The sequence below is a fragment of the Hippocampus comes genome, unplaced genomic scaffold (assembly GCF_001891065.2).
Source record: "Hippocampus comes isolate QL1 unplaced genomic scaffold, H_comes_QL1_v1.1 scaffold13, whole genome shotgun sequence".
Lineage (NCBI taxonomy): Eukaryota > Metazoa > Chordata > Actinopteri > Syngnathiformes > Syngnathidae > Hippocampus > Hippocampus comes.
Genome location: NW_017805532.1, coordinates 488,682 through 629,853, shown reverse-complemented (window position 1 = coordinate 629,853; position 141,172 = coordinate 488,682). Strand labels below are relative to the sequence as shown.

At 42.8% G+C, this 141,172-nt stretch overlaps 2 protein-coding genes and 1 long non-coding RNA gene across 6 annotated transcripts; 1 reads left to right on the top strand and 2 right to left on the bottom strand.

Annotated features, from left to right (window-relative positions):
* Positions 1-399: 399 nt before the first annotated feature.
* On the bottom strand, positions 400-1,099 carry LOC109520651 (uncharacterized). The gene is made up of 3 exons (XR_002169213.1): positions 1,007-1,099; positions 723-866; positions 400-491 (listed from the first exon to the last, which is right to left on the bottom strand). It is a non-coding gene; the product is annotated as an uncharacterized LOC109520651 (long non-coding RNA).
* Positions 1,100-4,329: 3,230 nt separating this feature from the next.
* rab3c (RAB3C, member RAS oncogene family) lies at positions 4,330-16,488 on the top strand. The gene is made up of 5 exons (XM_019878010.1): positions 4,330-4,514; positions 5,785-6,009; positions 10,390-10,508; positions 13,331-13,455; positions 14,577-16,488. Exons 2-5 carry the CDS (start codon positions 5,785-5,787, stop codon positions 14,765-14,767), a joined length of 660 nt encoding a protein of 219 aa, XP_019733569.1. The 5' UTR covers positions 4,330-4,514; the 3' UTR covers positions 14,768-16,488.
* A 3,175-nt stretch (positions 16,489-19,663) lies between these two features.
* pde4d (phosphodiesterase 4D, cAMP-specific) lies at positions 19,664-110,332 on the bottom strand. Of its 4 annotated transcripts, none has more exons than XM_019878004.1 (15): positions 109,496-110,332; positions 44,553-44,744; positions 42,768-42,804; positions 42,603-42,679; positions 41,660-41,709; positions 35,944-36,056; positions 27,876-27,969; positions 27,366-27,541; positions 26,856-26,954; positions 26,612-26,776; positions 25,629-25,728; positions 23,689-23,843; positions 22,885-23,007; positions 22,584-22,766; positions 19,664-22,073 (listed from the first exon to the last, which is right to left on the bottom strand). In XM_019878004.1, exons 1-15 carry the CDS (start codon positions 109,756-109,758, stop codon positions 21,549-21,551), a joined length of 2,352 nt encoding a protein of 783 aa, XP_019733563.1. In that variant the 5' UTR covers positions 109,759-110,332; the 3' UTR covers positions 19,664-21,548. The 4 variants fall into 4 exon arrangements, with proteins under 4 accessions (XP_019733563.1, XP_019733565.1, XP_019733564.1 ...); XM_019878006.1 differs by lacking the exon at positions 109,496-110,332 and adding an exon at positions 74,290-75,306; XM_019878005.1 differs by lacking the exon at positions 109,496-110,332 and adding an exon at positions 52,823-53,215.
* Between the last annotated feature and the right edge of the window lie 30,840 nt (positions 110,333-141,172).

Sequence of the window (141,172 nt, the reverse complement as noted above, 5' to 3'; positions counted from 1 at the left end):
TACAGGCATTTTTTTGAAGCAGGATTCATTTTTTGATGTCATGAGTGCAAGTGTAATAAGAAGTTAACCACTGTTCAAATGTAAAAATAACAAAACACTCAACATTAATCATGATTGACCAAGGCATAATGGCGAATTGACACCTAGACTTGAATACGAGCCAGAGAAAAAGCAAAACACTCGCATAACATTCATGAGAGGGGTTTGCTTGTTTTTGGAATCTTTTCCTCAGTGCGTCTGATTTACTGTTCCTGCCCATCCTCCTTGCTGCTTTTTCTGCTCTGATGGGTAGCGGAGGCCCCCACCACAAGTTTAATTGCTAAAATACAAGTGTATTCCACACTAAACAGGACAAACTTGTAGTGAAGGCGTAGCAACTCACGCACCAGCCTCCCATCTCCCGATCCCAGATCTGCTAAGCGACCTGTGCGGCCCTCGAGCAGCTTCATGATGTTCAGTGTTTGATCTCTACTGGAGGGCAGATAGGGCACCTGCACCACAGTACACATAAATCGATTTACACCCGCTGGACACCCATGATGACAATACGGTAATTCTATAAAAGAAACTGATTTCACAAATATATTTTGTCGATTTATTCTAACAGTATACCGATTTCTAATTTATTGAGTCCCACATGGATCTTAAGGAAAACAAAATCTTAGAAATCCGCGAGACAAGGTAAATAAATTGCAGGAGAATTGCATCAAACCACAACTCACTTAAGGACAATCACCTCCAGATCAGCGTGTTTTCTTGATTTGATAGTGGAAAAGATTTAGCATTACGTCCAACAAAACATCTCTTTAAGATGTCATGTATATAATCCAGTTTACCGACCACTTTTTCTTTGCTCACCTTTCTTGCTACCACGACACACAGAAAAAAAAGCAGATGATTGTTAATGTGCAAGTCGGCCTTAATTTGAACTGATATTTCACAAAGCAAGCAGGCGGGTCATCAATGTAACGGAGGAAAAAAAAAAAAAAGAAGAACATTGAGTCACCTTCAGGTTGGATGGGATTTTGCGGAAGCCGGGCATCGTGAATAGGCTCCACACTCCATAGAGGCCTGCGAACAGCGCGCCGGTGCAGGCCGACAACAACGGATGAGGACTGCTCAAAGGGAGGACTTTCTCAAAGTCTTGCAGGATAACTTCGATGGAGTCTTCCATTCGGCTGAAGAAAAACACAACATTCCAAACGGTTAGCCATGTTTTTTGTTCATTTGCCTAAACAGTCAATGCGAGAAACGCCACATATTGGCAAATTCAGATTTTTTTTTTAACCCTATCCTCCATTTTCCGGGAAAAAAAACCCCTCTCTTATTCGCTGTGTTTTTTCTCTTGCCACAGCAATAAAAAAAATAATGCTTTGCCACCATCTTGTGGAATCTCTTAGCTCAGGTGGGTGCACATTACTGCATTTCAAACACACATGGGGTAGCCTTACTTATACCAGGTGTCACCAACATGGTAGGCCCCAACAACCTCCAGACTATCCGGTGAGTGATTCAACAATGAAGTAAGTCGTCGAAGGGCCAATGAGCTCAAAGCATTATTCAGGCAAATCCTCGCAGAAGCTGCAGGCTTGTTGGCACATGGTGGCCATCCACCAACAAGCCAGAACTCCCTCCATCTGGACCCTTCAGAGTAGCACAACAGTCATCACTGAGTAAAACTGTTAGGAAATCAGTCTTCATGGATTTAGAAGCCTACTGCAAATGCAAACATTTCTCCGTGCAAGCGCTGGTTCGGGTGGATCAAAATACAGCTTTAGGAATGACTGCAAAAAAGGCTCCAGCGTCAAGAGATTTGTGGAATTACAGTGACACCAGCTATTGGAGATTTACCTTATTAGAGTGATGAACATCTCTTCACACTGACAGGAATATTAAAATGTTAATTAAAACATTGTCGGTATAGTTAATCAAGAAATACAAACAAGAAGACAAAGAGCTTTTCTATTCGTTAAACTCTTACATTTTCACGTACCGGTACTATATTTAGTGGATATGCAGCATCTACTGTGGTTCAGCTAATATAATAATAGTTGATGCGACTCCAAAGGGAATGTTGTTGGGTTTTTTAAAATTATTTTATTTTAAGCAGTTTGAGATGTTATTCCACTCTATTATTGCAGTTTGAACATAAAAATAGTGCCAACGGGTTGATGAATAAAATTTTAGCATTTGAATGCGGGTCTTCTTATCTGATGTAAAGATAGAGGGCACAAAACGGCAAATTCACACTGACCCCCAAAGGAAACACATGACAGACGAATCGATCGAATCATAAATCGATAGATAGAGAAGATTTCAGACGATGTCTCAAGGCAACACCCGACTTTATCAGATTATTACATTAGATATACTTTATACATGCATGGATAGATAGACAGACATACAAGTAGTTGAATGAGAAATATACCGTATGTACAATACAGGTTTTAGCAAACATGCCGGTCAGCCTATTTGAGCATTGTTTTTATGTCATAGGAGCCACTAGCTCCGTCTGGTGTACGTTAACATAAGGTCTAAATTAGCTCAGTTGCACTACTGTTGCCGTGAGTCTTCATGGATTTAGAAGCCTACTGCAAATGCAAGCATTTCTCCGTGCAAGCGCTGGTTCGGGTGGGGCAAAATACAACTTTAGGAATGACTGCAAAAAAGGCTCCAGCGTCAAGAGGTTTGTGGGATTACAGTGAAACCAGCTATTGGAGATTTACCTTATTAGAGTGGTAAACATCTCTTCACACTGACAGGAATGTTAAAATGTTAATGAGTACATTGCCGGTATAATTAATCAAGAAACATAAACAAGAACACAAAGAGCGTTTCTATTCGTTAAGCTCTTACATTTTCAAGTACTATATTTAGTGGATATGCAGCATCTACTGTGGGTCAGCTAATATAATATTAGTTTATGAAACTCCAAAGGGAATGGTTTTTTTTTGTTTGGTTTTAATTTTATTTTAAGCAGTTTGAGATGCTATTTGAATGCGGGTCTTTTTATCTGATGTAAAGATAGAGAGCACGAAACTAAAATTTCACACTGACCACAAGGGAAACACATGACAGATCAATCGATCGATCGATAAAGCGATAGATAGAAGATTTCAGACGATGTCTGAAGGCAACACCCGACTTCATCAGATTATTACATTAGATATACTTTATACATGCATGGATAGATAGACAGACATACAAGTAGTTGAATGAGAAATATACCGTATGTACAATGCAGGTTTTAGCAAACATGCCGGTCGGCATATTTGAGCATTGTTTTTATGTCATAGAAGCCACTAGCTTCGTCTGGTGTACGTTAGCGTAAGGTCTAAATTAGCTCAGTTGCACGACTGTTGCCGTTATCTTGGCCGGAGTTTGGCCTTTAGTTATTGCCAACAAACCGATTCCTGTGCCAAAAAGCAGAGGGCGCTACTTTGGGCCGTTTTGGCCCACAGCACCTTCTCGAAAAGTGCGTCTACTGCACTATCTGGTAAATAATGACAATAGCGTGAATTCTTCCGCAAAAACACCCCGCACGTCAGTTTTCACTAAACAGTACAAAGGTTAACTACCAAAACCTTCTGCAAACGTGGTGAAGATGCTTTTCACAATTAACTACCAAAACTTTCTGCAAACGTGGGGAAGATGCCACAAGATGACAAATAAAACTAAACAGAAAATATGCGGTTTAATCAAAAAAACTACGATAAACATACGGATTAGTTAGTGCAGCAAATACTACCTGCTGCTTGAGCGTCTTTACTGCGTATTCCCCACTGACTGAGCCACCATTAAACAGATGGGCGGCACTCACCGTAGGTGACCTTTTACGACACGCGTCCGGCCAGTCGTCCTATCACAGAGGGCCTCAAAGATCCATAAAAAGTCGCCCTCCACCACACGTGCAATCTCATCTTTATTTTTTTTTTTTGCACATATTTTGTTATCTAAACGAGTTCAAGACGATACAATTGACTTGTACGGAAAGATAAGGAAAACACACGCTATTATTTAAAAAAAAAAAAAAAAAAAGAAAGAAATAAAAAGACACCATGAAGTCCGGAGTTGGTACTTGTGACATGCAAACCGTAAGGTTATTTATTACTTCTTTTCACCGCGTCGCCATCTTAACTCACACAGCTGTGTACGCACGTATCGTGGTGCATGCTGGAAGCTGTAGTCAACGCTCTCCCTTTCGGCTGTGGACGCACTTCCGCGTCAGAATCTCAAAAAAACTACAACTCCCATTGAAATTAATTAGTAGATGACGTCAGAAGCAGGCTCGCGCAGCGACCGGAGAGAGCGGGGTAGCGGAAAGCGAGAAGGGAGGGGGGGAGTGGTGGGAACAGCTCCTTGGTGCTGAAATTGCTTCAGCACAGCCAACCAGCGACGCGCAGGGGGGAAGAAGAAGAAGAGGAAAAAGACGAAAAAAAAACCCAAACATTGAATAAAACGAAGGAGGAAAATTTTGACACAGACTGAACTCGAGCCAAGAGCCTTGGAGACAGGTTTGTCAAATAGCATGTCTACTAGCTTCATCTGTGAATGGCTCATAATTCGTCATAAAATGACCTCGCTAGCGTTAGCGAGTACGCCCCCCTCCTCAACACCACCACCACCTTTCTTTATCCCCCCCTCCTCCATTCCTACCACATCGTGTCATTTTTTTGGCACTATCATTCATACATTATGACACACTAGGCATGTAAATGACAGCTCGTCTATGGTGTGCCCTTGCGAGTATTTGTGTTTTTAGAGAAGATGCAAAGATACTCCACGGATGCTATATATTATTGTATTTTTAAAATGGTAGCAAGGCTGCACATGTTTGGCACCAGTGAATGCGGTCCTCTTGCCTGCATGGTTCACCTTGGAGCAAAGATGACTCTGTGTGTGTGTGTGTGTGTGTGTGTGTGTGTGTGTGTGTGTGTGTGTGTCTTCTCAGGTGGCTGGTTGCTGACGTAGAAACGCGTCGGTTAATTGTAGCGGCAGTTTAATGAGTGACTCTGCCATAAGGGCCCCACCTGATTGAACAGATGATATTATTTGGGTTTTGGATCATAGTGCCTGACAAATTCCGCCCAGAAAGAAGCCAATGCCTCATGCAACATTGTAAACTAATGCACGTAAACTTCACAGAACGTCCTAAAGGGACAACCTACAAAGTGCGCAAAGTTTATGACCCTCATTCATCCATTTGCACCCCCCATGCATTGACTTAAGACTTGCACATTTCTGACTGTCTCCCACCTCTGGAGAATAATGTGATGTTTGGAGAAAAAGTCCAAATTTAGCAAGAAAAAAAAAACGCGGTGTTCATGCAAAAAAAAAAAAAGTTACAAGATTCAGTTTGTAATGGCTGAAGAGAAAAGACAATGTTACAAGAAATGCTTGGAGTGTCACAAGAAAAAGTCACATTAGTAGACATGAATAAGAAGAAAAGTTGATGTTAGGAGGAAAAAAGGCGTGTTAAAAAAGAAAAAAAAAAGAATGACATCATGTTTTACTCAAATAAATCACAATAACAACAACAAACTGCACTAAACTCAAATGACAACTCAGACATCCGGCCAAGGTTGAACTGCTAACAAAAAATGATTTGTGTTTGTTTTTTTGTTTTTTTGTCCATCTGTATGCTAGCCAGCTGGCCACTCCCTGGTAGATGGGGCAAGACTAAAAGATTAAAGCCTAAAAATATCGTCCCTTTCTTTCCTTTTCATGATGTTCCTGACTACCTCGCTACCTTCTGATCCGCTTTTCCATTGATTGTCATTGCAGATGGCTGCCACTCAGGATGCAAAGGGCAAAGCGGAGGGCGCTGACCAAAACTTCGATTACATGTTCAAGCTGCTGATCATCGGCAACAGCAGCGTGGGCAAGACATCTTTTCTGTTCCGCTACGCCGACGACGCCTTCACCTCCGCCTTCGTCAGCACCGTGGGCATCGACTTCAAAGTGAAGACGGTGTACAAAAACGACAAAAGGATCAAGCTGCAAATATGGGTACGAATGGCTCCGGCTTTGACTGGCTCCTCCCTGTCGTGCCGTGTCATGCCTGGTATTGAACCGAATGATTTTAATCAAGTGAAAATGGGGGACTTTCTGAAAGTCTTATCATTAGCTTAGCTTAAAAGGAAGATCTTATCTGATCTTATCTCAACTCATCGTTTGTCCTCTATTCTTATCGTGATCAATCCATCAATGCTTTATTTTTATTTATTTTTGGAAAGGTCTGACCTATATGTTTAGAATCAGGAACTGGTTGAAGAAGACGGAAGCGTATAATGGCCAGCAACAACCAATAATCGGGCCTAATTTGATCTTGATCATCTACCCACCCTCCCTCACCAGGTCAAGGTCATTCAAAGCTTGATTATTGGATGTCTCTGAAAGACTGTCCTGTGCTGTGGTGTGTGTTCAGTTATAATCTTTTCCCGCTCTCCTGATCGGGTTAGCGATCAGGGTCAACAATCATAAATGTTAACCCTGTTCACTATTTCAGATCACTAAGTCACTCACCATAATAAAAATGTCAAAGGTTGAGGAGCCGCAATGTCCTTACGAGTTGGGCTAACAGATAGCCTAGCTTCTTCTTCTACCAGTGCTACGGCTACGACTCAAATGAAATGGTGTGGTGTGTTGAAATTCTTGATTATCATTAGAAAGGTTTAATTGCAAGAACATGAAGAACGCACCTGATCTTCACCAGAATAAAAATGTCATAGATTGTGGAACCGTAATGTTGAGCTAACAGATAGCTTAGCTTCTTCTTCTACCGGTACAACGGCTACTACTCTGAAAAATACTGTGAATGAGATGGTGTGATGTGTTGAAATTCTTGATAATCGTGACAGAGATTTAATCGTAAGAACGTGAAGAACGCACATGATCTTCACCATAGTAAAAATGTCAAAGATTGTGGAACCGCAATGTTGAGCTAACTGATAGCGTAGCTTCTTCTTCTACTGGTACTACGGCTACTCCTCTGAAAAATGCTGCGAATGAAATGGTATGACGCGTTGAAATTCTTGATCATCGTTAAAAAGATTTAATTGTAAGAACATGAAGAACGCACATGATCTTTACGTATGCACCCAACTTTAGGGTATCAGGATTGTTTTGTATGCACGGATATTCTTCTTCGTTTTTCAAATGCTCTGTTGTCAGTTGCAATCATGTCTTTTCCCAATGACGCTATACAGGATCAAATCCTGTAAAAGTTCCGGCAGGGCGTGGCAGATCATCTCTGGACATGTTGTGTTTTGTCTTTGTGCTTTGACATTCATTGGAAGTGGGGAGGCAGATGGATGACTGAACGTTTCTGAGAGGAGACCAGTAAGTGTTAGCTTGGCGCGCAGCGGGAGGGGAAGAACACATTCTGACACCTTCCTGTGTGTGTGTGTGTGGAAGTGAAGCTGATCTGCAGCTTTTTAAATTAGGAGTTACAGAAGCACATTGTGTCAGTTTTTTTTTTCCTCGCCTATTTTCCCTTCCCTCTTTTGAATTTCACACCAAAGGTTAACGTTCCTGTCGAGAGCGATCTCTTGCCATAGTTGGACTATTTAGCCGCAATTAGCCAGCCGTTGACATTCAACTCTCCAAAGTGGCTTTCAACAGCGTCGTGACCGTCTAGTGAAGTCAGATGTGTGCATTTTCATCGCTAAATTAAGTGTCCGCATTGCTTTCAAGTAACTGCCTGGTCGTCTTCTAATTGGACGCGGTCGACACTTACAGTAAGACTCCTGTTAACGTAATGGTTGCTAGATGACAGTGACTCGGTGGATCTTCCTGGTCTATTGTGATTTTGCACAAAAATAATACAAGTATAGTGGATAGAGTCGTGTTGCTCCTCCCACAAATATTTAAAAATGCCCAGCGGCATTGTTGAAGCACCATGCCGACAATGAAGCATGTTGGTGGCAGTGTCATGCTTTGGGGTTGTGTCTCTTTAATTGGAACCGGGGCCCCAGTCAAGATGGAGTCGATTATGAGCCTCCCCAAATACCATTCGGTCTTATAGTAAAATCTTCTGACAGTAAGCAAAATAATAATAATAATAATATTAAGGTCAGGAAAAAGCCTACTTGATTTGTTTACATCAATTTGGGATGAAATCATGAATTTTAAATGACGACAGTTGTGTGCTGATTCCCATTTAGTCGGAGTTATGAGTGGTTTCTTCGCAACAATCCCCAGTTACAAAAGAGTGTGCATGATTGTGCCACCACATTATCGCAGTTATTGCATTTTTCATTCCCCTCTCAACAAACTAAGATTTTTTTTTCAAATGTTCATGTTATAAGCCACATTAGTGGTGGAAAAAAGCGATTTATCATGCTGTTACTTTTTATTTTTAGTATCACACATAGCATGGCATTTGAACAGGGAGTTCCGACTTTTTAAATCTACCGTGCTTCTGAAATAATGGCCCCACCGCTGTAATAATTGTACCTACTTTGTATATTAATAATTTAAACTGTAAGTATACCATACTCTAACTATGAAACCATAACATTTAATACCACTTAATTTACGACATCACACTTAAAAATAAACGCCTCCGTCTAACCGTCCGCTTGATGGTGTCCGCTGTTTGTACTGATTTCCTGTGAGTGTCCAATCCAGCTTTTCGTTTGCATGACTCAATAGTCGTTATGTTTCTTTTTGTTTTTTTCGTTTTGTTTTTTTTATTCCTTGTCATTCTCCTGCCTTTAAAGGAGAAAAAAATCACTGGGAGTAGCGCAGTCAGCTTTTCTCTAATGAATCTCAGAAAAAAACTGTGAGTGGCACGTTTTAAACGTCTTTAGTCGATTTTTTTTTTTTGTATCATGGCATGTGGCTAAAAGGTCACTGCTCTGTGTGCTCAATCTCTGCAGCGTGAAAGTCATAGTGGGCCTCCAGCTACAGCGAGCACACTGTGGTCGAAGCCATGCGCACGCCGACGGATGGCAAAGTGGGGTAAAGCGGCGCCAAGTGGAGCAGCCAAATAAAGTCCTCCATCATGATTCACGGACAGACGCTCCCCGCAAAACACACTTTGCTGTGGGCGGATCAAACTGCCCCAGTGCAAACGGCAGGCCCCGGTTTGCCGTTATGTAACTCGCGGCAAACAGAATGAGGAGTAAACAAATAGCACTAGCCCACAAATCCTCTCATACAATCATACACATCAAAGCGTCACCATTAGCATTTTCATTGAGAGATTTCGGAGCAAAAGGTGCGGTGGCGGGCAGTGGTTTCCACGGTGATGTTGCACGCTGTTCTGATTTTCCACTGAGCAGGATTTCCACTAGGTACCAGCAGATTTTTTGTTTATGCGGGTGCATCTCAATAATTGTGATTTTTTTTTTTATATTTTAAGTGAACGACTGAAATATCCATCCATCCATTTTCCAATCTGCTTTATCCTCACATTGGGTGTGCTGGAGCCTATCCCATCTGTCTTTGGGCAGTAGGCGGGGGACACCCTGAACTGGTTGCCAGCCAATCGCAGGGCACACAGAGACGAACAACCATCCACACTCACACTCACACCGAGGGACAATTTTAGAGTGTTCAATCAGCCTGCCATGTATGTTTTTGGAATGTGGGAGGAAACCAGAGTACCCGGAGAAAACCCACGCGGGCCCGGGGAGAACATCCAAACTCCACACGGAAAAGCTGGGATTGAACCCACGACCTTTGCACTGTGAGGTCGGCGCACTAACCACTGGACCACCGGGCCACCCCATAAACACTTCAAATAAGTGTCCACAATATTCCATTTTTTTTCCTGATGCAACCACAATATCATGTGCCATCATAAACTATCTAACGGGTTTAAACATTTATAGGTGTTGGCCAGTCTTTTTTTTCCCAATCAGTTTGGGGTAATCATCGCAGACCTCCAACAATCAAGCCGTTGTTGACTTTGATTGGAAGGCGGCTAGGAAATACATACTCAGCTCAATCATCATGATGATTTATGATCTCAGATTGCGCAGACAAAGTCACGGCCGGTGAATGGACTGAACCACGTCCTCATCATACGGCTGAAACTCTTTAAAGTTCTCTTCACGCAGCTCACGCGGCTGAGATTTTCGAGGAGACACTGAAGTTGAGTCACTGCTCTACGTCAGCGCAGATTTATTGCGAGGCACTCAGCCGAATGATGTCTGCGTTGTGAACTCAATTCAGAGGATGTGATTAAATGCGTGCATTGCGGCCTGTATGGTTTTTGCTCTCCTGTAATCAGATTGTCATGGACCGTTATGTATACACATGACAGTGAACGACGCACGTGTGTGTGTGTGTGTGTGTGTGTGTGTGTGTGTGTGTGTGTGTGTGTGTGTGTGTGTGTGTGTGTGTGTGTGTGTGTGTGTGTGCGTGTGCGTGTGTTTGTAGGACACAGCAGGCCAGGAGCGTTACAGGACCATCACCACGGCCTACTACCGCGGCGCCATGGGCTTCATCCTCATGTATGACATCACTAATGAGGAATCCTTTGGTGCCGTGCAGGATTGGTAAGTCACTGTTATAGAGTCTTTTGTTTTGGGGCTGTCACGTTGGAGGCAAATTTGCGTTTAGAAAAGCAAGTCAGTTGTGACTATGCAGAAATATATGCCACAGACGGTTTCTCAGCGTGCGTTCTTGTGCGTTCTTACGATCGTGTGAAACGTCATCAGTCATGGCCCCAAGTACTGTTCCAATTGAAATGAATCAAGAATGGACTACTCAGCTGTTGTCTTTGTCAGCTAGCTTAAATCAAGGTTGCAACAGTTGGATAATTGCGAAGGCTAGGACCCAAAAATGCATTTTGCGCTGCTATTGCAGAAATACGTCAGAGTCAGGAAGGGAAGTTAAAAAGCACACAGTCATTCCAATTTACAAAGAAACTCGCAAGTTCACGAGACCGTATTCGATGTTCAATAGTGAGCTTGCGATGATCTCAACTGACTTTGGGTGAAAGGCGGGATGCACCTTGGATGGGTTGCCAATTGTTGTTGTTGCTCATACTAGAATCGGCTGAAGCTCAAGACGTTCTACTCCCCCGAGAGTTATTGTATGTTCTGTAATATATAAGCACGATTGCCGATGAACAATTATACGAGCACCACATGCACACATGCTCTTGACGATATTCCGCATCTCATTCAGTATAAGCTGCATATTCAGGTTTTTACAATCCGTGCTAACGTCAGTAGAACCGGCCGAGAAAATTTTGCGGATCACGTCAATCGAAGCGAACGCACTCTGTTGGATTGACGTTGGCCATTAAGGCCGACGTCGATGCCTTGCTCATCACTTCAACGGCGACACGTGACGCAAAACATGCAGAATCAGCGGCACGTGACCTAACTGTCATCATCAGCACATTTGAAGCCCACAACCTGCAAAGCGTTGAAGACCTGACCTAAAACAGTCACAAACTTACAAAAACGCTCACAATCATTTGCCATTTTTTTGTTGTTGTTAGTTCACAGAACATTCCTAAGCTCCACGTGCGCCATCTCCTCCTTCCCAGCTGTCCTGAATGATGCAAAAGAGTCCGCTTTCAACCAAACATGGGCCCCAAAACATAAAACACTCAAACTGTACTGAACTGCTGTGTTCTATTGTGATAATTATGTATCACATCCACTCCAGTAATACAGTCCACACTCTATCGACTTTTTGTGCCTCTCACTTTCATTCCGCTTCCTCCCATCTTCCGTTTCACCCTGTGACATATAGTAACAAAAAAAAAAAAAAAGGCATCGCCATGGCAACCGCTCTTTCCTCAGCTGCTCCTGAATTAAACCGTGTGACGTCTTCATATCCTGTCTGCGATCTGCACATATTTCTATTCCGGTGCCGCCGCTCTATTTGAAACACACAGATGCTTTAAGTGAGTCACATCTTACACAGCTCGACGTGTCGCCGCCTCTTTCGCTTTCTTGCCCTCTTGTTTTTTCGGCGGCTGCGCTGTTCCGCCGGCCTACTTTTTAGTCGGGCTGCAGCACCGCGGGAGATGTTTGCTCCTTAAGCTCTTTCTCTCATTGCGCTTCACTGAGTCGCAGGGACTGTCGTGCACACACACCGATGCATTGTTTGACTGCGGGGCTTTTTAATGGTCAAGTACAGTGGAAGCGTTGATGTCGAATGCCCGAAATTGGCACAATTCGGTGTTCTGCGACAGCCCAAGTTTTTAGGAGAGAAAATGGCTAGTCAAGTCAAAGGAACCAAGAAATATAAGTAATTGAATATCAATGACGCACGCAAAAAGTAGATGCTGATGTCAATACAGTTATTGAACTACATTGATTGACAGAACACCGCTCTGTGACAGTTCCCTGTTTTCTCTTCAATATGTGTCCCAATGGCGTCATCAAGGGATGCTTTATTTTAGTTTTGTTGGACAGTGGTTAACATTCCTTTACGATGGCCATGTGAAAGTGCTCTATAAATACATTTGAGTTGGGTTGAGTTGAGAGACAGTTCACAATAAATAAATAAAAAAGGAAAATAAAAATATTTAACTTCAAACATAACATGGGGGCATATCGATTTTTAACATTTATCCGATTGATAACGTGAGCGACCCCACATAAGGCAAAGCAAAAAATCAGCATACACACACCTCATTCACAAAAGTATATTGACCAATAAATCATGAAAATCGCTTATGGAGCATCTAGCAAATTATTCTTGTCATTTTTATTGCGACGGATGACGTGGGAAATGCATTACACACACACTCAGTCGCATCATAATCATGGATATGTAGATCGGCTATCATAAATATTGAAGAGGTTTAACATTTACAATTGTTGGCCCAACTATTTTGCGAGCTGATTGAGAAGGGGAAAAAAAATATCTTAACACACACTGCACCATGGGATAATCAGGTTGATCTTAGAGAACAATACAGATAATCAAACCTTTGCTGACTTTGATCAGAAGGAGGGCAAAAAGCTCAAATTCACCCCTACTATAAATATGTGTGTAACCTGACAAGCATCCTTCTTCACTCTTTTCCTCTCAGCTTGTAGCAAATCTGCACGGAGAAAATTTGATGAAGATTAGCAGCAGTTGTGATAACAAGAAAAAAAAAAAATTAACCTACAAATGCATGCGGCTGTTCAGCCCAGAACAGAACTTGACCCACTTTCCCTTCCCGACCAGCAGTGATTCACACAACAAACGATGATGCAATCCCGACCTTCGACCTGTCCAAATGGCGGACCAACTTTACATCCTGCCCATCTCTCTGTTCGTGCTGAAAAGAGTCTGTGCGATCCGATGACCCTAAAACAACTTGTCTTTGTTGTTTGACCCAAGCGTGTTCTTGTGTTGTTGTGCACAGGTCGACCCAGATAAAAACATACTCGTGGGATAATGCGCAAGTGGTGCTGGCTGGTAATAAGTGTGATATGGAAGAGGAACGAGTGGTGTCCGTGGATAGCGGCAGGCTGTTGGCGGAACAGCTGGGTAAGTGTGAGGAAAAACCTTATTTGCGTGTTGCACCTTGAACTCAACTACAAATGAGGCGTGTGCTATATATACTATCAACTATATTCATCTGTATTTACTGCAAATATTGCAGACAAATGTGCGGCGGGAAATGCTACCTCTAAATCCTCATGTAATGCTGTATAGAATTGAGAGAATATGCAGGAATGTCACAGAAATTCTGTTTATGGGAACGCTAAAGCTAAATGCTATTGTAGGATCTGAAACACTCTCAGGAATGTCCTAAATTCATCTCTCTGTATTGGTTAGAGGAGATATCACAGACGGTTTGAATGAGAGGAAATGCTAATTCTAAACGCTAACGTAAAGCTAAAAACACCCAAAACAGTGAAAAGACGTTTTAAACTATAGCAGATACCACGGAAAGTATTTGGTAAGGAACTACTCATGTTAATTTATGTAATGCTAAAGTACTAAAATGCCCATAGAAACTGTATTTGTATCTTTTTCTAACAGCAGGACTTGGAGAAAGTGTTTGTCGGCAATTGCTAATGCTAAACACCAATGCAACGCTGGAGCACTAAAACAGTGGAAGGAGTTAACCACGTTTGATCTGTATTTCCCGGATGTTCTTAAATACCATATGTGTGTAAGAACATGCTAATGGTGAATGATAATGGTGAGCTCAAACACTAAAGCAGTGTGGAGACGATATAAACCGTATTTATTTATCAAGAGATGCTACCGCTAAATGTTAATGTAACGCTAACGCAATACAGTAGAAGCACAATATAAAGTAAACTTCACTTGATTTGGTGCTTTCAGCACATATAGCTGACAGTGTGAGTGAGAAAATGCAAACATAAATGGTCATAAATCAAAAGATATAAGCAAATGCTGAATGCTAATGTTACAATAAAGCACTGAAACAGTGTGAGGATGATACTACATGCTGATTTATAATCATTGGTTATAGCAGCGACGGCAGAGAGTGTCTTTTTAGCAAATGCAAATGTTAAAACTATACAGATATCAATTCAAATCTACCTGCATTTTGGGGTAAAAGCATAGATGGCACAAAATGTGTCAGAAAATGTTCATGCTTAATGTACAAATTTCTCGTTAAACGCTCGACAAAGGCTTTGAGTTCTTCGAGACCAGCGCCAAGGACAACATCAACGTCAAGCAGACCTTTGAGCGCCTCGTCGACCTCATTTGTGACAAAATGTCCGACAGCTTGGACGGCGACCCGGCTGTTACTGCTGGAGCGCCCACCGCCAAACTGACAGACAGTGCTCCGCCCCTCCAGCAGCCCGGCTGCAACTGTTAGCTCCACTTACTGTACCGTGTTTTTGTCCCCCACAAACCTTTCTACCCACTCCTCTCGATGTCTGGACCCTTTAGTGGTAGAGATACTAAAATGCTGTCGTACTAGCGCCTAAACTTCATCACCTTCTAACGCAAGCAAATACAAAGTTACAGGATGTGCTCTTAGAGACACTGTCAATAAACTCCATGTTTGTCATCCACTTCATCGTAGAGCATCCAAACTAAACCTAAAATCTAAGTGATAACGTCATGTAACTTCTATTTAAAGGAGACATATTATGCAAACACTTTCACAATCTTAAACAGTTTCCGCGTGTCTTAAAAAAAAACGGATCTCTGAGGTTCTCCCGCCAAAGGACAAAGAAATACAGCATGCTTAATATTCCCCCTGGTTGAAATCGGTCCACTCTCCAGAAGCTTCATTTGCATTTTTACACGTGGAGGACACACTTCACCACCAAGGCGCTGAATTTCACTTTGTCAATCAGTGTAGTGGTCAACAAACATTTTGAGTCTGCATGGTTTATATCAGAGGCTAATACCCAGTGAAAATGTTAGCTAATGCTCATCCATGCTAACGCTCCAGCTCTGCTTACCTTTTGGCTTTGACATAATTGGTGTTCTGTACAATCTCTTGACAAAGGTGGCTTTAGACACCTAGCTGCCAGTTATGGGTGGAGTAAGTGTGGGGCGGTAACTATATAAATTAGCCAAATTGTGACATCACAACATGGCAAAAGTCAGATTGTTTTGGCTCCCAGACAGTTTTTAATTTCATACTCGATGACTGGGCCCGCACCCAACTATTTGGATACAAGCCCATAAAAAAGTGAAATCTCCATCATATGTCCCCTTTAAATCTTAGGCTGCCAAATAGGGCGCTCTTAAGGAGTTTGTGTGTGTTTGTGAATGAACTTTTTGGGAGTTTTCAGACATTAAAAAAGTGGCCTTTTCGCACCCAACACAGCCTGACTCCTACTTGCGTTTTTTTGTTTTCTCCACATGTACTCCATCAAAGCCCCTTTTGAGCATGCTGCCCCAAAAAAAAAAAAAAAAAATCAGTACGTTTTCACCTTAAAAAGACAAGATTTGCAAGACTTTTTAGATGTCGTAACAGTGAAACTGTAGAGGAAGGGTACGACACACGATTGGGGATGGGGTGGGCTTGGGGGAATTGACAGCCATAGGCTGTGTTCAAATTCACTGGCTGCGTTCTCCGAAAATTTTCGGCCAGATGACGTCACTACTTGCGCAACTCGACCTCGCGTTGTTTCCAAATTATTGAAAGACAATTTGCAGGCTGGGTCCTTCGACACAGGTTCCTCCTCATGTAGCCTCCGTGGACCGCATGAGCCGTGGCGAATTTGGACAGGCCTAATGTGACTTAATTAGACACCGCGTGCGGACGTGAGGTCTGCGACCAAAAAATGCGGCCTTCGGAGGACCCAGCCTGTGAATTTGGACACAGCTACTGTTTCCTTTGGGAATCAGCATTCTAATGGAGCAAGAGCTCCCGCTAGCGGGCGCTGAAGGCACTGCAAAAGTGAGCTGTATCCAATCTCAAGGCCTTTTGAGTTCTGTTAGAACACTTGCAGTCAATGAAATATGTGTGCCAAAAGAAAAAAAAACAAACACCCCTTTTAACTTTGTTGTGTATATGCAACAAAATTGCAGGAAAATGCATGACCTTGCAAGTAGATTTATATCCCAGTATAAATAAAAAAAGATTTCGAGCTACTCTGCGCATGCATTCTCATTTGCATTTTTATGTGTTGTGTTTCTCGTTTTACAAATGGCGTTAGGGAGATATATATATATATATATATATATATAAAATGGTATGTCAACAGATTTTTAAAAAAGCATGCTTGCGGCGCTCGCCGTGATGTGCATATGGGCCAATACGTGCAATATTTTATGACTTTAAAAGCCTGTAAATAGTGTCTCCATCACTATGACTGCTGTGTGTGCATATATCTGTGTGTGGGTGGGTGTGTGTGTGCGTGCGTGTGCGTGTGTGATGTTGTGAGCATTTTATGACATGAATTAAGGCGTTATCTGTGTGGATCTCAAATGACAAGGTGTGAGAGAAGGTTGTGTTTGACATCGTAGGAAATAAAAGGAATTCAATGTTTTGCTTGGCTCCTGAGTGTTCATTTGCCGTGTGGCGTCCACATTCTGACTGGGCCACCAGTATTGCAGTAGTGCCAAATCTCCAGCACCACTTAGTGTTGAGCTTGCGCATAGCACTTTCTGTGTAGTGCCAAATCTCCAGCACCACTTAGTGTTGAGCCTGCGCATAGCACTTTCTGTACAGTGCTTCTCGTTTGCAGGTTTTTTTTTTTTTTTTTTTTAATGAATTCGTAATTTGTTTTTATTGAAGAAAATAATGGAATACCCAGATTAGGCAGAATCAACCCATGCTTTTAATTAATCCATTGCATATAAAACATTTTTTTTTCATTCTTTTTCACTTTTTATACATAAAGTCGTATGCTCTACAGTTCTATCCAATAGACTGCAATCAACAAGGATCCCATTAAAATAACATTTGGAATTGTCCCGTGAAACGTCCAGACAAGTTGGCATACTAAAGACATGACCCCCCCCCCCAAAAAAAAATAGTCCTGAACACCTTTTTATTTTCTTCTTTTCTTTTTTTTTTAAGTTACAGTTTGTGTTTTTCCTTTAATATCGTTAAAAAAATTGAAACACACACACACAGAACACACACACAAAAAGAACAGACTGTTTCCATTGGGCCAGGGCTGTTTAGCATCTACAGTATATGTGTCAAAAGAAGCGTCTCTTAGCTGGAGAGTCTGGTTCTATTGCCAGGGATGCAGGGAAGGAAAGAAAGTAGGAAGGACGGAAGGAAGGACCGAAGGAAGGATGGGTGTGCATTAGCGAAACACGCACACACACGTTGTCAGTGTTTCAGCCAAATTTAATGCAGCAGCGGCTGAATGTGCACGTGTGTGTGTGTGTGTGTGTGTGTGTGTGTGTGTGTGTGTGCGTCGCTAAGCCTGTGTGCTTTCCATGGGGAAAAGTTTGGCTTCGAACTTGGAAAAAAAGGCAATATTTCAAGAGGTGAGGCCGTCGCTACGGTGACCCAGAAGTACCAGAAACAAAAAAGCAAAACAAATGTACATGTTGTGAAAACAAAGTTTACAGTACATTTTGTTAAAAAAAAGTTATATTTTTGCCCAAAGTATTGCTAAATATGTTAAAAATATTTGACTTTTTTTTTTTTTACTCTGTCAATTTTTAAAAAAATATCTGGCTGCTCCACTTCTCGCCAAGATTTTACAAAAGCTGATGACTGTTCTTTTGTTTGAACAAATGCTGTGACTATTGTAACTGTTTCTCTGCCAATTTAATGACTGAAAAATGTTTCGCAATGTTGATTTTGTTTTTACATTTTGTTGCGATGCAACACCATTTTGCCTCCATAAAAACTGTCGGGGAAAGAATCGATTGCCATTATTTGGTTTGAATAAATATCAATAATGTTTTGAAAAATAGTATTGTAAACACTTTAAAAAAAAACAATCCTTTAAAATATTTGGCTGGTCTGTTTCCAAATTTCAGTCATCTGCTTTCACGAAGAATTTGAAAAAAATAAATAAAAAAACAGCTATCTGATGACATTATTTTAATAACTATTGTAATACATTGTGACGTTTTTTTTTCCTGATATATGCCGTTGCTCCAACTCCAACACAACATGAACATTTGACTTTTGCGACTTTCTCCCTGTAAGCCACCGTATATTTCGAATGCAGCAGCAGTAGAAGAAAACAAAACAAAACAAAAAAAGGGTGACAGTGTTGAATTTAAGGCACAGCCCATGGGCCAAGGAACAAGTTGGTTTTTTTTAGAAAATAATTTGGCTTAAGCCCCCCTTGGCTAACTCCCACTTCCCAAGCAACCATTGAAAGAAAAAAACAAAACAACTCTCTGACACATTCTCTCAACAAGAGGTACGCGATTACAGCCACACCATCACCAAAAGGGATGATTAAGAGTCAACCATTTACAACAAACGGTGTTATGATAGTAATAACATTAATAATAATAATAATAATAATTATATAGTACATACACAACAATAAATATCATGTTTGTAAACAGCGATTAAACCGAAAAAGATTGAATTACAGGTAAGGGCATCGGGTGAGTATGAGAAGAAAAATGGAAGGGCGGGGGGAAAAAAGAGATTTGGCACAGAAAAAAAAAGATGAGAGCTCAAATGAAATAAGATAAATACAATGAAAAAAAAATCTGTTTGCAGTCTTCAAGTGTGGTTTTTTTTCTCTCCTTTTTTTGGTAACTGCTGTTGGTAATTTATGTGCACAGATGAAGAGGGGGGACAAAAATGAATAATAATCGGATTTTAGAACTGGCCACCTTTTTTTATGCTACGGTAAACTACCATTATTTACTGTAGCAACTTTGTATGATTCAAATAAAGGGAGGAGAAAAATTAAATTTGGAAAAATAAATGTGTGGAAACAGGGGAATTGGTTTGGTTGAAAAATGTGCAAGTGTCGTGAGTGTGGGAGACATGTTGGCATGTGAGAGTAAAATTAAAAAAAATGAGGTGAAATGAGGAGAAATAAAAAATGCAAATTTTAAATAAATCATCAACTGAAGTAAAATCAAAACAATATTGAATGAAACAAAAAAAATCTGATACAATAAAAAAATACACAAAGTAATTAAAAAAAAGAAATCAAATCGAATAAAAAAATAAATAAAACTAAAATGTGTGACTGGCTTGAATGTGATGGAAAAACAAAAGCAAAACAAACAAGGAGTGACAAAAAAAAAATCAGCCCGTTAATCGCTTCACATGGTTACTAGTTGCGTAGAGCTCTAATTCTTTACCTAAAGCAAGAAAAAAAAAAAAGTGCTTATTTTTCATTTTATGGACTACAAAGCATTGCATTGTTTCAGGATGTGTTCAAAAAGAACGGTAGGCAACAAGAAGATTTAAAGGCTTCACCCCACTTCAACTTATTTTTTTTTGTTTGTTTGTTTTTTTCAGTTCACTTCCTCCGCCATCGAAAGAAAAGCTAATCATAAAAGTCCGAGCAAGTTAGCTGAGTGGGAGTATATTAAGGAGTATAAATGCTATCGGAGCAAGTGCAAACGCCTCACGAGAGTCTCACACACACACAGAGAGAGAGGAAAAAAAAATAGACATCATATGCTCTCACTCAGTAAAACAAAAGTGTAGAAAAGATCAGAAGTCAACAAGACACAGACAGCATCCCTCTGCTTTCCAAGGAAGACTTCCACATCCGTAATATGTTTCCGAAGGCCATCACACACACACACACACACAACCACACACACGCAGACATAGAAGAAGAAGAACAGAGGATGGACATACGGCACCTCAGCGTGAACAGGAATACAAAGTTTTCCTGAGTGCAAAAAAAAAAAAAAGAAAAAAAGTGACCGAGTACCATTGAGTTGACATGTTGAAACGAGACGTGCACTTGGCATGTTTGAGCAGCGCTCACGTGTGCTGGGTGGCGGCTGAAGCCTGATCCGTACTGTAGGGCTTTTTGCAGTCGAAAGGCCATTTGAAACCGTGGCCGCACTTGCCCCAATTTGTTTCTCCCTCTTGATTCTGTGGATTATTTCTCGTCATCCTTTTTCATTTCTAATGGGCAAAGTGGCGGTGAACTGGTATGAGGAGCAACTTGGTGGATGATTTGCACCCCTTTTGTTTGATTCTATTGACTAAGTTTTTTTTTAGCTCACTGTATTATTTCTAATTGTTCCATTGATTTGTGCGGTGCAAAGTGGCGGTTAGAATTAACTGGTGACGGAAGCGTTCACGTTAATTACATGACTCTGCATTGCATTTGTGCAAGCGTGTGACATTTGTTGTTGTTGATTTCTACTAGTTGTTCTGTTGATATGTACTTGTTCTTGATTGACTTATTTTATTTTTTTGTATTGTGCAGTCTAATCGTATGACACGCCGGCATTGCATGTTCATGCCCCAATCGTGCCGAGCCAGGGCTCCCCTCCGAAACATTTTGGACTTTCGGAGTCAAGTGGAGTCGAACACGTTTCGAATGGCCTCGTGAGAGTATGCGTGAAATTTTGCATCGTCATCTTTCACTTGTGTGCTACAGTCTAGAGCAGGCTTGAACGGAAAATCAAGTCCAAAAAAATGTCTTCACCATCATACGTTTTATACACCCTAACTCGTCTAAACATTATCACTGATTAATATTGCATCTGTGCAACATGAATTAAGCAGAAAAATCCACCTGTTATTGCCCATCTCATGGGGCGGCCATTTTGCCTTGGACTGCCACTTGCTGTCGACTGAAAATGACATCACAGATCCGAAGAAGCTCAACTTGCCGACTGTCACGTGACTGAGAAATTAGCTGAGCCATGACAGTCGTAAGCGAAGCCCTTCGGCACTGTGATGTCATTTTCAGTCAACAGCAAATGGCAGTACAAGGCAAAATGCCCCCCCCCCCCCAAGATAAATACAGGCGGATTTTCTGCTCAAGTCATACTCCAAAAAGCGCAATATTAATCACAATGCCATGTTTAGACTCGTGGGGCTGCAGAGAACATATGACAATAAAGACATTTTTTGAGTTGACGGCTCCTTTAAAAGAAGTGTCAGAACACGGCAGAAGGGGAACATACAAGTCAGATAAAAACATAACACCCCCCCCCCAAAAAAAATAAAAATTCTATAAATAATCATTACTAAGAAGAGCAGTTCGTCACTCCCAAAGCTGTTATGTGTCAGGAGTTTTCACTTCCTCCTCCTCCTCCTCATCTTCCTTCCCCTCCACGACCGTCTCTTCTTCCTCCTCCTCCACCACACACGTTTGCGAGCAGGACGTGTCCCCCTCCTCCACTACCTCCTCTTCCTCCGCCACCTGCTCGTCCAAGGGAATCTCAGTGCATTCCGAGTCCTGCGTGCAGAGTGTTTTGGAGTCCGTGCAGCTGTTTTCCTCCTCCTCGTCCTCTTCCTCCTCTTCTTCTTCTTCATCCTCCTCCTCCGGCTGGCTGCCGCTATCTTTTTCCGTGTCCGACTCGCCGTCCTCCTCCAACGTCAGCTCGAACTGGAATTTGTCCCCGCCCGGGTGCCTCCCGCCATCCTCGGGCTCACCCAGGGCGGGCGAGGGGCTTTGGGGGATGGTGCTTTGGTACCACTCCCGGTTGTCCTCCAGCATGTCCAAAATGTCCTGAGCGTCCGGATGTACCAGGTCGGCCCACGTCTCCCACAGAGGGTGCACAATGTAGTCGATGAAACCCACCTGCGCATTGGGGGAGGAGGGAACGGGGGGCATTAACGCAACATGATACCTGACCCGGCTGCTCCAACTAATCATAAACCACTAAAGCAGTACTTCTAAACCAAGTACCGCCGAAAAAGTACCTAATTTTCTGTAAGTACCACTGTAACGACCAACATCAAAACACAGTGACGCAAGGTAAGGCAGTTTTATTTCTATCCTGTAGCACATTTCATACACAAGGCAACTCAATGAGCTTCACACAAGCAAAGACCAAGAGACGGCCCCAACATACCTTCGTCAGTCTGTACTGAGTGCTACAGTGAAATGGAGAGTCTCACCTGGCTCTTTTCAGTAACGACCAACATCAAAACACAGTGACGCAAGGCAAGGCAGTTTTATTTCTATCCTGTAGCACATTTCATACACAAGGCAACTCAATGAAGCTTCACACAAGCAAAGACCAAGAGACGGCCGCAACATACCTTCGTCAGTCTGTACTGAGTGCCACAGTGAAATGGAGAGTCTCACCTGGCTCTTTTCGACGGAGGCGTTGTGTTTGTCGCACATAGGGCTGATTTCCATGCCTCGCTCCCTTTCGCGATCGCCCTGGCTGAAGAACTCCTCCATGATGCGGTCGGTCCACTGCCTGTACAGTTGCAGGGGCTTCGTGGGGTTGCTCAGGTCGGCGCAATGCACCATGTTCTGCAGGACCTACAGAAAACAAGTCCACAATTAAAAACAACAAACAAAAAAAAAAAAACGATACATTGTAGTTTTCCACGGATCTTTTGATCAAACCGTGTTTAGAATGAGTGATTTGAGAGCGGACCTGTATCCGATCCGAGTAGTTGTCGAGAAGCAAGACTCCCGAGCTGGTCACCTTTTTGGTTTCCACCATGGTTTTCAGGTCAGCCAGTAGATTCATGTGCTTGGACATGTCAGTAGCCAACACCTAAGATGCAAAATAGCACAGGATGACTCATCGGAAGAATATGCACAAATAAACACAGAGAAACACACTACACACAACTGTAAAGTGGCCTCAAACCAAGCTCGAACATAACATGCAAGATATCCTGCCGGGCCCACTAAGTAGATAATGATGAATGGATCAGTGCTAGGGCTAACATAACTTCAGAGGTGCCCTGGTCCAATACTACTGTATACAGTAAAACTTAAAGTAACAGTCAGGAATATGATTTTTTATTTACGTTGGGGGGGGGGGTTGCATAAGCACCTCACACAATTTTTAGCGCTAATGCAAGTTGAGAGGGGCCCTACCTGGTCCACTAATTTAAATTATTGAAGTAGAAAATGGATGGACAAAAGAACAGACAGAGAGACAGATAGCTGCTAATGCTAACAACTTCAGTGTCCAAGCTAACGAGCAAGATAGAAGGCCAGATAGATAGAGAGAGCTAGCTAGATGGCTAGCTAACTAGACAGCGATATAGCTAGCTAGCAAGCTAGACAGCAACATAGATTGATGGATAGATAGATAGATAGATAGATAGATAGATAGATAGATAGATAGATAGATAGATAGATAGATAGATAGATAGATAGATAGATAGATAGATAGATAGATAGATAGACAGATTTTTTTTTTCCCCACAGGTCTTCTTGTACTCACAATGTCGATGACCATCTTGCGCAGTGATTGTCGTTGTTTTTTGGTAAGGTTCTGGAAGATGTCGCAGTTCTCCTCCTGCAGGAGCTTGAATCCAACGGCCAGATGGTGGTTCTCCAGCACGGATGCGTCGTTGTACATCAGCGCCAGCTCAGAGTCTGTCGGGAAGGATATCACACCACTTTTACTATTTCACGACATATCGACAGTTAAGCTACAGGCGGGCTAATTCTTTGGGTCCACAACGAAAGATGCTACTAAAGCAAAGTAAGGAATATTTTTTTCTTTTCACACGTAAGAGTAATTCAATTGTAACCTTTGATGGTACGCCAAGTCTGAAAGTGTCCCGACTGGTGCAACAACATTAAAAGAGACTATAAATCACTGAAGCAGGTAATAATGGAAAGATGGGTGGATTAACTGCAGTGCTCAGACTTAAAGAAATAAGAAGCAATTGTGGTTGCGTTGAACTTTTGCTCAAGCTAACGTGACGTGCCCTGGGCGCGCCTCTAAAAATAAGAACCATTAATCACCATTCAAGTTGGTAATGATGATTAGAAAGATGGCTATTTATGAAGAGACATCTACTTATTGCGTAAACCTATTTTAAGGAACTACAAGGAATAATTGTTTGGTGTTCTTATATTAGTAAGGAGAAATGTTCTCTGAGCAGGAACCTTGGCACTGATGCAAGCACTGACATGGCAGGTGCCCTGGCTAGTCTACGATGATTGGCTGCAAAAAACGTGACTTTAAGTCATTTGTAATGGCTGTGCCATTTCATTCAAGTCAGCTCAGGAAGCATGTTGTCCTTTTAGTGACTCTGCTTAGTTTCCCAGAAGAGCTGTTAGCGTGAGTGGCTAATAATGTTGAGTTGAAGCTGAAAAGCACGACTGATGGTCCACTTTGAACTCCGTTCACCACCTTGCCAGCACGAGGTCACCTGTCATCACACGTGACCGCATGCACACACGGGAAGATGTGCGCCGACACGTGGACATCACATTTGTACATATATGTGTGTGTGTGTGTGTGTGTGTGTGTGTGTGTGTGTGTGTGTGTGTGTGTGTGTGTGTGTGCGTGTGTGTGTGGCGGACGGGGGCTTTAACATTTGTATTTGTACAGCTAGTAATGGGAGTGTGTACAGCAAAGCAAGGCTCGGAATACTCTAACAATTTTTCTTTGAGGAACAGTGACTTCATTTGAGGAACAACTTTTCCATTTTGAGGAGCAATGTTTTTTTTTTTTTACATTAAACAAGAACAATATGACTATAAACAAATGAACTATTATTTTTTTCTTTTTTAAATCACCAGCGTTTTTAATTTCTCACTATCACTTATTTTGAATTCAACTTATTTCAAAAGCAAATATACATTTCAGTTCAAGCTCTTTCTGAATGAGTTGTATGGTTCTTTAGCTAAATTGACTGAAGAAAAAGAGAGATCTCCACTGTCATACAATTTTGAAAACATTTATTGTACAGATCTCCAAATCAAAAATCCAAACTCAGAACTATAGTGTGAAAACAAACAAATAACGAGCTAGCGACACTTCTACCGATGTTGTAAATATTCAATATACTATGTTAATATAATTTTTGTCTTCTCACCCACTCCTCCTGTGTGACGTATGTTGTAATTTAACATCATTTATTTCTGGTCCTGTTTAACTATGCATTTAGCATTATATGATATAATTTTCTCTCCAGACACTTATTAAATTGCCTCCTATTTTGCTGTTCAAAGTTGTATACTCTCTGGTTCTCGATCATCCAGGCACTGAAATAACCACCGAATATGAAAATGGCTTGTTACACAAACGTGTGTGTATCTCTGTGTGTATTGTCTGCAAGCACATACTCCCCACTTTAGAACAGTGTGTCGTGTGAACAAACGTGACGTAGGTGCCAAAAAAAAAAAAAGTGCCGCTTTTAGACTCACTGGTGTTGATGAGGAACTGGTTTGACACTCCAGGGTGGTCGACGTCGTGAATGGCGCTGGCAAAGATGGCGGCCAGGATCTCCAGGTCCGTGAACACCGCCTGCCAGCCGGGAAGCAAAAGAAGGGAGGGCGGGGGCGATCAGAAACCCACCGGTTTAAAAATATCCCCACAAGCACGAGTCATTGATTGGAGTGAGCTCAGGTTTGATTGAAGCTTATTGTGGCGTGCTCACCGGTGCGTTAATGCTGGTGTGTATGCGCACGTGTACGCGCTTCTTCTTGAGTACACAGTGTTACGAGACTAAAAAACATCACTTTCAGAGAAAAAAAAACTGGCAAGAACACAGGCAAAGTGTTATGAGGGGGGGAAAAAAGTCATGTTGCCAGAGGACAACGTCATTGTGTTATGAGACAAAAAAAGATAATTTTAAATAAAAGAAAAACAGACATATGAAAACTAAAGATGTCATTTTACGGGAGAAAAATTAAAGTGCTACTTGAAGGACCAAAAATGTAATTTTCAGAAAAAGTCAGTGCTACAAAATGAAAAAAAATCGAAATGTTCTGGGACTAGAGTCACAATGTTACACAATGAAAGATGTAATTATACAAGTTTTTTTTTTTTTTTTAAGAATAACAAGAATGAAGATGTTTCAAAAAGTCCATATATAATGACAATATAAAATATATTTAAAAAACCCTCAATGTCATGATGCTTCAATAATCAAGATGGTAATTCCATATAAGTCGCAATGTCACACAAAAAGGAAATTTTTACTCGAACATAAATTCAAATATAATCAGAATAAAACCATTCTTTTTCTTAGGAAAAACACTCCCGGAATTGGGAAGATGGTCTCGTTTTTTTGCGGGGGGGGGGACTTACAATGTTACAAGACTAAAAGTGCACTTTTTACATAAACAAAGTTACAACCTTCCAATGAGTTTATAAATGCATGTGTGTGTGTGTGCGTGGTCCTGACCTCAAGCGCAGGCGTGGAGAGCAGCACGTGGGTGGACTGTGTGACGTCAGCGGCGTGGATATTGTTATGGTAGGCCACGTCGCCGTGATAGTGGTCCTCTAAGGTCATCAGGTAGGTGATAAAGGTGTCCAGTGGAATTTTAAAGGTTTTTAACAAATCTCGCTCCTGAAACAAGTAGCACAGAACTTTTAAAATCCAAAAGTTGAACTCCTACCGCTTGGTGGCGGGAGGTAAGAAGCGCTACCTGGAATATGGTGTACATCATGACTGTCAGTGGCCGATTCCCGGAGAATTCCGAGATCTTAAAAACGTTAAGGCCCCATTTGTTCACGTGTTCCAGCTCCTAGTGGGAAATCAAGAGACATATTTTCATTCCCCAGCGAACAGCCACAACTGAAGTGCTACTTTGGTGCCACCTTCCTGTTGTTTTAACGTTTAATTCATTCATGGTGTTCTTTTTTTTTTTTTTTGCATTTCTAAACGTTTTAACTCCTGCATTCGGCTGGGGGAAAAGGAAAAAAGTTGCCCGGAAACTTCGCCAGCACCAAATTACGCATCCAAATTTCCAGTGTACATAAAAACTCCATTGAGCCGCATTCAAACTGCTCAAAGCCGTTTCACAGTCTAATTAGCACCCTCTATTGTTAGAAAATTATAACTGCAGTCAAGCAATGAACTTTTCCCTTTAGGGTTGTGTCAATTCCTCATAGCTTATAGCAGGCGGTCAGTGTACAGTAAAAAGCGAGGAGCGTACCTTGCCCAGCTCGTCCTCCGTCTCCGTCTTGACGCCAAAGCGAGGGATGTTGGAGTTGGTGAGGCTGGACGAGTGCTGCAGCTTCTTCACGCCGCTGATCTGAGACATGGGCTTGTTCTTCTTCTCCTTGTCCTTCTGAGACTGAGGTGAAGGCATCTCCACCTCGTGCTGCTTGTCTACAAAAGGCGTGAGAGTCAGTCAAAAAAGTTGAGAGAATATTAAGACCAAACGAAGATGAAATTGCCCACAACATTACAAGCATGAAGCTCATTTTAAATCAAATTATGTATACAGTGATCATTTCACAAAAAAAAAAAAAAAAAAAAAAAAAGCCACCAAAATAAAAAAATATATATACCGTATTTGAAACGAATAAAAAAGTGTTTTGGTGAAAAAAAATGTGATAATTTACATAACAGACATAACAACATGATGTTGTCTGAGTTGATGGAGAAAAAAAAAGAAAGGAAAAAAAAACGGTTTATACCGAATCCAGAAAAACTCACTCACCTAGGAAAGTGCTGGAGATGAACTCAGACACCTGATTCCCAGAACGGCTCATCTCTGACAGGTGAGTCAGTTCCCGGTTCAACATCCTCTTGAACTGCAAAACAACACACAAATCTTGTTATAGGGCGACATTGCGCCGGGACTCGACACGTGGAATACAAAAAAACAAACAAACAAACAAACAAACAAACAAACAAACACTCATGCATGAACAAAACATACAGGAGTATAGTGGCACATCCACTCATCCAGGTGTTTTTTGGGTTTGTTCTTCCACAACACCTTCATCCACCCACACTTTTATGGATGTTGCTCTCCACACCAGTGGAAACAGCAAAGGGCCTTCCCCAAAACATTTCCACGGATTTGGAAGCATGTCATTCTCCAAAATGGGTCAACAGCAGGAACTCATTGGTCGAGATCATCACATTATTGATCACTTGATCGACAATGTTGTCAAATTATCCATCCATTTTCTGCTCCGCTTATCCTCACAAGGGTCTCCGGGGGATGCTGGAGCCTATCCCAGCTGTCTTCGGGCAGTAGGTGGTGGACACCCTCAACTGGTTAGAGTGTTCCATGAACATGCCATGCATGTTTTTGTTTGTGAAACCGGAGTACCCAGAGAAAACCCACACAGGCACAGGGAGAACATGCAAACTCCACACAGGAAGGTGACGTCAGGGTATGAGATGTTCACCCTTCTGCATCATGACTGTTAATTTCAAAATCATCGTTGTAAAGGCGTTTCTTTGCGAGGGGGAGGGGGATTGGATCCCTTGCGGGCGTACCTAATCTTTAGTCAAGCATTGCCTGTGTAAGAGTGAGCTTGTGCCTGTCTCTTTCGTCACACAGGTCTGGAGTGGCAGGAGATAATTTTGTGATTTGATGGATAGAGGGTGCTTGAAATCAGAGGATTTTCCATCGTGCTTGGATAGCAAAATTGCGCCACAATACCTACTTTAACAAAGCCTTGTTGTCCTAAAAAAAAAAAAAAAAAGCCACTTCCTTCAGGCTAAACACATGATGTATGCATATTAATGAAGGCACATGAATCGGTATAGATCCCTTGAAATAGATCATTTTGGCACCGCTAGTGCGCATCATTGTGTACGCTATTGACTTCCTACTGAATAACACCCACATTTTTTTCCTTTTTTTTTTTTTTTAAATGGACACAAAGGGTCACGTGAAGAGCACTTTTGTGATTTGAAAAAGAAAAACTCTGAATCCTGAATAACTGATGAATACTCATGACTCAAACATATAAATACATGTACATAAATGAATGGACATTAACAAGTGTTTCAGTGCCTGAAAAGCTGTGTGACGCACAACAAGAAGAAGCTCCCGAGAGAATGGCTCCACCACCTTGTCACAAAACACTTCTTTTTTTTTTTTTAAAGATAAAGATTACATGTTTTTCCTTAATTTTCATAAGTAGCTTAAAATATTTTTCTTTTTTAGACATGGTTCAGCAGTAACACACACACACACACACACACACACACACACACACACACACACACACACACACATATATATATATATACATAGATGTTTTAAAAAAACACTGAAAGAAAAGTAAAGTATTATTGTATTGATGTAGCTTTGTTGTAAATGCAATGACAAGCATTAAATGTGGAAAAATAACATTTAATTCCATGTAAATGGTTTCAGCATTTCCATCAATGAAGCGTCAGAGAAACAAAATCATTGTATCTGGAGTCTGACTATTTCACCTGATATAACATCTTACCTTAATGTATCCCCAGGACACAGAGAACAAATAATTTGCTTCAGGCATTTTGGCAAAACAAACAAGGGTGAAATCCGCAAAAGAGAAAGTGGAATGTGCAAAGTTCCAAAGCTTAAAGTTCAGAGAGCGTCTTCACGGTGCTTCACATCCTGCTAGCATCCGCTGAGGAACGTCAGGTGGAATGCGACCCCCACAAAGATCAGACGTGAGCATACTTGTGAGGGATGCGGGAAGATGGGATGCGAAAATGAAAAAAAAAAAAAAAAAGATGGCTTGCCACAGAGAGGAAAAGGGGAAGCGGCGGAAAATTTGTGTCATGGGCTGGCTCCCTTCCTTCCCGCCTGCCTGCGTTCGTGCTCGGCTCGGCTGGGTGTGAGCGACACGAGCTTACCCCCGCCACGCACACAGGCTGCTCCCCACGCGACGGCAACCAATCGGCGTGCGGGGCACGACCGGACGGTGAGCTCACCCTGCTTTTTGATTGGCTCGGACGGAAGTAAGCTTGAGCGCACCAGCTGTGCGATTGGCCCGAAATTGTGGAAAATGTACCGTCCTGCGCCTCCGTGCTGAGGCATATGTGTGTGCATATTCATACGTATGTGATCACCTGAACTGGCGTGTACAGTGCGGTGACTAAAATGACTTCATGATAAAGGAAGCTGAGCTCACACATGTAACACTGAGTCACCGGGATGATGTCAACGTGCCAGAATGAAAGATTAAACAATTAATGGTGTGAAATCAAAGGTGGCAGACAACTAAATAAATCTTTTTGAAAAGGTTTGAGTGGTTCTGTATTTTGCCCCACTGTGAGACAAAGTGACGCATTAAACGAATTGGCAGTGAATTAATCAACATGTAAATTTTTTTTCTGGCCGTGACTTGAGGGGAAAATCGTTCAGGTGACAGCCGTACTAGACTTTTTAAAATGTTATTGTGTCAAAGTGAAACGGTAAGCAGAGCCACATTGAGCTCTGATGTATGCGCAGTTTCGAATTAGCTTAGCATTGTTTTAGTGTTTTGTTGAATTGATTGTTTTTTTTTTTTTTTGTCATTTTTACTTTACGTACAGCACTTTGTGCGCAAGTTCAGTTGAAAGTTAAGCTAACAGCATTAACTTTGTGAAAATGTGTCTATGATCGAGATGTTCAGAATTTTGCTAAGTTGTGACATCGTAATTGGGTAAATAAATAAATCCACCCATGACTTGGTAGTTAGGATGAGCCAAGAGCCGCATTTTTCAAGTGACGGGCGACATAATAAAGTCTGACTCCACAGAAGCAGTAGTCAGAAAAGCAGAACTGCAGTGTTAGCACTAGCATACTAGCATCGAATGAGGCAACAGCTCGTTTCTAATAAACGGCAGATACTCAAATGATGGGTGAAGTTGCTGTCATGTGGGCAGCTTTATTGTGTGTCCACTGTGTGTTCCATAGACATAAATTGACACACATTTTTGATTACTTACACACTTTCTGATCAAGTACTGCCTCTCCAAGTGAAAATCTCGGGCAAAGTGTTTTGCCTGCGTAAGACAGAGAACTGCTCCACAAAAGTGACGGCGTGAAATAATACCCCAGAAATAAACAAATAAAAAGAATGGCGAAGGGTGAGCTGTAATTCTTGATCCATGGGATATTCTGACAAAAGCATTGAAATATGCAATCGTCTTTTTTTTTTTCTGTAAAAAACGCAAATTCTACTTCAATTTCACAGCGTTAAGGGCTATTGTTAAATAGCACATAACGCAAGTGCATGTGTGTATTGTGAGTGTCAGGTCAAAACATAATACAGAATATGTCTCTTCTGATTTGACCCCATCATAAGCGGTGAGAGTCATTTACAGCCGCAGTGAAAACAGATGAGGCCAGTGCGATGGCTGATCGCAGACACACATGGACACATGCACAGCTCGCTGAGATGTAACGCACACGCGTACGTATGGATAGCTGGGAATGGAGGTGTGAACAAAAAGTATCGGGTACAAATTGCAAAGTGTCACACCAGGCTGAGCCAGGCCCCAAAAGCAATTTGTTCTCTGGCACAGTGACCAAAAATATCAAACTCCTTTCGAAACGACACCTGCACATGCGAATGGTATTGCCACTGACATAAGGTAAGGCATGATATATGAACACTTTGGGGTTTTTTTATCAAATGAAATATGGCATACTTGTAAATGGCACTCAAAAGGCTACACGATGTTAACTCATTCACTAATTTTGATTTTGACGTACCTTATGCTAAGATTTGGTTGTTTGGTCATGCTAGTCTACTTAATGGGAACTTCCCTAACAAAATTAATTTGTTGAGGCCTAAATGTACTGTTTTTCTTTTTTTTTTGGTCCCCTGTATTTTTGATATGTTAATTTTTTTCCCCTGAGTGCTTTGTTTTTGTTTTGGTGTAAAAGAGAGAGAATTGATTTTATTGATGTATGTACACTGCTTTTACACCAATAACTTGAAAATTTGGATAAATCATTGGTTAATAATTTATTTCCAAAAAACAAATGCTTCTCAATTCTAAGACTTATTTTTTTTTTTACATTACTTACATTACATGTAAATATGAAAAAATTTCTTTGAACCTTATCTACAAATGACCAAATGAGTGCTTTGTTTTTGTTTTGGTGTAAAAGAGAGAGAATTGATTTTATTGATGTATGTACACTGCTTTTACACCAATAACTTTAAAATTTGGATAAATCATTGGTTCATGAATCATAATTTATTTCCCCAAAAAATACTTCTCAATTCTAATACTTATTTTTTTTACATTACTTACATTACATGTAAATATGAAAAAAATTATTTGAACCTTATCTACAAATGACCAAATCAAATTTGGCTCTGAATCACATTTTACGGTCACCTTTGAATCGCTGTGAAAAAAAAAAAAAGGGATTAAAAATGTTCTTCCTCAAAACAACACCACCCCCTGCTGGATCTCAAAGGTACTAGCTCTTAGGAAACGTTATAAAAACATTCACATTATTATAAATAACAAAAAACATTTGCTGCTGCAAATAAAGTCCCATTTCTGTGGCGTGTTTCATCCGGGGTCCATTCCGCACACAATTTCAGATGGATACACATATAGATCGTTGAATATACACCAATGTTTTTTTTTTTTGTTTTTTTTTTCAGGGCCAATATTGATATTAGTTGTCAAGGAGGCTCTTCCTCAAAACAACACCACCCCCTGCTGGATCTCAAAGGTACTAGCTCTTAGGAAGCGTTATAAAAACATTCACAATATATTATTATAAATAACAAACACAACATTATCGTCTTATAACCAATGCTTCATGCTGCTGCAAATAAAGTCCCATTTCTGTGGCCTGTTTCTTCCACGGTCCATTCTGCACACAATTTCAGATGGATACACATATAGATCGTTCAATATACACCGATGTGTTTTTTTTTCTTTTTTTTTTCAGGGCCAATATCTATATTAGTTGTCAAGGAGGCCGATAACCAATATTTGGACCCAATAGTCATTTGCAGTAAAAGGGAAAACATTGGCATTGTCATTTTGAATCAGACAAACACCAACACATTACTTTGTTAAGATGCATTGAAGATTTTCAGGTTTCTAACATACCAGATTCAAGTTTATGTTTAATCTTAGACAACAGACATGTTCGTTTTAAAATTTCCCCCAAAAAGTGCAGGGACCTCCCAGGCTCAACAGCACATCTTATAAAGTTAAATAAAAGTTTAACAGAGAAATAGCCCTAAAGTTTCTTCCCGTTAATTGAGTTTTCCAAATTTTCTATATTCATTCATTCACATTCATTCATTTTACGATCAGCATTGGCATTGTCATTTTGAATCAGACAAACACCAACACATTACTTTGTTAAGATGCATTGAAGATTTTCAGGTTTCTAACATACCAGATTCAAGTTTATGTTTAATCTTAGACAACAGACATGTTCGTTTTAAAATTTCCCCCAAAAAGTGCAGGGACCTCCAAAGGTCAACAGCACATCTTATAAAGTTAAATAAAACTTCAACAGAGAAATAGCCCTAAAGTTTCCTCCCGTTAATTGGGTTTTCCAAATTTTCTATATTCATTCATTCATTCAGATTAATTCATTTTCCGATCCGCTTATCCGCACAAAGGTCGCGGGGGGTGCTGGAGCCTATCCCAGCTGTCTTAGGGCAGTAGGCCGGGGACACCCTGAACCGGTTGCCAGCCAATCAATTTTCTAATATAACTGAAAAAAAAATCTTTCACTTATCTTTGTTTTAAATTCAAACATTAACAAAAAGCACAGGATTTCCCAGAGTCAGCAGCATCACTTATAACGTTAACTGTAATTGTGAATGACCGAATAAATAATTGACTGCAGTTTACAATTTACCTTTTATCAGCAGTCAGATTTAAAAAAAAAAAAAAAAAAAATTTAAACACGACAGTGACAAACGAAACCTGAAGTGCGGATGTTCACAGGAAGGCAATCAAACTGCTGGGAGTTAGCTTTCCCATATTGTATTCAACAAATCAGAAATGGCTGCATCTTAACGTGAATGCAACAGCTACAATGTGATAGCGGGGCACCTTGTAGGACCCGTCGCTGTTGCCATGGCAACCAACTATAGTAAAGCCGCGGATGCTGGGTGGTGTGGTGGTGGTGGTGGTGTGGTGAGGGGTGTGCTGAACACATTCTCCCGCATTTATATGATCTCATGTATGCAATGCTGGATGACATCAGCGCTTTTTGTACCTTTGTCTTGCCGTTTCCATAACCCACCTACTACCCCCTCTTTTTTTTGGGTGACATCACAAGGTGTGACATCACCGCAGATGATCAGCATTCAGAAGGAGTGTGCTGTATGCACACACACGCAGGCACGCGCACGTGCACACACGCTGACACTGACTGAGCATGCTCCTTGGCTGCACGCTGATGCTATCGCTGGCACAGTAGAAGCGACGTGCTGACAATGCTAATAGACGAGCGGCTGTCATTTGTGACGTATGATCAGAGACGACACGCAGTCAGCGTAAGTGTGGATGTACAGTTTACGCTTCAAATTGAGGCGATGCTTTAAGTGTGAGTGCTGAAGAGCTGCACCATTTTTTCTATGATGACTCCCACTTTTTTGTCCTGCCACGTTTCTCAACTGATTGAAACCATTCAAATGTCCATGTTTTTTAAAAATAGTTTCTGAAATTCAGTGAAGCGACGTGCTGACAATGCTAATAGACGAGCGGCTGTCATTTGTGACGTATGATCAGAGACGACACGCAGTCAGCGTAAGTGTGGATGTGCAGTTTACGCTTCAAATTGAGGCGATGCTTTATGTGTGAGTGCTCAAGAGCTGCACCATTTTTTTCTATGACGACTCCCACTTTTTTGGCCTGCCATGTTTCTCAACTGATTGAAACCATTCAAATATCCATGTTTTTTAAAAATAGTTTCTGAAATTCATCCAGACGCCACAAGGTGTCGCCAAAGGGCCATCTAAATAGGAGTTGGTGTGAAGGAAGTATGTTGAGGTGGTACATCACAACGGAAAGGCAAGTTTTGTATGTTGGGGCGGAGAGGAGCTAAGTTGAGCCTGTGTCGTTAGAAGAAAGTACGGAGAGGCTTCATAACAATTGTACGCACGCACACAACTCTAGTATTATCTCTATATTCTCAAAATCAACTCATTTGTAATAAGCAGAACTTTCTAGGGAGGGTTGTCAACTACTCACAATTTCTGTGGCTGTCTCCAGTCCGAGGAGAGGGTGATTAGTGTGTCTATGTGTTAGGGATGTGCCTAAATGGGACCCAGTGGGGTGGCATCTTAAGTCTACAAGGATGGGCCGATCTATGGTGAATCCGTGCACGAGTTAGTTAGCGTGAGCTGAGGCCGAAAGCAGATCCTCTATGAGTGAGTTCATTGTGTATTTGTTTTACTGAACCTCATCATTCAATAAGCAGGTTGACTTTGGAGACTGTGGTTTTAGGGCATGAGCGTAAGTAAATGTGGCGTAAAAATCCATTTTCAAACAACAGTCGATATGAATAGGTAATGACAGATTGCCATGATCGACAAGTGGATAACATTACATACCAAAAAACCAAAAATTGTGATGCACTATATTTTCACAAGGCCTCCCCTCCAGTCGAGACCCTAACCCTGAAATTCCTTTTCCTGATTTTTTTAAACTGTGCCCTCCCTTCAACATCAACACCAGAGTTGGGGCAGAGTAGCACGGTTGCATTGGCACTCTCTGCAGTTGAGTAAACAAAGCCTGGGGCCACGAGATGAGGAAACACAGTACACAAAGCGACTTCTGGTCATCCTTACCTTATTGGAGGCCATCTCGCTGACCGAGTGTCTGGTCTGCAGGGTTTCCAGCTGGTCCAGGCACCAGTCAAGCTCCTCCAGAGTCTCAGTGGCCAGTTTCTGGTAGGCCTCCTCTGCGGGGACGAGACAGGACGGTAAGGGGTCAGTAATGGCCCGTTTCAAGGGGCTAGTGGACGGCCCAGGCCCGGGGTCGGGGTCTCCCGCACCACACACGGCTAAGCTGGGATAGCCCGAGTAGACACATGGGTGACTCTTCATACTGGACGGTCCAGCTCTTGGGGGAGGGTGTGTGTCTGGTGACGGGGTATCTCAGGAGTAGGGGGGGCCCAGAGGCTAACGGCGGGTAACATAGAAGCCAGAGAGCTGTCCAAGCGGAGAGCACGAAGGCACAGTCACGCCACTTCCTGCCTCAGCAGCTCCACAATGTCATTCATATGAAAGGTGTAATTCCAGTCATGTAGCAGGATGAAGAGCAGTCTGCCCAGCAGGCCCGGGAGGAGGGAGGATGGAGACACACCGAATGCGACTGGGGGGCTCACAACCGCCTCGGATCCCCGTCGAAGCATCCTGACATGACTACCAAACACACACGCGCGCAAACACGCTCACACGCACCGCACGTAACACTAGCACATGATGCTTCAGCCTCCTCGTGTGCAGATAAAAACATCCATGGTATCCGCGGGGGTAGATTCCTGTATGCTAGCCAGACAGATGCTGTGTGTGTAAAGGGACGGAGGTGGGGCTCAGGGGTGGGGAGGTTTGGAGGGGTTTTGCTGTTGCTTCGGCGTCCCTGGTAGCCAAAACGTGCTGTACCTAAAGCCTGAGAGGACCGCACTGTAGATGGGGAAAGGAAAGCGACAACACATGGACTGGACTATACGCGGAGCAGGGCAGCTGCATGGGAGCGCCTGCTATAGTCAGTGCATGCACGTCAACTATATGATCAGCATACAAATATGCTGAACAGGAGGTAAACAACTAACATGGCGGGGGGAGAGGGCGGAATCCAAAGCCCAGTGCTTTTAATACTATGTGAGCTGGGAACACGAGGGGAGCATATTCAGTTCATGGACAGCCGCCCCTTGCATTGTTGCGGTTCACAAATTCACCAATTAGTGGTCTTTGTGGAGAAACCTATCCCTTAGCTAGTTGCTTAAAAATCAGCAAGTGCCATTTTCACTTTCTGGAATGCCCTAAGATGGCCACAAAATGGCGCCAAAGCCCTTTCTGAATGGAAAGAGGAGCACAGTAATTGGAAGGAAGGAAGCATGTTATATTGTGTCGATATTCAAGTGTTTTGGGATGATGATTTTTGGTATATTTACAGTTTCAACTAATACTGACTGCGACTATAAACGTTTTTACCAGGGTTGTAAATCAGTCACACTTTTCCGGCAAAAAGAGAGGTTACTCGAAGAGGGCAAACAAAAATTAATACATTGACAACACTGGTCAATACATCGGGCGGCCCGGTGGTCGACTGGTTAGTGCGTCGGCCTCAGTACAGAGGTGCACGATTTGATTCCGGCTCCGGCCTTTGAGTGTGAAGTTTACATGTTCTGGGTGTAGCCCGCCTACTGCTCAAAGACAGCGAGAATAGGCTGCAGCACATCCGCACTCCTCGTTAGGATGAACTGATTTGAAAAAAAAAAAATCTATTACGCAAACAAAGAAAATTGGAACAAATAAAGACATTTTATAGTCAGCGTCAAAAATACATTTAAGGACATAAAGATATCCTCTGATTAGAATCTGATGTTGACAAGCATTATTATTTATTATTGTTGGTTTCACGCTTTATTTAAGAAAATACAAATGCATCCAAACGTAAATTTGTTTTTCAATCGCATGCACGCAAGCAAGCAAGTTTCGAGCATCAATTCGAACCGTGAACCTCAGAACGGTGAGGCAGACGTACAAACCATGAGTTCACAGTGCTGCCGCTTTAACACCGCCTTCACAGGAGAAATGGAAGATTTTAACATTGATTTTGCCTGTGCCGTTCAGACAGCCGTCGGAGAAGTGCAACGTTGCTTTCACAGATACGGCTCCGTTGCAGCTTCACACCATTCAGATAATCTTATGCGACAATTGTTTTGGCCACAACTGAAAACCACACGCTGCCCTTGCTCACTAGTGGCCCTCTGTTGCTCTTACGTCTCCTCGACTACTGAAGACACCCAGGATTTATTTTGAATGACACATTTTATTCGACTTTAAAGCATGTTTTTGTTTCAATTCCAGATTGTATGACTTTCGAGGTTAGTGCGTCGGCCTCAGTACAGAGGTGCACGATTTGATTCCGGCTCCGGCCTTTGAGTGTGAAGTTTACATGTTCTGGGTGTAGCCCGCCTACTGCTCAAAGACAGCGAGAATAGGCTGCAGCACATCCGCACTCCTCGTTAGGATGAACTGATTAAAAAAAAAAAAAATCTATTACGCAAACAAAGAAAATTGGAACAAATAAAGACATTTTATAGTCAGCGTCAAAAATACATTTAAGGACATAAAGATATCCTCTGATTAGAATCTGATGTTGACAAGCATTATTATTTATTATTGTTGGTTTCACGCTTTATTTAAGAAAATACAAATGCATCCAAACGTAAATTTGTTTTTCAATCGCATGCACGCAAGCAAGCAAGTTTCGAGCATCAATTCGAACCGTGAACCTCAGAACGGTGAGGCAGACGTGCTAACCACGAGGTCACAGTGCTGCCGCTGTAACACCGCCTTCACGGGAGAAATGGAAGATTTTAACATTGATTTTGCCTGTGCCTTTTAGACAGCCGTCGGAAAAGTGCGACGTTGCTTTCACAGATACGGCTCGGTTGCAGCTTCACACCATTCAAACAATCTTATGCGACAATTGTTTTGGCCACGACTGAAAACCACACGCTGCCCTTGCACACGAGTGGCCCTCTGATGCTCTTGTGTTTCTTCGACTACTGAAGTCACCCAGGATTTGGTTTGAATGACACATTTTATTCGACTTTAAAGCATATTTTTGTTTCAATTCCCGATTGTATGACTTTCGGGGCCTTTCTCCTTCAGAGGCTTCGCTGCACACCGAATCACATGATGTCGTCACAACACGGCGTCATCTTTCTTTGGGGCTATCATGACACACGCGTCGTTGCTATCATGTGACAATCGTGTCAGTGCGGTCACACAAAAGCGTAAACAGGATGCCCGTTCATCTTCAAGGAGCTCCTATGTCACCGAGCTATTGTCAACAATATCCTCCTTCTCCCCTTTCTGTCACAATAATCCTCCTTCCTCTCCCCGGACGCGTCTCGTCTGTCTGTCCTCTTTCTTCCCCATTTACCCTCCGTGGCTGAGGTGTCGGCGACTGGGGTGCTACCCTTTCTGACAGCGACTGCACTGACGTCAATGACATTCTTCTCATGCTTAGTGCGACATCAGACACCGGGTGCTCGGAGAGGCCACTCTGCTGCTGCACAGACGCACGGCTGCAGACAAACCACGAAGCGGAGCGGCTGGGCGGGCGAAACAGGACTGGGAGGGCGCAGGATGAAGAATTTAGCCAGAGGCACGCCATGTGGTCTCAAGAGTTCGGACACACCTCTTCATCAGTGAATAAATCAATCATGGGGTAGTGGAAAGCGGTGTTGGGCAAACTTTTGTTCTCAAGGGCCGCGTTTGATTCTTCAAACGGATTGATGGGCCAGGTCATTTGTAGATGAGGAAAAAGAAAGTAAGAAAAACGATTTAAAAGGGTATGTAAAAAAAGTCACCCAGGATTTGGTTTGAATGACACATTTTATTCGACTTTAAAGCATATTTTTGTTTCAATTCCCGATTGTATGACTTTCGGGGCCTTTCTCCTTCAGAGGCTTCGCTGCACACCGAATCACATGATGTCGTCACAACACGGCGTCATCTTTCTTTGGGGCTATCATGACACACGCGTCGTTGCTATCATGTGACAATCGTGTCAGTGCGGTCACACAAAAGCGTAAACAGGATGCCCGTTCATCTTCAAGGAGCTCCGATGTCACCGAGCTACTGTCAACAATATCCTCCTTCTCCCCTTTCTGTCACAATAATCCTCCTTCCTCTCCCCGGACGCGTCTCGTCTGTCTGTCCTCTTTCTTCCCCATTTACCCTCCGTGGCTGAGGTGTCGGCGACTGGGGTGCTACCCTTTCTGACAGCGACTGCACTGACGTCAATGACATTCTTCTCATGCTTAGTGCGACATCAGACACCGGGTGCTCGGAGAGGCCACTCTGCTGCGGCACAGACGCACGGCTGCAGACAAACCACGAAGCGGAGCGGCTGGGCGGGCGAAACAGGACTGGGAGGGCGCAGGATGAAGAATTTAGCCAGAGGCACGCCATGTGGTCTCAAGAGTTCGGACACACCTCTTCATCAGTGAATAAATCAATCATGGGGTAGTGGAAAGCGGTGTTGGGCAAACTTTTGTTCTCAAGGGCCGCGTTTGATTCTTCAAACGGATTGATTGAAAAAGAAAGTAAGAAAAACGATTTAAAAGGGTATGTAAAAAAATGTAAAAGAGTTTTAAGAATGAAATTATAATCCTTCCTCATGTTTTAAATTCATTGTTCAGACTTGATTTGAAATAATGAATCATAATTAACATTTGTTAATTATGATTCATTAACTAAAACAATGACTTTGCTTTGACAAATATGAATAGGACATGGCTATCGCCTGAGGAAATTTACAGATTCTCATGACATTTATTTAAAATATAACGTTTGAGACGCTGCTGATACAGCGCCAAACTATTTTGGCTCTTAAAAAAAATATATATATATATGTATATATATATATATATATATATATATATATATACACACACACACACACACACACACACACACACACACACACACACACACACACACACATATGTGTAATAATACGTCTGGTTTTACTTCAACCATGAGCTAATTTCCCCTTGATGAACCCCCTGCCTTGCCGTTACAGGTCGTCAATACTCTCAAACAATCACTACCGTGACTCACAGCTGTCACCGGTTTATGGCAGGGCCCATAATGGCCGCTAACCAGTATGATTGGGCTCTAAATATAGCGCGGCATCGACAGACGTCCCATATATAGGAAGAGGCAATTTATCGGAAAAGTCAATCCTAAAAGGAGATAATATTCGAGCTTTGACGTCGCAACAGCGCTCATTTCCATGCACAAATGCATGCGAAAGTGCAATATGGACTTTACCGTGAATGGCCGACATCAGGGCCATATCTGGAAAAGCTCAATGTAAAACAAATGTATTATTATTAATTCATTAATATTATTATTGATATTAATATGATGATGACTGATTGATTATTATCATTTGGAGTAATAGCAAGGCTCATTGTTTTCATACTTTCCCCTTGGCTTACTTTTTTTTTCCATTGTAGACGACAACCATGGCTTTGTAATGGTTACTAAGTTTAGTATATGTCACGGTCATTGAAAAAAAAGGACAGTGGGTCATAAATGGCTCCTGGACCATGGTTTGACCACCCCTGGTCTATATTGCTAGAAGTCATGTAAAAGTGCCTGATGAGAACAAGTGTGTCCTTACTATGAGAAAAAAAAAAAAAACAACAAAAAAACAGACAGCCCATCTTAATCACAACAACCATCATAAAATAGGTCAGACAGTCTGATGATATTTTGACCAGACAGTGGATGTATTATTGACTTGTCGACAAACCTGTAAAGGTGGTCTTGGTGATGGGTGGTGGGTTGCACATGGGTGATCTCCTGTTGTGAGGAAAACAACACGCAACGTCATTATTATTATTTATTTATTATTATTATTTTTTTTTAAATCTCTAAGAGATTGTTCACATGCTTTGCTAGGTGTGGCAGTTTTGGTTAGCAACATAGTTCTAATGGCCTCACCAATGAAAATAGTATCTAAACAATAGCATCGATGAACTAAAATAATTACACTTGAGACATGTGTGTGTGTGTGTGTGTGTGTGTGTGTGTGTGTGTGTGTGTGTGTGTGTGTGTCCCCTGGGGATTGGAATAGGGAGGCATTTATTTGAAAGAGGCATCTATTTAATGCACTCAAATCACTAAATGGTGCAGAAATTAACCATGTAACGTATGTATTTGAGTAATAACTTCTATGAACTGAGATAATTGCACTTACTCCAACATACTTTTGCTCTCTGAAAGGAAAAGGGAAGCGGACCACTCAGTGATTAATTGGGCCACGGCATCCATTAGAGGTAGTTGGACACAGTAGTTGAATAATAACTTAAATTGTAAATCACAACTCATAAACCTGAGAAATGTACTTTGCTGCTGTTTTGGTTAGCAACAGAGTGCAAATGGGTCCTAGACATCCAATCTTTAATGTTCATGTGTGCACAATCGTGTTTATTAACAGACCCGGATAATTACAGTTACTATATGTTTTTTCCCCCCCCTCTGGACGGTAAAAGGGATGTGCCAATTTGAGGGAGGCATTTAATTCAGACAATTGGATCATGTACTCAGTAATGGCAGTAAAAGGTTGTCAAGCTGCTGCTGTAATACCGCAGGGGAACAGAGGAGGGGGTACAAAGCCACATTTTGAGTGAGCACAAGATATGCAGTTTGTCGTCAAGTTTCCCACAAATTCCAACAAAATGGAGCAAACGTACTTATTAGATGCTCTGTCTTGCTGCAGGTTGGTTAATGCACCAAAGTTATTCCTTACAGTTCTTAGGCTGGCAAGGACCTGAAAGGCACAAGGTAAGAGTATTGGTAAATTTATTTATTATTTTTTTAATAACTATATTATATCAAATGGCGGTGAAAAAGCTCACCTGTGCAAATGGCGTTACAATCATGTCGTCACCATGGCTGGAAAACACACAACACAGACTTTAGAGAGACTTTAAAGCAAGTTTTACACACACAAATAAATAAATTGGGGGGAAAAAAACCCCACATTCACACCTTGACCATTGTATGGTGGCTTCTAACTGTGGCCAATGACTGTGTACACGAAGTAATTACTGTACACACACACACACACACACACACACACACACACACACACACACACACACACACACACACACACACACACACACACACACGCACGTATAAGAATAAAATTACATATAAAATGTCAGCTGTCAATTCAGCATGAGGACAAGCACATGACATAAAAAAAGGTCAGAGTGGGAAAATAATGGGGTGTCGTCATCTGAGAAGCTTCAGTGTTCGTCATGTACTCCATCACAGTGACACATTGACTTTACATCAGCAGCTGTTTTAGGCACTCGCTACTTACAAGCCGGCTTTGGGTATGTGGCGGGCGCTAGAATGTGGTGACGCAGTAAAAGCTTCCACGCATGAGGATTTCCTATTCTCTGACATCATTGAAGGATTCTGGGAAAATCCAACAGGATGGCAGGCAAAAGGAAGAGGCCTTTACGCATTTTGCTACCTCTTGAAAGGAATTGGACTCCTGAGACCGTGAGTCATACACATTCGTGCTGCTGACCTCAAAGCTCACCGTCAACATTTGTTCAGGTGATCGGTCCATCTTGGAACATTTTTTTTTTCTCTGGTGTAAAACAATGATGTGTTTTATTCATATCATTTTGACGTGATTTGCATCCAGTTCTCATATCACAGCTGCGTAAGAGTAACATTCAGGCATTCTTGTATTATGTTTATTGATCAAAACTATGACGCTCTTTTAATATTTTAATTCATAATATAAAAATAGCACTCATTTTTTTTGTATGGCGATTAACATTTTATTCTTAGATTCTTACTAGGGAAATGTTGTTTTTGCATCATAATTTTTTTTCTTTTTTTTTTTTTTTGCATTTGGGACAAATATTTACCAATTACATAAGGACGCTGAATATTTGAATGGAAGGTGTTTTTAAAAATAAAGCTGAGTCGGGGCTATTTCAGGATTCTCCGTGAACCAAATTGCGTATCCTATATTACTGTCAAATGATAGTTTTATGACAGCCAAGTAAAAAGCAGAAATAAGGGGCCACGTAGTGTGTTAAGTTAATGCAGGTCATTATCCATTCATTGCTCTTTCCCCCATCTTCCCTTTCAGGCTCGATCAAGAAGCTACCTTTTTCCAACCAATAATTCCATTTCCTGTACGACTACTTCATGAAACCGGATAGCAGCGGGGGAGCATGCGATCATCATATGAAGATGGCGACGTCAGTCAAAAACGGAGCATGATTATCCCGCTGAAGGCTGAGTTTTCCACACTTCTATTGGATTTGCTTGTGCAGGAGTGTTGAGTCAATAAAGAGTAGTGTGTCAACAGCGGGCGTTTCAGCAGTGATTTAAGATACTTCACCGCGCAGCTTGCGCGCGATATGTGATAAGAATAGATGTGACACCACTCGGCGAGCTGTCGGTCATGCACACTTCCCTCCAGAGCCAAAGGTGGCCCGTGTGGCAGCTTTATGACCTATGCTGATAAACATCCAGCTGTGGCACTCAGACACACATTCAGACAGGCAAGGTCTAAAAATAGAATTAAAAGCTTTCAATGCAACAGGGGAACACGGGGTTGGTTTAAAAACAAAGAAATAAACAAAAAATGAATAGCCTGAAGCACTCACATGTCACTGGCGATGGAGGAGTTTCGGGACATGGACTTGGGAGAGAGGTCGTAGTCGCTGTCTGAGCGGTACAAGAACGACTCCCTCCGCTGGCTGTGGACAAAGTTGGCCTGCAGGATGAGGCCCGATCCTGGACTGGCCATCGGGTCCAGGGGGCTGCGACCTGATGATGTTCCATTGTCCACGTCAAAACTGCAGAAAGGAGAAAGAGAACAAGAAATGTTAACTGAGCGATGCATCTGGTCTTCGTAAATAATGGAAGATGTCACTCAAACTCCTGCCGATGCCCAACAATTGTGATTCGGATTCACATCTAATTGTACATCTCCACACACAATGGGGCTGCGACCTGATGATGTTCCATTGTCCACGTCGAAACTGCAGAAAGGAGAAAGAGAACATGAAACGTTAACTGAGCGATGCATCTGGTCTTTGAGGCCCAACAATTGTGATTTGGATTCACATCTAATTGTACATCTCCACACACAACGCATACAATGAATGCCGTTTGTCACGGGGGATACGTTTCAATAACACCCGGGATATGGCAACATCTGAGAAACAAACAGTTGGAGAGAGGTGAAAAGTTACAATGAATGCCGTTTGTCACGGGGGATACGTTTCAGAAATGATATGGCAACAGCTGAGAATCAGACAGTTGGAGAGAGGTGAAAAGGTTGGCACAAGCTCTGGTGAGAGTGTGAGTGTCTGTGAGCCGTGGCTGACGACAGCACCTGCACGAGAGAGCCCATTGTAATAAATGGCTGAAAAAGTGCATTGGCGACTGTGGCTCTCCTTTCCCACATGTAAGGGCATTAGCGATTTCTGGTTCTGAATGAGTTGTCAATATAAGCCCTGCAACTGGCCAGTGATCAGTCCGTCGCGTACCCGACCTCCTGCCTTAAATCAGCTGGGATAAGCTCCGCCTCACCTGTGTTCTTCATGAGGGCAAGTGCTACGGCAAGAGGAGATCGATGGACTATGTTATGTAGGCGCTGCTATTTTGGTTAGCATCAGTCCTGGTGCTTTTACTGTACAGGGTTGTAAACTACAAAGACGGTAGATTCATGATCGACTCGGGCATGGCAGGACGAAATATGGCCCTGTGTTCTTTCATCCGGCTCACCAATCATTTACACGGTCAAGACTTCTGCAAAATTGGTTCATTTAATGTACAGTAATGTACTTTTCTAACATGCATTTGTGATCACTTCTCAAATAATGTTTTTGTTTTTTTTTTTACAATTTCAGACATACATTTAACAGTATGATATTTCAGTCATTGTTAATTAACGTAATTAAAATAATTATGACTAATGCACATTAACTGTGATAAAGAATTATTTTATTGAAATAAACTAAATATGATTTAAGTACAAGTCATGTATTAAAAACATATTCATACAAAATGAAAATTATATATTTTGCTGACTTTCCCTTAAAAAAAATAAAAAATAATAATAATAGCCTTACTCTTCTGTCCATTTGAAAAAAAATCTAAAGTTACCCTCGAGCAAAAAGGTTTGCTGACTCCTTGCACTGGGGATGCCATTGACTCACAGCTCCAACAGCCAACGTTCGCCCCCACGGCAACCTCACCACAGGCGTCCAAGTCTCCGGAGAGATTCATGTCAGCCTGACCGTTGACTACCACCTGTGTCACAGGCAGGGGAGATCTGCCGCTGAGACATATCCCATAATCCCATCTGCTTGTGAGAGGGAGGGTATCCCATGACCGGCAGCCGTGACGTCACCCCCCCGCACATAATCATCATCCTCACTGTGGATAAGGGCACGTCCTGAATGCGGCGTGACGTACTTTGTAGTGTGCGCGTGACAGGATGATGTCAGCGGCGTGTCGAGACATGCGGGACACACGTGGACGATTGGAACGGTGAAGAAGGAAATGTATTGTGAGAACGCATGAATCCTTTCTCATTAGAGGTGATTCATAACTTCACTGACAAAACTGGGGTTCAAAGAAACAAGGCAAAAATGTCATGATTTGGGGATTATATTAGATGAATGTTCAAGACAGTAGTCTTGAGGCTAAACAAAATTCTTTTAAAACTACAGTGTAATTCCCCGAAGCTTAATTGTTCGACAGGGCCATAATAACTGCAATCCACTTCCATTTTAACATTCTTGACTGCCATGCAAGTGTAAACATGCACGGGACTGCCACAGCCGAACCTCTAGTCACCTAGCTACTTAGGTAGCAATCAGGCCTGTCGAATTGCTAGTAGGATGCTTCATGACACATGACAAGCGTGAAGGTTGGCGGTCGGCGGTTGAAGAGGACTCCACCTTAACTTTGATAAGGACGACGTGTGTTTCGTGAAAAATGCTAAAAGCTTGTTTTGGGGGTCCGATTCAGTTAGCCGACGAACAAACAGTGTTGAAATCATGAGATGTGGATGAATATGTTGTCTCTGTGTGTGTGCGTGTGTCGCTATGTTACGGCTAGCTAAAGTCACAATGAACACACACACACACACACACACACACACACACACACACACACACACACACACACACACGCACACACACACAAACGGGTCATGCCAGGAATCACCCCCCCAACCCCAGCAACAACTTCAACACTAATCTCTCACCCTCTGTTGTCTCGGTCGCGGCAGCTAAGTGGGTGTCAGTTTTGGCTAGAAAGGAAAGGGCAATCAAATTGTCCTCTCTCTCTCTCCTTTTCACCCTCACATTCTCGCACACACAAACACACACGCATGCAGCCAGCATGACTCCAATAACTCCATGTTTGTGTTGATTGGACGCCAGCCGTATCTCTGTACCAGATTCCTCTCACCACCACACGTCATATTTAGCATCAGACAGGAAAATGAAACCACACACGCACACAAGAATGATTTAAAAAAAACTGGCATTTTGAACCCCCCCCCCCCTCCGCAACCTACACAGATGGTATCCCTGGTGCACAGCTTGTAAAAGTGCACATTTGGCCACCTTTTTAACATTTCTCTGGTATGTACCATTCTGCACCAATCCAGGACACTTAATCCCCTTCGGAATTTTCTGCTTTCAAAAGTTATCAGAAGCCAGTTTTATAATCCATTGAGCTGTATGAATGACACCAACACTGACTTCTTTTTTCTTCTTTTTCTGCAATTCTCCGCAACCTGCAATTCTCATTAATGACTTATGTCTACATGTGTGCGTGGGTGCCGGAGGACACGCCCTCTCTGGGAATGTCTCGTTGCGCTATTGCTCCAGCTCTGACGTCACACGAGGAGGAAGCTCTTCTTTTCTTCTCCCCTCTGACACAAAGCTCTTCCACATTTCCCAACAAGGAGTGACTTAATCGCCTCGGACGGAAATCTTTAAAGAGTCAGCAGATTCCAGACAGCCCTTTAATCTGCCTTTGCGATAAAACAATAAGTCTTGTTGACATCCAGGAGGACAGTAACATGTCCAAAGATGGAAGATCAAGTTTCAACGGCCCATACAAAGCGAACACAGCGGACTCCCTGCAGGAACGTTTCCCATGCGAGTCAAGTTGCGCGCTTGAATGTCAGGAAACTCCTCACACTCTGCCACACTTTTTGTTACAAATCGAACTGTGCCCCCGTCAGAGAAGGGAAAAGTTATTTGGCCCTCACAGGAAAAAGTTTGGGCAAAGTTTGGAGTCTTGGATGAACCTAAGGTGCATGCTTTGGAATTTGGGAAGCAGCAGCAGTGCGGGGAAATATGCAACCTCCGCACGAGAAGGCCCAAGATTGACACGCAGAACCTATGAAACTGTGAGGCAGATGGAAGAACACCACTTCACTGCGCCGCCGTATTTGTTTTATTTTATCGTGTACCCAATTTATTTTGTGACTTTCACTGGAGAATTTATTGCTAGCAGTTTGCCGTTTTAAATGTCACAAAAACATGCTCCCGTTTACAAAAAAATAAATAAAAAGATAAGCAGCTTTGTTTGTTCCATGACCTTAAAACCAAGGTACCGAACAGTCATTCTGGGCATACCGTTGTACCCTGGCTACACATTTGTATTGGATCTCACTGGATGGGAAGGTGGATGCAATGTACTTCAACAGTCTTCCCTTATTTACACACAAACGTCCGTGGTGACGTCCAGGTGAGAAAGTTAGCATACAAGAGTAGCCTGTTGTGCCGTCGAGCTCCATCTGGTTCGACTCGTTCTGCCAGACGGAATCCAAAAAAAAAAAAAAAAGTCAACAATCGCTCGTAGTCTCCACGCAGACTGCCAATGCTCCACTCGGATGAGTCGTTCAAGTCACGACACGTGTGCAAATAGGGGTCACGCACTCTACCCGTTCTGCGAGTCTTGTCAGGAGGAATCTAAAGACTCCAATGGGACAAATATAAAACAGGCCTTCAGCACATTTGAGTGGCATCATCGCTCAGTCAGCTGTTGACAGACAAAATCCAGATGAATGCACTTCAAGTCAAAGTCAGACATTCCCGTTCTTCCACGTTTCATTTCAAAATGCAGTCCTCCTGGCTGCATCTTATCCACGTCAAGTTCTGGCACGGATGCATTTGCTCAACTATGTTTAGGGTGAGTGTCTGCAAAAGTCAGAAAAAAAAATGCAGAGCCTTCTGTAAAATCTCCCACAAAATATCTGACATGCACAAGAACGAAAAGTGGCCTACTGTCTTCCAGTAAAACAAGATATGTCAGCTGCAGGGCTGTTTATGTATTCTGTAATATTTAGAGTTCGACCCAAATCTATCAAGTATGACCTTGATTTTTAGCAAGTTATACTCTCTTTCCCAAATGAAAGAAAGACAGGAGAAGAGAACGACTGTACACCGGAAAGCTTTCCGCTTCAAAACGGCACTGGGGGAAAATCCGAAAAACTGCACCGCCTTGAACGCATCAATCAGAACAAGACTGGCAAACAGAAAAATAATCTAAAGGAATGACAGTCTCCTGCATTTCCTTCTCATCAACAGTAATGACACAATTGTAAGACTGTTAGAAATGCACAATTATTACGTCGCCTGTACAGTTAATAAAATATTGATAACGGAAAACATTATGGAAGACCGACTTTTGGATTTATTGTACATAAAAGGTATGGTTGGTTCTTTGAAGCGCCCGCCAGCCTATTAAGTGGGAAATGAAACATTTAACTGTTTTTCATTACACACCGAGTTTCTCCATCCGCTTGGCTGGGCTAAGATCCAAAGCCACTTTCAAGCTGCAATGTCTGACACCCTAGCGTGCCGCAACACCCGCTTCCCCCCACGGGCACCGCACACCAGCTATCATGTCAAAGCCACAGGGTAAGCAGAGCTGCATGACGTTTTGTTAAATGCAGAGGTCAGCAATGAGAATAAAATAAAATAAAAACACGCATATGTCAACTTTGTGGGAAGAGTTGGAACCAACTTCGAAAGTTGGCCAGTTTTGACCTTAATGTGTGCACTTTACAACTCAATTTAAAGTAAACAGACATCAGCTCAGTCGTGGTATTGAGACAGGATGTGCGCCGTGCACCACCTGAGGGCGTCGGATCCACATGCTAACATTGCTAACATACACAAGCGCTACAAAAGATTACACGCACAGTCAAGTGCTGTCATATCCAAACAGACAAAGCCAAACGATCTCTCACACCCATCAGCGTTATTTGCATATCTCACGTGAATATTCAGCGATAACAAAAATGAGCAAAAAACAACAAAAAAAAAAAAAAAAAAAAAAAAACATTGCCGAAAGGCTGTAGATGAACACGGGTGACGAGATAAGAGGCATTTTCCTCTCCTATACGATCGCAGCGAGGATTCTGAGATTTATTTCCAGCGCCGTCTGGGACAGTGGGAGAACATATTTACCGGGGCTGCCTCCTCCCGGCGTGAAGCGACAGGAGGACAATTTGTTAGAGGGAAATGAGAGCTGACAGCCAAGGACGAGTCGAGACAGGACGAGGGCAGGGCAGGTTGCGCCTCGGGGCTGCATCTTTGTTTATCTGCTCTACCAGAGAGCGAGAGAGAGAGAGAAATACTACTTCCTGGTAGGACAAATGGCGATGGTGTGGACCAGAGATGCTTTAAAACCTGAAGTCTTGCCTAAGGCCAAATGGGCACGCCATCGCTGAAAAACAAAACTGGGATACACTGGAAGTCCATCCCTTTCGACAGGATTTGTCCTCATAAGGGTCACAGGTGAAATGGAGCCTCTCCAAGCTGACTTTGGGCGAGAGGAACTCTACATGCAGGAGTGAGTGCCAGTCAATTAGCCGGGGCACATACAGACGAACGATCATTCACGCTCATATTCAAAGCTATGAAGCATAGAATTGCAATGGGTGTGAAAAAAAAAAATCGATCGTCTATTCGATTGATGACGTGTAGCTTACTCAGTCGTCGTCGAATAAACAAAAATATGAACAAAAAATATTCCCATTGCATCTTATACCTAATGAACTTCCGGTTGAATTTAAGAAAGACGTTCCAGTGGAAGTATAAAGTACATTACAGGTCGTACATTGTGGGAAACACCTCGTGGACACAGAAGGAAGCGAGTCCAACATATTTTTTTTTCTGGCAATGTATTAATTATGTTCTGGACTCGATTAAACGGTATTACTTTGCATTGACATATTTCCAGAGTATTGGTAACAACTGTTTTTGAAAGTGATGCATTTTTTTCACCACTCGACATGCATTCATACACAGACGACAACGCAAATCTCAGTCAAGATGTTTATTTGTATCTCTGCAGTATGTCGGCAATTACTGTAAGCAGAGAAATCTGGTGATTGATTGTAAAGGGAAGAAAATGTTGATTCCCAAAGTTGGTCGGCGTTTGAGTATCTGGCTGGACCATATTTTCGGTGAAGCACCCAAGTGCCCAAAATGTGACAAGAGGGGCAACTAATGGACATTTTACTCATGACCGGTATATGACTTCAGGATGCAATTTGTCAATCAACTGTTTCAACACTGCCTTGAAGAAAAGTATGAGGCTATATAAACTAATAAATGCACAAATGTACTTGGTAACGCTAATCCCACTTTTGCCTGCAGCTCAACTCAGCTTGCCCAAGTTTTCCCTTCAAAGGGTTACCGTGGGAAAATGTAAACCACGTGGCATTGAACGCATCAGTCGGAATGGAACGCTAACAAACAACAACAGTACGGGAGATTATTACAAGAGGCTTGTGTATTCATTGTATGGTGAAGGCTCAGGACTAAAATTGTGGAGTAGAAAAGTGCAGAGTCAAGAACTGAGGAACAGTCAAAGCTAACATCCGCGTGTGTGTTAATTTGTGCCCTTTCGAGTGACAAATCCGCTACACCAAAGAGCAACCAAGCGTGGCTTGGATCACGGACTAAAGGACTACTTGGTCGTAGTACCTTGACGAAGACCAAAAATGAAGTTTTCATTCACTTCAGTTTTAAAAATCTTGACACATTTGGCATGATTCTTACAAGGACACAAACCTCAAATATTATTCTAATATTAATAGTTAGGGATGTTCAATACCATATTTTTTAAGACCGATACTGGGAGGAGTATTCACTCAAGTACTCACCAATACCAAATACCGAGATCACTAGTACTTTTGATACATAAAAATCCAATTAACGCAATGACAGATATTTCTTAACAAAGACCATTCTGTCTTCCTGACGGACAGGATGATTCATTAACGCGTCAAACGGTTGCCGTGCCGCACCAATTACTAGCAAGCAAGTCTTACTTGATCTCAGATTTATTTATTTTTTGCCGAAAGTATTGGTGGCTGGTATCGCCATCCATGAGTACTCAATACCTTGAAATAAGGCCGGTATCGGCTGGATACCAATGTCAGTACTCGCCCATTCCTAATAATAAAATCATTAAATTCCAGCTTGTTGAATTTCTAATTATGAAATCCAAATTTTGATCCATTCATTGTTTAAAAAAACAGGACTTTTTCCCCCCCAAATTGATAAACTGCACAGACATATGTGACGGTTCAATTCATGGTTTGGTCTGTAACATACGGCGTGTTACGGAAGGACATGTTGACATTTCCGTTCTAAAACAAAACTATATTCTTAGCTGTAGGCGACAGTGAGAATTAGATCTGAGAGGAGACTGAAAGGGCTGGAGCAGCAAATTGGAGACTGCGGAGTTTCATATGGCGTGGGTTAGCATGGGATGGATGTAAACCAACAGGAGGTAACACTCAAACAGGAAGGAAGGAATGATGAACAATAGCGTGACACACACACAAATAGAGGACAGGATGAAGATTGTCAATGTTTCCATTTACCATAATCCTTCAGTGTTCTTCAGCGAGCTGGTGGAGCGTGACCTTGGTTTGAGAATGATACTCATGTTCTCACGTTCCCGTCCGCATACACTTGCTCTACTTATGCACACGCACATCTAGCCACACAAACACACAGACACACTTGAGGGCCACCTGGACCTCCAGTCCCGTACGCTCCCTCGGATCAAGTCGTCCGTATTCCCGATGATCCCCGACTGCCTTTTGAAAGCTCACTCCTGGACGGATGAGGGATTCATTCTCGTTTTGAATCCAGACAACTTCCCGGGTTTTGCTTCCCCACTCGGCACCCTCCAACCCTCACCCGAGTGGAAGAGTTGCATGACTCTTCACGCCGTCTCTGCCTCACTCCACAGCTGCAGCCTGGCTTTTGAGTGCGAGTGGGAGGGGTTGTTATGGTCGTAGTAATTCCTTAAAGGGCGGGACTTGCTTTCACCCCTCGCCTACCTCCCAGGCGTCCTTATAATCTCAAACGTCAGTCGCCCATGCTGCCACGGTAACCTAAAACCAAAGGCAACAATGCCAGGAGTGGCGGACGCTGACCCCCATGTTGTTTTGAACGCAGCAAAGAAAATGTGTGCGAGTGGACTGGAAATGTGCTTTAATGGGAGAGGAGGAGAGGAAATGTAACCCTTGATTAAAAATAATAATAATTGAAATACCAGAAAATTACTGTGGTAGACTACTAGACTTTTTGGGGTGATTTTTTTAGGAGCCCTGTCATTTATTATTGTTATTCTTAATTAATGATAAAGTATACGATAAGGCTGCAACCATATTTGGATTCAACACAAAGATTACACTGATCAACACATTATTTTTATTCATTTCTTTTTAAATCGGAGAGGCAAGAAAACTTTTTTCGATAAATTGTTTCCTCTTATTCCGACACAGCACAATAATAATAATAATGATAATAATAATAGCAACAACACTGCTGTTGGTCACGATATGGTGACAAATTTTACTCAAGAGGAGACTAAGGGCCACAGCAGCCAGGAGGGGGACTGTTGCAGCATCCCGGGATAGTCAGAGTGCATGTGTTTATTTTGAAGCATATAGAATTATGAGTAAATATGACAGATGAATCCTCATATCTAAAATGAACAGATCTGTGTCTTGTTCTCTAAAATAATATAAATATTCCTTTTGGATGGACCTTGTTCTCTAAAATAATATAAATATTCCTTTTGGAGCCCATCTTAGCGCATGGATACAATATGAAAACCCAAATGCATGGTCACAGAAACAGATGACCCCAATGCATTCCAGCGAGTATCTTCTGGACTTTCTCATGCATTTGAAGTGTAAGAAAGCAAGATAAGAGTGAAAATGCCCAAAATAGAACAGGAAGTCGGTCATTTTTGTTTGAAGTCAGCCATCTCGGGCAAATTCCAGCACTCAGATTTGGACAAAGTATCCAAATGAGCCCCAGTTGTCAACCGGGTATCCTCATTAGTGTTTCTCAGTGTTTTTATCGAGCCAAGCTACATTAGAAAAATCTCATACAGCGCACCAAATAAAAATGCCACCAACAAAAAGTTAAGACTGAAATGAAGACAATCTTGTCTGAATGTACTCAAAAATTCAAACTGTGTGAAATTTGGACCCGTTTAGTTCAACACAAAGCTGATCTCCTTGCAGGAAGCCGTGACAACCAACAGGCGAACAAACGGGTCCATTGTACCTTTTTCCAACAAGTAAAAGACTGTTGAATATTTCTATCTGTCAGTATTACAATGCTAGCATAGAGAGTTGACCAAAGACATGATATTGTCAGAAAATAATTCATTTTCAGACAAATGAAGAGAAATTGGATCATTTCCTGTGGCACATCTGCGATGCTAGCTACATTGGAAAGCTTTTTTGCCTAATGGGGGCAGAAGATGACGTCAAAGATTGACGGCCATTTCAAGAATGTGCTTGGGGTGAAACGGGTCCTTGAGTAATTTGACTACGTCAAGAAAATGCTCCAGGAATTCTTTTTGCCCCGGATACCGTTTAATTGGTGTGCACTGTCGAGAAGAAGACTCAGGCCAGCCACAGCAACGATTGTCATGCTATGCATGACAATAAGACACCCCCAATGGACTGAGAAGTCCACCTTCAAAATGAAATCTTCCCAAATACAGTTGTACATGGATATCAGTGCCATGGTACGCTTTTATTTTGAAGTGGGTTGTGACAGCGCATGATGGTTGACTTGAATCTCCATCCCGAATGAAAGTTGGATAGTTGGAACCCGGTTTAAATTTAAATTGCCATCACAAGATTAACATGTCACGGTGAAATCACGTTCAATCATTAATTAAGGATGAAAAAAAAAAAAAAAAAGAATTGTGCTGAAACTGTACAATATGGCACCTGTTCTCAGTGTTAGCGGCTAGCAGCTAGCTGCTAATCAAGTTCCATTTTTAGACTGGTAAATGGCGTCAGAATTCTTTCAAAGGAAATTTAATAGGCGGAAATGACTGCACACTTTGATGCTCACAACCTGACGGTTATAATTCCGACTGATCTTTTTTTTTTTTTTTTTAAACAAACCAGGCACACTCAAGTGTACTGTTTTGGGCTGGTAAATCTGCTATTGCGGTTCTGGCATCACTTCGTCTCATAGTCCAAGACAGAAGAAAATACAGTGTTCGATAGCTTCAGTCCAAGAATTCGCCAGGGAAAAAAAAAGGGATGGCAAGGCCACATTCATTGTCGCTTTTGGTTTCTGAATTACATAGTGGATTCAGAATTACATCAAATGCTCTCGGCTGAAGGTTCCCCACCGCCATCATACAAAAACCTTCCACTGCATGACGATTGAGGCCGTTTCACACAAAAGAAGACATTCAACACCAAGACGCCCCGAGGTCAACTTTGAAGCAGCTTTGAACATTTCCGACTGACCAGAAACGTAAGCGACGGCAGAGTGACATCAGTCAGCGCGAGCTTCCCTTTTGTTCGCAGCAAGAACGGCGTATATAAAAGACATGCAGATGGAAACGCGTCCATCTGCGGCCCCATTCAAGACAAAACAAACGGCCTGACCGACCCTTTTGACTGATAATACCGCGGCCATCCACTCCAGTCGCACGTACGGGCTTTCATGTCACGAAAGGAAGGCGGCGTCGGCGGAGGCAGCGGCCTTGAGGAGAAAGCGGGATGCTAATGCTGCGACGTGCGTGCGACGTATGTGCGCATGAAGTGCGAGCGTCGTCAAGTACGCACCTCAACATCCCCGTAAAAGTGAAAGTGAAACTCCAAGCGGCACTTGAGGCAGGTGTTGGAATCATGCAAACAGTCCTCTTTTAAACTAAATGTCTCACCATCTATCCCATTTCAAAGAATTCAACACTTTTTAGGGACATTTTCAAGTTTCACAAAAAACAACCTAGTGCTGGGCTACACTGTACAGACATTATATAACCTGACACATCCCGATTTACCAGTAAAACGTTTTCCTTAAAATTACATGACATAAGGTAATTTTCTCTCATCTTTCTCAAAAAAAAAAAAACCATTATATTAAAAAACAGCAATGGAAGATTTTTTAATTGTTTTGCCTGTCACAAATTAAATCAGTGGTAATTAATAAATAATATTTTTGGGACAAATTAAGTGAAATTGCCTAATTTCCCACAACACCCTAGTTGGGAATAACTGCACAGAAGAGTGCTTCACAACTATTGTTGGAAATTGACTTTTTAATATCCAACTGGTCTGCTCTCTGGAGCACCTGATCATAAAATTAAGTGCGGAATGAATCCTCTTTTGTTATTGCACTGCTTCTTAAAATGCGCTTGTGAGCAATTTTGGGGGAAAAAATGCATACACCTCCTACAGAAGGACAAGATTGCCCACTTTTCACTAACAAGCTCACTTTGAGTATTTTTCACTCATTTTTAATCATTTCGTGCCATTTTTGGAGCAATCTGTAAATATTCAGTCCGAGGGCCCACTTTTTAATGGCTGTAATTGACAAGTTTTGAAGCTAAATTGGAACGTTTTAAAGCAGCACAATACAACGCAAAAATAGGGAACCAAAACAAGGGCCAACAAAATTCCAGGAGAGGACATCGAGGGCATGGAATGGCTCAACTCACTTCTAGTAGTCCTGTTTCCGAATGCAATACATATTGCGATTCAGATTTTTTTTCAAAGCTAGATAATTATGATAGCCATCACTATATTTCCTTGTTACTATGAAACCCTAAACATGAATAACTATTACAAAGTCAGATTTAGTTTTAGAAATGATATAACAGAATCGAATACTAATTGAATATATCAATATTAACAAAAAGAAACAAAAAGCACAAATATTCATAATAAGAATGATGATGATAAATGAACGGCATTATTATTCACCTTAATCCACACTCATAGGTCAAATAAGAAACATCTTGCCCACCCTTGATGTACAAGGCAGCCACCTAGTGCTGATTGCACCGCTAGTGCAGCATTAAGCCTGCCATAAAAAGAGCGGCAGCAACAGACTGAAGAGGCAAACATCAATAGAGAAAATTATTGATTTTAAGGGTCGGGGAGGGGGGAAAAAAGAGAGAGAGAGAAAAGTCCAGCGCGTGGTACACATAGAGAAAGTGCTCTGAGTCAACGTTGGTATATGTACAAATAGCAGCCAACGAAGCAGAGCACAGATGGCTCGGGCACGCTATTGACAAGGCTACATCCATATCTATATGTCTACACAGCCATTATCTTAAATTCATATGCAAATAATCCGACACCGCAGTGAAACACGCAGAAAAAGGCACCTATCCGGATTTCACATTCATACATCTTTGGGTGTTGTTTTTGTTGTTGTCGTTGCTCGAGGTCACTGAGTGGATGCTGCTCACAGAACTACGGCAGCATGATAATGCACCTAATCAGGTCTTGAAATTTGCTGTGCGGGGGCCCTAATGGGCGCAGAGTGCTCGGATTATGAGCGGTGCGCCTGAACACGATGACTGAGTGTTCATTTGATGTTAACCGGGTCAGAAAAAGCAAAAAATTAGGAATATGGGAATATCCAGCCACACAGGAGGGTAAAGCAGATGCTGCAACAGGGCAGGCCACGCGGGGCCCCAAGTGGAAAGGGGGCCCCGCAACATCATTCTCATCATCAAAAACCTTGCATTCTGGAAAAGATGCACTACTGTCATTTCTTTCACTGAGTGGATGCTGCTCACAGAACTACGGCAGCATGATAATGCACCTAATCAGGTCTTGAAATTTGCTGTGCGGGGGCCCTAATGGGCGCAGAGTGCTCGGATTATGAGCGGTGCGCCTGAACACGATGATTGAGTGTTCATTTGATGTTAACCTGGTCAGAAAAAGCAAAAAATGAGGAATATGGGAATATCCAGCCAAACAGGAGGGTATTACATAGTATTATTATTTTTGAAAACCTGATGTGCTGAATTAGCACACAGAAAAAAATACTCGCTTGTCTCTGATTAATTTTTTTTTTTTTTAAGGTAAAGCATCTTTGTTTCTCTATCATCTCTCATGTCAGCCTGACCAATTCATCATCTTTTTTTTTTGGTGGGGGGGTCCCATGGTTATTCCTGCTTGAGGCCCCCTGGGGATATAAAACGCCCCCCCCCCCACACACACACACACGCACACACACAGATACATACAATGTTGAGTAAACAGTGCTAGACGACAGCAGGTGGAAGAACTCCGCAGATAAGAATGCACACAAAGCAAGCTCGTTCCAAGTTCAGGCCGACTTTCTGGCTCTGAAAGCAAGCACACAACTTTCTGGATTTCTCGAAGCCAAGCTAAACCTTGCATACCCTCTCCTGCCGCGAGGTTTGATGTCGATGGGCTTGTTGGTGGCGTAGGGCGAGCCGTTGGAGCAGGCGTGGCGGTAGCGCGCTATCCTCTCCAGCGACAGGTACTCGGAGTTGACCGGTAAACTCATCTCGACCAGGGGCGGGGTTCAAGGGGGGTGAGGGGGGCGGACTCGAAAGCAAACCGAGCGGCACCTGGTCCCACCGAGGTTGAGGGGGGAAAAAGAGGAGAAGGAGAGCGGAGTGTGGAGAGCGAGTGAGGCGGTGGGTGTGACTTGGAGTCAAAAGATGATAGAGGGAGAGAGAGCGAGGGATGCAATAGGAGGGGGGGGGGAGCAAAGTGCAAATGCAGAGTAAACTAATTTATCATATCTGTCAGCTCATAATCAAGTACGTTTTCTAGTAATGCTGCAAGGCTGGCGGCATGGCCACACTTTCACGACCTGAAAGTCCCTTCGTTCAACAATTACATTCAGACTCGATGGCCAAAGTGTTCTGCCTGTTAGCAGCTGAGTGGACTTTATCATTGAAAGCTGATGTTTTGGTTGCTCATTTTTCTGGGTTCTACACATATATTCAATTTAAAAAAAAAAAAGGATTCAAAAGAAAGACAACAAGCATTTTGGAGCGGGGGGATTGGACACGAGACAGGTTTGGATTCTATGTGCGGTAAAATATTAAAATATGCCTATTTTTGAGGGAAATAATGTCATAAAACAGGGCTCGGCACTAACTTTTGCAATGGTCGCACTAGTGCGACCATTTTTTTTCCCCAGTTGGTCCCACGAGCACAGATTTGGTCCTACCCTTTTTCTGGGGAGGAACAGCATGACAATATTTGCTGACGTATAATCGTCTTAATTGGCATAAAAGTTTCATATGATGTAAACATTGACAATGACTCAACATCCATTCATCCATTTTCTATTCCGCTTTATCCTCACAAGGGTCTCGGGGCATGCTGGAGCCTATCCCAGCTGTGTTCGGGCAGTAGGCGGGTCCATTTTGAACGGGTTGCTATGCAATTGCAGGGCACATATAGATGAACAATCATCCGTGCTCATCCTCATACCCAGTGACAATTTAGAGTGTTCTATTAACTTGCCATGCATGTTTTTGGAATGTGGGAGAAAACCGGAGTACCCGGAGAAAACCCACACAGTTGCAGCCAAAATATCTTTTCGTGACATACATTATTTTTTTGTTGTTGTTGTTGTTGTTGTTGTGTCTATTTTCTAAATGTCCTGTTAAAAAAGACCAAAGGAAATTTTATTTCCAAATAGGACCAATAAAAAGATACCGCAGTTTACAATTTGAAAAGGAGCAGTAGAAGCAAATATATACAGGCACTATAAGATACGCTTCCATCTATTAAATAATAAATACAGATAGCACACATACAATCGTAACTACTACTGATATTAATAATAATTAAAATGTATTGTTTAGTATTCATGTATTAATACCTGATTATTAGTAGCAGTAGTGAAAGTATTGTTGTCATACCTCAAACTAAACTGTGAAAAATGACATCAGAAGTGTCAGACATTAGCCAACGTAAATCCTTCCCTGTCAGACTGTGACGGGAGTCTTTTGGACTCACGATAAATTGATATATCATTCACGCTCACAATCAATCAAGTGCTGTATATGAACATTTCCACCAGCAGATGGGAGTAGTGCACTACAAAAGCAGCCTCGAGTCAACAGAGGACACTGTTCTGCCCTTTAAGTCACGAATGCGAGGAAGCAACAGAATAAATTGGGTAGGGGCAGAAAGCAAAATACTCAATTTACACAGCTGTGAAAACAAAAAAAAAAAAACAAAAACAAAAAAAAAAACGCTGGACCTATTTGATATGTTGACTTTGGCTTTTAATTTTTCGACAGACAAACGCTCTCAATCACGATAGTTTTATTTGGAATTTGAGATTGATGTTAGCAACAACACCATGAAACAGTAATGCATTCATTTTATTGAATGGTAGATTAAAAACCTACCTCAATGTGGAGACTGCTAACTGCACACACACACACGCACACACACACACACACACACACACACACACGCACACACGCACTCACACACACACACACACACAGTAAATCTCAGTGGTTTTCCTGTTGCAGCTCTGCTTTGTCAGACTCATCCAGCGTGTGACAACAGATCGTGTGTGTGTGTGTGTGTGTGTGTGTGTGTGTGTGTGTGTGTGTGTGTGTGTGTGTGTGTGTGTGCGCGTGTGTGCGCGCGCATGCCTGCCAATTCCAATCGCAACGGTGGGCTTTGTGACATCCGCGTACCCATGTAGTGACTTAGGTGGGCGCGTCGGGACAGGTGACACGGGCACGCTCCAGTGCAGAGACAACCATCTCCCGCGCCTCCTCGCAAAACAAGCACAATGCTTTACACATGCCATCAGCGCATCAAATGACGCAATCGCCGTCACACGGTCTGCCGCCTTCCCTGACACACGCTGCCTTGTTCCCCGAGATGAATGAAGTCCTTGCACTCTCTACTTAAGTAGATACAAATACCAATGACAAGCAAACGTATGTGCAGAGGTGATGTGCTGGGTTTACTTGACTTACTCTTAATCAACCATTCAAAGGACTGAAAAATGCTGCTATCTTTGCTTTTTTGAATTTTAAGTTACATGTGGCCAACACGAATGATTGTGAAGGCCCTGGGTAGATTTGATTGACTTTGAAGCACATGGAGGCTGAATGCTCCATCCATCCAACTGTCCTTTATAGGAGCAAAGCTGGGGACTCCCTTCCCTCCCCCCTCTTTCGAAAGATTTTCTTTTTCATCTAAGAAAATCGGGTGTGTGTGTGTGTGTGTGTTGGTTAGCACGTCGACTTCACAGTGCGGAGGTGCCGGGTTCGAATCCAGCTCCGGCCTCCCTGTGTGGAGTTTGCATGTTCTCCCCGGGCCTGCGTGGGTTTTCTCCGGGTACTCCGGTTTCCTCCCACATTCCAAAAACATGCATGGTAGGCTGATTGAACACTCGAAATTGTCCCTAGGTGTGAGTGTGAGCATGGATGGTTGTTCGTCTCTGTGTGCCCTGCGATTGGCTGGCAACCAATTCAGGGTGTCCCCCGCCGACTGCCCGGAGACGGCTGGGATAGGCTCCAGCTCCCCCCGCGACCCTAGTGAGGATCAAGCGGTTCGGAAAATGAATGAATGAATGAATGAATGAAAATCGGGGCGTCGTATGGCAACCTGTCAGGTCTCTCCATTCTGACTGCCTCTTGTTAGTCATTGTTTTTTTTTTTTTTTTTTTATGTCTCTTGGATGGGTTGTAACTGTGAATTTATTGCTCTGTATTTGTGCATGTGGAATGACTAATTTGATTCCATTGCATCCTCTTCAGCTTATGGTCAGGTTGCAGGGGGAGCCGTGTTTCGCAGGGAAACCCAGACTTCCCTCTCCCCAGCCACTTCATCCAGCTCTTCTGGGGGAACCCCGTGGCGTTCCAAGGCTAGCCTGGACACATGGTCTCTCCAGCATGTTCTGGGTCATTTTAGTTTAAAATGGATACTTAACTGTGACTTTGAGTGACTGATAAAGTAATAGTTTGGTGAGTTTAAAAAATACTTAGCAAAGCAGTAAAATCAATCAGTGCATTCCCTTTTTGGTGTTCTTGTTTCTCCACGGATAACGAAGTGTGAGCGACAATCCGATGCGACAAAGAGGCGGAGACTGGCCACACATCCATCTCTCCTACACCACTGGCTAATGGGTTCGTACACAAAGCACATACGTCAGAGTTAATTGAATTCCCAGCAGCGGTGGATAAATGGTTAAAAATAAAGAAAGAAAAAAGAAAAGGAAAGAAAACACACTCTCCGAGGCTCCCTCTAAAGTGGCAGATTATCACCATGGCAACTGTACTTCAGCCACGGGAAAGCAGGTTGACAAAGACTGACTATTCATCTTCCGCTGTGTTTGAATGAGCAAAGTTATTGAGAGGAAGAGTCGGCAATGGCGTGGCCAAGAGGCTCGTCCACTTCGCCGCACCTTGCATCAAAAGGGGGGGGGGGGGGGGCTGTTTAGTGGTGACGACGACCAATTCCTTCGCCTCACCCCGGCCCGCACTTCCTGCCTACCTTTTATCGTGCCTGCCGAGTCATGTTTATAATGTGGTTGCCTTGGCGATGTGGCAGCTTTCAAAAGGGACAGGTAACCAATCAGCATGCAGTTGCTAAGGGTAAGAAATGATGACAACATCGAGGATGACGAGAGTAGACGTGATGTAAACACGACACAATGGGAATCGATCCAAGAAGAAGAAGAAAAAAAACATTTGCAAGGAACCATGATTCAATCACATGAAGGCAGGATGTAATGCACTAAAATTCATTCATTCATTTTCCGATCCACTTATCCTCACAAAGGTCGCAGGGGGTGCTGGAGCCTATCCCAGCCGTCTTCGGGCAGTAAGCAGGGGACACGCTGAACCGGTTGCCAGCCAATCGCAGGGCACGCAGAGATGAACAACCATCCACGCTCACACTCACACCTCGGGACAATTTAGAGTGTTCAATCAGCCTGCCATGCATATTTTTGAAATGTGGGAGGAAGCTGGAGTACCCGGAGAAAACCCACGCAGGCCCGGGGAGAACATGCAAACTCCACACAGGGAGGCCGGAGCTGGAATTGAACCAGTCGACACGCTAACCACTGGACCACCACCGGGCCGCCATGCACTAAAATGACAAATCTAAATAAAATACTCAAATATCAATGTAATTAAATGTCATGAAAATAATGAAGGGGGGGTGGGGGCTCAATGAAGAAATTTCTTGTGTTGATCTGGTAATGGGCTGAAAATATTTTTAATTTATGTTTTATTTAACTGCACTACATGTGTATTTGTGAGTGGGGGCTTTTTGCACAAACGATTGTAGAATATTCCATCCATTTTGTACAGCTGTAGCCTATCTCAGCTGACCTTGGATGAAGAAAAGCAGCGTTACATCCTGGACTGCTGACCGGCCAATCACAGGACACATATTGTCAAAACTACTCACTCAACTTTCATACGAAGACAACATAAACAAGGAAACCTGGGGCTGGCACGGGGGAGAATGGGAAAACCCCACACAGGTAGGTGACAAAGACTTCAGCGCCGCCTGCATGCATTGGGTAACTGAGAACGGAGGTTTAGCTTCCAACAAGACAATGATCGTAAACATAAAGCAAAATCTACAATAAGATGGTTCAAAACTGCAAAGTCTAAAGTCGGGGGGTGAATAACTGTGCACGCCACATTTTTTTAGGTTTTTTTTTCATGACTGTGTCCCAGTAGTGTTGATTTTGCACACACACACACACACACAAATCAAATTTTATATTTTCATGTCTGATGCCTGAAATGCGGCAAAAGGTCAAAAAGTTCAAGTGGGCCGAATATTTCGCAAGCTACTGTGTACGTCACAGCATGTGTGTGTGCGCACGTGTATGAGTACATTACACACCATTCACTTCCATCGATTACGAACACAATGAAACAGATGATCAAGTGTCACCGAGGGTCTGCCGTCGAGTCCTTGTCGGATTCGTGTCGTCCGCGCACGCTAGCTGTGAAACCCGCTTCCTCTCTAGACACAAATTGATGGAGAGATGAATGGACGTGGGCAGCCTCTTAAACGTTACCACACACGCGCCTGCGCGCACACATACAACACAACGACAGCATTTGAGATGCAGTACGGCACAAGCACATGGGCCAGCTAATCGGTTTAACCTGGCAGTGGGCCCACTGATGTCAGAGTAATCCCTCATTAAAGCCCTGATGACATCACTACTACGCCGGGGAGAGTGTGTGTGACCCAGAGCTGAGGCCACATGCTTTTGGAAAACTTTTGTTGGATGCGTCTTGCGTGTGTCTCTCTCTCTCTCTGTCTCTGTGTTTGCACGGCAAAACCCCTCATCACCTTTATTGTGTGAACATTTTGGACAGTTCACAAGGGGAAATCCCCATTAGACTGTCGTCGTGTTTGTGCGGGTGTCAGGGACTGCCTGTCACTGTGCGCCAACGCAGACCAGGTAATCCAGGATGTTCCCCAACACGCGCAGACATGCTTGGAACGCTGGTTGGTTTGTGTGTGTGTGTGTGTGTGTGTGTGTGAGACTACATAATATGTTCATGTGCATTTTATGTAAGCGCGCCACAACATGCATTCACACTGACAAGAATTAGAGTTCCACACAGTCTGAACAGGCCATCATTAAATACACTTAAAAGATGCGCAAAAAAGAGTAAGAAGCAATTTCTAAAATAAAACACAAAAAAGTTATTTAAAAATGAGCAGTATGAAAGCATCTACTGCCCATTTGTCATGAGGTCCTCCTTTACCATTTGTATAGATAAGAGTGATGTGTGATAACAAAATGCATTCATTCATTCATTTCCCGATCCGCTTTATCCTCACTTGGGTCGCGGGGGGGTGCTGGAGCCTATCCCAGCTGTCTTTGGGCAGTAGGCGGGGGACACCCTGAACTGGTCGTCAGCCAATCGCAGGGCACACAGAAAGGAACAACTATTCGCGCTCACACTCACACCTAGGGACAATTTGGAGTATTCAATCAGCCTGCCATGCATGTTTTTGGAATGTGGGAGGAAACCGTAGTACCCGGAGAAAACCCACGCAAACACGGGAAGAACATGCAAACTCCACACAGGGAGGCCGGAGCTGGAATTGAACCCGGTACCTCTGCACTGCGAAATCGACGTGCTAACCACTCGACTACCGGGCCGCAACAAAATGCATAGTTGATGAATACAAGCTGAAGTACGGTGGCTTAAAGGGGTCAAAAATGTTCAAGTCTCAACATGCCCGAATACGACTTTTTTGAGAATTTGGCTCAAATTTACAGCAAAAATAATGTCATTACAAGACCTTGGTCTACGGGCATTCAAGGGAAACATCGTCTGACGCATTGGTTCATTTTCTTTGGCTTTTCTATCATTCCACTTCATTGTATGGTGGCCCTAAAGGGGTCAAAAAGGCTCAAAAGTTGACAGACTATACCTTCCCGGTATGCATAATTGCAACAGCCCACAGAGCTCCTTAATTAAAAGCAAACAAAATGGCACTTGTAAAAAAAGAAAAAACTAAACCCGGGAGCACATTTAAATGTTCTCAGCGCGTATTGAACGAGTCCAAAATGACTGCTGACTTGAGTGTTATTCGACACGACGACAACGTGCGAGTCTGTGCTACCGGCTGGATGAAAAACGCACAGCAACAGTTGGGATTGTGCAAGTGGGAGTGCGTTTCCTCCGAGGAAGCCATTGCATTCATCGTGTGCCAGCATGCACGCAAACGCACGCCACACACACATACACACACAGGACAGTGCTGGCTAAATATTGGTTCGAAATGTTTGCACAAATGAGGATACAATGCCAAGTTTTCGGGAGGGAAAAGTAAGCCAGAGAAAGAATGCAGCAGTGTAGAAAGTTTCAAGTATGTCATTATGACTTAGTCCAGCCAGGTACGAGGGGGGACTCCCTCTCTAAACCCCCCCGTCTAAGCCGTTGATTACGCCCAGCCATAAACACTGTCGTCATCCAAATCGTTAGCGTCATCCAGCTTTGCCACTAATGAGGGCGATTCCCGGAACGCGTGTCAGGCGCCGCCTCGGGACGCCACTGACCACGAGGAACGCGGTTGCGCCACAGCAGCTGCTTATTACCTCCTCCAAGGGCGTGAGGTTTCCAATTATTGTGTGTTTGGTAGACGGATTAAAAACGATTTCTCATGCACATTTTTTTCCCCTTTTTTTTCACATTTTGTCTTTGCGATAAATCATGACGGTGAATAATCATATATATTTGTTTTTTGGATTGGATACAACTTTATTGTCAAATATGTAGTGCAGTTATGTGCAACAAGGCGAGATATGATCTTAATCCGGCCCACCGATCTCAAATCAAGAGTCCACTAATATTTGTTGCATTCATAACGCCATTTTTTCCCTAAAATTGGTTCATTTATTTGTTTTTTATTTTTTTTGTATTCTGTGGTTGTTGAAACATAATGTTCATAGTAAGTGAAATGTATAAAATTATACAACTATAAAAATGTACCTACAGATCTAAAATTTCATTTTCATTTATTTTATGGACTAATTTTTCAAGCGGAATTACAAAAGGCATGTACGTTTTTTCCTGACAAATCAAACAATATTGAGATGTACTCGTATTCATTCAATTGAGTGATATTTTGTCAATGAAAAAAATGCTTTCACCAATTTGGAATGTATTTTCTTATATCATTTGTAAATTCATATCAAATCCATTCTAATTAATCAAATTAAAAATGTCAATTAATTATTTTATCATGACAAAATTGTTTGAAACGTTTTTATCCTTATCTACCCATGGCCTAACCACCCTTTATTTATACTGTATATTTATTGATTGATTGATTGATTGCAGTCTGCTAACGGGTTGGCTGACAATGCAAACGATAATCTGTTCTCAATTACTCAAGAGATCTTGCTGTCCACAGCGGCGCTCATGGTTCTTTATTAATATACAGTATGTGGATAGTTACGTACTGATCCAACTTGGGAATTTCTGCCCTGGCAGAGGTCTGCGCCATTCTCACGTAGCCCTGTTCATACACTCGGTTTCAACTGTGACAAAGGTCACGTCCAAGAGTTGCACCTCAAGAGCAGGACGCCGACATATTTATGAGATGATTTCTTTCAAAGGCAACCACATCACTCCATCCACATTGTTTTGTTTCACAATTCATTGCCATTTATTAGCAGCGGTGGCACCATTGAAGTGGACGGCTCCTTTGTTCGTACAGGAAGTGCCGCATTTGATAGCATCTCCGGGCTAGCCTCAGGTTTTGTTTGGGTCAAGAGGCTGACGCACACGGCCGCACAGTGGCACTCCGATTCACCGCGCGTATTACGTTTCACGGAACCAGCTTACACGGAAACGACAAAGGCCTGTCTAATCCAAGTTTGGGACGGGCATGTGGCTAGTGAAAGGATAAGCCTGCGGGGCTAGCCATTAACTAGCTTCAAAAGGTTCATGACCTCGGAGAGGTTTCATTTTTGTGCTACTGTCTAATCAAATGGGGAGAGGAAAAAAACAATCTCCATTTGCCTTTTTTTTTTTTGTCATTTGAAAGTAACAGACACTATTCAGAGTAAAATTATAGATAATGTGAGCCATCTGTGAAAAAACACATTTTCATCGCTCACACACACACGCCTTCCTGTGTGGAGTTTGCATGCGTGCCTGCGTGGGTTTTCTCCGGGTACTCCGGTTTCCTCCCACGTTCCAAAAACATGCACGGCAGGCTGAGTGAACACTCTAAATTGTCCCTAGGTGTGAGTGTGAGCATGAATGATTATTCGTCTGCGTGTGCACTGCGATTGGCTGGCAACCAGTTCAGGGTGTCCCCCGCCTGCTGCCCGAAGACAGCTGAGATAGGCTCCAGCATGCCCCGCGATCCTTGTGAGGATAAAGTGGTTCACAAAATGGATGGATGCATTCGTGTCGATCTGCATTGCAGCAGCACCTGGAAAGCAACCCCAATAAGAAAGATCGTTTTGAATTCATCAACTTCTTTGACATCATTTTATTTGTCACGACCTGTGAAAATCATCATGTTGTTTTGTGGTGCGCTGTCACTTGACTTGAATAAAATAAAGGAGTCCTATGAAGCAAACCACGTTTCTAATCTCCCAAACCAATCACTCAGTCCCAGTCGGTTAGTTGCCTTTGAGTCAAAACTGCGGTGATGTTCCTAATTTCCGACCGTTCGGAAAAACATGCATCATGACCGCCAGGCTCGGGGAGAGGTTTTGCCAGCTGCTCTGTCTTTCTTATTGATCTGTCCGTCTTCTCCCCTTTTGTGGGCGAGATGAACGCCAGATTGAGCGGCCCCGCGCCGCAGCTGCTGTGCGGACAGCGCGCCCTGATAAATCAAATTGAAAGAGAAATGGACATTTACAATCGATGTGGTCTCAAAAGCCGCCCTGGGGCTTTGGGGAGCCTTATTGCTAGCAGAGTGTCTCAAGACACATCTTTATTGGTCATGGTCGAACTTTATTTGCACAAATCTATTTCTACAAGACCTCGGGGTTGTTTTTGGCTCCAGGTGACCATTCGCTGGTATTCCAGGAGACTTTATTCAACTGACCAGTGACAACCTGATTCACTACGAAGAGATTTTCGGTCAGCTTTCATCACTAAAAGAGACATATTATGCCACTTTTCTACTAAATGAAACACTTCCCAGGAGTCTTAATAAAATGTGTGACATTCCTCGGTTATAATGGCTCAAGGATGAAGAATTACGGGGCACTTATCAAAACAGCTCGCTCCGATGGGGGCTGTCTTGTCTCATACAAATGAACCACGGCTCACCCCGACCTCTTTACTACACAGCCAATGCAGAGAATGGATTTTGTCACCGTGATGACTTCCCGAACCGGCTATAAAAGTCACGCAAACAACAGGATGTTACCGAATTGTTAATTGTGAACATAACGACACTTGATGCTTCCTTTTGGTGGATGGCATTTCCTGTGGGGAGAGTTCAAAGGGCTTCCGTGGCAATGCTAGTGACTATTAGCCTTTTGATTCTACTAAGTGCTCATGGGACGGTATTAGGAGGATCATACTGATACTAATACTGGCCAGCGATCTTGTGGCAATGCGTCGCTGTCCCTCAACTTCCAATCTCGTGCTTCTTTGGACAGCAAACTAGTTGAGACCGAAACAATAGCACCTCTATACTTAAAGCCAAATAGTCCACTTCATTTTAACTCGATTGATTCACAATTCGATTAATCAATTCTAAATTCCAGACAATGAACAGCATTCTTAACCCATTCGTTGCCCATGATGTTGATTCCTGGACTGACGCGTGATTCTGCACACTTAACAGACACTTGAGGAACATGGAACATCTGAAGCAAAATACACACAATCAAGTAAACAGCGTTCTCGTCAAACAAGTTGTTGCTTCCTGCCAAAAACAGAAGAAAAAAAAAATCAGGAGGTGAAACAGGGAGAACTTTGTGGGCAAGAGCAAACATTCCACGTTAGCGCCCATGCACACAATACTGAGACAAATCGGCAAGAAACATGCCAGTTATGCTTCACGTCAGTTCATAATCAAGTTACCACCGCACTGCACACATTGTGGGACACATGCGTGTTCTCACAGGTTACATAAAATATGATGTCAGTTTTCATTTTAAAGGCAGCACGCACACACACACACACGCACGCACACATTGGTATTTTCGATGACAGGAGATGCCCGGCTGGCTACAGAGTCAAGAGTCAATTTGGTAGAAAATAAGAAAACGGTTCATTTGTTAAACTGTCTTATTTTTCATTGTTTAATGAAAACCTTCAGATCCCAGAGATTAACCAGCAAAATAAAAAAAAATAAAAAATGCTCCTCAAAATCATAAAGTTGCTCCTCATGGGAAGTCATTCATTAGAAAAAAAAAAAAGAATTCTATACATCTCGGCATGCAGCAAAATTTTCACCGTGAGGTGATAAAGAACCGCTGCAGTGAATTGGAGATTGCTGAATATGATACAGCTGAACCTTGGTCTATTTGTGGTTCGCTATCCAGGAATGCATCTATTCGCATTTTTCTGTAACACCCTAAGATGCCACAATGCTAAACCCCTGGCTAAAAGGAAAGTAGAATTATGTGTCAAGGAAGGAGTGTGTAAGTGAAAAGAACTTTGTATGTTGCTGAGGATCTAAGTTTAGCCTGGGTTGTCAGTGGATGTTATGGAGAGTTCCCTCACATGCGTATCTATTTTTTCAAATTCAAATAATTCTTTTAAGGGTAATGTAAAATGAGTTTCAAATGATACTGAAATGTTTTGGGAGCATAGTTTTTTTTTCTTTTTTTCTGGTTTCAACTATTGATCGAGGCATTTTTTTAAGCTATCCTCAACTGATTAAAATACCAAATCTGTTCGTCCAACGAGCAACCAAGCAGTGGTTTTTGTCACCTGTATGGTATTAACTCTGTTCAAATATTTCAGCCGCTACATATGAAGAAGCATTTTGGCCACCAAGTGTGTGTGTTTTTCGCCTCTGCCACAACACATTTCTGATACAGGGTAAAGCTACGCTGTGTTGAACTGCCTGGCCTTGCCATGGGGAGAGTGTCGAGAACTTGAGTGCCACAGCAGCGACACCGCAACATACTCATAGGAAGGCAAGATTGATATTGCAGCTGAGCAGTACATCACACACACGCGCAAGCGCACGCACGCATACGCAGTGCTAGTGGAAGCCCTTGGCATACCCTGCAAAGTTTGAGTGATGTGTTTGTGTCATCACAAGTGACAGCAGGTCTCTCCAAAGTAAAAAAAAAAAACAAAAAAAAACCCCAACCCAATTTCAAAAGCAAAGCAACAGGCAGTAATAGAAAGTCATCTACAGTTTGCCCGAGCGCGACGAGAATCAATGTCACAGGGCAATGGCAGACGAGAGCGAGATAAGTGTCTCATTGTCAGAGGCGAGCCTCGGGCTAATGCGTAAGAGGTGCACAGGAGGGTGTCGAGGCACAGGAATGAAAATTGACCATTAACTAGTAACATATTTGAAAAATGCACTTTGCGTCATCCGTAACTGCTCAAACAGGCCAAAACAACTCCAGTCCTCAGACCATGTGTCAAGATAACATTGCAGAGCATTTGAAGCAGTGCTCAAGGCAACACACAGTTTCCCCAAATGACAACAACCACATCAATCACTATTTTGATGGGGAAAGTGTGACTGTTTTTAAGTCGGTTTTGAAAACATCACACACAAATTAAAACCAACTGTAGACCAGGGATGCCCAAATCTGGTTCTCAACAGCGCCCTATCCAGTCTGTGTTATGCTCAAACAGTTTAACTGGCTGGCATCAATTTTGAACATGTCGAAAATTTCTTTGGGACAAGAAAAACTGTATGCAACTGTTCAAACGGTTTGCCGAACGTCATTGCAACGTTTTGGCAGCTTGAATGAACCCTGATGAAAAACCAACATTCGGGCCAGGCGCGAGCCTTTGCCGCTCAGTGAGATACCACTTTTAGCTCGATAAAATAGATTGGACAGACAGACAGACAGACAGACAAACAGAGAGAGAGAGAGAGAGAGAGAGAGAGAGAGAGAGAGAGAGAGAGAGAGAGAGAGAGACACAGCTAGCTAGCTAGCTAAATAGCTAGCTAGCTAGATAGATAGCGAGCTAGCTAGCTAGCTAGCTAGCTAGCTATATAGATAGATAGATAGATAGATAGATAGATAGATAGATAGATAGATAGATAGATAGATTGATAGACTAAAAATGTTTTTAAATTGTTGTTGGGTCAGAAAATTTTGTATTTTTCTGTGGTATTTTAAACTAAATGTCCTAAGTCATTTTATCACACAACTCCTAACACGGACAGAAGGGGAACGGCTCCATTACCAAGCTGCAATGAATTATACACATCCTCCTGAAACCTTCTTTGGCTCTGCAACCATGCACACGCATGCACACACACTCTCACACACACACACACGCACACGCACACGCACTTCTCAACAACAATGGTGTCCACTGGTAAGTGACTGATTACAACCAAAATCCTTGCCTGGTTATAAATGGAGCTCATCTGTCATGTTTCATCGACGAATGCTTGCATGTGGCAAGCATGGCAGCTTGCGGAATTGTCAGCGCACAAAGCATTCAAATGGCATGCCATCTAACTCAGGCAATTGCGCAATTAAATAAATCATAAAAGAAATGGCCTATTGATTAGAAAAAAAAAATCTCGATATCCTATTGCATGCGATATCCTGCGTAAGTATAGAAATAATGGCAACATATTAAACCAAATCTGGAAGTCATTTCAAATGGGGTCTGCTCTAAAGTGTTTACAAAAGTCTAGCGGTGCGAGCTTCAGGAGAGGAACAAGGATGTTTGAGCGTGTTGACAGCAATCATGAAGGGTTATTTGACTGCACCTTCCTGTCTATAAAGGCCGCCCTCTTCCGTGCATGACGATGCAGTAACATAAAAATACTGTCCTGACGTCTTCATGCACGTCAACGTTGACTTCCGCTACTGCAGCAGCTCAAGTTCTGTGCCTTGAGTGAAAAACTCTCTGAACCCCAACGTGAAGATAAACAGAATAGTCTCGTTAAAACCGGCTAGTGAACAGCACCGACATGGAATGGGGAAAGGGGGGGGGGCATCCAGTCACTCCCAATAATATTCCTGGATAAGTGGTAGAATCAGAAACACCTTTTACACAGTTGACATAGTAAAAGTAGGCATTTTCCACTTTTTTTAAATTATTATTATTTTTAATGAACAGTAGAGATGTTGAATTGTGATATAATGTCAACCAGCAAATTTTCCGGCTTTGTAGAGAGTATCAGAATATGGAATGGTACACATTTTTTTCTGTCACTGTTCTCTAACAATGTTAGGTGAAGTGGTATGGGGGTTAAGTCAATCTGCAAAGTTTCATAGGTAATAGGCCTTTCTTCTTTTTTTACTGCCGATACAAGTCAGCATTGTCCATCTTTCATCTGTCTTGCCGTTGTATCCGGTATAAATGACGCTGACAGTGTGACAACAAAATCATTTTTACCTTTTCTACCAAATTTCACAACTTCGGGGATCGTGTCAGATGCCTGTAAAAGCTCAAAATTGTCTTTCTTTTTTTATGTATCCTTTTTCCATGTGAACTACACCAACAGAAAATTGCAAGACTGCCTGTAAATCCCGTCGTTTTTCTGCCTTTTTCCCAAATCGCTGTTTTGTACAAATGGCTCCTACATGGAATGCGGCTGCCAAGTTGCCTTGGACATTTTTCAGCTTTGGCTGTAGTATCAGATGCCTCTTGTGCACTACCTGTAATAGCTGCCATTTTTTTCCTTTTTCGAAAATGGCACCAACACGGGTGTGGGCTGAAATTGACGGAGATTTTCCGGCTTTGGGGGTAGTATGAGAGGCTCTTTCCCTATGAATAGCATTGAGACGGAATGGGGTGGGGTGGGGGGTATTGACAAGGGAATTTTCTGGCTTCAGCGATAGTATAAAAGGTGTCACTCAAAAGCCCGCCAGCCACAACAAATAATAATAAATACCATCAGACCTGCGTTCAGCTCTATATGATTTTCCACAACTTGCGTCGTCATGGTGCAGACAATCATCGGCCAAACTGCTTTAAATGATGAGAAGATTACCAAGGGTCGACTTAATGGCCATAAAATGGAAGCAATTTGCCATCCCGTACAGCACTTTCTGATGACATCACTGACTCATCTCTTCACACTTCCTCGTTTTTCAAGCGCAGCTATGGCACAACTACAATATTCCCGAAAGACCATATTGCCTCATTGGGGGTGACTAATAACCGAAAAAAAAACAACCAGACAACAAGGGAAAAGGCCAGCGACGACGCAGCACGGCGTTTATCGAGGTCCCAAAGCTTGTTTGGCTGTTGAAAAACAGTAAACATCAACTTGTTGCACTTGTTCTTTTGTTTTGTTTGTTCTAAGGGGAAAAAATAACAGGAAAATGTTGGACCCGTTTCACAAGATTATTTCCTGGCCTGAGTTGCATGAGGTGTAAAGTGTAACCAGGAGTTATTTGTTGAAACTCACCATATCCACGAGTGTCTTCTAAAGGGAAAGCGGCTAAGGTGCTTCATGGTTCTGTCACTGGATACACCTGGACACAGTCCGAGCTTCATGCTGAGGCTGACTCAGCTTTTTTTTTTTCCCAATTCGGATTCTAAGATTCTATCCACGGGCGAAGACCCACAGGGTGCACCACTATCATGAGTGGTGTCCCATGCTCCAGTAAACCAGGCGAGTCCAGCAAAAAGCTATAAATAGAAGTCTTTGGTCGCAATAAAAAAAGCACTTAAAAATGGACTAGCACCATCAAATTCATGGAAACAAAAAGCCACTATTCAAAGGCAGATTAGATCCGAGTGTAAAAACTGCAGCGTATGGACTCCCAGCAGTGCGGCCACCCACGCCGAGCCCTCTGGGGCCGCCGCCACCGCCGCTCCTTTTTTCCTCGGTATCCTTCCGGCAAAGGTCTGGAAATGACTGCCCTGCATCCACATGGTGAGCCGGCTTCAGGGAGTCATTCCTCTGGAGAACAGCTGACGGGCGGCAGCGGCGGGATGAGGAGGAGGAGGAGGAGGAGGAGGAGGAGTGGCATTTGCGTGACCGAGCATGTTGCAAAGCGCTCTGCTTTGTCTCGCTTACTTTCTCAACATCCCGCAGAGGAAAGTAAGGAAATAGGAAGGGAGAGAAGAGGGAGGGAGGTGAAAGAAAAAAAACAAAACAACAATGAACCATCTGAGCCTATCTCTGCTTCTCGCCTCCTCCTGCGTGGGATGTCCTGACCCTGTGTAAGAGGCATGCCTTCGCTCTCCACTCTGCTAAAACCTATTGATCCTCTTACCACACGCGGCTGCGCTCCATTCCTGAGCAACGTGTCTGCACGGGCGCTTGCATGCACACAAACACACACACGCACGCACACAAAACCGAAAGCCGGTCGTGTGTACGTAATGTTCGCACACATGAGTTGGCACAAGTAATTCCACTTATATCCATCTGTCGCCGCACCTTTCTTTTCTTTGCGGAGTACGCCTTTGTTTGTCCGCCGACGTCATCATAACCGCTCAAGAAGGGGCATGTTGGTCTCATGTTGCATTGCATGTGGTTTCGTGTGTGTGTGTGTGTGTGTGTGTGTGTGTGTGTGTGTGTGTGTGTGTGTGTGAGCGCGCGCACGAGTAACGCCACAAAAACACGCAGGGATTCTTGTAAACTCACTACGCAGGATGTTAACTACCACGAACCAACAAAGCAGAAACAGACATTCCGCTGTTCTTACACCAGCACCGTCGAGCCTCTGTTGAATATTGTCTGTTAAAACACAACCGTGTTACATCAGGGACGGGGGATTAAATGCTGGAAGGAGCCACGATTTGTCACCGGTGCTACTGTGGGGAAGGTGGGGGGGCGGGGGGGGGCACATACAACCACGCACTTCCTTGTCAGATGTATGACCAAAAAATATATATCGAAGTTTGTTGCCTTGAAAGTTTGAATGTACCCAACAGTAAAAAATACTGACATATTCTAACACTTGCTAAGGTTGACGTTCTTAATTCAAAACAGTCAGAAGCCTTTTAAGATGTAGATCATAAAATAAGTAATCGTTCTTCTAGTTACAGTGTTTTACACTTTTGCACGAAATCCTGCAGCGTTCTCGTGAGAACAAGCTCAATCCTATTTAGAGTGTGAAAGAGAGTCAGACGTCATGATGTCATTCATAAGCAGTGAGGTGTGAAGATAACTACAACCCCCCCCCCCCGTACGCATGATTGACACTGATTGTAGAAAGCGTGCGTATTCGCGTGCGTGCATGCATGCATTTAGGAATTTGGGGGGGGGGGGGAGTGGTTTGCGAGGAAGTTATGAGGGGAGGTCAGGGTGAGCGCACTGCGTGTGTGTGCGTGTGTTGGGTTGTGTTGTGCGTTACAAGTCACAGCAGCGGCGCGCCTCCAGTTGCTTGCGGTCTGAAAAACAGGATCCAACGTTGCTTCTTGCACACTTCCTGCCCGACACGCACGTCAGCAGCCTCTCAAACGCTGCCAGCAGGCAAAACCGCCTCGTCGCCTCTGTCGTCTTGCACCTCTGAGCTGCGCGGTTTGGGTGGGGCAGCCGGTGACGGGTGGGGAATCCGCTTGTGGCCAACGTCGGGACCGAGATGCGGTCCCGCTGGGAGACTGTGGCCGGTTTGTGCGCGCAAGCGGAATGACTAGTGTCGTAAAAGCGGCGACGGGGAAAACATTTTCATTTCGGAGGCTTCAAAGGACAGTCGCAAAACTAACAAGACCGCTTCCAAGGCTTAAGTCGGAAAAAAAAGTTGCGGGGTGCCATATTTGTGTTTGTCCATCCATTCACGGTTTCGTTTGCGCTCCATTTACGTCATCGTGACACCAAATCTTACTGGGAGCGAATTTACAAATATGCCAAACAAACGACAAATAAATCACTGAAACTTATCCTATTGGCTGACGAAGCAAAAGTCCTTATACGTGAATTATAGTGTCTACAAAATGAGGTAATTATACTTACTAATTGTTTCACTCCATTAATCTGACAGGATTATAGAATTTTTTTTTGCAATTTATGCTTGGCGGAGGTAAAAAAAAAAACCCCAAACAGTATCCAATCCAGTTTTGAAACAGCCACATATGGTTGCAGGGGGAGTATGGACGCTATGATAGATTTTGTTAAAAAAAACTATGAACTGATTGCATGAAGGTATATATTTAGGTGCCAAACTGAAGTTTGATTTCCTACCGGAAAAACTCGAACATACAGACACTCATTCACACTCACATATGCACCTATAGAGAATTCAGAATCCTCAATCATCCGACCATTCTGTAGATTTCATTCGGTACATTTTCGCGGTTGATGGAGCCAACACTGTCCCAGTGCGTCTCTGCTTGTCGTATTGCATAATCCTAGATGTTACCCTGGCGGGCTCTTGGCCCTCGATCCACTCCGCGCTGGTGAGTTGTCACGACTCATTCTGCCACTCGACACAAATAAGAAGAGGAAGGTGTAGCAAAGGCTAATACAAAGTATGTTAAAAATGTGCAGGCATTAAGAAAAATAGGAGTGGGATGCAGATGTAAAGAGGAGGTCTAGGAAAGATACTTGTGGGTTCTATACACAGCGCGATTGATTTTACGTTAGCAGAGAATTTAACCTCATGGGCTCTATCTCTACTTCCGTCGATCACAGAACAGTGCGCGACGGTTGACGTCAAACAACATGGCAGAATGTCAACGCTCCTGGTCATGTGACTGTTTTTTTTGCACTAGGTGAAATGCAATTAGTTCCACAAGGCAGGGTGCCGGGGCTTACGACAGTCCCGACAAATGACGGTTTGAGGTGAGGAATTGTGGGCAATCAAGTTGAAACCACTGCATTAGCGCGCTCAACAACACGTTCAACCGCTGTAGGAACGGAAGTCTGTCGTACACTGAGGACGTTCTGTAAATAAAGAACGCCATTTTTAAGTTTGTTGAGCAACCATTTTGTGCTTCCCCGACTAGTCTGTTGCCTAATCGGATAGCTAGTAAAACTGCAAGTAAGGTCTTTGGTCAGCGTCATACAACCATACAGCACATGCTAGTGGAAAGTGAATGGAGTGACGGAAAATATATCCATTTTTTTTCCTGTTTCATAACAAAAACGTAACAAAAAATGATTTCAATTGGAAAATCGGTTTTCATTTACAAGATGTGAGTACATAGACTCGAACCAAATTTACAGTTTAACCCTTCCAGAGACTGCGGTTACTACAGTGGACAGTTTAGCATGTTATCAGGTTACAGGGTGCACAAAAGGGCTAAAATATATTCAGATATGCATCGAATCATCTTTTAAAGGAGAGATATTGTATATCTTTGAAGGAAATGCCACATTTACAGTGCTGACAAGTTCATTCATACGTTTGCAAAATAACAACAAGGAACTCATTGCAATCAGATCCTTACCAAGTAAGCCGTAACATATTGACTCCAAATCCCACTGAATCGAACCAAATCAAATCGTTCCGCTTTCAAATCGAACCGTTCTTGAATCACCCGACACCCCCATGAGATATGTGTCAAATCTTTTTTGATTGGAGAGATGCGCAACCCGACTATCTGGATGCTTTCCAACGGGGTGGTTTTTCGCTGCGGAATCTGAACAAAGTGAAGGTTGTCCCGCACGCCGATGATGACGCAGCTAATCTCAATAACAACGCTTGAATACCCCAGATAAGATCCAAATGTGAAAGTGGTGCTCTCCAGACAGGTGGAGAAAAATGGAACGTGGTGCACGCTTACTTCCTTGGAGGAGGGCCGGCTGTCCATCATTTCTATGTGCGCTGCTGTGCAAAAAGCCCAGCGGCACCAGCCCTCCTCCTTGCCATTCACACAAGCCAAAGTGGTGGCATTTCAGCAAATAGTAACTCATTCCCCAACGGAGAGAGATATTTGTAATCAGATCGGCATCTACTGGGGGGGTTGGGGGTGTGGGGTGGAGGGCGACATGGAGGCTTCAAGGGCCATTTGGAGAATATAAAGAAGGTGTAAGTGGCAAGAGAAGAAATTGCCCACATGATAAGTGGCAGGGAAAAAGGTTGTTTTTATTCCTCTTTTCCACCGACTCTTTGATTTTATGGCCAAGTGAAAGAAAGGAACGGGCTTCTTTGATTTAAAAAAAAAAAAAAAAAAGGGAAATTCAGACTTCTAAAGCCCCTACTTTGACTTCAAAGAGCTGCAGGATATTACAGATGGGGGCACTTTTTAGTGACTCATACAAAGAAAAGAAGTCGAAAGATTCGGAAGTGTGGAGCTGACACTGTCATCTTGTCTACTTGTGATGTCATATCACCGTGACCTTTCTAGAGCCTATCCCAGCGGTCGTCGGGCAGTAGGCGGGGGACACCCTGAACCGGTTGCCAGCCAATCGCAGGGCACACAGAAACCAACAACCATCCGCGCTCACACTCACACCTTGGGACAATTTAGAGTGTTCAATCGGCCTGCCACGCATGTTTTTGGAATGTGGGAGGTAACCAGAATACCCGGAGAAAACCTACACAGGGAGGCCAGAGCCAGAATCGAACCCTGCTCGTCTCTCAGGTGTATCCCTTCGATATATTCCCTTCCTATTCCGAAGGGCCCTTCACGCCATCTTGAGGCAACTTAAATGAGGAAAGAGCACAAAAAACCTTGACAGGATGAGTTTTTCAGCGACTAACGGAAGATAGTTTCCAAAAAGAAAAGGGTAAATCGGTGAATTTGTGAATAGCAGACCGCAGACAGACGGGGGATTGATTGCCGTGTACGGTGAGCCACGCTTCTCGTTCACAAACCCACTGTTGCATCTGTACTTTGTCCCAATTTCTCACCGCCGAAAAGGCAGTCAGTCTCCCTGGCTGTCATCCCCGCCCGTCAAATGGTGCACCCCAGCACCTCCATTTCCCAGCTTTGTTGCTCAAGCCCTCCAAAAATAGACTTCTCCTGCATTGCACCAACGTTGTGTCACTGATGCGGTCGAGACGCTCAGGCTGACTTCTCTCCCCCCTTGTGCCGGCTGACTCGTCGTAGCCTTAATCACCGGGATGCACGGACTGATTGTCAATGCGAGCGTGATTAGTAATTCCACAGAGGGGATGGTATGGCTCACTAGTGACCCTACGATACAGTAATTACCACAGGCTCGTGGGGGAAAAATACGTACACTCTTGGTCTCAAAGAGGCAACATGAATTGAAATCAATAATTCGTCATGTTTACATGGGAACCAGGAAGTGATGTGGATGGCACACCGGCCTGTAACACAACTTGACAACTATCATTTCGCAATGCCAGCACAACCCTGAACGATGTATTTTTGACTGGTCTGCGAGACTAGCGGACCAAGCAAGGACATTATTTATGTTGTTAGCATGAGCGCTAAACTTAGATATGATGTGATAGCGGAGATAAGTTATGTTATGGTTTAACTTCATTAGCTTAGAGTTTTCTTACTGTACGTCAAAAGCAGTTGAGGTTTACAAATTATGAAACAGCAAAAACCACAAATCGCTCTGAAAACTCATCCAATGACTTTTTGGGACATTTAGTGCAAAAGAAATGAATCACGCAGCTTTTTTTGTGTCCTATTTTTTCCCCCCCTCTGCCCTGAATTCCGTTCAAGGGCATCAATTATGAAGGCGGAAAGAACAGCACACGGGAAGTGCGTTGTGGATGTACATGGTGGCAGACTTGTGTGACATTAAACTGTTAAAGTAATTACGGGTTAGGAGGATCGTTGCGGGATATAAAATTATCTTCCAGGCAAAAAAAAAAAAAAAAGGGACTGCACTTAATTTTCTGCCGACAAAGTGCGGAAGAAAAACCACCAGACTGAGCGGCACACGCCCTTCCAAACCGACCAGCAAAATCATCCACGCTAGTGGTCTAGAATATTAGTCGACCGACTCGGACACCTCACCACTTTTGACTTTTTTTTTTTTTTCTTGACTCGTTTATGTGGCAGTTCCCTTTTCCACTTCACAATAAAACTGTAAAAAAGCACACCGCATACAGCGCATCATACATCATGATACATCAATACATTTTGTATCACTGGAAGTTATCCCAGCTGACTTGGGTGAGAAGTGGGATACACCCTGGATGGGTCATTAGACAATTGCGGGGAATGCACAGACAAGCGAACATTCAAGCTCACATTTACACCAAAGACAACTGAGACTGCGCGTCCATTAAAGGGCAAGTCAACCCCAAACTTTTCTTGACAGGATTATGTTCGATGCAGCCCCACTAGTCTAAACCGATTCTATTGACAATGCGTTTGTGCAATTTGAGTTAAGCAGTAAAATCAGCCCCTTTTTGTCCATCTCAGGGGGCGGCCATTTTGCCACATGCTGTCGAGATTAAAAATGACATCACAGTTGCTCAGCAACAGATCCCGCTTGAAGGCGTGCGCTGGTAAATTTTGTCGCAAGTGAATTGGAAAAATGCAACTCGAAAAAAACAAAACAAGTATAGGGCCATTGTAGATTAAATTTAAATGAATTAATTATGAGAGTAACACTCATGAAGCGGTCCGCTCTCGGGATTGCTATTGGCCTTTGTCTGTGCTGATGCAGCGGAGTGCTGTGGGTTTTGTGTCTTGAAAGGATGTGACAGCAGCGGCTGAGGGGCACGCAGCAGCGACCCGGCCACCCCTCTGCGTCTGTGCGTGTATGCGTGCGTGTCGATGCGGTCACGGCTCCTGTGACATTTAAAAGTCAAACTTTCACCTCCTTTTCTTTCACACGTCGCCGTCACCCAAATGAAACTCGGCTGTCGGTCCGCCGGGACTCCCGGCAGATTGGGAAACAAATAGAAAGCTGGACCTCGACATCGGCAAGGTAAAGAATTAAAAAGCTTGAGCAACAAATAATGCACTGAGGAAAACGTATCTCACTTATCGTTTGTCAAGAGCCGCCCGCTGAATAATTCTTCATAATGGCTTGCTTTTAAAACGCATTAATACCAGATAACATTGTGGTGACAAAAGCAGGTTAGCATGTTTGTACGACCTGAACACCACATTAAGCGTATCATGCTAAGCTCCTGAGCAAGGCATTTATTTATTTATTTATTTTTTTGCATTGGATCTCATTAAACTGAATGCAAAATGAACGTTGTGGCCGCCGAGTGTACACCACACGATGCAAAGCACTTAAGAGTAAGCACCTCCTGAGGCCACATGTTAATATTTTAGTGGGACCCACCCCGCCCCCGGTGTGCAGCAGCTCCAGGTGCGCCACTCAGTATGTGAGCCTCCCCAATGACGTCAACAGTGCAGGGTGCAGGCAAATAGAGAGCTTCCCCGCAGAGATCAACAAAGTGTCGCGTTACGGCTATTATTGTTCACCCGGGTAAAACGACCAGACCGAGCCAGCAGCACCTGCTGCAACAAAGAGCACCGAAGCGCTATTTACTTTTACTCACACTATTATCTACTGGCTGATGGATTGATTTTACTCATTGTTTTGAGGACATATTACTCCCGACTCAAATTTATCTATGCAGCGCGTCAACAGCAACCGCAGCTACAACAATGTACCCTACATAGGATTGAACAAAAACAAATACATTATAATAGTAGAAGATTCATAACCTTGAACCATTAAAATAACATTGGGCAACATTTTTTTAACATGTTTTAATCAGAGATGCAAGTACAATTTTCTATTTTTTTTTCACGCTGTTTCAGACTCTACCATTGTTTTTTTTTTTCCTCCAGCGTCTTGGGTTTTCGAATTATTAATAGTAATAACAATCATTTTAAAACAATAATATATGTATTATGGTAGTATAGTGAGTACTATTTATGAATTAATGATTGGGCTGGGCAGCAGGTGGACATTTTTTCTGAAACTTCATCGCTGTAAATTAATAAATTCATGGTGAAATCAATACTACGCTTTTACAGACTTAAAAATGAAAATGTCTCAAAAGCCTGGCATGCAAGAAAAAAAAATACTTTTTAAAAAAAAATCATCATGATATTCACTTTTCCACGCCCACTCGAGCCCCCACTCAAAGCACCACCCATTTGTGAACAGCCCAAGTACAAACAGTACACTTCAGCAAGGACACACTTGTGCAATGTAAAAGCTACAAAAAAATGATTTGAAGACAGTTTTTTTTTTTAATCAGAAAAAAAATTTTCCCCCAAAAAACACTGTTGCCAAAAAAAAAAAAAAAAAAAACCAATAAAAAAAATAAACCTGATCAATAAGCTACAATGAACGGACAGACCGTCGAATATCGGAAATTAAGCAGCATGCAAAATACCGACAAACACTCCTTTGCATCATTGCCCTCAACTGTCAAGTGTGAGCACGAAAATACCCCATTCAAGAGCAACACAACTGGGCCTTGGAAAATCACCACACTGCACACAACACAACGAGTACAGAGCCACTGGAAGTGAACGTGTGCGGGGAGCATCGTTACGTAACGACCGCCAGCGAGCGGCATGGGAGCAGGCAGAGGGGAGCTCCCGGGTTTCTCTGCAAGTCGCAGTATGACGCATTGCCCAGGCGCGCGCGCGCGCACACACACACACACACACACTGCAGCACACGTTCACTTTGATGTGCAAGCCTAGCCACACGTCAACGCGGCCGTGCAGTGCGGGTGTGACACACGATGTCCATTCACGCCATGAATTATTCAACACATGTGAGCTATCGTTATGGATTTACATCAATATGTCTTATTTAACAAGCGGGGATTAAGGGAGTGGGTGGTCTGACTGCAGTGTAAAGGCAAACGAGAGTGGTTGAAAGCCAACGATGGGGGACTCGAGTGACTTGACTTGAGTCAGACTCGAGTTGCTGTTTTTTAGGATTTGCATCCCGCTTGCTAAAAACATGGGAATGACTTGACTTGGGACTTGGTATCAAAGTGACTCGACCTGGCTTAGATTTGAAGACTTGACAAGTTATCTTTATAGTTGGTGGTCTGCAATTTTACACAGTTTGCCTTTTTAGGAAGGAAAGCAAAAATAGGGGCAACTGAGTCAGCATCTCTTGTTGGTGTGAAGTGGCGACCTAAACACCACCAGCGATAGAAGGAACTCCCAGGATCATTAATTTGAATTAAGGGATTTTTATTTTATTTTTTTATTATCGATGACATTGGGAAAAAATAGGATGACAAAAGGCGCGGTTTATACTTCACAGAATCAGGACACAACAATGAGAAAATGTAACTTCATTCTTCAATGCAAAACCCACATGCAGGTAAGCTAACGTCACAGTTTAGCTAGCGATACTCACAATGGTTTGCTCATGGTAAATGTAAAAGAAGCAAAGCGGCATGTTGCGAGTAGCGCTGCCACAAACGATTATTTTTTCTTGTCGACTGCTCACCAACAATAGACCGCGACCACGATTAGGAGACTAATCGCATCATCCGAAAATCGCGGTATTCCGTTTACATACAGTGTTATGTTAGGCACAGTTTGATTCAGGAAGTGATTATTTCTTATGACCGCGACCACGATTAGGAGACTAATCGCATCATCCGAAAATCGCGGTATTCCGTTTACACACAGTGTTATGTTAGCCACAGTTTGATTCAGGAAGTGGTTATTTCTTACTCCATTACTTCCCATGAGTAATATTCAAAATATTAGCAGCGAGGAGGCTGACTGCAACATATTATGTCAAAACTTACAAGCTCCAAAAGTACTTTATGATGACAAGCCGCTTGGGGTGGAAGGAGAAATAAAATGATGTCTTCCAGGAATACTTGCAATTATGATACTAAAATATGAATACATCAGAAATGGTTGTTAATCGTTTGTTTAGACACACTTGTTCCAACAGCGCACACACGTCAAACCGTATCGCCAGGAATCCGTGTTTCCTTCACAAAGCTATTTTTTTTAACTTTAGCAAGCCTACACATGCAGCAATCCCGAGACAAGGCGGCATCGATTGATGAGCTATGAGGGGGGGTGGGCTGGGGAGGGGGGGAATAAATAAATAACCCGCATTCCTCCCCATCTGGGAGCGTAGCCGTGGGCCGCCGCAGAAAACATCGCGGCACAATCAATATCCCGCAAGTTAATGAGACAGAGCCGTAACCTCAGAATCTGATTAGATAAACAGATTAGCAGCCAACCACAACACAGGCAGCGGGTGAAAAGATGCGCAACACTCCTCTGGCGGGGGAGTCAACCCCTTAGTTTCATGTTTCTGACTTTGTGTTTGTAAGTTTATTACCGTATTTCCTCATTTAGTGGCCCGACATGACTCTCAAAATACTGTAGCTGCCTCCTTGTCTTTTGCTGCATTTTGCCATAGCGCTCCTTTGCTTTAATTAAAACTTGAGTTACATTTGATTAGGGCTGAAAATTAATCAAATTCAAATGAACAAGGCAACGCAGCAGAATGCAATTGAAAAACTGCCAAGACTGCAATTTGGAGGAAAAAAAACAAACGTCTGCCTCTATTTCGGTCAATCGGCGGGGGTCTGGTATGTTTTAATTATTTACTTTGTATGGTGTATAAATTAGTACGGTGCTTAAGACGTTCAGTCCACAAGTTTACATTCCACTGAAACACCAAAAACAAAACAAACATACATTTGCCTGCTACTTTAACCCTTTCATGGACAGCGGTTCCTCCAGCGGACAGCTTCTCATGTCATCAGGTTACAGGGTACATGAAAGGGTAAAGAGTCCTAAAGGTTCCCAAAAAAGTGTCAAAGAGTTGCTAATCTTCGCAATACTGTTCAAAATAGCCGCGAAAAGTCGCATCGGTCTCGCGTTCGACCGTTTTTCAAAATCATTCAGCCCTATATTTGATAAGACATTTTAAAATGATTCCAAAAATCCCTTCCAGCGGTCTACATTTGAGTAAATAAATACGCCTGGCCGCTACGTAAGGAAACAGGGTATCAAGTGAATAAGTACCGCATTTGGTTCTTGTGATGCTGGTATTATTTATGAATGCGCAACCATATGCCATGATTTTATGAATCAATATTCAAAAGACAGAATCATCCAAATGAGGCACAGCCAACCACAACACAGGCAGCGGGTGAAAAGATGCGCAACACTCCTCTGGCGGGGGAGTCAACCCCTTAGTTTCATGTTTCTGACTTTGTGTTTGTAAGTTTATTACCGTATTTCCTCATTTAGTGGCCCGACATGACTCTCAAAATACTGTAGCTGCCTCCTTGTCTTTTGCTGCATTTTGCCATAGCGCTCCTTTGCTTTAATTAAAACTTGAGTTACATTTGATTAGGGCTGAAAATTAATCAAATTCAAATGAACAAGGCAACGCAGCAGAATGCAATTGAAAAACTGCCAAGACTGCAATTTGGAGGAAAAAAAACAAACGTCTGCCTCTATTTCGGTCAATCGGCGGGGGTCTGGTATGTTTTAATTATTTACTTTGTATGGTGTATAAATTAGTACGGTGCTTAAGACGTTCAGTCCACAAGTTTACATTCCACTGAAACACCAAAAACAAAACAAACATACATTTGCCTGCTACTTTAACCCTTTCATGGACAGCGGTTCCTCCAGCGGACAGCTTCTCATGTCATCAGGTTACAGGGTACATGAAAGGGTAAAGAGTCCAAAAGGTTCCCAAAAAAGTGTCAAAGAGTTGCGAATCTTCGCAATACTGTTCAAAAGAGCCGCGAAAAGTCGCATCGGTCTCGCGTTCGACCGTTTTTCAAAATCATTCAGCCCTATATTTGATAAGACATTTTAATATTATTCCAAAAATCCCTTCCACCGGTCTACATTTGAGTAAATAAATACGCCTGACCGCTACGTAAGGAAACAGGGTATCAAATGCCACCATATGTCATGATTTTATGAATCAATATTCAAAAGACAGAATCATCCAAATGAGGCAGATGACTGCACGCTTTACCTTGAGAGGCATCTCATGCTCACTTCAGCAACTTACCTGTAAAAAGAAGAAGGGAAGAAGGGGTGGGATGGGAAAGGGGGGGTGGGGAGAGGTTAAGCCATCTATTCCAATCTGGTGTAATTTGTGCTGAAAAGAGCGTCGAAGTACATTTTAGATGACTTCGAGCTATAGCCCTTGACCCCCCCCGCCCCCCACCCCTTGCTTAATGGACACCACACACACACTTATAGGAAGTCCATATCAATTTACTGCAATGGTGAGAAAACATCTCTTTCTTTAGCTTTGCCCGCCCCCGGTGCACTACGGCTTATTGATTATTTGAGTTGAGCCTCCCGGGTTCCTCTGCGCACACCCTCCTTTGTGATCAGCATAGCTCTCTTTCTCAAATAAAAATAGAACGAGATGTATATGTCTGCAGTGGTAGAGTGTGTGTGTGTGTGTGTGTGTGTGTGTGTGTGTGTGTGTGTGTGCGCGCGCGCGTGTGTGGGGTGTTGCACTAAAGTGATCATTTTAAATGGTCCTGAAGTGAAATGACATCCCTAAAAAAAATAAAGGACTGGTAGGACTACATTTCCTTGCAGGCCGAGCGTTACCTGAGGGTACGCTTTGCCAGGTGAATCATATTGTGTGTGTGTGTGTGTGTGTGTGTGTGCGCGCGTGTGGGGTGTTGCACTAAAATGATCATTTTAAATGCTCCTGAAGTGAAATGACATCCCTAAAAAAAATAAAAGACTGGTAGGACTACATTTCCTTGCAGGCCGAGCGTTACCTGAGGGTACGCTTTGCCAGGTGAATCATATTTTTCCAATAACAGAGCCGCCCACTTTAGTTATGAAACATCTGCTAGCAAGTTGGCAAGCAGTGTGCTTTGCAAAAGTTTTGCTTTCAGCGAGGGTCATCATGACCAGCGACACGCTGGCAGCAGGCGCCGTACACTACAATGTGAGGGTAATGAAGTCTTTTTTTTTGTTTGTTTGTTTTTTTAGTGGCCTTAATTAGCGATTGAACATTATTTCCTGTTATGTTATTGTTGTTGGTAGCAACAGTTTATGATGGCAATAAAAGCCCCAAACAAGCTGACAAAAGCAAACGTCCTTGGATCAGTTCTTTACAAAACGCCAGGCAAAAAAAAAAACACTTCTGAGAGAGAACATGGACTAAAGAGGGCAAAAAACGATGAGGATGCAGTTAAATGTTAAATGACCATCATTTTTATTCTTTACTCTTTTCTTAGTTTTTTACATTATGCCCAACTCTCATTTATTGTGCAGTCATCTAATTGTAACATGTATTTGTTCCTGAATAGGGATGTGCCGAAAGGAGAAGAAGAATCTAATTGTAACATGTATTCGTTTATTTTGATGCATTTTTATGCTTGAGAAAACATTTATTTCAAAATTTTGGGGGGGCTTGGAACAAATTAGGGCATTTACATGGAAAACGTGTCTCTACTTACAAAATTTTCTAGTTAAGAAATTTCTTCCAGAACCAATTATTGTTGTAATTAGAGGTACCACTGTAGTAACATCAAGCAAAAATACTGGTGGCATCATTCTTTTTGCATTGTTTTTAAATGCAATCCTGCGCCTTTCGTGCACAGCGGATGACATATGCAACAATGAGGCAGTTGGCAGGATGAATGCGAGACGATTGCTGCTTGATGTCGCACTGGTGAGCAGTGACGCTTGGATAGTCAAATAAATCTAAATGGACGCACGGCTGATTTTCATTCATAAAGGCACAGTGTGATGCGTATTGCGTTTCACCTATGCAGCGCCAACCTGTAAGAGAGGTTAACGGTTGCTAGGGTACATATGGCAATGTAGAAATAATGGCTTCTATACAGTACAGTCGGGGGGAGAGGGGTGGGGTGCATAATGCATATTTGCATACGCAACGACACTCAATTTGAAAGTACACACACACACAATTTGCAAATATGGGTCGTCGAAATAACCAGATCCCATTTAGAAAGTCTTTTTTTTTTGTGTGCATGTTTTCTGCGACAAACTACGACACAATTCATTTGAAAGGGGATACATGTCAGCATTGTTTCTGCACCACAGCGTCACCATCTTCAAGGGTCGGACCATGTCATTGCAGCAGGATGTGCACTGTACAGTCATCGATTGCAATTATTTTGAAACAGTAGCAGGCGTGTTCGCTCCACCTGGACAAAACCTGACTCATGTTGCTTTTTGACCGCAGACGCTACAAGACCCGCATGTGCACATCGAGTGCACCGGCTAATAGGACATGCCTCTCCAGTGGCATTATCCTAATGAGGCCCGTTACCGTGGCGACGGACCACTTGGCCCGGGAGGGATTTACGGCATCAAACAGTCGTCACCTTCAAAGCGTGTGGTCGCAAGTGAAGGGCGACAGCTTGCGTCTGGCGAAACAGCTGCGGGGAAACAGGTGTGCGCTCCTCAGTGCGACGCGAGTGTCATAACGATGCCTTTTAATCACTTGCCTGAGACGGGTGTGTGCGCGCGCACACTGTCTGAGTGTGAATACTCATGTATCTGCTTGTAGCCATGTAGTTGTGTTGCTTATTGCAGAGGACTCTGTTCTTGCCGTCACGGTGGGAAGTAACACAGTTTGAATACGTAGTTACTGTAATGAAGCCCTTTCATGCACCCTGTAACCTGATAACATAAAAGGGTTAAATGAATTTATCAGACATCTGTACTTTACTTGAGCAGTCAATTTTCGGAAAACTTTGACTGCCTATACAGTGTTTGAAACTACTGTACTTTTCCTTGGTTGAAATAGAATTATTCCTTTTTTTTTTTTAACCTCCACGGATAACGACGCAATGTAAAAAAAAAGACCACATGTACCACATTGGTTGAAAGTGGTAGAAACGTTATAGCCCTTTTTACAAGATAAATGTTAGCTTAAAATAAAATATAGCATAGCTCCAAATATTTCACTTGTATCAAATCTTCTCCTCCTCCTCATGAGAAGTGACGCTTTTTTTGTTGTAACTACTTCACGTAATTGGTTCAAAATTCCAGGGACAGGTTTTGATTGCATGAAAGTGAGCCAAGACTATTTAGGCCCTTTTCTTTGTATGTTTATTTTGCAAGTTACGAGAGGGAAAACGCATATTCTCGAGTTACGTCTCAAATACATTGACTTTGCACTTTTTACTTCAAAAAGTTGAATCACTCCTACTTTTTCCATAGTCCTTTTTTACTCACGTATCTGGACTTCTACTTAAGTACAGGGTACGTGCACCTGCGTACTTTTGCCACCTCACTCAGATATATGGAAAACCATAAATAAGATGCAGTCAAATGGTACAGAAGCGAGGAACAGAGGAGGCCTCACCTCTGAGCAATACTCGCTTAAGAACTTAAGCTCCATAACAAACAAAGAGAGCAGACAGAAGCTCTGCTCTAATCGTAGCAGCTTACACGACTATCTCCAACAATTGGGAAGCCACTGTCTTCGGTTTTCCCACCCTTGGCAGACATCCTCCGCCCTCTCTTGACACACCGCGCCTGCATGTGTGCGCACCAGCAAGCAGGCCCTTTTGAAATCTTATTCAAGAATATTACCTTTAAATTGCAATGTACAGTTCTGTGTAAATGTCCGAGTCCGCTATTTGATGATTTTCGGTTGTAGCTCAAATGTCAGTACAGATGTGCGGAGGGCAATGGATGCCTGGATGCTATCCCGCCCTGTTTAATTGAATACATAGCTATCTCTCATGTTACGGTGAACGCTATGAAAAAAAAAAAGGAGATAAAAACAAAACTCACGGTGGCAAGACTTTTGAATGATAAAGCACGTCAAATAAAAACGGGATGATGAAAGTAAATTCTAAAGGACTCCCGTACTGTATTTATGGAAATGATTTCAGCCTGAGTAGCAAACATGTCTGCTTTCCAGTAGACCGGTTCTGGGTTCAAATCTTCGGTCAGGTCTCACATGTGAGAGGTGAGTTGCGTAAGTGTCTCTTATGCATCATTACAGCTGAAGATGTAAATAAATATTTCACGACAAAGCCAATAAATGTGCAATGACATTGACAAAAAGTGTGCAGCAATCGGACTGTAAAGTGTGTGAAATAATTTACTTTTTGAAACAGATTGAAAGCGTTCGGATGTGTATCGCGAGCACCGCGCAAATTTTGAAGAGAAAAGGCGGAGCGACTGTGGGAAATCACAAGGATTAGAATTTCCTACCGAGAGACGTAATAATGTTACGTCGCCAGATCGCTTTCCCCTCCCTGTGCAAGCCAGCAACTAAATAAATAAATAAAAAGGGGGGTGGGGGGGTTATATCAGGATTACAGCATGCAAAATCTCCCGGGTGCGTTTCAGCCTCCAAACAGGAGCAGTTTGCAGTCACAGTTTGAAGACGCTCATTAGTGTGAAATGACCCAGTACGTCTTTTTAAAGGCCTTTATATACGAGCCGTGCAGGGAGCCTCACATAAATCATGGGAGTGTGCTGCTTAGAAAATGTGAAATAGTTCCTGTGTGATGACGCCTGCATGACAAAATGGGACCAAAAAAAAAAAAAAAACTCCAGATCTGATTAACCTCACAGTATGTTCCATCTCCATGAATAATACAGAGATCCCCACATGGCGAATGCTCAGAGCGCGAATCGGCTCTCCACGCTGTACCAATTTAAGTAATGAGATTCAAATATAAAAATTTGATGGAGCCCAGTATGGGTTTGAGTTGTTCGTATTTTTCCTAACGACAAGGCGATTCGCACCTGACACTCATAAATCCGCACGGCAAGGCGCGGAGAGGTCAGCGAGGTCATTGAAGTTCAACACGCTGACGCGTGCCGAAATCTCAAGCGTGCGATTTACTGGCCAAGTCTTCGCCATCAGCGCTGCCTTTAGAACATTACCTTGTTCCTATCGCTACTCGTGAGAGCACTTTGTGCGATGTCGCTACTATAATGCTTTTTACAGCCTCTCTTACTATAGCGTACGTCACGCGCAGAGTGCATCGGGGCAAAAGACCTTCAATGACAAAAATGTAAAGACTTTTCCAGGAGCATTCTTATCGCAGAGCAATTGAAAGTGTTTTTATGCAGCTTCTTTATGGTGTCCGTTTTGGGCTTCTTCTTTTTTTCAATGGAAAAGTGCAAAAGAAACATGCTGGGTCTCCAATATTTGCTTCGCCATGTGTGGCTGTAAAGGAAGGAGAGGAATTGGAGCCAGTGGAGTATAATGCGGGAGCGTCTAGTGCTAAAACACGGGAGAAGCACACATCGGGTCTTGTTTGACCTATTTTGGGAACAAATCTGACAAATCTTCTCCACCAATGAGACAAAACTTTTTTCAAGAAGAGACTAAGGACCACTCCGACAAATTGGAAGCTATGGTACATACTACGGCAGCATGCACAGCCGAGCCACAGTAAAAATCTAACATCAGCATGTGTGTTAATTTAAGACATGTCAGTGAAAAAAAATTGTCAATCTTCTCCACCAATGAGACAAACTTCACTCAAGAAGAGACAAAGAGCCATGACATAAAAGTGGACACTATGGCATAACATAATGTAGCGTCCAGAGCTAAGGTACAGCAAGAGAGGAAGCAAACAAAAGAATGCTAATCTATTTTCTGTCATTTTGGGGGCCAATTTTCGATGAACCTTCATCACCAATGAGAAATTTTATTCAATTGGAGACTAAGGGCCGCCTCAGCAAAATGGAGACTAAGGGGTCAGTGTGTGTGTTGATTTTGGATGTGTCTGTGACAAGTTTGACGAATCTCCTTCACCAATGAGACACACTTTATTCAAGAGGAGACTATGGAGTGTGATACGGCAGCATCCAAAGTTAAGAGGTGTGTAACGATGCATCTATTTAATTGATGTATCGATGTGTCTGTCCCGCGATCTATCTTCAAAATTCCCAAATGTTCTTTTTTTTTTTTTTTAAATTCAGGTTTGAATGTTATTTTTTAATAAACTTGTTTTGAGATTTTTCGCTCATGCGCCACAAATTTACATCAAGCACACAACGCAGACCTTATATGGTCTAATACGTATCTTATCATTCAAAAAAATAAATAAAAATAAAATCGTTAAAAGACTACAGTGGCAGCTAATGTTAGCAAGTGTGTTTTTTCATTTAGCAGTGTACACTAAAACAAGCACAGCAACAGAGTGAACCGCGAAAGTCAAAAAGAGTCGCTAGCTTATGTTGACGGTTGTATGACTAATGCGAAAATGTTCCTTCTGTGGAAGAAAACATCAGAGAAAACAACGTGTCTAGCTGTACTAATACAAAGGTTATTTTTCTGTAATTCGGAAGAACACAAAATGTCAATGTAAGACCTGACCATTGGTGGCCGATTCACCACTCCCATTTTCATTTCACCCCCGCATCCCGGCTCCCTTCGCCTCCTCCTCCTCCTCTCTGGCTCCAGAGATAAGCTTTCTGTCGAATACCAATTTCAAAAGAAGATTACGCAGTTCTGGCTCTCAAATCAATTTCATCCACTCCGCAGCAACACGAAGACAAGCGCATGCACTCGGACAAACAAACAGACGCACACGCATACGTTAACAGAAATGCATCACGATGCACGGGGAACTTGTAGCATGGCAGCTCCCTAATCAGACTCAGTGCACGACTAATTAAAACAAGCAGTTGGCTTCTTCCAGAGTCAAATATTCGGCTGCTGTTATATTTGGTTTTCCAATTCGCTGTCAATTTTTCGACACAAAATGGCTGCGTGTTCGGAAAGTAGATATAGCGCTGAAATAGATTCTTACAAAGTCGTTTTGAAACACATAGAGTGTAGGGTTGATTTTTGATGAATCATGTTTTGAAGCAAGCGCCCGTACTGCATTCAAACTCACTTGGTTTGCCACAAAAAAAAAAAAAGGCAGTATGAATGTTACCTACGCTCACTCCGAATCAGTAGCCCTGCGTTACTTCAATTTAACATTGGATGGCCTGTCACTCGGCTTAGCATGGTGGTGCGCTGGTTCACACAAGTTGTTTTCCCCACAGTTTGAATGGAGTCTGACTCGACTGCCTTCCACGTTCTCCTGTCCTTATACCACATAGAAAAAAAAAACCAAAAACACGTATGTTAGGGTTAAGGAAGACTCAGTTGTCTGTGGGTGCGAATATGAGTGTGAGCGTGACCGTTTGGTTGTCTATATCAGGAGTTTGGATTTTTCACTGGAGTTCATTTCCATTTCATTTTGACTTTTGTTCACTTCGGTTAATTTAAATTAGTTTTCAGAGCGAGTTTGCTTGATTTATTTTGGTTTTGAAAAATGTTTTACTAAGATTTAGTATTCGTTTTAGTGTTTTTTTTTTTTTTTTTTTTTTTTTAATGTTAAAGGCACATACGGGTAATGACGTAAACAACAATTCCCAAATGCCTGGTCGACCTTCCTTCTTCTGTACATGACGGTCATGCAATACTGTAATACCAAAATAAATACATTTAAAATGAAACCCAAAAGCTCAGGTAAGATATTCATTGACGAAAACAAAAATGAAGGACCTGGGGTGAGCAGTGGCTTGTTTGCATGAGACATGATAGCCCCCACCAAAAAAAAAAAAAAAAAACGAAGGTGATTTGTGTGCTGTAATGATTCATACTGGGGATCTGATCAATTTCACCAAATGTGCCGTTTTAATCAAAAGGAAAATGGTGTCTCTTTATTATATTAAGATCCAACCTCATGAAATGACGTAAGGAATGAAACAAATCAAAATGACAATTAGCCTTGCCGGGAATAGGAACGCAGGTGCTGGTGGGTTGGCACGCCAAACCATCCAACATGCATGGACAGATTCGGTAAATACTTCATGCTGCAGGCATGAGGAGGAGTTCACATCCAAGTGTTGTCAGCAAGAGTCTGTGACACGGATGGGTGAGGGGTGGGGGAGAAAAATCAATGAGCAGGACGGATATGACAAGGCCCTCTGGGGAGCGTCTAAAAACCAACAGCTCGCAAAGAGGCACGAGGCATCCCGGAGAGCACGGCGGCGCCTGTGCTCGCATCCTCTGGAACACCGTCAACTTCACCGCCGTGGCTGTGAAGGCGGCATGCGGCAATAGCGCGCTGCCGCGACTGCAGGTCATTCCGAGTTCAGCGCGTGAGAATGCCCCTCTCGTTACTGTATTCCGATTGCTGGGTTAACACAACATGGATTTGTTGGATCGGTTCGACATGAAGATCCGAAAGCGTTTTTTGTGTCTGGGAAAGCCCTCACAACGATGGGGAAAAGGTTTCGCACCCCTGAACGTAGACTTTGAACTTCTATTTTGATCTTGGCCCTTCCATGTACCATCACCATCGCTTTACCTCCAGTGTTGCAATAAAAGACTCTTGAGGCGAACACAACGGATAAAAAGAAGATATTTTCAGCTGTACCTCCGTACATTTTGGAGCGTGCGCATCCATTTGTGCCTTTTGTATTTGTGCATGCTGTGGGTGGGATGTGATGTAACTGTTGTCTGTGTTTTCCTGTTTCCTTGTTTACTTGATGTGTGGGCATTACCGCGGCGCATGTTGCCAAGATACTGAGCCGTTTGGGATTAAGGAAACGTTGAGTTTGCTATGAAAACTCACCAAGTCACAAAGAAAAAAAAATTAAGTCAATGTGTGCCAAAAAAAAGTCAAGCCAAGTCCAATTAGAGTAAAAGGAATTTCCCTCGCCGTACAAACGATTTCCTCGATCGTGCAACATGCCGGGTTAATGAATTATAAAACCGCAGTCGGCACGCGCTACTCCCCTTGAACTCGATTTCAATCCTCTATTGCGGCGCCCACTGAAAGCCACGTGAGGTGACCCGAGGTCGTCTTCTGTTTTTAAGTATATATACCTGCGGCAATCCTACCACTCCAGTTCAATACCGAGACAGTCGCCGAGTGCTAGCAGAGAGGCTTTGCTAACGCAGGCCAGACGCTGCACTTACCTGGCACTGCGACGAGCTCAATGTGAATTATTTATGAAAACATACCTGAAAAGGGCGCATTGGAAAATACATGATTTAGAAGTTTTAATAGAGAGCTTTTACAATCTCAGGGGAAAAAAAAGCAGTATGTTATTGTTAGCACTGCGCAGTCTCCAGGCATCCATCAGTTGGCTACTGCTTATCCTGTTCAGTACGACGGGTGAGTTTTTTTGTCGAAAAATTACATCTATTTACATTGTCAGTGTATGAACGAGTTACCTAACCACGCTTAGACGGACGGCATGGACGAGTGGATGTTGTGTTTCTTCACGCGCTGCGTTAGCATCATTGGTAATGTTTATCGCGCGTTGCTGTGAACTGAAAAGTAGGTATATCCCCCCCACGGTACATCCTTGATTATGCAATCACAAAAGATGGACACGGTCACTCAAAGTCTGAAAATTTGGGGCTTTCATCCAAAAAGAGTATCTACAGCATGTATGTTGCATATTGAACTGTAGCAAAAATAAATACTTGAATCCAGAATGTCTTCTCTACTTGTATAGCATTCATGCCCTTTAGGTTTGCAGGCAATGAGAGCCTAGCACAGCTGACGTTACGCGAATGGGAGACTCCACCCTGGATTAGTTCCAAGTCCATCACGGGGTACTGTCATGAATAGACGCTTACTTCAGAGCATGCAATGTCATCAGCCACCTTGACTTTTATTTTCTTGCCACACTTTGATCATATGATCACATCACAGAGTTGTTCTGCATGCCATTTTTTAAAAAAACACTTAATCATTAAGCATTTTTGGTTGTTAAATAATCTCGTCATCCAAAAAATTGTTTGTGCCAAAAACGCATGGATCCAACAAAAATAAAATAAAAAAACAGTCCAAGATCATCACCAGAATACCATAATTAAAAATCACTGTTTAATAAACTCGAATCCCGAAGATGTATTCCATGGCTGTCACAGCTGTGAGAAGGTAAAACTCAATTCTGCCACAGGCTGACAACATTTATCCCAAATCACTGAATCCACTTCAACTTTCTGTCTTTTTGGCACATTAGGCATACTTACCTGCACTCCTTTAAGCCACCTGCTCAGTCACACATCAAACTGCTGTTCAAACATCTGTCGAGGTGCAAAACTTCTCTTTAGACATGTAGCTTAACCATAAGTTGAGTTGAACTAAATGAAGAGGATATGTGAACCAATGTATGATTTGACCAATGTTGTGCAGTAGCAGAGGTCTTGTATTGACGCCTTTCTGGCAATTTAAAGGCACATAATAGCATTCAAATATATTCCACAGGTCTCTTTCTAAAATATCTGTAACGTGCGATGGTCATAAAACGCCAAAAATCAGGAAGTACAACACGCTTATCACATAAGTGAGTTTGAACTGGAATATTTCATCCATCAAGATCTAGGTATGTATGATTTGAAGAGTTCCAATGGAGGCGACTTCACTAGACTACCGTGGCCCATTTCCCCTCATCTTACGGAAAAAAAAAAAAGATCACACATTCTTCAACAATCCCAACATGCACGCTTTGAAATGCAGTAGTGTCATTTAATGTTTCCCTGCGATGAATGAGGAGGTCATGGCACCTGTTGGTCTCCGCCGACCTCGTCCCAAGCAAATCGTTGCAGACCAACAACCTAACACACTCGCAGGGCACTGTTCGTTTTTGCCGTTTATCACTGCGCGAACAGCACTGCCGAATCGATTCAATCAAAACGGGCGAGTGCATCAGTGGCAAAGGAGACGGCGGACGAGTGGAAATGCGGACAGCTTCTGACAAAAACAAGAGCGCACATGAGAAGCCCAGTGGCGCACGCAAACGTGTGTGTACACTGCATGTCGAATGCACACAAAGTCGGCAGGTGTATTTACACAGGCTACAGTATATTTGCACACACATGCGCAGAGAAGATAAAAACATTTTTAAAAAAGGTCCTCATGAAAAAAAATTAAATATATTGAAAAAAAAAATAGGATAGTGGGACCCAGCTGTGAAAAATGATCAAGGGATGACATAAATGGCAGAACACAGCGGGCGCCTGCATGCTAATCGGAGATGCAAATCATTAAGAGCGGCCACAGGTGGACAACCGGCCTTGTAGGTCATACTTGAACAAACAACAAAACATGTTGGATGCCATCTGGTTTCCTCTCTAAAGAAGACCAACATGATGATGAGGCAGCACTTGATACACGACAGTGAACTGCCACCAGGGAGCTAACGCGGTTAGCTAGTGCTAATCTATGCATTCGGCAAGCTCCAGCGCAGCTCTGCTTACCTTTTGGCTTTGACATAATCGCAACATTGTTGCACCTCTGAGGGGAATGTGTTTGTGTGTTTATATGATAGTCCGTCTGCATGATAGTATTTTAGACAGTGCGGTTGCTTGAAAGCGGCTCTGGATCTTTACCGAGCCTTTACCGAGTTCACTGAAACCAAAAGAATGGCCATTAAAACACTTGAAGATATAAATTGTTTGTTGAGCACTCGCTGTTTATTGTGTGGATGCTTAAAAGCAACAGATGTTATTCTGTACCAAGAAGGTATTATTGTCGGCTTACCCGTCCACCTCTTAATTCAAAATATTCCAAAAGTATGTTTTTCACAACATCGCCACCATTACATACAATGTCGCATCACAAAAATTCCGCTTATTCAAATATTTTTACTATTTCCTCCATATTTCTCAACTTATTCAACCGTTTTTAAGTCGACATTCTAAATTTAAAGGGCCCTATTTTTGTGCCCAGCACAAGCCTAGTGCAAAACGCAGCCTAAGTGTGCACCTGGGTGGAGTTTCCTTTTCTTTTGGCATTTTGCTAGACGGGCACAGGTAGAAGGGGGCGGTTGCGCCGTCATGGGAAGGAACGCAACTGACTTGTTTGCCATCCAATGGAGGCGGCTCCCCTCATTCTCTTTAAATTCGGCACACAGAGAGACATGCGGTCAACATGACAAGTGCTTTTGAATAAAATGAACAATTGCGATCATGAGAGGGGACATTTTTTTTCGGAACCACTTCCTCAGACATCAGTTCTTGAGTAAACAGGATGTCTTCTCCATTGCACTGTCCAGATGCAATGCCATCTGTTCAACATAGCTATCATTAAAAGCACACGCATCCTATTAATTACATTTGCCGGTCTAGTTTAAAGACACGAGCATTGCGTGGCGGCCCGGAAAACGTTCACTTTGATTGAGACCGTCGATGCATTCTATCATTCCTTAACAAGCTCAGGCAGCCGTGTATATGCAAGCGTGACCAATGGATTTAACCCGGCGATATATCATTAAGGCATCTCACCTTGCAGGTAATAAGCCCCCACTCAACTAAATGTGATAATGAAAGCCTCAGGGCACATTCAACCTTCATTTTCAGTCACGCAATGTTAAGTCGTCCCTCTGAGATGAGGGCGGGATGTGTGCCAAATGATGGCGTTATATCGTCTTTATCTTTGAACGCCGATAACGACGTACGGCGAAAAGGAGCACAAGTGACTTTATGACCATCTCGTCAAGGAAGGACACTCCATTAACAACTCCCTGGCACTTATCTCCTCCTAACACTCTTGATTTCGCGGAGGGGTTTTTCACTCGCCGGAAGCATTCATCACAGGCGCCGCTAATCAGTCGCTAAATTCTCCCGTTGCAATCAACCACCACTTGGAGTACTGGTGGCGAAATGTGCAAGAAATGTACACGCAGACTTATGGAGGGCGTCGTGAATGTTTCAAACATATCTGCATGATATTTATTTTTAAGGTGAAGGTTGGAAGACAGACGAGTTTGAAATGACACGCGTTTGAAATGACATGATGAAATGATCGGATTGACTAAAATCCAACGTACGTGAATCGTGGCGCTGCAGGAAAAAATAAACCCTCAAACGGACTACTTTTCAATATTCAAGCAAAATGTAAAAATAGAATGAATGTGGGATGTGTATGTGCGTGCGCGCGGTGGTGGCCACCGGCAGAATCCTTCTGTCATTGGGTTGAATCAAACAAGATATCAGCATATCAAAAAAAGCCTTTGATGAAGCCCCACAGCTGGGGCCATTCAAGCCCCATTCATTCTTGTCACCGTTTAATTAAATGCGTCGGTGTGCTAACCTCGGCCCCAGACACCTTCGTGTTGTCTGCGCTAGTTGAAAGCGATTCATTGTCAATATGTCGACGACGTGGCCTTTTTCTTTCCAAAATGCTAAAACCCTGAATACAGTCCGTCTGCGACCTGCCACTCATTCACACGGAGCACGGCACGATTGCGCTTAAGCACGTCCAGTGAAGAGTACAACTAAAGTGCATTCTTTCAAACCTCCAATTGAGGAGACGTATTCACTTTTGCCATTCCAGCGTTTGTCATTAGAAGTATCCACAATTCAGTTGCGGCGATCCTCTTTTTGAGGTGCGGATAGCTGCAACGAAAATTGTAGACATATGTAATGACAGTTTAAGAAATTGTATCAACAATTTGCTATTGTTTGTGTTGCTATAGAGCAAAGGAGTCAAACTCAAGGCCCAGGGCGGCAGATCTGGCCCACCACGTCACTTTATGTGGCCCGCCAAAGCAAATCGAGTGTTGGTAAATATCTGTGAGAGAGAGAGAGAGAGAGAGAGAGAGAGAGAGAGAGAGAGAGAGAGAGAGAGAGAGAGAGAGAGAGATTCCAATAAAGTCAATTAGTAATTATTATTATAATTAATAATATTTCCAGGACATTTTCCAAATTTTTTTTTACCAGACTTTGGATATCTTTTTTTTTTTTTGTTTTGTTTTAATTGCACCATGAACTTCCACTTCCACAGATGCCATGGTTGCTCTACGGCACAGGTGTGAAACTCAAGGCCCGGGGGCCAGATCCGGCCCACCACGTCATTTTATGTGGCCCGCGGAATACAACTCAAACATGTCAACTTGCATGATGCTTGCTAAAATCTATCCCAAAATTTGAAATTCTCATATGTAATAAATAAGAGACATATTGGAAGCATTTTCTCGTAACCAAACCCCTCATTACAGTCACAAATAATAAATTTTTATTCTTGACTTTTTTGGTTGGTTTCAGTCATTAAGGCCCTCGAAGGGAAACGGTAACTACAATGTGGCCCATGACAAAAATGAGTTTGACACACCTGCTCTACGGTGTGTGTTGTCCATGTGAAACACCTCCCACATCTGCAGTTGAGTAAATAATCCCTCGCCACTATTTGCCCGAATATGCTTATGCAATTACATACCATTTGAATGGCAGGATCAAGAACGGTGTTTTATTTCTTCCTTTCCTCTCAATTCTTTCTTATCTCATGTCAACCATCAACATCCCTGTCACAAGTACACAAAGTCAAGGCTGAGTCACACAACTCTGACTAATCCCCCGATCGCCAGACAGAACAAGTTGCTGCATGTCCATTTGTGACACGGTGTGTGTCACAAGCAAAATCGTGTATTGCAATCTGTCTGCTTTTGTCCGACGACGTGTTGGTGCTGAAGCAGCAGCAGAAGCAGAAACGGCATGGCTCATATATATGCAAATCACTTATTCTACAGGGATAGAGGACTGTTTGGGCTGATAAAAACCTCACGAATCCCCCCCATTCGCTTTGCCACGACCTCAAAAGAAGCAGTGATTACTTGAAGAAGAAAAACGTGCTACACCTTTAAAATGAAAGGCTGAGCGTGGACTGACTATAAAGGCCCGTACGACACGCGACGTGGCCCTCAAGTGTCTATTAATAGAAATGCCACAATCAAACGGTAGCTATGGAGCCTGTGGAGAAAAGGAGCTGAGGGTTTTGGTTAGAAAAGGAAAGAAAATGACCTCCGCAGCCAAGGACAAGATGTTCAGAAAGTGGATCACCATGCGTACATTTTTTAATATCACACGAAACATCTTTGATTTGCAACATTCATTTAAAGGAGACATACTGTTCTCGACCGCACCCAAACCATCTCATGCAGTGGTTCGGTAAATCGGTCTCAGGGGTTCGACGGAGCCTCTGCCCTGGAGGTTAAGACACAACAGTGATGACACGCCCGCTTGGCCATCGCTGGCTGGTTCATTTTGTGCACAATTTAAAAAATGTATACTTTATACTAATTGTGCTTACTTTTTTCTGTTTTTAATAAATGCATTTTTTAATGTCTGGAATTTTTAAAAAAGAAAAAAAAAATCGTATTTTTATTTTTCACTACTTGATTTTATTATTAGCGCATTTTCACATGAAAATGAAGAAAGACATAAATACTACTGCTGATTTTTTAATTGAAATATTTTTTATTTTATTTAAGGTCGTGAGGCTTGGGCTATTTTTTCCCCCCGACACTGTATAGTTTTGGCATGAATCTGAACACTCAGTCCCGTCATTATTACTAAACTGGCAAGACGACATTTTGTTGCCGTAACACACTATAACAATAAGGAGCTACAATAGTGGCTGAGGTTGCGTTATGCATCCACTAAATGGAGCTACGCTAAAGGGAATACAATACAATACAATACAATACAGCTTTATTCATAGAGCACTTTCACAACCGCTGCAGCTATAACAAACTGCTTCACAGAACATTTAAAATACGACATCCAAGAAATCAGAATATTGATCCATATGTAAGGCGCATCGGATTATAAAGCGCACTGTTGGCTTTTGAGAAAATGGAATAGTTTTAGGTGCGCCTTATAGTGCGGAAAAGACGGCACTTTCAGACCGGATAGTGTTTATGCATATCGGCACTCTAGCTGTTTTAAAATTAACAAGAATTAACACCAACAGAATTGCAGTGCAGTCACAGTTGACGACGGCTCAATCTAAAATGAAACTTTTACAAACTGATGGTCATTTTTAATGGCCGTTATCCATCATTGTGTGTATTATTGCGGGTGTAGGTTGGAGTGGTGCATAACTGTATTGCATCAATCCAGCTAAAAGCCATCAAGTAAAGACGCCTAAAACGATGATATCAGCCAGCCGTGCACTTTGGTCCTCTCTTCCGAGCCAAACATTAAACATTCATCATCCATCCGGCTGTCCGTCAATCATCTGTCCACAAGCTTCCCCGTCAAGAGCCACTTGGCCAGAGAAGAAGCGCTGGCATCAGCACAACCCTGCCAAAGCCACCTGTTTCCCCCGCTCCCCCCTTCCCGCCTCACTGATATGGCCCACTCTTCCTGTTACATAAAGAGCCAGTCGCACTGTTGCAATGCAGCATCGGATGTGGTTGTGCAACAGCATTAAAAATACTTCAGGGTCAGTTGGGAGGAAAGTTGAAAACGGCGACTACGACTGAGGGAATGCAAAGCCGAGTCGTGAGTGTCGCCCTGCTGCTTGGAAGAAGAGGGCAGGGGACAGTCCAGAACTGTGTGGATGCTGTGATTTTCTTACCTCCGCAAAGCACATACTGCAAATGTGAGAGTGACTTGTTGGTGTTTTTTTTTTTTTTTTCCTTTGAGGTAGAAATTATAACCCAAAAACAATGAACGCCAATTAGGGCGTCCTGGTATTTCAATTTGGAAACTTTCCAATGGAAGTTGTGAGAATTAACTTTTGGATTCAGGTGGATTCTGCTTCGATTCCATATGGCACGGCTCAGTTCGAGACGGTACTGCATGATGCAACGACTTTGAGCCCATTTAAAGTCAGTTGTAAATTAACACAGCAGCGCACCTACATTAACATCCAATGATAAATCCAAGCTTCATTGCCGGATGGAAACATTTTCCCTGCATACACTTCAAGATGCTGCGATCGGCTGGCAACCAGTTCAGGGTGTCCCCCCGCCTACTGTCCAAAGACAGCTGGGATAGGCTCCAGCACCCCCCGCGACCCTTGTAAGGATAAGCGGATTGGAAAATGAATGAATGAATGAATGAACACTTAAGATGGTGCAGAGATGGACTCTTAAACAACAGCCGGATGCTAGAAATGTTTGTTAGATGCAACTCATTTGTTTGTCTTAGTCCCCCGCCCTCATGTCATGTCCCATCCTTCTATTCTGCATGTTTTATGTTATGTTAGGAATAGACAGACAGGATTCCAACAGTTCTAATACACAGTCAGACAGATATTTTACTAATCACATGCTCTGGGGTTCAATAGAAAGACAATTCAACCCATATCTCAATAGATGGGGTGCAACTCAAGGATGGATCGATTTTAAAGTGGAACAATTTGATTCATTCGGATGATGATTTGATTTGGTATGCTAGGGCTAAACTATGAGAGAGTGTGAGCCAATGAGTTTCTTGTTGTCATTTGACGCATAATTAGGAATGAATTTGTGAGTACTGCAACAATGGCATTTCCTTCAAAGATAGAGCTCTCCAACAAAAGATGATTTCTTCATTTATTTTCCATGAATCAGAATGTGACTTTTCAAACTAAGAGACAAACACACGTACAGGGTACACAAATGTGGCACCAGCAATTAACCGTCCAGTAGCATTCGTTGCATCCCCTCTTTCGCTCTTGACAGCTGCTGATTACAGAAAACTGCTACTAGCCACAATGTGGTCTGACAAAACCAACCACAAAAACGGCCCCCCTGCATCGTTGTTTCTCGCCATTGGCAGTGGTCCGCTTCCCGCTGACGGTTACTGCAGTCGTCGCCGAAATCAACATTCAGGTACACATACAGCAACATAATACAGGGGGGATAGTGGTGGTGGTGGAGGGGGGGGGGATTCAAACTACAAGCAAAGCGCTGTTATTATCAAGCATGCGTGGCTTCCAGAGCAATTAAACCCCCGTGCGTGAACATGTGGCACCAGGTGCTCAGCTCTGGTAATGGACGTGTCTCAATAGCCGAAAGGTTGTCACTTCAATTACTTGTGCAACAGCACAACTCGTTTGTATTCATGGCCCGCACGTGTATGCTGATGTCAAGGCCACATCCGTTTAGAATACTTAAGCTGTTGTTTTAACAACACTGAACCCTAATTCCTTCCATTTCTTGCGAGGTACACTTTTTTTTTTCCTGATTGTTAACACTACTGGATTTTTCACGATATTATTATTATAAACTCAAACAGTCCCCTTGAGCAGCTATAATCTTGGCAAAAATTGCATTGGAAGCACCAGCCACATGATGAGCTGCTGAAATATGCACAGCTTTTGTTGGCTTAGAAAGTACAGCCCACGTGCCACATATGGCCCACACCGTTCTTTAATCCGATCCACTGGGCATTTACATTATCTATGGCCATGTGATATTTGTTGCATAAATTTAATGTCTCTCAATTTTTGCAGAGGATAGTGAGAAACATATATGCGCCGTGAGGCTTGCTATATTGTCTGTCTACATGAGTTGCTTCACTGCTTGTGTTTAAATATCCTTTTCCTTCAAGGTTTTTAACACCACAACCGTCAATGCTATTTGTTAGCCCATGAATGGCATTTCGCCTTGTGTCAGCAATAAGATAGCAAAATCGTTTTAACTCCAATGCATGCAATTCTCTGTTTTTTGTTTTAGTTTGACAGCAAACTGCAACTGCTAGATGCAACAAACAGATTGAACCCTTCTTTTATTGAATAAGAAGAAATGTTCACTATCTGCCAAACCGTTTCTTGCTGTGAATCGGCTCGTTTCTTGGAAAACTGATGCATTATGCCTTCCATCATTACACTTAACATGAAGTACTTTTTTCTTTTTTTTTTCCATTAAACATGAGGCAGGTTTTGATGTTTGTTTTTGGCCAATCAGCATTTGCGTCGCATTGATGGTAGAAGAGAAAACAATTTGCAAGCAATTTCTATTTAACTCTAGCCCTGTTCGAGCAGCAAAGGTTTACATCAGGCCAATCAGTCCGCCGAGAAGCATTGTCTCCTTAATGAAGTGTGGAGTGTTACCACTGAGGGCTAAAAACACGCGTGCCTGTGTGTGTGTGTGTGTGTGTGTGTGTGTGTGTGTGTGTGTGTGTGTGTGTGCGTGTGTGTGTGTGCGTGTGTGACCAGAATTTAGCACCCAGCGGCCCTGCGAATCCTTGCAGCAGTAAAACAATAAGGAGATGATTGTAGTTAAATTGTGCTGGTGTCTCTCGCTCTCTTATAAATAAATTGTCTCTCTCCCTTTGCCCTCGCGACGGAAACGCTCTCCCTGTCTGTCATATCATCAGTATCCAGTGTCTGACACTTCTTATTGTTGTCATTTTTTTTTTTTTTTTTTTGGCTCCGTAAATTTCAAAACATCAAAACAGCCCATCGTCTTGATTATAATGCCAGGCGTCGTCTTGGCTTACTGCCTTCGACTGTTCTTCTCTTGCAAAGCCCAGCGCCACAGTCACGACGAAAAGGATGTTTGTCTTGCATTTGCGTACATAGATGACACATCTCGGTTCATATCAACACCTACGGGCAGTTTGAGTCACGTTTCTACCAAGCGGTTCTATTCAGTACAGTTCGGTTCCAAGATACAGATCCAAACAGTAAAACGTGATCAGACTTACGTTTGGACTGCACGGTTAAGAGGTGGGATGGCTATATCAGTGTTTTTGCGAACACTAATGGTACAGTACTACTACTCAATGCCAGCTGTCAAGGAGTGCATATTGGAAGTTGAAACCAAATGAATGTTTAATCATTCTCTTCGCATAACTTGTCCACAACTAATTGATGGATGACTATTTTTGAAATTACTCAAGTCAACTATTTGTGAAATTAAGTTTAAAGTTTCCTTTTGTTTTTCCAGACAATGGTCTTTTTTTTGGGTGAAGTTTTTCTTCAACTCTTACCAGGCTGACAGTTTCGGCTGTCACTTCAGCCTTCATTGGAGCTATCAATCACTTCCTTGTGACGTGTCTTAAAAACAGCTATTTGTTTGTTGTTTGTTCCATTATTGTTGAAGTGAGTGGAAAAAGGATAGCAAAATTATTGCAAAATGGCAACGTCATTTATTACACATGACACTTTGACATTTCAGTCCAGACTTTAAGCAAGAATCAGGCAAGTTGACAGGCATGATTTTCTCTCGCGGGCCACAGAAAATGATGCGGCGGGCCGGATCTGGGCCGCGGGCCTTGACTTTGACACCAGTGGCATAGTGGTTCAAATAGATTTGATGTAGCCATTGCGGTATTAATTTCCAATCAATGCGCTGGCCATCTGCCCAGGGTCCTTTAAGCCAGCAGTCATCAGGATGTGGAGCACTTATATGATGTCACAATATTTACATAGCTGACGCAGCTACGGCGATCCCGACACACCCCGTGGTGGAAATACAAGCCAGAGCTGGGTTTACTCTTTCCAAACTATGCCGTGGACATCTGGCTCAGCTACCCAAACAGGAAGCGCGAGTCCCAGCAGAGAAGTAAAGTACATGCAGAGTCCATACCGAAAATGATTCGACGCAGTTTTAAATTTGCTACTGGTCGAGAGGCAAAAAAAGCTAGCGGCCAAACAAGACAGAGTTTACGACAAACGGAGGTGAGTTATAAATAGCAACAGAAGAGCGCAATACCCGAGCAGTTTTTAAAGCTTGCTATTTAAGAGCAAATCTTGGAAAACCTCTTGTCAGTCTCTCCAGTGACTATTGTTCATATTTCGGAGGTATTTAGTGGGAGCGATGCTATCACTCTTTTTGCGCAGAAAGGCCAGAATCAAAGGGTGAGGAAAAACAATACTACGTATTGACCAAGTATCACATATTAGTGATGCAACAGAGCACAGCGGTCTTCCGACAAGAGGGAGTGGGTGTCTAACAATTAGGTGACCGCTGTTTAATTTAATTAGCATCATTAACCACGTTAAAAACCGCCGGCTCTATCCATGAGAGTGTATTAATCAGGAAGTTCCTCTTTAAATAGAGATGCATCTATAATGAAGTAATGACACCATTCGCTACCACACTCTATTTCCACCATACTTCCATGGAGGAGAGCCTCAGTCAAAGATGGAAAAAAAGCAAAATCCTCTGGTAATCAATTGAGGATTGTGGAAAAGATTATATTCATTCATTCATTTTCCGATTCGCTTATCCTCACAAGGGGGATGCTGGATTCTATCCCAGATGTCTTTGGGCAGTAGGTGGGGGACACCCCAAACCGATTGCCAACCCTTCACAGGGCACACAGAGATGAACAACCATCCACGCTCACACTCACACCTAGGGACAATTTCGAGTGTTCAATCAGCCTGCCATGCATGTTTTTGGAATGTGGGAGGAAACCGGAGCACCCGGAGAAAACCCACGCAGGCCCGGGGAGAACATGCAAACTCCACACAGGGAGGCCCGAGCTGGGATTGACCCCGCTGCACAGTGAGGTCGACGCGCTAACCACTGGACTACAAAGATAATATTAAAAGAAAAAAAAAAATCCTTGAAGTGGCAGATTTGCGGGGGGAGGGGGCGGGGGTGAACGATTGTGATAATGCTGTGAATGGTTACATAATCTGAAATAACCGCCATGGACAAACCGTTGCATTCGCCATGTGCACGCACAGACACAGATAATGAAGTCATAAAATTGAAATGGCACCGACACACTCGCGACACATACGAGCACTGACCGCCGAAAGATGAATAACAGCCATAATAAAAGTGATGGGAAATTTAATAAAGAAAAAGACCCAAGACAGACTATGCGTGGAAACCAGTGAAGTAAAGCCACATTTGATGCGACAAAGAAGTTACACAGGCAGGTGTCAGAAAGTGTAAAAATAGAACAACTTTGTCAAATACTTGCATCTCAATGCCTGTGTGGTATATCAGAAACAATGCCAGTATACGGAGTTTGAACAAAATACACCCACACACGACCAAATGTACATTTTCCCGAGGATGAACACACTTTTAGCAAAGCCTTTAAAATAACCCAAGTATCACAATAACAAAGAAATGCAGCAAATCAAATATCCAACCGAGTTCATTTCGTGCCTCTCGGCATTTCATCAAATGCTAATATTGCCGTGAATCGAGGATCGCCATGTGTGCATGCCCACTACCTGCCGATGACGTCAAGAACAGAATCTTGCAAGTCGTTAGGGGGAAGAAGAAAATGGTTAACGTGGGGCGGGGGGCGGGGAGGGGGGGGGAGATGGCGGCGCGAGCGGCCGGGGGAATAGATGAAGGCACGAGGCGTGGGCGGGCGCAACCGAGCTTGATCGACAGCAAAGTATAGCGTGCTAATTAACAGTCCAAAAACTGCTGGCAGGCAGGTGTACTAAGAGGAACACGCTGAAGGAATAAAATGATGGCTGACTTTCTGTTCTAAAGTGGCAGTAGATGAACATTAGATTCTATTTCAGTACTGTGAACTGCTGTCGAATGTGTGGCATAAAATCCGGGCCAAGGTGAAAATCAGTGATGGAGAGACCATATCAAAAACACTGTTTTGAAAACTCTTTTTGAGAGCAGTGGCCTGTGTGTGAGTGTCCAGACGTGAGCTGGGGGCGACAGCAGCTTGAAACCAGTATTTTCACCATCTGCAATAACCCTGGGGAGGAACACTGTATCAAAAAACTTGATACACTGCAACTACACCTACCCCCAACACGTATGCAGATTTTTTTCTTTTTCTTCAATATTTTTTTGTTGCTGACAAAATTCTGCTCCACTCTTCTATCCATTTACCGTTCACATGGTGAAAAGGAGTGGAAATGTGAATATTTCCACACAAGTCAATTTGTGTTTCATGTGCACCCCAATATGATTTCGTTGCACCCCTACAATTTCAGATGACGGGCCACTGTGCTCACAAAAAAAAAAAAAAAATTAAAGTTTGTCTGGAAACCTGCTGTATGGGTAAATACAATTTTAAGTTTAATGCCTCAAACGCATCATCAGGCAGCCGCCACATGTGGTTTTTAAAGTTCTAGGAGGTGCACTTCAGGGGACACTGTATTTTAAAAGTAGTTGACTATGTCGAGTACGGTATCTTGTCTCACCATGTGTGCGCCACGGTGAAGCGCCTCTGCTTGTGGATGTTGTTGTTGAGAAGCATGCGGCGGAGCAGCCTGGGCGAATTGCGCGGCGAGAGGCGGGGGGAGATGGAGGAGGGTGATCGCCGGTGTCCTCGAGGTCTCTCCGGGTGCAGCAGGTTCTCGCGCAGGATCTTCACCAGGTCCTCGTTCAGGCCCGAGTGCTTGGGCATGGGGGGCACGGCCAGGGTGTCCTGGTGCGTCGGCCCCATGGCTGCCTGCTGGGCCATGCCTCGCCCGCGGCTTGGCCACCAGCACCACCAGTCGCACCGGGAATATGCCCGGGATCGAAAGACGAAATCACCTCAGTTGTATCAGTCCATACAGAATGGGCAAAACCCTTGCACCTTTCCAAATTCCTCTGGATAGCGAAAGGGAAAGTGTTGCCGGGTGAAAAATCTTCTTTTTCCTCCCCTCTCCTTGTTAAGAGAAGATGACGGAGGCAGGCTGCTGCCTTTGTCTGCGACACTGCACTGGATGATTGCTGTGAGAAGATGAGGGGACGATGCAAGAGGGGAGAGAGGGCGGCAGACAAATAAAAAAAAAAAAAAAGGGGGGGGGGGAGAAAAAAAAAGGGATTTCCGTCTTTCAGAGCGGCAGCACAGTCCCGCAAATCCAAATCTGGCAGGAGTTGAACTAAATCAATGAGTGTGTGCCCCTTGAACGGCGCACCACCGCTTTAGTGAAATCTAACCATTGGGAACCATCACCAGCCCAGTGTGACTAAATCCAGTCAGGCTCGCTGGAGTTCTGCACCATCCAATCGAAGCAATTCATCCATCCTCCTCCTCCTCCTCCTCCCTCTCCTCCTCCCATCTTTCCTCCTGATATACACACACACACACACACACAGACAGAAAATGACTGCTGACTGCAGCCAGTTTACAAGCTACTGATCCTTTGGAGCTGTAAGCAGCGAGTGTGTGTGTGTGTGCGCACGTGTGTGCGAGTGTTGTGTTTGATAAAGGATAAAAAGAGGGAGGAATACAGTGATGCTCGAGTGACGCGGTGAATAGGTTTTAATAGAAGTGTGCTTCCGAGAGCGGAGCTGTGTGCTGCTAAAAGCCCGCATGAGTTATTGAGGGAGCCGAAGGGAGGCTCGACATCAAGATATGTGGAGGAACGGCTAAAAATGCCAAGTGTGTGCCCACGCATGCAAACACTTACGAGGGGACGCGGTTTGGAAAATGGACTTTCACGACAATAGCTGTTTGCAAAATAAAAACAAAATTGCAAATTCTCTGCAGTGCCTGCACACCCACGAAGTGTGACATGAAACTCGTAAATATTTGGTTACCTGACCATTTCTGAAAATGTGCGAGCATAAATTAGACAAATTCCTAATCACACAATATGACCAGCGATGGGGTGAGAAGATGCAGAGCCACCTTCAAACTGAAACGCTATTATGCAGCGGCAATAATCACACAAAATCAAATTCCCCATGTGTATGACACCCCTGATATTATGTTAAAGCCAAAAGGTAAGCAAAGCTTCTTTTTTTTTTTTAAATGCACAGCTAGTGGCACATGCTTGATTATTCCGTGAAGTTGTCAACATGTTGGGTATTCACGTGCAACCGACACATGAGTTAAAATGCATTTACGACTCTTTTTTTTTCAACCTGTTCTGGGCTATACTCCCGCAAGTAGTCACAAGCAGCCGGCCATGGAACACACTCGCCGGATTCCTGTCATTCAGCATCTGATGTTTTGCTTGCAGCTATTGCCTTGATCTTGTGAAGCACAGGTGTCAAACCCGAGGCTCGTGGTCCAGATCCGGCCCGCCACATCATTTTATGTGCCCCCCCGAAAGAAAATCATGTGTCAACTTGCACGATCCTTGCTAAAAAATGTACCGAACTGTCAAATTGTCATGTTGTAATAAATGATGTTGGGATTTTGCAATAATTTTGTTACCCGTACAAGTAATAATGCGATAATGCGATTAAACATTTTTGTGGTTTCACTGTCGTAACGCCCCTGTTGTAAAGCATTCACTTTACAAAATGCATGTTAAAAAACAACGGGTATAAGGCACAGCATTACGATGTGACGTGACTACTTTTTATTTTATTTTATTCAGTTTTGTTTGTTTTTTGCTGTTTTCACACTTGTATGATAGTTTATTTTTATTTTTTTTTAAATGGCTGTTGAGTTAAAGCTTTTTGAACCTGGCACACATCACAATGAACCCCACTTTATTTGCACTTTGCTATTCATGTTTATTTTTATTTTTTTTCCTTTGGCACATCTTCTCAGCTAGTCACACTTGTGTTTTTAAAAGATGCCACAAGATGACACGGAATCCCTGGCTAATGGGTAAGTAGTATATGATGTGAGGGAAGTGTGTCAAAGTGATCATCTTGCAGTTTTGCATGACGGGGAGGAGATGAGTTTAGCCTGGGTTGTTAGTGGAAGTTATTAAGCGGATTTTAAAAATAAGCATGCAGATGTTGTTTTCAAAATCCAAACGCTTGTAAAGCAGTTATTGTTAAGCGTAATGACATTATATTAAAGTGTTTATTGTGTCCATTTATAGTTTTGACTAATAATATAGAAACATCAATTCATTACTTTTTTTTTAACGACTGTATTTGCAATAGGGCTCAATCCTTACTCATCACAAATAACATGGGTTAATAGTGTTTATATTGCCATTATTTCTTATGGGAACAAAATAATATTTTACCAAATGGAAAACGAAAATGACGTGATATTCTTAAATGACAAGGAGGGACAGATGAGGACATCACAACATATCAGAGTAAACATCGCGCCATTTACAGCCAGATGCCAGCTATTTCTTCCAACGTCATCTCAAAAACTGAGTTTATACCACCAAAGAAAGAAATGAAATGGACCACGACACTGGTTAATCTACCAGAGCATCATCATACTGGACAAACGCACCCTCTAGTGGCTGCAAGCAGCAAATGGATGACAAAAGAGCCATTTCTCGCCCATCAAACCAGACGACAGTATCAATTCTACTTCGCCAAGGCAGCATAAAAGCATTCTTCTTCATCACGATCGCCATTCGTCTGCCAATCTTGGCCCTCGTCTATTCAATCCTGCGACTCCTTCACAGAGAATCCCGTCTTGCGGGAATCAATTCAGCCTAATCACGTTCAAATGAATTGAACTGCTGCAATGTGGCCGTTAAATCGGCAGGCTCTGGCGCGTTACATCACGGCATCGCTGATTCGGCGAAGCGCAAACTGTGACACATTCGGCCCTGGCAGCTTGCATTCCAGCATTGCCAGCCACCTTTTTTTTCCCTCACTCTGCTGTTTCTCTCTCCTCGCCGCCTTCACTTCTGCTTTTTTTCCTCTGACCTTTTTCATTGCGAAAGATTTTCCTCAAGCCTTCAACACGTGACAAAATGTGTGCATCCCCAATCTCCCCCCCCCCACCCCCCGCTCCCCCACACACACTCACTCACACACACACACACACACACAGACATACCTAGTTACCAGAGGCAACATAGATGAAGAGGGACAGTTGGATTCAAAATAAATGAATAAATAACCCGAAAGGCCGAACAAGCAAAACCAAAACCGTGTGCGCCTGGATGTCAATTTTAGTCAAGATGGAGTAAACCCAATGTACTGCCATATATGAAATAAATGGCCAAAAAGGCATCCCAGCACGATGCAACTGAATTGTCAAATGAAAGGCGCATGCAACATACAACAAAAATGAGGCTCTAAATGTCACGCTTGGGCATCACTTATCCACATTAGTGTAAATGTATTTTCCTCTCAGTGTCATGCAGGGACAGCAGTCGAGGGTGTGAGGTGTTCAGCGAAGAGGCTCTCGGCATGATGCTCACAACACTGCATTGCACGAAGCACGTACAGTACAAAATGGCACATATGACTGTGGGATGGACAGGCCTGGAGTAATACTGAAGGTACACTACACGAAGTTTAGGTAGATTTTTTTTAATTCGTTTGACAAGAGCACACGCTTGAAAGTTAAAGCTGACTGGTACAAATCAGCTTTAAAGCTCTGGCTCCCTCTAGTGGGCATAGATGAAATCGATGAATATCAGGAATCTACTCGTATTCCTTCATTTAACACACTGCACTCTAAAAACATTGGGCGGGAGGGGATGGGGGGTATTTTAGTCATCAGTAATTTTCTGAAAAGATCCATATGATTCTCATTAGTAGCCTCTTTACAAAAGGGAAATACAATAAAATAGTGCCAAACACAGGAGCCAGCCTGCCAGGGGTGTATACACCAAAGCGTAACCTGCGTTCATTAGAGGTGAAACCCTAATTTGAACAAAAGCAGTTATCTAATATACTCAAAAAAAAAAAAATCAAATAATTTCCATTCATCCATCAATTTTCAACACCACGTATCCTGAAGAGGGTCACGAGGGTTGCTGGAATCTGTCCCAGCTGACTTTGGGCGAAAGGTGCAGTACCCCCTGAAGTGATTGCCAGTCAGTTGCAGGGATCATACCGAGACCGACAGCCATTCACACTCACAATCACACCATCACTGAGTGGGAAACGATCCCACTGTCCAACACAAGTCAGGCGAGTGTACCACTACGCCTTCAGCGACTTCAAATAATTTCCCAGCAATACGTGATGAATGAAAACACAAGTAAATAACTAATGGAAGAATATATTGCAGCAATTCAACAAAAAAACGTTGTATTTACATTTAAAGAAAACAACATTTTAAATTAATGATATGGAGTGTCTGTCCGACAAAAAGCTTGAACCCTTTTTTTTAACCGTAACACAAAGAACAATACAATGTGGTTGTTCCATATGTCCTATAAATAATATTAATACAATTACATATCCTAACTGTCCAAATACAAGCATATATCTCTGCGTATTTTTGTTTGTATAAATCACAAATACTGTAATGTTTTCAACTGTTTTTTCCGAAAACATTTTCAAGCTTACAAAATGTGGTGATACGCTATATATGAAATATTCTCAATATAGATATGCTTTAATAATGCGACTATATTTTGTATTAAGACTTTCATTTCTCACATTTCAGCTTTGCAAGCAGTGTGGGTCTTATGATGTCATTAATTTTACTTTTAATTTAACTATTTTCATGGGACTGCCCGATGGAAAATTGTGGCATGAGTATATAAAACCTGTTCTGCTATAAGATTGCAGTACACCAAAATATGCCATAAATATCTCCACCGTAGTAAATAAATGCCTGGGAAACCTCAAACGTGTGGTTCTTTCAGTAATTTGCCTCATACTAAAAGAGCCCCCGGCCCCCATTACCTCCCAAAAAGTTATTTCAGGCATGCAATGCAACGTGTCATTGACCAAACCAAATTGCAGTAACTCTAGTTGACCAGTAGACGGCAGCATTGGTGCAGCAATCTCCTCTACATGGCCGGCAAATTGTCTCCAGCATATTGGCTAATATAATGGGCAGCTCATTTATATCCTTCTTACTTTACTCATTTGCATTCTCACCTAACGCGTGGGCAAAGCACAACAATAATTTCCTCAAAATGTCCTCAATTTCTCAACACTATAAGAACAACATTATAAGAAAAGATTTTGGATTTCTACCTGGTTGTGAGTGCTGAAAGACTTGACATTTATTTATAGCTTTAACATTTATGGAGCTTTCACTTAAGATGACTCACAATAAAATGGAGGTATCGTCATTGGAGAGCAAAAGCGGGGCGGTTGCGTGTGTGGTTTCGGAACCTCACAGAAACAGTGCTGTGCAGAAAGATGTGACAAAAGACCTTGAGTGACTTCTCTGGCACATCTCAGGCAATCATCCAACTTTATTTGGGGGGAGTGGGGGGGGGGCAGCACACTTGCAATTTCTAATTTATTTCCAATAAGGGCTAATACATAAATTTGCCTTTTTTTTTTTTTTTTACACACTAAAGCAAAGTTAAAAGGTAAGCTCTGCACTGAGTTTGTCTGGATGCATAGATTAGCATTAGCGTGGTCCAAGCTCCACAAGGCAAAGTACCAACCAAGCTGTCACGCAGCAGTTGTGGGTGCATACTTGTGCATCCGCTGCCCGTGCCACATAAACTGATTGTGTTAACCCAAAAGCATGTAAGGCAAGTGGAGGACTTCCACAAGACAGGGTTTCCCTCTCATATGGACTAATGTATTTTATCCTTGGGGTATTTTAATGAAAGTATGTCACAGACTTCAAACCTTACAGTACAGCACTCATATTCCGTAACCTACTTTCTCCGTTTGCTTTCCTTATTGCCCTCATCACATTGCCAGGTACAACAGACCCCATCGCCGGCTAGCACAGCTGCCACAGTGACCCCGAGTGGTCCTGCTGTCCCACATGGAGTCAATGGGGCAAACCAAGCCCAGAGGGCCCCACCTTCACCGCTTCTGTCTTAAAAAAACAGCACAAATGGTGCTGGCAAAGTGCCGGGTAAAGACATCATTTGTGAATAATAGCATCACTTGGGTTAAAGAGGTGTCAGATTTTGCATATCTCAGCTCCACAAATGCCCCTCATAACTGTTTAGAAATAGGATCAAACATCCATCAATATTTTATACTATACATTTAGAGTTAGGTGTCCTTGGATCCCTCGAAAGTCGCTATATAAATTCAAGCTATTATTATCATAATTACAAGTGTCGTTAGTGTGACTGCCCTTTGGAAGTGAGTCGTAGTTCTGGAAAGAAAATGCCTCCAAAGTCATAACTTGTACTCAGTGAGCATCTACGCCACAATTGTATTTTACAAAAGCGTGTATGTGTATATCTCATGATGACAGATGGCCGACCAAATTTTATTTTATTTTTTTACATTATTCCCAACTGCATAATGCTTAGCTAAGTGTAGCAAGGAATTCAATGACATTTAAAACAAAACATCAACAGTTTAAATTCTTTCTTGTTGGCAAAGTCCAACATCAATAATTTGCCTTTTTTAAAAATATATTTTATTATTATTATTATTTTTTTTTCCAAAATTAAGGATGCACAGATGACTGAACGATGGCTGGCCCTGATGTCTGCTCGCCCGAAGCTGAGCAGCAATGTGTTTGTTTACAGACTAGTCCTGAGGCTTTTGTCCTTTACTTCTGTGGGATGATGCAAGCAATCAGCCCTTGATATTACATAATTGCTAGAACTTCCCCGAAACATATGTATTTATTTTGCAACTGAAATATTACATAGAATTCAGGCTCCATGTGACTTTTTCCTTAGTGAGAAAATCTGGTGTTAAAAAGAGACAATTGATATTCAACAATCATGTGTTCACTAACTAAAGCCACAGCATCTCCTGGATCTGAAAATAGAATAACTACATATTGATCACAAATATCTCACTCAGAATTGCCCTGACACGTTGTCGAGAGGCTCTTGCAATTTCCAAGGCATTACGAGTCAGGGGCAGCGCGCCTTCCACAGAATAATGACTCAGAAAGCCGAATTTTGGGGGAGTCCTCCCTGCCAAGGAAAGAAGTAATATTACAGACCCCGGGCCAGGTTCCATTTGCACACCGCTGGAAGCTTTGATTCAAAGTATGCATGCGGCATTGCGACAAGCCTAACTCTTTTTTTTTTCTTCTGCATTTGTTGCACAGGCGCACTTTACATGCATGTGTTTTTCCCTTTGGCAGAAGAAAGACATGGACCAGGTGGGAAGAAAAAGAAGAGGAGGCGGGAGGAAGGTATGGGAGGTAAATGAGCAAGAGCAGCTTGCCAAGTCTGACAGGAGCTGAGAGCGGCCGGTAACAGACGGCGGGTGAAAGCAAACGGATGAATAAGAAGGAGCGCATGGATGAGGAATGCATACACACAAATGTGGGTGGGGGAGGAGGGGGGGGCAGGGGGACGAGAAGTTGAGGGCAGCGCCGCAAATAGCCGCCAGCTACTGTCATGATGGTCCCGGGAAAAAGGAACCTAGCTTTCCAGACCCCATCTGTTCCTGCATACCGGAAGTCTCATAGCATAACTGGCGAAGTCATTTTATATTTACGATTACAACATCGATAAAAAAATAACTATAATTAATAAATAATAATAATAATAATAATAATAATGTCATTGCTGAACATTGTGTTTCTTCTTGTTTTGTGATATCATTCAATGACTTAGCCAATGATTCTATGAGGCTAACCATGTGAAAAATCCTAATCAAGTGCAACCTGAGTTTTTGTATGCATTAAACAAAAAGAAATATAAGTTTGCGAATCAATTTGTGATGGTGACAGTCTGAGCAAGGAAGCGGATTAATTCACTTTAAATGATATCTTGCAGGGAGAAAATTGTATCACAATACATGCAGACTTCAACGACCATGTTCTTTTCGCACAAGACGAACAAGGAATAATGAAGTGCCGGAGGGAGACGAAGGAAGGCATGCGGAGAGAGGTCATGCCAAGATCACGTGTGAATGAATCCCTTTCAGTGACACTGATCACGTCAGTGACCCATTTTCTTTGTCTGCCGTCCTCGTGTATGCAAAGCATGTGTTTAATAAGGTGACGGCAAAATGAAGAGGATAGTTTCAGCACAGGGATTCAGTGCAGGCATGCCGGCACGTGAGTCGACTGGTTAGCACGTCCACCTCACAGTGCAGAAGTGCGGAGTTCGATTCCAACTCCGGCCTTCCTGTATTGGGAGTTCGCATGTTCTCCCCATGCCTGCGTGGGTTTTCTCCGGGTACTCCGGTTTCCTCCCACATTCCAAAAACATCCTTTATTTAAAGTCCAGCAAGTAAATTGTGTTTAAAAATACGAAATAGTATGTCATCATGAAATGGCAATGTATAAATCCAGTGATTTGTCTCTTTAAATTGCCTACGACAAAAAATGCAACCAAAAAAAAAAAAAAACTTTTACCTCCAACTGACAAGAGCTCATTAAATCAGACAGAAAAGTAAACTGGAGGAGACATTTCCGAAATCCAGCCAATTTGCCTTTAATTTGGCCTCATTATCATCCAACTGAATTAAAAAAAAAAGAGCACGTCTCTTGGGCTCTGCGCTTTGAGCCACGAGCGAAATACGAGAAAACAGCTTGGGAAATCTGGGGACTCCTCTGAGACATGGCATCAAGGCTAAACAGCGAGACCTTCAACATGAATGTTATTGCTCTCAGCAATGTGGAAATACATTAGATGAGACATGTATAAATACATATATACAGTATACACATCTATATTTATATTATTTTCTATGTATTGCATACTTTATATCGTATGTAAAAGAATTACAGTATTTATAAAAGTCATTGAAAAGGCTGCGTATGACGTGTGGTGCTTTTTCTTTGGTGTTTTCCAACACATACCAGTGATTAAGGAGAGGTTTTATTTTTCCACAATTAAAAGCAGTTTCCAGATGCTTTCATCACAAATTTGGAATGGGTTTTTGTCAAAGCTAAGTTTCAAGAATTACACACTAGCACTAGGCTGGCTGCCTTTGCAGCAGCTCCTATACTTTTTGTTCTTCTACTTTCTTCCTTCCATAAATTTGCTGCTGTAAATTGGGAATTTCTCCATTGTGAGATGAATAAAGGTTTTCTTATTCTTATTCTTACTGTATTTTGGCCTATTGGTGCATGTTGAGCCATTTCATTGGTTTTTACGTGATGACACAGATGGAAAAAAAAAAATAGAGTCAACCAGCATCGACAATCCAATTATTTGCTTAACTTTCATTCAGGATTAACTCTGTGGTATATTTTGTGCTATTTCCCTTGGCTTGTTGTGGCTTTTTTCCCCCCCAAGACTTCAACCTATTTCTGAAGACGTAGACTGCTACGTTAGCTAGCTAGCAACCGAGTGGATAGCTGCCTCTGGATGGAACTGTTGAAGCTATAGCTCATTTAAATGGGAGTCAACAGCACTTCGATCAGCATCACCGAGTGAATTGCGGTCGTAATTTACCAAAATAGAGATACGCACTTCCATTTCATAATGCGGCCGCAAAAGATAAATGAACAGTGAAAGTGGTAGAAAAAGGATGGTTGGATGGGCAACTCAGATTGCGGCTCAGTCCAGTAAATGGTTTCCTTATCGCTGTACGCACTCCCAGTTCGCAATCTCACCACCTCTTTCCATGAATTTGTATGCTTTTAAATAATGAAATTCCTTACAATGACGGACAAATGACAACAAGCATTAAGCAACATGGATGGATGTGATTTGGGGAATGATGTTGCATCTTTCCCCTCTCTTGACATGTGCAATCCTATTTGTTTTTCATTGGTAAACCAAATTTCTAGTGAACACTTGGGATACCACTGCAGAATATCATTTGTTTTTGAAGGAAAAAAAAAAAAAAAAAAACAGGCATCCTTGAGTAGCTAACTGTCCACCGGGGAATTAAATGAGGAAGGAGTCAAAAACATGCAGCCTGGGCCTTTTTCCTTCGCTTTTGTTCCAGGTGCGCAAATGAGTGCGTGCTTCCGCTTGAGCAGAGGACATCAAGTGCAGAACCCAGGAGACTTTCTAATGTTGTTTAAAGCGAGGGACCGCATGTGGCAGAGACCATGATGATGGGCTCATGCTGTTCCTGCCTGGACATTGAGATGTCCGCATGGGAGCAGACCAAATGGGGTTATGGCTTTACTTGATTTCTTTTTATTTATACACCACAATCTGTCAAATAAATGCACATATCCTAACACAGAGCAGACAGATTTTTACACAGCGCCCGTCACATTGTCATCATCACATTTTTTTGTCCCCCCTCTGAAAAAAACGACAAAGACATGAGTCATGCTTTTGTCGCAATACTACAGTAATCCCTCGCTATTCGTGGGGGATAGAACAGAGACAAAAAGGCCAAAAATAAAAAGTTGACGCAACCCTATTCAAATTTTTTTTTCATGCCATAAATATGTACATCCCAAACTGTGGGTTGCAGAGTAAAAGAAAAACAAGTACAGTAAACGATGTTGGCGGGTAAAAAAGAATAAATAAATAACTCCACAACTGCTTATATTGGGGAACAAAATGTACAGCCAGAGTTTATTTTGCCTCGAGCTAAGGGTGGTTTTATAATTAGTTATATGAGGAAGGAAAAAGAAGCATTTTTATTTATTAAGTAATTAGAACAGTCATCGACTTGACAGTAGTATATGATAAATGTATTCCGCGGGAGGGGGGAAAAAAGTATCCGTCTGTGACCCCATCTTGTTCCTCTAATTTAATACAGTATACAAGAAACCACCATGACAGCAACCACAGACAGAAGCGTGACTTACAAGGTGTCAATCATTTGTAACCCACTCACTTATTATCAAGTCTGCTGGAACTAACGTGACAAGGATATTTTTATGAAGTTACATTTTTTTCAACTTAACGCAGAAAAAGATATCTATTCCTCACTATCCATCTCAAGCTATTGGTAAAAAGAGACTGGATCCTACTTGTCGAAGGCAAGGGGAGAATTTTCAATTAATCGGAAGGCAGCGCCAGTGAAACATATTTCTCTGCCATCATCAGTTCTACGACAACCGACCAAATTCCATTTACAATAACAGCCCGCAGACACGGTATTTAATTCAACTCAAAGGAGCGCTTTCTGCAGCGCTGCACCTGTGCATCGGCGAGATTTTTGCCTTTTCAAACGCAGCTGTCCAGCTTTACAAAGTGTGCTGAGCTCGCTCGGCAACTCCTCCGAGCCTCCCAATCATCCGCTCTCTCCAACCCCCCCCCCCCCCCCCCCCCCCCCCCGCCACTCTATTCCATCATCTCTTTTCTAAAAATGTGCTCTTCCAAGCCCATGGCCCCAGAGGAGGCTGTTGCTTTGACCCCATTGGAGCCTGACGGTCTGGTCTCTGAGCACCACCACCACCTTCGGGGGGACATGGGGGCATGTTGAACTTATTTTGGAAGTAGGAATTGGAGTATGAATAAAAACAATCTTTTTTTTTTTTTTTTCATTTAAACTAAAAACATCGTAAGAGTCAAAAGCTAAGCAGAACTGCACTTTTGAGTTTTGTTGGAGCATGTCACGATTGCTTAGTGAAGTTGTTGATGAGGCGGGTGTGTGTTTGAGGCGGTATTTATGCGTCCGTTGCATGCGCAACATATGTGGATCAGGTGTACCGTAATTTCCAGATTATAAACCGCACCAACTACATTTTTGTATGAAATTGAAATTTATGTCCTTGCTTACTGCACTCTGGGAATGAACAAATTCATTTTAGGTGTTCCTTAAACGTAAATTTGGCATTGTCGCGCTGAGTAAAGGCACACGCAACAGGAAGCTATCAACAGCAATTAGCAGTCGTTCCATATAAATGGGCACTCGGATGGTCGGTTTTGGCGTTCCGTCGCAGCACAAGTTGGAATTTAAAAACACAACCCAACACACGGCGGCTTTAAGGAAATAAATGGACTCAGTTGCTCTGAGGCTCTCTTCTCAAACCCATGAAAGTGATCAAGGATGCCGTTTCACTCGACCCTTGATCGGCCACATCCCTTAGCACTTAGCATGAAAGGCTCTCTATTCAGTCCCCGGGGAAGTCTGAGTGGTCACCCACGGACACACAAATAAAGCGCGAGCTACAGCCGGAGAGACTTTCTTTTCCAGAGTTCCTGACAAAATCAAATAGAAAGCAGAGATGGCCGCACGGAGGTTTAGCTATTAGTGCAAGTTGCGGATTGAAACTTTACAGAAAAAGAAGTTGCGTTCAGGGGAGAGAGTCTTTTGGGTCCCCTCGCATTCCCCTTTGCTTTTTCCTGGATTGGGACTCAAGAGAATCTTAAGGATCTCTTCTGCTGTAAAGCCATGAGGCTTTTTAGCATCTTCGCACCACTTGAAACGACAAGTGCATGTCCCCAAGGGTCCCTTCTTCCCGTCAGTCTGCTCTACAGCCTATTAAGTCAACCATGTACAGTATACGTGCATTATCGGAAAGTCATCACTTATTCATGCCATCAGTTTACAGTCGATTTTATGGGAGCTGCACCCTGGCGATCATGTAATAAATGTCGGTTCAGAAGGATTGTTCCATAATGTTATTCTTCTCCGGCCCGAGGGGCTCACATTTAACATGCCTAATCAATTTTTTATGAATCAAGTTACGGCATAAAATTCATGCTCGGTTTTATGAGGCCTAAAAACCTGAACCTTTCCATATTTCAATTGCCTGTGCATTAATTACTGGTCTCATTTGCAGGGTGGAAGATTTTGACTTTGTCCAAACGCTCAAGCTCCCTGTAAAGTACCCTGAGGTGAGGTACTTATTCCTGCCTTGATACTAACTGTATATTTGAAACCTAATCGCAACACACATGGACATGTAAAATCTTAAGTTTGCATAGAGCACCGGGTTCCTATTAAAGGTAATGGATTTATTCGAGAGGAGGTGTTGATTTATACTCCAGTCCGGAGCCTAATGGAGAAAAAGTGTTCATTAGGGAGAAGTTTCATTTTTATTGTACAGTTTCAGAGGAGGCCTACATGTGGGAGAGAGGAGGTCTTCATTTTTAAAAATGTCATTCTATCCACAGTCTTCAACTGCAGAGTATCTGGTAAATGGTAAATGGGGTGCACCTATATGGCACATTTATCATTCATACACCGATGGACGGCTGTCGCCACGCAAGGCGATGTGCCAGGCCAACTGGGAGCAAATCTGGGAGTCTCACTAGCTTGCTTTATGAGAGGGGAGGCCTGTATTTTGACAAATGCATTTGTCTGACATAAATCAACAGTAACAATATTACGACTACATTTCATTTTTTTCTACAAATAACATTTAACATATTGTCGCTGTCCTGCGAAAACCATTTTTTTCATTATTAAAATTTTTATGTGAATGGGGTGTCCGCGTTTCAGACATCCATAAAGATATATATTTTTTTAAATGCCGAAAATAGACATCCGTGTTTTTTGCAGGACAGCGAGGATATGGTGTTTTATATTGATTAAATGACTATGACACAGAAAGAATAAATAAAGATTTGTCGCTCTTTAATTCATTTGAGTCGAGGAGAGTGTTTGTTCAAGTGAGAGCTAAATGAATATGGTACCGCATTTTCCGCACTAAAAGGTGCACCTAAAAGCCTTCCATTTTCTTAAAAGCTCACAGCGTGCCTTAAAATCCGTTGCGCCTTGTGTATGGTTATTACGGTAATATGTCAACCCCAAAATGCCTCCTTGCTCGAGACATGCTTACAACGCAGAGTTCAAACTTAAGGCGATCGGTTACGCAGTTGAACATGGAAATAGAGCAGCGGCAAGAGAGTTCAACGTTAACGAGTCAATGTTAGAACTTGCTGTTGGTTAAGTGAACTGTGTCGCTGCGTTCTGAAATATGTTTTCCTGACATCTGATCGTTCTGTTGGTGTTTCCTTGAGCGTAGCGCCATCTAATGGATGCATTGTAGATTGCGTCTTATAATGCGGTGCGTCCGATAAAATAGGCCATTCATTGAAGGTGTGCCTCTTAATCCAGTGCGCCTTTTAGTGTGGAAAATACGGTAATAAAAATAATGTGTTTCAATTAAATAGGTCTTTCAGAATCTTCAAGAAGACATGCCTGACAAAACTAAATAATCTAAAGTGCATTAGAATGAGAAGAGCGAGTACAAACCTGACAGAGCATTTGATCTGAAGGTTGTAAGATAATTGAGGCACGGTAAATATTGGAGGGCACATCACTATTTCCGGAAACACGGAAAATCAAATTTATGTCATCTTGGAGGATGGGCACCTCCTGGCGACATGACTGAATCTCCTGGTTTCTAACTTGCTTCCCCGGGGGCATGTTTGCTTGCGTTGCTGGGTGGTGTTAGTACTCTCTATACGTAAGAATGTCGAGGGAATTGGCTTTGCGGCTCACTGATAAGATGTCCTACCTTTGTGCTTCTAAGAGGACGCAGGCACTTGAATGCATGCAGTCACAGACACATTTAACCTTCTTTCTCCTTGAAAGCGTTTCCATCCCTCCCCCGGGGTCTTGTTAATCGCAAACACCTTTGTGTGATGCGGTAGCTAAAGCGCGCGGCGACCTTCCAACAGCTAATGCGAAGATCATTCGGGGGTCTATCAATGGCGACAAAGACTTTTTAGCCATTAACAGTGAGCATTATGATGCTCGGCCACAATCGAGCCATTTAGCGGAAGTCAAAGCGCTCAAAGCTAGCATAACACAATTAATAACCAAAGTAAAGCCTTTGTGATGGAGGAATATCAGACCCAAACGAGAAGCTCTCCACTCATTTTGCACTTTATTGTTCTATCCACATCCATCCCTTTATATACACAGCAGATGAACAAAGATACATTATTACTAGTACATTTTTTGGTCCGATTAAGTGAAACTGGATGACTTCCCGCGACACACCTGATGAACGCTCACTGCTCTCGGCACTCATTTTAGAACAGCGAACTCTACAACGATCGACATGACACTTTTCCAAGCTGGCCGCTCACCTGCACTCCACCGAGTGCCGTTCGAGCTTCAGTGACTTTGTGCAGGTGCGCAGAAGGTCCCGGAGGCGCACTGACGCAAGCGCCAATCGAAAACTGTTTCGGTTATCGGTATCGTCATTTTCACAAAGTGCCTCGATTGGATTTCTTCAGCAATTCTCATAAGGCACAAGGATGAGGCCATTCCCACAGCCGAGTCCAAGTCACAGGAGAGTTGGTGTGCATTGACTCCCCCCGCCCGGGGTGCCTGGACAATCTGTTCATTCTTTACAGTTTCACATTTGAGTCACCTTGTGGAGAAGATATGAGCCGAAACAAAGCAAAGTCATGCCTGGCGGTGACTTTCGTTTAAAGGCTCTGCTCACCTTCTGCTTGACTGCTTTTTATCAGCTATGTCCCCAAAATTGGGATTCAATAAGGTAAATTCCATGACGAAATTGTTAGCACATCAAGCAACGTCCTGGAATAATGGAATATTTCTCCAACCTGTCACGGTACAGTAAACCCAGACTCGTATCAAAAAGGTGAATTTGAAAAGCGGACCTCGAACAGGCTCGGGTTCGCTGTACTTGTTTTGAATGTTGATTAACTGTCCACACGCTCTCGAAATGCCCTGCCCTTGAGATAAATGATCGAAGTCGGGACGCTGCGCCATTCGTGGCCCTCACCAGCATGTAAAGCAAAGAGACTAATTAATCATTTGAACGTGGCAAACACGGAAGAGTAATTAACGGCGCGTATTCGATTGTAAATCACAACCGACTGACGCGCTTTGACTGCACAGCCACTTGCATTGACAATATCTACCCGCTAGATCCTAGAGGAGGCCAAATCTATAAATGCAGCCCGGGGGTCTCCTTTAAAATCAAAACAAAATAAACATTAACGAGTAACAAGGCAATAACAGACAGCTCAGGTTACCAGCTAGCATATGACTGATAGCACTTTGATAACAGAAACAAAAAAACAACAAATGTAATTAACCAGGAAGGACCAAGGTTATTATAATTAACAAAATAACTACAACTAAAACTGAATATTTGTCTATGAAGTAAATTTAAAAATACTTTAAAAGAAATTTTAAACTAGTGGAAGCTAACATGTTGCGTACATAAAATTAACCTAACATACAGTGAAACTCCTCTACAACGAAATCATGTTTGCAGCAAGAAATTTTTCACAACAGGGGGTTTTTCACTGTAGTAAATTTGATCTCAGATGTAAGCACACACACACACACACACACACACACACACACACACACACACACGCACACACAGCGTTGCTCAGCTCATATCATGCAATGAACTTTTAAGCCAGCCCTCCGTCTTTCATTTTGATCACTTTTACCCTCTCTTCCAGCATCAGAGCTCTTCTTGTCTTAGCTGCTTGACATCCAAAGGTCCGTTTTGTAGCCATTTTAGCAATGCAACGTCCATGCTTTTGTCTGAATCTAACAATAACAAATAATTCCTGGACTACTGCGCATGTGTAAACCAGTGTGGTGGTTGCTGTTGCCGTTTCCGAACGAAGCAGTAGAGGTCGCTGTTGGATTAGACTTCGTTGTAGTGAATGTCTTCGCGAGGCTGGAGCAGAGAAAATGATTTCGTATAACGCAACAGGGGTTTTTTTCGTCGTATGGGGGGCAGGAGAATGGGAATGGTGTTAATGCATGAAGATTTTTTCACATTAGGGGGTATTTTCGCCCATGTAGGTTTCGTTCTAGAGGAGTTTCACTGTATATAGAATCTCAGAACTGTGAGGCAGATTAGCAAACAATCAACCGTGCTGTCCCAATTTAAAAAAAAAAAAGATCAAACATACAAACATTCCATTAGTCTGTCCCGAGGGTTTTTTTTAAGTCATTCTATGTAGGACAAGATAGGTAATTGGCACTTTCGTTCACCCAGCTTTACAAGGGCCCATAGAGGCAAATTTAGGAAAGCCTCTCATTAGTGTGGCACAAATCAGGTAAGTGACGTCTGCAGGGGAGCCAAGAATGTTAGCAGACTTTTGCTTTTCAGGCCAGATGGCACCGTTGAATCCCACAGAGAGTATTTGCTGACAGTGAAAGATGTCACCTATTAAAAAACTACACTGACGGGATGGGAAGAATCTGAGCTAATTTAGACGACCATCATTTTTATTTTACTCAAGGGCTTCCTCTCGAGTTCTTAAGTGTAATTTACCGTGCTAAATACAAAGGAGGTTGTGGTGAAGGGGGCTTTTGTTGAGAAATAGAAAGCACTGGAACTCTCAACACTAACGACAGAAGAGAATTTCTGGCTAGCCCATTGATATTCTAGACCTCAAAAAAAAAAAAAGGGAACACAATGGAAACCACCTGTGTCAGTTTAACATCCATATTAACGTGTGAAATCCCGCTTGTCATGGCCGGCAACACTATTGGAGAGAAGAAAAATAAAAACTTCACACAACTACACTTCTAATAAAGGTTACAATATTCTTGCTTGACTCTCGACGAAGGCGGACAGCACTGAAAAATCTAAGGACAATTTGAGCTGTTGGCCATGTGCATTCAAAAGTTTAGAGAAGGTCAAATTAAATTCACCTCTATAGGTTATGATGGATTAAAAATTCATCCTGAAATTTCACCTGTGAGCCCAAGACGCCTTTGCGAGTAGTCTAACTGTAGTTCAAGCCCTGCGTCATTGTTCACATTCTTCATCAGCAGTTCATACCTTGCGTCTTTGCCCCAGAAGTAAAGCACTGACTGCTGAGTAGCATCAAGAAGCCTCGGAGCGTGAAACAAGCAACAATTCGACCAAGGCTACTTTGTGTCGACTTCATCCCCTGCGGAACAGAACGAATGACAAGGCACTTTCCAATTTTAGAAAGCAGACGCTCATCAAGAAGAGCAACCTCTCTATGTCCCCCCCAAAGCCTTCCGATGGCAGTTCACAGCAACACTCAACACATTTATTAGCGCCGGACCACTTCTTGAAGTGTTTGTGCGCAGGTGTGTGTGTGTGTGTGTGTGTGTGTGTGTGTGTGTGTGTTGAGGGGGTGACCTTTGACGACTTCTTTTTAATTGGTTTTGCGATTGGATGGTTCATAAATACTGAAAAACCGTATCCAGTGCACCCATTCATTAGCTCGTTGCTCTTGACATCCGGGCTCAAGTTTACTCAAGGATGAATTGTACTGCTGGGTGTAACCACTCCCGCCGCTGAAAAAATATATATTTATATCAAAAGATTTTTTAAAAATGTTGACAAAGTGAGAAAATGTGAACAGGTTTCCAGTGCCCACCCCCTGCCATTGACTAGACTGCACTTTATTTCACCGGAGAAACTGTTGACTTGCCGCAGTAGGGGCTGCTGATTTGCTTAGCAACAGACTTCAAACGGGCTTAGCAGTTCACATTTTACGTTCCACATGTGAAGAATGCCATCGGAGATCACGACAGTAGCGGTCATTTTTCTCGCTGACAAATTGAGGCATCAATTTGGGAGAGTTGTTTAATATTTTAATGTGGATACATTTCCCAGCGACTAATGGTAGGTTTCAGTAAAGTTCTACTTAGCAGTACAATTTCTTTCGGTTCGGTATGCAAAATGTAGCTTTCCTTTGAGAGAAATTGCAGAATAGTACCTGAAGGGTGGCGCTTTTGTCACTGTAGATCAATCTCTTCCATGTGAGGGTCAGAAGAGGAAGAGCACAAACGCCGGCTTTTTGTCACTTTGTAATCGAGCGCCATATACTTTGTCGTTGTCGTCTGTTGTTGGCCTTTTCCGACAATGCCGCGTTTCTCTTTGCTGTCGCACTAATTGCACCGCCCCTCGCTTCGATGACGTCGCACCGTTTACTGGACTTGGCTGGCGCATGCCATCCCTCCTACACGTTGGTGGAAACAAAGCTCAATGGTGCTCCATACCAAGCTGAATCGTACCCTTTGGTGGAAACACTTGACGGAGCAAAAAAAAAAAAAAAGCAGAAAACTAGAAGAAAATACTTTCAATTGCCACGGCATGATGAGTCACACATTTTCGCCTCCTCTTGGAGACGGCGGCAACAACCAGGCTTTACTCAGAAAAACACACGTGTTGTAATTCAGACCAAGTGTGGCGCTTAGAAGTCAAAGACGCTCAAAATGCATAGAAAGAAAAGCTTCAAATCCAAGATGATAGTGTCGCTCAAGGAAGATAACACCTTTGGATGTATGGGATGACGTACAGGTATGCATTATGTATCGTGGCCGGGGCCCGGGGAGAGTGTACGAGATTCATACGGACATACTTTTAAAATGAAGACAGCAACATGTTGAGTCCTGTTAATGTGCCTGCAAGATATTATTATTTGATACATTCTGAGAGAAAAACGCACAAAAAAAAAAAGCCAAAACTAATTTTTGAATAAAAGTACCTGATGGATGTTTTTCATTACTCCATGCCACCCAAACAAGTGGCCACATTCTGGTAGTATTCCAAAGGAAAGCTTAAAAAAAATAAATAAAAATAAAAAGTATAGCATTCGAGCTTGACCCAGTTCACATCATAAACCAAAGTAGAAATGGGAGCAGATTAGAGCCCCACACACAAGAAAAAAAAAAAAACAGTGACTCAATATGATGGACAGTCCTGCAGTCTCATTAAAAAGTGACTCAGGGGAAATATGCTAGAGGGCATACCTCACTCACAACGGCACACAAGCTTTATATCTTATTTATGTATTGTGCCTCTCGCAACTTTGGAGACAATCTTTGTTATTGGATCTCAAATACAGCAATAATCTCACATCTCTTACCGACGTGTTTTAGTCAAATGCGAAAATCAGTATTCTTAATTCGACTGGACTCGCTCGCGCCTTATGTCAATGGGTTGGAAATCTAATTTCCTCCATTATTTCCACACAGGGCGCTGCTCGGCACGAAACGAGACAAGGCGAGACGAATGCCGATGAGATGCCAGTTCCTGAGAAAACATCTGGGCGCAGCCGCTCAATGATGAAAGACAGACAAAGTATCAGGTGGGATTTACTGAACCCGGAGTGGCGGACAGGTTTTCCTAAAAAAAAAAAAAAAAAAAAAAAAAGTACGACAAAACTCGACGCACTTCAGAGAGATGAAGAAATGGCGTAACTCTCTGTCCTTTCTGACTCTTTGTGGTTATGACAAGTGCAATTCTGAATTGGCGGCAAGGTGATCTCGTGGTTGCTGGGTACGCCTCGCAGTTAAGAAGTTCGGGTTTGAATCTACGCTCGGGCCGTTCCTGTGTGCAGTTTGCATTTTTTTCCTCATGCTTGCATTGGTTTTGTCAGGGTACTCTGGCTGGCGACCAATCCAGGGTGCAACCCGCCTCTTGGCTGAAGTCAGCTGGGATAGGCTGACCCTAATAACGACCATCCATCCATTTTCAACACCGCTTATCCTGAAGAGGGTCGTGGGGAGATACTGGAGCCTATCCCAGCTGACTTCGGTTGGAAGGCAGACTATACACCCTGAACTGGTCACCAGCCAGTCGCAGGGCATATATAGAGACAAATGACCTAAATAAGTTTCTGTCCAAATAATTGAGAGTGGACAATTTCCCGCGACACACTACCTCATCTCTCACAGCACACTAATGTGCCACGGCACACTGGTTGGGAATCACTGCACTACGTAATATGAGCGAGAGTCATCCTGACCACTCCAGAGGGACATGAGACTCAGTCATAAACGCCTCCCTGCAATATTCCCTGCGGAGGAATCACTTTTGCAACCCGTGAAAATAAAACCAAGTGTAGCAGATCATGACCTTTTCCATGATCATGATTTACTTTACCCAAAGGAACTCTAATCTTCCTGTTGTGTGAGAGACGGCTCAGGAAGTTGACTGCAGCACAAACAGATGGACACCAGGGAATATGTTTTGTGTGTGTGTGTGTGTGTGTGTGTGTGTGTGTGTGTGTGGGCGGGTGCTCATCCAAGAAATGCAGCATTCTGTGCATGAGTTAAGGGCACGCTTACAGGTGGTGGATACTCACTACCAAATGCTCTTATGATAGTGATGATGGCACACTCCTATTTGTCATCATAAACCCGGTACGAGCGACGGATGCCAAGCTACCGGAGGGCAGTGATAAGGCTAAGCCTCAGGGCTCATCTTGCAAATGTCACATGACCAATCCCAGGAAACAGGTGAGCCATGTCAATTTCAGTCGACAGCAAGTGGCAGTGCAACGCAAAATGGCCGCCCGGTGAGATGCTTAATTCATCTTCGGCAAACACAATATTAATCCGAATACCGTGTTTAGACTAGTGATAGAGAACATGATTATCAGGAAAATGTTTGACTTGCCTTCCCCTTTAAGGCATTTTGAACTCGCAATGGGATGGATCTCTAGTCGACTTCTATAGGGGTGTGATCGCTTTAGAAAAAAAATAAAGAAAATAAAATCTGCTTAAACCTGCTAACCTAATGTTAAATGGCAAAATGGATCAATCATCAGAACATAGATCTTTCACAATGTTCCCTTTTGTGGTATTTGTGGTAGTGACTTTCATCATCACGCCACCCAAAAAGTTTTCAAAGTACCTCACACATCCCCATATTGACAGCATAATTAGGATATTGGATGAAAACCCCAAAATCTTGCCATCTGCTCTGCACATTCTCAAATAATTTCGCCACACTTCTTCTCCCTTCCTTCCCTACAACCGTTGCCCTCAAAGCATCCTCGTGAGATCTCATCACTAATGAAATCAGCGCACCCGTCTAACTAATGTAGCCATGGTAACTATTTCCCAAATGATCGTGGTGCCCTTCTGTGAATGCATTCCGAGAAAATGCAAACCGATTATGATTCAACCCAAACAGGACACTTCATACTTAATTAGTCTAATTCGATGTACAAGAGGACATCACGCAAACAAACACAGCGAGCGAAAGGACGGGGCGGATCCATGGATTAGTAGGAATTGGTCATTGGAAACGTATCTCTAATGGGCAAAACAAAAAAATCTCCATGAAGTTACATTTTGATTTGATTGTGGCTTTCTGTGGTTAGTCAGCAGCTGTTGTCACATGACGAAAGAGCAGCCTTGTGGTCACTACAGTGGAAATAGTTACTTGAAAGAAGGTGTTCAAAAAAAATAAAATAAAACAAAATAATAATAATAGTAATAATAATAACAATAATAATCAAAATAGTCTCAAGACATTATTATTTGATCCTGTGTGGCACCAAATGGCCATGACAACTCCAAAACAGACAGCAAGTCAATGGGGTGAAGTTAGCATGCCAAAATGGCCGCCTTCCATTAACTTTGCTACAGTAAGCGTTCCGCGACTTGATATTGTTACAGTTGGCATATGCATTTCTATGTTCAGAGCCTCTGCGTCAAGGCCTTTTCTCTTCTGAGGAAGGCATAATAATCAAAGTCAACTTTGATATTTGTAACGTAGCATTTGAGCGCTAATTGTGACAACAGCACATCACAAAGGCTTACCCAGAAAAAAATATGTTTGGTATTTTACATAAATTTACAATGAATATGAAACAACAGTTAAAAAAAAAAAACGCTACACAATGAATGATCTTTCTCTTGCTGCAATCATTACGTTCTAATGGGCAACATCCATAACAGCTCCTCCATTCTGTCATGTGGGTTAGCAGAAAAATAATAAAGCCCTCGTGTTTGGAACTACATGGCCCCGAGCCAACTTATTATGTGGTGCTACTGAGATATCAAAACAAACTCAAGTGGTAGCGAACCTGAACAGAAAATACACCGAAAACAATGACCATGACCACTCAGAATCCTTGGCCCAAACCAGCCAAGGACCTTTACTGCATATCATTGCCCATCTGTTCCTCCCTGGATAGCCGGTCTCCTATTTACTTTCAAATTCTTTGCCTAAAGGCATCAAAACACACTGCCGGTTTATTTGTCCAAAAAATAAACAAGTCTCTTAATTAGAGGACCTAATCCTCTAAATCCACAGAAAATTATATTCAGTATGTTTACCATAACTTGCTAGGTGTTAAGCAGCGGCACCGACAATTTATTTATATAGCAGATTGCGTTTTCAATTCTTTATGAATATTTCAAAAAGCGTTATTTAATAAATGAGAATTCTAACGGGATTTTTCCAGACACAATACATTAACGATGGTGCTTTGTTTTGAAACCAATTATTTCTAAATGGCTTAAAAATAAATAAATAAATTTAAAGGTGGGTATTTTACATCGAGCAAGCCATGCACAGAACGCGGTGGCTTGGGCCCAGCTGAACTGCACACTAGGGGTTGTACAGACGAGTCGACAAATCAACTTTGCCACTCCACAATTGCATTTGGAGTGCGATGCCGATTAGTTGCTGATTCCGTGTTTTTTGGCTTGTAGAGGAGAGCCATTTGCAATACTAAAATATGTGTGCTGAATAAAATTAAATGTGCAGCTTTGGTAAGTGACAGAGAAGCAACGGGGGGAAAACAAGCCACGCTCAAGCAGGATTTTCAACACCTTGCCCTCACCATTAAAGAGGAATTTTCCCACCGCACAAGAATAGGTTTGTGATTATTTTCATTTTCTATACCCATCATCCACCACGCGGAACCCAAAGCTGTGCTGGGCCCAGAATGAGGACAGAAGGTTTGCCGGTTTGACCAATTTGTGCAAACATTATCTCTCTGTCCCAAAAGATTTTTCCCCCTCTCTCTGTAAAGACCACCACGTGACAGCAAACAAGTCTTCACCCAACCTACAGTCCATCAAAGATGTGTTGCTCTAATGTGTATGTGAATTCAGTGTCTGAGCTGTCCATTGTCCCTGAATATAGATTATGACAAAGCATTCCTTCCTACTGTTATTTCTTTTTTTTTTAACTATAGTGCGGTACTGGAAAAACATTGATGAAAGAAAACCATCTTAATTCATACAATGCAAGACAATTGAAGTCATACGACACTAATACATTTCAGACTGAACTCGGGATAAGCATCATAGTCGATCAATATTATGTTTATGTTCTGTTCCTCCGGAAAACAAAGTTCTTCCGTGGAGAGAGTTCAGTTCAACACTTTCAGCATGAAATTCAGCTTATCCACCCATCCATCCATCTACTATACTGCAGATGACTTCCCTCTCGAGAGGGAGAACCATTTCCACTCGCATTCATTGAGTGGGAACTGAACCCACGCTTTCCTGCGCTTTAGTCAGGCGGGTGAACGGCAATTGGGCCAATCCGTTTTGGAATAAATCATCAACTAATAGAATGCTCCTCTTCCCCACAGTTGAGTAAGGGAAATGCTGCTATTGCTATTGCTACCCAGGTAGTGAGTTTCATGTGTGGAAAACGGGGATTTAATCACGCCCGAGAGCAAGACAAAACCTGGCAACTACTATTGACTATTGAAAAAAAAACATACTGTTGGCATAAAATATATTATTTATCATTTTAAGATTGAGACATGTTCATATGTCATCTGCAGCATATAAATCTAACCCCCATGTGTGTTTATGTACCAACAGGGATTAATAAATCATGAGCAAGATCATAGAAAGAAACTTGGCAAAGACGGAAACAAAAATGAATAATAAATCAGACCGCGTAGACATGTTGAAGCGCAGCCTGACTGACAGCTCTTATATCCCGCTCCCTTGTGGTCATCCATAGGAGGAAATCTTGCTCACGTTCCACGAGCTGTGGAACCACGCCCCCACAGGACCGAGCAAAAGAGGCTGATACACAAGACTCAAGCAAGCGAGATAATACCCGTGGGTGCTTGCATCACACTCTACGTATCTCTTTACAAACGACCATGCAGCAGGTCTGCCATCTCGCTTCCGCTATGTGCTGTCAGGTTCTTTGACTTCTCGCAGTCGAAGGCTGTTGGTGCGAATTTTCTGGTATCTGTCATCTAGTATTTACTTTTTTGGGAACGACTTTTAGTCCCCACATTTGAAAACAGATCGGTAGTTTGTACTCCTGCACATGGTTGCACTTTCAACTTGTTTGAAACCTTCACGAATGACAACAATGGAAAAGGGAAGCAAACTGACAGATGAAGTCAACCACAGTAGAGATGGAATAAAGAGAAATATTTTACGTTGTCAGTTCCCAAAACGATCCGTGATCAATGTGTTGCGGTGGCCTAAAAACCATCAGCTTCTGGTCTCTAAAAAATATGTCTAATCTGAACAAAATATACAAGTAAAGCATTTTTTTTCATTGCTATGCTAAGTTAACCTAGCCTTTTTGCGACTCTGTTACATCAGCAATTGCGAACGTATCGTTTTGCTAACTCGAGGTAGCCGAGTCTGCACTTTTTTACTCTAACTACAACCAGAGTTGACCAGGTGCTTTGACTTATCTAGCATACTTTTTTTTTTTCAAACAAGTAGCTGTACCTCAACAGCTCCGAATATATTGCGATATATTTGTACACTATGACATAGCGAGTAATGGTTTCACCCTCAGGCTGACAAAAAGAACCCACACCAGATTGTTTAAAACATCAAATAAGTCACAATCCAATTTAGCATGAACGCAGTGAGATTAAAAAAAAAAAACAGAACTGTACCGATCACACGTATGACTCAATGCCAATTGGATAACTGCCTTGGTGACCGTGTTGCGCAACAGCTCACCACTATTCTGTCAGAATATTATTGGCTTCACCCAATCTGCGCTACTTTTTCAGGCTTTAGTCTGAGCAGACTGCTGTCGCACTTCATCACGCAACTCCAGCGCACCTGTGGGTAAGATGTGGCGGTCGCGAGTTCCTCTGCGTGACACAAATGCTTTAGAAGTGACCACCCGGCTAACAATAAACCAGGAATTTCCACTTCATCTCTCCATGTTTGTGCCAGCCTTAGTTGAGTGACCAAGTGTGACAGCAGTGTGCTGACCTACAAAAGGAGAGCAGAGTAGTACAAGGGAACCCAAACTTGTAAGATATTGCCAAACACTATGACACAAGTAGTTCGCCAATTCAAATTGAGACTGCAGTCGTCTTTCTTCATCGTCCCATTTTGTATTCTTCCGCACTGCAACTTTCTGTTAAATCCCCGTCATACTGCCTGGTCTTGCTGTTCCGTAATTGGTTGGCCTTTTGGCTACGAACCCCTTCCACACTGGCAAACGGTTCAACAGACAGTATTGCTGGCACTTATTTGCCTGTCCTTTTCAAAGGGAATTTGACAAGGCAGTGTCCAAAGTGCACAATCAAACAGCCGTTGCGACTTGGCGATTTTCATAATTAGATGCACGGTGAATTCTGCATTGGGGACAGCAAAAAAAAAAAAAAAAAAAACTTAAAACACCAAGTGGCTTGGGCAATAAATTTCCGGTGTTAAACTTCACATTCTGCTCGCAGGCACTCTCACACAAGCATTTTTTACCTTCCATACTATCTTGGGGCCTGCAAATGTGCCATCAATTCCAACCCCACCTGGGTACCTTACACACAGGGCAGCAAGTCAGTCTGAGATTGAAAATCGAGCATAGAATACGCATCTCCACTACCCCGCTGAAAACGTGCCCTGAAACTTTCATATAATTCATACTAACATGAACATAGACAACAAAATACAGAATACAGTGAAAAGAAATGTTTGCAACACGAACCCCTAACCCCTTCACTGATACGAGCGTTTGAAGGATCCTCACTTGCTCGAAATAGTTTGATAGATTCACTCTTCAAGAACTGTGAATAAATGATGGGGGATGGTCCATACTCGGCAGCGGAAAATGGACCCGGTGTCCATTTTTCAAGGGAGCCTACAATCCATACGACAATGGCTTAGATTGCGACAGTGAGCGTGCTAAAAGAGCCGCGCGCTCGTGCAATCATTCATGGGTCTATCTGCGCTTCCGCGTGCGGCGCCAGTGATTGCCACTCCTGGCATGTACAAAAATATCAAAAGAAACGGTCACTGATTTTGCATCCAAGTGAAACATCAATTAAGCTTGCGCGCCATGATCTACTCTTCTGTACTTTGTTTCTCATGTACCATAAGGACAAACTATTTTACCTTTTTTTACATGCAAATGACATCGTGACAACTCAAATTAGGTGTCGGTTAATGGACTGTGTTGCTGCTTCCAAAACCAGGCGGCATTCATTCATGTGTCAGAACAATCGCTTGCGTGCATACGTTATATCGAAGCCTTCACTAGCAAGTAGTGCCACGTGATGCGTACAATGCAGCCAGCCAAGACTGCTGGAACTCTGCCTCTATCAAGAGAAGCGAGGTTCTGGCTCACAGTGGCAATCATGTCCTTCCATGCATTCCAGCAAATGGCCCAAGCCTGTTGGAAATTGTTGAAAGCTGGGTACGCGTAGCAAATTTTAACATCTTAACCCATTTTCAAAATTTAAGAGACCCCGCACAAGGTAAGGGGGGGTTGGAATAATAAATCAGCGAGTGGCTCAGCCAAACTTTCGAGTTGACAAACAGACATAAGCATCTGCCGTGGAACAGTTTTACATTCACAGTTGTCAGCTCCGACCTTTTTTTAGCACATTATAGAGGGCGGCGGGGTCATACATAATATTTCAAAAATATCTGATAATGGGCTGGCTTCATTTTATTTTTTTTTAAGCTCAAATTTAGCCCAATTCCCAGCATGTGAGTAGACATCAAATGACCTCATAAAAGAAATCAGAACATTCAAGGACAAAATTGAAAATGGTGTCTTTTAAACTAAATAAAAGCCTAAAAACACAGATCACAAGAAATATTTGTTTTCCCTTCCACTTAGAAAAGGAGCAAATTATGCTAAACTGTCGCCTCATTTAACCGGTAAAGTGTGCCAATTGGCAAAAAATGTGCTTCCTCATGGTCAGCTTGCACGCTCACTTGCACACTCGCGGCATAATTAGCCGAAAATATAAGCTGAACAACTTGCTACCAAGAATGGCAATAAGCCGACACAGAATTACTCAAAATGATTGCGTTCCTGACAAAAAAAAAAAAATTTAAATAACATTTCAGAAAAAAATTGGTTGATTCGGCTATGAGAAAACAATCGTGTTCATAGAAAGGCAAGAACAAAATACTACCGAGAACTTGGACGGCAAAGTGAAAAAAAACATGACCACATGAACTCCGTCCATCCATCCATCCATTTTCCGATCCGTATTATCCTCACAAGGGTCGCGCGGCGTGCCGGAGCTTATCCCAGCTGTCTTCGGGCAGTAGGTGGGGGACACCCTGAACCGGTTGCCAGCCAATCGCAGGGCACACAGAAACGAACAACCGTCTGCACTCACACTCACATCTTGGGACAATTCAGAGTTTTCAATCAGCCTGCCATGCATGTTTTGGGAATGTGGGAGGAAACCAGAGTACCCGGGGAAAAGCCACGCAGGCCCGGGGAGAACATGCAACCTCCACACAGGAAGACCGGAGCCGGGATCGAACCGACAACCTCTGCACTGTGAGGTTGACGCGCTAATCACCGGGCTTCCCCAGCATTATTACACCGTGCTTTATTTCAGAGGCCATCTTTAATCTGAACTTTGCTCGCTCCACTTACATTGGATTTCGATTGTATCTCACATTTGAAAATAATGGAACCATCCATCCACTTTCTCTCCCGCTTATCGTTGAAGTCTATCCAAAGTGACTTCAGGCGGGCCAAGAAGTCACTTACTGGGCGTGGATCGAGTCCCACCTAGAATGAGTGAGAATTAAGTCAGGCAAATAAACCGCTACGCCATCGGCGACCTACTTTCAACATATTGAAGTGTACAGTTGTCTGAATAGATGAACCAAATAGACGTTTGGAGATATGATTCAATGACTGTTACTGTCTCATGCACAATGAGTTCATCAAGGCTCTTCCAAAGGAACTCCTCGTCGGTTGCGAGCATGTAAACAATGAGCGCTGCTCATGAGGGAACGCTTTTGATTAGTTGCCAAGGTTAGCAGCGAGCGAGGCTGCCGGCGCGTAGTGACTGCCTGCGCTTGTGCATAATATTAACGTTGATTATTTGACTCTGATGCTGAATGCTCGGTGACCTTTTTAGCGTCTCTCATTCAGCGGGCAGAGGCTTTGCTCCACATCTGAGTGACTGAAATTGCCTCGACAGGGCACCTAAATGTGCCGGCTTCTGTAACCTCCTAATGTGCGGAGTCCTTGAAAAAGAAGAAAAAAAATTTTTAAAGGAACGGTGGGATAAATCACGGAGCTCTTTTTAATGATCACGTATAAGTAAGCCCGATAAGGAGCTGCCGTTTATATCACTGGAACGTCTCGCGACCTCCAATGATATTATTGTGGAACCGAAAAGTCACAAATTAGCATTTTGTGATCCAGTTTATTATGGGAGCTATGCAATTTGATGCTAATCCCGTCTAATGGAATGTGTGGTAACCACGCTTATTAGCACATTCCATGCGTCCTTTGGAGAAGCCACATGCTACATAGTCAATAGTACTGCATGGATGCAATCATGGCTGAGAGCACGGGTCCACGTAGGTCCTCGCTAACATCCTTGAATTCAACAACCGTCATTGGCTTAAGCACGTCGTGGTGAAAATCATACTTGGGAATGGAAGCCACAAAAAAGAATCAATAAATAAATACAATGTGGAAATAGAGGGGAGGAGAAAAGCTTCCAATCTGCTTTTACTGACCAGAAGTTCGAGGATACCTGACGACTGACCCGCAAAAAAAGGTGATAAGCGGATGGTTTTTTTTTTGTTTTGTTTTGCTTGTTTTTAACATACCTGTGCAGTTTGGATCAGAATTAATATTACTGGTAAAATAGCAGCATTAAGAGAGACAAGAGACGGGAGTTGTTGTTTGAAACAGAAGTTATGGGTTATTAACTCAAAAAAAAAAAAGATGATTGCCTAAAAATGAACACCAGTTGCTCATTCATTATTAAATATGATTTTTTTTTTGTCTTCTGTTTTTATAGTTTGTCAACCGAGCCAAAAAAAAAAAAACAGAGCGATAGGTTATGAATGAAATGTTCTCAAATCAACGGATAGAAAAAAAAATTGTTGATTAGGAAAAAAACATGAACGGTTTTTCCTCTTTTTAGGAAATGGACAATGCAGAGAAATGCAACAGTAACTGTTGGAACAAGCTGAATCGTTCTGCTGTAAAAGACACCAATGCCATTTGTTATTGCTTCCGCTCCATCTGAAGAGCCTCACGAGAGGTTTTTTTTAAACGCCACTTAAATTCTGCTCCCCCCCACTGCACTGATATTCACGTCGGCGTCATGCCTTTTCCAATGAGTTAACCAAGTTTGACGTACCGCCAAAAGCAACCCGCTTAACCAGGACGGCTGATAGCCAGAGGCTGACCTGCACTCAATGAGTTCATAAAGTCGATATGTGGCTGGAGCACAAGGCAGTTCCACTTCCTTACCTAATATGTTCCGTGTGGGAAATATTCCACACCCCCCCAAAAAAAAAAAAAAAAAAAAATCCCAAAAGAACTACAATTCAATTTACCTTTAAACCCATACTAAAGAACAGTCACCGCAACCGTTTAATCCAATTTGGATTTGGAGGACACGAGCAAGACAACAGCCCAGATGGAACACTTCCATCCATTCCGCTGCTTTCGTTTCATCATTTCCTTTCCCAGTCAAAATTTGGACGGAGAGAAAAGAAATCCCGATGTTCCCTTGGACAATGACGTCTACCATTTCCCGTCTACCAACCCCTGCGGCGTCTCTGCGACAGGGTAGGAATTGGAGAAATGCCACGTTGTCATCAGAGGACGCTCCAGATTCTCGCTGAGGTCTCACAGAAGCCTTGAGCGCCATCCAAACTCAGCCTCCATTGTGACACATTTGGGTGATGTGTTCTACCTGGGGGCAGCTGCTGGACTTTGCACTGTACCAGCCACTCAGGGACACACTGTAACATCCACGGTCTCTGAGGAAAGGGCCGCTGTCTCTCCGCATTTACGCAAGATTGTGAGAGGGAAAGGCAAAAGGGGGAGCCGGCTTTTCTGTTTCTTTTTCTTCGGGGACAGCGCCCCGGTAGTTGTTTATATCTGTCTGCTATAATCAGGAGATGTGTCAGCGTTATCTGACTTGAAGCGACTTGATCGCCGAGGTTTTCATGCGAAGAAATGAGGCATGCCGTCGCCTCGCTTAATGAGGTTGTTCCAAAGTATGGCTCACATAAACAACATCAGCAACGCGGAGCCAAAAGCGTAATGTTCCTCATCTTCTCGGGCGGCTTTGCTTACTTTATCGCACGTCTGGGAAGGACGACAAGTGGCCTTCAAACAACACAATCGCACCACATGAAAACAACAAGCCTCT

Bases quoted from the DNA above. Each gene is read 5' to 3' on its own strand.
- rab3c (XM_019878010.1), top strand. From the start codon at position 5,785: ATGGCTGCCACTCAGGATGCAAAGGGCAAAGCGGAGGGCGCTGACCAA. The intron at 6,010-10,389 runs GTACGAATGGCT...GTGTGTTTGTAG, and splicing joins GGATCAAGCTGCAAATATGG to GACACAGCAGGCCAGGAGCG. The intron at 10,509-13,330 runs GTAAGTCACTGT...TGTTGTGCACAG, and splicing joins TTTGGTGCCGTGCAGGATTG to GTCGACCCAGATAAAAACAT.
- pde4d (XM_019878004.1), bottom strand. From the start codon at position 109,758: ATGGCCCAGCAGGCAGCCATGGGGCCGACGCACCAGGACACCCTGGCC. The intron at 42,805-44,552 runs GTGAGTGCTTCA...TGTGTTTTCCAG, and splicing joins TCCTCCATCGCCAGTGACAT to CCATGGTGACGACATGATTG. The intron at 23,844-25,628 runs GTGAGTCTAAAA...CCTTCCCGACAG, and splicing joins CCAGTTCCTCATCAACACCA to ACTCTGAGCTGGCGCTGATG.